The 144,179-nt window shown below is 33.9% G+C and overlaps 16 protein-coding genes and 3 pseudogenes across 22 annotated transcripts; 8 read left to right on the forward strand and 11 right to left on the reverse strand.

Annotated features, from left to right (window-relative positions):
• Nucleotides 1-1,834: 1,834 nt before the first annotated feature.
• On the forward strand, nt 1,835-3,874 carry LOC18052336 (phospholipase A1-Igamma3, chloroplastic). Its single transcript, XM_006446084.2, has one exon. It carries the CDS (start codon nt 2,160-2,162, stop codon nt 3,765-3,767), a length of 1,608 nt encoding a protein of 535 aa, XP_006446147.1. The 5' UTR covers nt 1,835-2,159; the 3' UTR covers nt 3,768-3,874.
• Nucleotides 3,875-14,923: 11,049 nt separating this feature from the next.
• Nucleotides 14,924-19,414, forward strand: LOC18053051 (protein RETICULATA-RELATED 4, chloroplastic). The gene is made up of 8 exons (XM_024191152.1): nt 14,924-15,712; nt 16,243-16,311; nt 16,723-16,854; nt 16,938-16,991; nt 17,089-17,133; nt 17,820-17,959; nt 18,813-18,938; nt 19,034-19,414. Exons 1-8 carry the CDS (start codon nt 15,134-15,136, stop codon nt 19,101-19,103), a joined length of 1,215 nt encoding a protein of 404 aa, XP_024046920.1. The 5' UTR covers nt 14,924-15,133; the 3' UTR covers nt 19,104-19,414.
• Nucleotides 19,415-19,484: 70 nt separating this feature from the next.
• LOC18053052 lies at nt 19,485-21,395 on the reverse strand. The gene is made up of 2 exons (XM_024190694.1): nt 20,577-21,395; nt 19,485-20,481 (listed from the first exon to the last, which is right to left on the reverse strand). The coding sequence occupies exons 1-2, from the start codon at nt 21,393-21,395 to the stop codon at nt 19,894-19,896; spliced, it is 1,407 nt and encodes a 468-aa protein (XP_024046462.1). The 3' UTR covers nt 19,485-19,893.
• A 1,586-nt stretch (nt 21,396-22,981) lies between these two features.
• Nucleotides 22,982-25,076, reverse strand: LOC18053053 (annotated as a pseudogene).
• Nucleotides 25,077-26,201: 1,125 nt separating this feature from the next.
• On the forward strand, nt 26,202-31,747 carry LOC18053054 (annotated as a pseudogene).
• A 508-nt stretch (nt 31,748-32,255) lies between these two features.
• LOC18053055 lies at nt 32,256-35,138 on the reverse strand. The gene is made up of 3 exons (XM_024190695.1): nt 34,326-35,138; nt 33,076-33,627; nt 32,256-32,354 (listed from the first exon to the last, which is right to left on the reverse strand). The coding sequence occupies exons 1-3, from the start codon at nt 35,136-35,138 to the stop codon at nt 32,256-32,258; spliced, it is 1,464 nt and encodes a 487-aa protein (XP_024046463.1).
• Nucleotides 35,139-36,362: 1,224 nt separating this feature from the next.
• Nucleotides 36,363-46,827, reverse strand: LOC18053056 (NAD(H) kinase 1). 3 transcript variants are annotated; one of them, XR_002907084.1, is made up of 13 exons: nt 46,531-46,827; nt 45,653-45,821; nt 45,425-45,544; nt 43,511-43,648; nt 41,217-41,413; nt 40,608-40,721; nt 40,328-40,422; nt 39,289-39,395; nt 39,138-39,211; nt 38,198-38,276; nt 37,771-38,078; nt 36,972-37,500; nt 36,363-36,837 (listed from the first exon to the last, which is right to left on the reverse strand). XR_002907084.1 is itself a non-coding variant. In XM_006446091.2 (12 exons), exons 1-12 carry the CDS (start codon nt 46,555-46,557, stop codon nt 37,189-37,191), a joined length of 1,740 nt encoding a protein of 579 aa, XP_006446154.2. In that variant the 5' UTR covers nt 46,558-46,827; the 3' UTR covers nt 36,875-37,188. The 3 variants fall into 3 exon arrangements, 2 of the variants coding, with proteins under 2 accessions (XP_006446154.2, XP_006446153.2); XM_006446091.2 differs by lacking the exon at nt 36,363-36,837 and having other exon boundaries at nt 36,875-37,500; XM_006446090.2 differs by lacking the exons at nt 36,363-36,837; nt 43,511-43,648 and having other exon boundaries at nt 36,875-37,500.
• Nucleotides 46,828-49,647: 2,820 nt separating this feature from the next.
• On the reverse strand, nt 49,648-51,261 carry LOC18053057 (BAHD acyltransferase BIA1). The gene has a single exon (XM_006446092.2). It carries the CDS (start codon nt 51,221-51,223, stop codon nt 49,823-49,825), a length of 1,401 nt encoding a protein of 466 aa, XP_006446155.1. The 5' UTR covers nt 51,224-51,261; the 3' UTR covers nt 49,648-49,822.
• Nucleotides 51,262-55,566: 4,305 nt separating this feature from the next.
• Nucleotides 55,567-58,445, forward strand: LOC18053058 (disease resistance protein RPP13). The gene has a single exon (XM_024190696.1). It carries the CDS (start codon nt 55,567-55,569, stop codon nt 58,348-58,350), a length of 2,784 nt encoding a protein of 927 aa, XP_024046464.1. The 3' UTR covers nt 58,351-58,445.
• Nucleotides 58,446-61,018: 2,573 nt separating this feature from the next.
• LOC18053059 (leucine-rich repeat-containing protein 10B) lies at nt 61,019-61,612 on the reverse strand. The gene is made up of 2 exons (XM_024190697.1): nt 61,379-61,612; nt 61,019-61,195 (listed from the first exon to the last, which is right to left on the reverse strand). The coding sequence occupies exons 1-2, from the start codon at nt 61,610-61,612 to the stop codon at nt 61,019-61,021; spliced, it is 411 nt and encodes a 136-aa protein (XP_024046465.1).
• An 8,316-nt stretch (nt 61,613-69,928) lies between these two features.
• LOC18053060 (disease resistance protein RPP13) lies at nt 69,929-72,920 on the reverse strand. Its single transcript, XM_006446095.2, has one exon. It carries the CDS (start codon nt 72,731-72,733, stop codon nt 70,040-70,042), a length of 2,694 nt encoding a protein of 897 aa, XP_006446158.1. The 5' UTR covers nt 72,734-72,920; the 3' UTR covers nt 69,929-70,039.
• An 8,217-nt stretch (nt 72,921-81,137) lies between these two features.
• On the forward strand, nt 81,138-87,452 carry LOC18053061 (probable disease resistance protein At4g27220). Of its 4 annotated transcripts, none has more exons than XM_024191279.1 (6): nt 81,138-82,894; nt 83,048-84,144; nt 84,588-84,704; nt 85,328-85,768; nt 85,930-86,726; nt 86,879-87,452. In XM_024191279.1, exons 1-5 carry the CDS (start codon nt 81,766-81,768, stop codon nt 86,719-86,721), a joined length of 3,576 nt encoding a protein of 1,191 aa, XP_024047047.1. In that variant the 5' UTR covers nt 81,138-81,765; the 3' UTR covers nt 86,722-86,726; nt 86,879-87,452. The 4 variants fall into 4 exon arrangements, with proteins under 4 accessions (XP_024047047.1, XP_024047048.1, XP_006446159.2 ...); XM_024191280.1 differs by having other exon boundaries at nt 83,810-84,144; XM_006446096.2 differs by having other exon boundaries at nt 81,138-84,144.
• A 1,401-nt stretch (nt 87,453-88,853) lies between these two features.
• On the reverse strand, nt 88,854-89,774 carry LOC112100848 (disease resistance protein RPP13-like). The gene is given in 4 exon segments (XM_024190698.1): nt 88,854-89,249; nt 89,251-89,460; nt 89,552-89,626; nt 89,724-89,774. Coding segments are annotated over 4 exon segments (732 nt in total).
• Nucleotides 89,775-90,723: 949 nt separating this feature from the next.
• On the reverse strand, nt 90,724-95,407 carry LOC18053062 (disease resistance protein RPP13). 2 transcript variants are annotated; one of them, XR_002907256.1, is made up of 3 exons: nt 92,580-95,407; nt 91,769-91,944; nt 90,724-91,547 (listed from the first exon to the last, which is right to left on the reverse strand). XR_002907256.1 is itself a non-coding variant. In XM_006446097.2 (2 exons), exon 1 carries the CDS (start codon nt 95,247-95,249, stop codon nt 92,607-92,609), a length of 2,643 nt encoding a protein of 880 aa, XP_006446160.1. In that variant the 5' UTR covers nt 95,250-95,407; the 3' UTR covers nt 90,724-91,547; nt 92,580-92,606. The 2 variants fall into 2 exon arrangements, 1 of the variants encoding a protein (XP_006446160.1); XM_006446097.2 differs by lacking the exon at nt 91,769-91,944.
• Nucleotides 95,408-97,504: 2,097 nt separating this feature from the next.
• Nucleotides 97,505-101,471, reverse strand: LOC18053063 (disease resistance protein RPP13). Its single transcript, XM_024191047.1, is given in 2 exon segments — nt 97,505-97,829; nt 98,436-101,471. Coding segments are annotated over 2 exon segments (2,730 nt in total). The 5' UTR covers nt 101,110-101,471; the 3' UTR covers nt 97,505-97,773.
• A 16,985-nt stretch (nt 101,472-118,456) lies between these two features.
• On the forward strand, nt 118,457-120,016 carry LOC18053064 (tyrosine decarboxylase 1). Its single transcript, XM_006446099.1, has one exon. The coding sequence runs from the start codon at nt 118,457-118,459 to the stop codon at nt 120,014-120,016; it is 1,560 nt and encodes a 519-aa protein (XP_006446162.1).
• A 5,817-nt stretch (nt 120,017-125,833) lies between these two features.
• Nucleotides 125,834-126,631, forward strand: LOC18053065 (glutathione S-transferase T3). The gene is made up of 2 exons (XM_006446100.1): nt 125,834-126,217; nt 126,311-126,631. The coding sequence occupies exons 1-2, from the start codon at nt 125,834-125,836 to the stop codon at nt 126,629-126,631; spliced, it is 705 nt and encodes a 234-aa protein (XP_006446163.1).
• A 373-nt stretch (nt 126,632-127,004) lies between these two features.
• On the reverse strand, nt 127,005-128,316 carry LOC112100849 (annotated as a pseudogene).
• An 11,879-nt stretch (nt 128,317-140,195) lies between these two features.
• Nucleotides 140,196-142,136, forward strand: LOC18053066 (wall-associated receptor kinase-like 20). Its single transcript, XM_006446101.1, has one exon. The coding sequence runs from the start codon at nt 140,196-140,198 to the stop codon at nt 142,134-142,136; it is 1,941 nt and encodes a 646-aa protein (XP_006446164.1).
• Nucleotides 142,137-144,179: the final 2,043 nt, after the last annotated feature.

Below are 144,179 nucleotides of genomic sequence, written 5' to 3' on the forward strand. Positions count from 1 at the left end.
CTGAAAAGATTAGGATTGACCATCAAAACGACCTTTTTATTTATAATTTTCTGTAAATTTATGCGCCAATTTTTTATTTTTTAAAACAAATATCTAGCATATCCATCTACCATAATTTCCACGAATTTTTGTGGGGTACTGGATATTAGTGCTGTAAATTCCCATAATAAGCCAATCCATTATGAACAAAAGTTTTAGTGGTGGCCCCCAAAGTTCTGAAAAAGAGAGGCACTTGCTGAGAGTGTGTGAGAGAACTAAGATGGTACCACATCAACAACTCTTCCCTCTTAATAAATAAAAATCCATTAATTCTCATCCATTTGTTTATTTTATTGTTAAAATTCTTTTTTCAGTGTATTAAATTATTTGATATCTAAAAATTAAATTGGACTCGATTAATCTAGATTCAAGTCAGATAGGACCACTTGGGCGCAAAGTTCTCCCAACAAATATTTAACGCAGTTGTATTCTCAAGTCTCGAACCGAATACTTTAGTTAAGATAGAACAATCGCATATCAACTGATTTGGGCGTTTTTTCATATTAAAATATACCAGCTGCATTATTTAATTAATCACATATATTAAAATATAGGCGTAATGCAATAGTCTTTAAGTATTAGCACTACTCAAAATCCATATTTTACTTCTTAATTTATTTTAAGGTGTCTAATTGAGTAATTTTTAAATAGTTTTATTTGATTTATCGTTCGTGTTTGAATTTTAGTGAAATAACTTAGGTAAGAATTATAAATTGATTTGAACCTTACTCTTATGTCTAACTTTTATAGGATAAATAAAAAAAATCTACTTCTATTTTTTAAAATAATTAAAATATATTATCAAATGTTCTGAACTCTCACTTTTGATAACCTTGTGCTTCATATTATTGATAGCGTGTAGTTTAAAAAAAATAGAGATTATAAATTTCACTTACTAAATGTTAGTAAATTGGTGGGTGAAGCAGACACGCAGCTAAAATGAAATTGTAAGAAAATAAAAAACAAGCACAATAGAGGACACCATAAATTATGTGGTTCGGCTTTTAGCCTACGTCCACATGCGAAAATAAAAGGAAATATTTTACTAGTGAAAATGAGTTACAAGTACTGTAGTATTATAGCTCATTTCCCAAAATTTCAATACACTCAAACTCTCAGAACACTAATCACTCAAGAGTTTATTAAACTCTTAATACTCTCAACTCTAAAAGAAGACAATGCTTCTCTCTTAATGGAATTGGATTTACTCATTCTCTTCGTTTCTATTTATAGAGAAAGATTTGACACTATTCATCAATTATATATTATTATTTTTCTTCTTTTTCTTCTTTCTCTGTCAAAACCGTGTGCTTCTTTTTCTTTCAAACTTGCTGCAAAATTCTTCTTCTTCTTTGAACAAAATTGTTACCATCTAGATGGCCACTTTATTTGACACTAAACACCAAAAATTGCTCCCTCATATTACTCTAATAATTGTGGGCACAAACAACATTCATGGCAAGCCAAATTACTTCTAGGGACCGATGAGAACGTATGCTTGAGATTTAATAATTTTTATAATCATATCTACGGACCACCAATCATCCATTTAAATTTTATCCAAAAGAAGATTTCGATGGCCCTGATCTTTTTCAAAACCCCTTAGTCTCATTGCTATGTAGCCTAAGGTATGAAATACGTGTCACATTAGCTATACCTCAATATCTACGTCAACTGAGCCCAGATGCAAACTGATAAGACAACTCATTGATTGTAGCTCGGTCCTGGTCCTGCGTTATATGTATATAATGTAGTATCTCGTACATCCATTTCACATGCAGTATTTTCTGATCCTTTTCTTTCACTGATACACAAAACAACACAGCTCAACGCCTCAAACACTATTAACCAGGCATTGGTATGACTCAGTGGATGTAGCCAAAAGCTTCTTTAAGCCTCATTCGGGAAACGAGAACTTGTACATACATATCACATGCATTGACTTGGATCTTCCTTGATCTCTCTCTCTCTCTCTCTCCCTCCCGCGCAATCCTCACCCCCACAATTTACTTAATTTTGTATTATCTCCTTCTTGTGAAAATTCATAACTCACCCCTCTCTCAAAAACCAGCAAGAAATCAAAAGAAAATTAAAACTCACCCGTTAGAAAGAACCCATCAATGGCTCCTAATCTTTTATCTTTCAGTAGTCCTAAGGGTGTCTTTCCATTTCTCCCTCAACAATACAGATACTACAACAAGAAAGCCAAGACAAGTCTTCTTTACCTAAACAACCTCACTAATGTTTCATCTCTAAACTCTAAAAACCTCCTCAAATGCTCATCCGTTTCAAATCTAAGCACTCCCCCGTTAGATGAAACCTTAGCTTTTGATCATCAACAAGAAGAAGAAGAACAAGAACAAGAACAAGAAGAAAAGGAGTTACATGAGATGTGGAAGGCAATTCAGGGTTGCAATGACTGGCAAGGATTATTAGACCCCATGAATTGCCATCTCCGAAAAGAAATCATTCGTTATGGCGAATTCTCACAAGCATGCTACGATTCTTTTGACTTTGATCCTCACTCCAAGTATTGTGGCACTTGCAAATATTCAGCAGCTAGTTTCTTCAAAAAGCTTGATATGGCTGATTCTGGCTACCAAATTAGCAGGTATCTTTATGCGACCTCAAACATCAATCTTCCAAAATTTTTCCAAAAATCTAGGCTAAGTAGTGTGTGGAGCACTTATGCTAATTGGATGGGCTACATCGCCGTTACCACCGATGAAGAGGAGATAAAACGGCTGGGAAGAAGAGATATAGTGGTTGCATGGAGGGGCACGGTCACATATATTGAATGGATTTATGATCTTAAAGATATTCTCCATACGGCAAATTTTGGTAGTGACCCTTCTATCAAAATTGAGTTAGGGTTTCATGACTTGTACACCAAGAAAGAACAGTCTTGTAACTATTGCACATTTTCAGCTCGTGAACAAGTGTTAGCTGAAATCAAGAGGCTTATTGAGTACTATGAAGGAGAAGAAATTAGCATTACATTCACAGGCCATAGCCTTGGAGCGGCTTTGGCTATAGTAAGTGCATATGATGTGGCAGAGTTGGGATTAAACATCGTAAACGATGGAGAATCATCATCAAGTACCAAGAAGATTCCGATCACCGTTTACTCTTTTGCCGGGCCTCGAGTGGGGAATCTCAAGTTCAAAGAACGGTGTGATGAGCTTGGAGTTAAAGTGCTACGAGTTGTTAATGTTCATGACAAAGTACCAACGGTTCCCGGAATTCTTGCAAATGAAAAGTTCCAATTTCAGAAGCACTTTGAAGAAGCTACAAAGTTCCCATGGAGCTATGCTCATGTTGGTGTTGAGTTAGCATTGGATCACACTAACAGTCCATTTTTGAAGAACACTAAAGATTTTGGGTGCGCCCACAATCTTGAAGCACTTTTACATTTGCTAGATGGGTATTGTGGAAAAGAAAATCAGTTTTGTTTGGAGACCACAAAGAGAGATATTGCGTTGGTTAATAAAAGTTGTGATTTCTTGAAGAGCGAATACGAGGTGCCTCCACACTGGCGTCAAGATGAAAACAAAGGGATGGTGAGAAATACTGATGGCAGATGGGTTTTGCCAGAGAGGCCAAGGCTTGAGGCTCTTCCAGAAGATACAGCGCACCATCTTCAAAAAGTTCTCAAGAATATTGCTAATAGTAATAATAATAATAATTCCAATTCTGCTAATAATTCCTCTCAGTTAGAAGCAATTTGATTTGTTAATAGTTGCTGCGTATGGTACAATTAAGTAGCTTGTACGGTAGTTAATGAACTACCAGAAAACTTTGGTGTACTTTGTTGCCTTCTGCATACTTAATGAAAATTAATTACTGTCAGTTTTGAGAGCCCCTTTATTTACTTTCTTTTTATGGTTATTTTCTTTTTTGGTTACATAATATCCATCGCAACCCATGTCCCGAATTAGTAACATAACTTCCAAATTTGAATTTTTGCTTCGTTAGTTAGAAAAGATAAAATAGGTTCATATTTAAATTTTATATTACAGAAAAGGGCTCTTAGTAGCTAATATTTGGCATATCCAAATATGCTATTCCTCAATATAAGGCAATATAGACAAGTTACTGGTGAGGCAAACAGTAAGATCTGGATTTTATGTGATTTGCTTGTAAAAATTTTAAGAGTGTAAAAAGCTCTATTTGATTTCAGCTTCTCCCAGCTGAAATCTGGCATGTCCAATAATCATATATGATGGTCCAAGATGGTGATTTATTATTAGTTATGTGCATGACGATACATGTATCGAACATGTCTTCTCATGTAATTGGTTAAAGCAGAGGTCAATGTTTAGTTGAGCGGCCTTCTTAGATTTGATTTGATCCTTGTTAGTGTGCATGCGTTAATAAAATAAAATAAAATAAATTAATTAGTTAAAGTATGATGACGCTCTCTCCTACCAAACTTTAATTTGGTGTGATTATGAGATATGAATTCAGTGCTGAGTTACGTGCTTAACGCTTCCTAACAAATTTTAATTTAGTGTGATTATAGAATATGAAGCCAATGCTAAATTGATCTATGATCAACTTTTCATAATCTTCTACTACACATGCATGTATAACAATATATGGTTAAGATTTATTTAGTTTTATATTCTTATCCAATAATTACTAATTGTATCTTTCAAAAAATTTAACAAAAAAGCCAACTCAACACTGAATTTAATTTTGTGATTATGATATTTATTATCTTGTATCTCTTTTTTTTTTTACCTCCCATTTTCCCTCTATTTTTGAAACATTATATCTTTTTACCCTTTTTGGGTGGGAAAGGATAAATTTTTGCTTTCATTTCTTTGATATTTTTTAGGAGTCTCGATCACGATGATGTCGCTAGATGCCTAGCATATGTGATCAACATGTTGAGCAAAGAACATAAATATCGATCATAATATGTGGCCAAGCTTTTTATGTGTTTCTTTTTCTCTTCTTTTTATTATTAAAAACAACAAATTAAACAATCACAACCTTTATTTTTTTTGGCTGAAGTGAAAAAAGACTATGAGAACTGAAATTTTTATCGAGGAGTAATATCAGGTGTCCTAACATATAAATCTCAATTCGAATCTCAACTAATATGATCTTTTATTATTAGATAATGATTAAGTAATTTTACTATTTATGAGATCTATTGTCTAATAAATAAGTGACGTATAACATTAAGAGTCAAGTTATGACTCAAACAGTGAGATCCTTAAAGTAATTGTTTTTACCGAGTGCTTGACTAGGCAAACTCTAAATGATGTCATTTTCAAGTTTGCTCATCAAGTACTTATTTGATCAAAAAATTTTGAGTAAAACAGAATTTCCCTTAATCATACTGTCACAATGATTACATTATATGTCATTCAATTATTGATTTTAATACAGTTAATTAACGATTAGATGAGAAAGTCAATCATTTAATTTTTAGCACATTACGTACAATTAATGCATGGACATATCACTTCATAATAATCTTTTCATCTCATTTTTGAAAGATCAACATCATTGATATCCAAATAATTAAGACTAGCATTAAGTTTTGGGATTTGAAAGATGAATACGCAATGTTTTAAAGATTATTATATAATTTAAAAGTGGGTATGGATGTTTGTTCCGTTCCTTAATACATTATCTCCAAACTAAACTAATAGATTTGGGGATGTAAGTGGGGCTGGTCTGAAAGGATAGTAGTATGATAATTTATGTCATTATTTGTTAAGTCCTTTTGATACATATAGCTGTTAAATTTTTGGCAATACTATATGGTTATTGAATATTCGTATGGGTAACAGGTTGTGGAATAGATTTTCACATTGTTTATAATATTAATAATATAGTATAACACAAAATCTATAACCAACTCAATGAACGGTCAGTTATTTTAGAAATAATAGTTCAAATTTACTAAATATTATTTTTGTCATAAATTATGAAATAAATAAATTGTTAAATTTCAACCTCAATCTCAAATGGGACCTAAGTGAGGCACGACCTCAATTAATTTTTTAAAAAAATTTAAAGAATGATTTAAAAAATACCTTATTTTATTTAAATTTTATAAAAATGTCCTATCTAAATGTCCCCCTCCCATATAAATATTGAAACTATGAAAATGTGCCAGTTAATCATAGATAATTTCAACACGTCCCACGTCTAGAAGTCTAATTTTTTAGAGTTTAATTAATTATTTGATATAAATTTTTTAGACTACAATATATTTTTGTAAGTGTTCCAACCTAACAAAATTTCTGAATAGAGTTAACTTCTTTTTAACAGTCCGTATCGTCATTAATGAACCGACCTTGTGAGTAAAATCATGAGGTCGGCTGTTTAATCTGGCTAAGTCTTGCTGGAAGTTAGTATTAAATAGACACCAATCTCTTTGTCCTCTCTTTTGATTTTTTTGCCATTTATTTACCTTTCCGTGGCTGACAGAGTAACTTCTGACAAACATTGTCAAATTTGAAAATTTTCAATCCGCAACCTTCTTTCATTAAAGCCGGTGGACCTGATTTCAACTCTTTTCATTAAAAAAGACAAAAAAATTCCCTCTCTTACACGAAACTAATGGTGATGGAAAATGTGCACAATTCGAAAAGCACAAGTGCGTCTGTACATGCAGATATGACACCACGCTATGGTGTCGTTGATATGGTTTAGCTTATTGTGATACTGTCCAAATGTTTTGATAAAGAATGATGATAAGTTACATGCATATAAGTCAGTCCACTTACAATTATTTCACCAGAGCGGATACCTGACAGAAAGTAGCGAAGAGAAAATGATACTGAATAAATACTGGACTAAGTAATAACATAAATTTGAGGTACCTCTTAAGTTAACTATTGAGTTAATAGTTATTGAATATAAATTGAGCGCATTGGCAATGCAAAATTCACATCACGAGTGGAAAAGGACATTTAGAGTTGTTGCCATTACTGTAGCGTAGCACATTTTACAATACAGCATGTGTCACAATAGAAAACGATAAAAACAAAATTACCTGGATAGCGTGACATATCAAGACACTCAAAATCTATGACATGATCAAAATCCCAAGAGCAATGTGATGCTGTTGTTAGGTTACAATAAACATAACGTACCTCCACACACAATAATAATGATAGATATATAGGCTAATACTATGTTACAATTAATATAACAGTACCTCCACATACATTAATAATGATAAATTTCATTAATAGATACTGTTGATATATATGGGTGTACGTCAGATATATATTTTCTTTTTCCTCGTTTATTTGGGAGCTCCTATGTTACATTAAATATATCATACGCAATTCAAAAGAACCACATAAATTATGAGACCCACATAACTATGTGGTTCTTATTAACTGTGTATGGTACATTGTAACGTAACAAAATCCCATTTATTCACCTTTATGTGGCAGACAGAGTAACTTCGGACTCTTCCCTGAGTTTCATCGGTGAGTTGTCAATTTTCAGTGCTCAACTTAATTTCATTAAAGCCTGTGGACCTGACTTCCACTCTTCTTAATAAAAAAGACAAAAAATTCCCATCTGTCACACGAAACGAATGGTTATGAAAATGTGCACAATTTGAAAACCATAAGTGTACCTGAATATGAAGAAATGACACCTTGTTATGATGTCATTGATACGACTCATCTTCTACAACCACCGATAACAGCCTTTACTTGAGTTCTTTTACTTAATACCGAAAGAAAATTTATTCAACCCTCTACCTCTGGTTAACAGATAGTCGAGTTCTAATCATTTTTAGATGCGCTTAATTAATATTATTGGATGAATGAGTTATCAATGAGTTACGAGTCCATTGACTATGATTCATCTTATATTTTTGTCTAGATGTTTTGACTATTAGAATTAATTTAGATAAATTTTATTGTAGCAAAATACAAATTTTTGTCCTTATTAATTTAAGGGATATATTTGTAATCTAACAAAAAATTTGAGTCATTTGCTAACAGTATTTTATTTCATTTTGTACTATTATTGTTGATTTTTTTTGAAAGAGTGGTTCAAAAAATTTGTTGAGGAGCATATTTTACATCAACTGAGAATAATTACTAGGTTGATAATATAAGTTTTAGACAACTCTCACTCTCGAGTTAGTTTTCAAATATATGTAAGGATTATAAACTTTTATATATTATCAAAACTCAACCCACGCATAAATAGGTACACATTATCTTTTTAAGTGATAAAAACTAAACAAAAAGATCAATCCGCACATAGTAAGAAAACTCACAACATATTTTAAAGTGATTGGATTTTTTTTTTAAATAGGCATATCTCACTTCACATCAATTAAAAATAGATAGTGAAGTCATTAATAAATATAAATTTGAGGTAGGTAGAGAAGTAAATAATAAGTTATATGTATTGTAATTTACACCACTTACGTAAACAATGTATTATAATTTACACCACTCACATAAACAATTAACGGACTGTCCCGGGCTTCTTATTAACCAATATAAATTTGAGGGTTTTTTTTTTTAAGAGCTAATGATTATTGAGTATAAATGAAGCGGATTGGCAATGCAAAATTCAATTCACATCACAAGTGGAAAGGGTATTAAAAGGTTGTTGGCAACTTCTGTAGTGTAGCACATTTACAATGCACGCTTATCTCTCAAACTCCCTGGACGCACCATGACTTAACAGCACGTGTCACAATAGAAAGCAATGAAACAAAAATTACGTGGAGTACGTGACATAACGAGACACTCAATTTTGTCCCTTCTACTAGAGAAGCGCTCCACCACCGACAGAGACCCAACAAGAATCGGAAAAATGGACACTGACAGGACGGCTACATCATTTCAATGGCACGCCTCTCTTTTAGTCTTTAACTTGCACAAATCCATCATTTGTCCTTAGACTAAAAACCAGAGTGCCTTTCTTTTATTTAATTATTTTCTGAATAGTTAAGTTGACAATTCTCTCCACAGAGAAGGTGTTCGGTGTTTTCTGAAAGGTTGTTGTTTATTTATTTTTATAAATAAATAAGACCCGAATGAAATAATGCAGTGCTCAAAATTTTTTCTTAAAATGTGTACGCTTATTGATGATGATTGTGATACGGGGCTCGGGTAAAAACTTTCCATACAAACAGAAACAGATGTTCCAAGAAAGGGCGCCGTGCCTCTGGACTCTGGAGCCCTCGGTGATCCGAGTCCCTTTATAAAAATTTGTAACAAAATCCTCTCCTATAATTACTGCGCATAGAATATAGATATATATAGTTTGTAAGCTGAAACTGGCCTCGAAGAAACTGACACAGCATGTCTAGGTAGGCACAAAGTGAGCCTTGCCCTCTAAAAGCGAAAATTGCACCAAGAATTTAAAAATTAAAAATGGTATGAAAAGACATACAAATCATGATTAAACCAACTAAAATGGTACTTGGAAAATCCTTAAGCATCAAGAGAAATGAACTTTCGAACATCAGAGGGGCTGCTCCTGCTACCACGCCTTTTAAATATTAGTCAGAGAGCACGTATATTTCTTTTTAAGTACAGGATAGAGATCTCACTTCCTTTTTAACGCAGATTTTTAACGAGCCAAAACATTGATTTCAAGCTACATTAGTTACTGGGGTGCTCACTGTTCCGGTGTTGTATTCTCTACAGTTCTACTTTGCTAGCTAGTTTGCCTAAAACAATTATTGCCTAAAACAATTATAAGGGAGAAATTCTAAAATACATCAGAAGTATCATATCAGTCATATAACAAGTAATTAATACTATAACATATGTGCATTTATTTTGAAAAATCATCATGCAAGTGGTGGTTATAATAAATTCAACCACATGTGTCATACATGCATCAATTGATTGTAATATATCATATGTATTATAAAATTTCTCGTTACAAGGATAGGCTCTTTCTATAAAAATAACACGGAGCTTAGTTGAAAATTTGGGATCAGTGATTTGCTATCCACCATCAATTACTTTATCTTTTGTGTTGGCCTGTAACTATGAACCCAACATCAGTAACACCTATTAGCTCCATTCTATATGCGGTTTTTCAAGCTTTTAGTGGCGGTTGGAAATGCATTTAGTTGGACAGTTGACTCTACAACTGCTGTTTCTTGTTTGCTCAACTCTTCTTTTAAGCTTCATTGGTGCGTGGACAAATGGCTAAATTGTTGAGCTACAATCTCCAAAATATCTTTTCAGTGTTCTCATATCTATCTTGAAGGCAATTAAATAGTAGATTTATTGGTCAATTTGGGTTTGCATTTTCTTTATTTTACTTGGTTTGAGAAACCTCCTGATCAATTACCGAATTTTTAATTCAAGTACAAGTGGAGTTTTCCTAAATATCCTATTCATTTTTCAGCACTTGTATGTATTGTACTCATTATCCTTATATTAATAAATCTCGATTAACCGAGGCCTTTTAATCAAAAAAGAAATTTAGCTATATTGTTTGTCCAAATGCTTGCCTCAAAGCTTCCTCTATCAAGATTAAATTTTTTTTTTTTAATGACACTCTCTCAGATTGCCTTTGGATTAAAAATAATATGGATGGATTGGCTACGGATGATTCGGGGATCTTGTAGTGGGGCTGATTTTCAGGACTTCAAAGGAATCTACACTTAGCGATGGATTAGGGCCAAAGAGTAACCCAATTGAATATTGTAACTTTGTCTTTGCAATGTTTGCTTTCATTGGGCTTGTCTGAGAGCAGATACATTCAAGCTATGTAGATCTTGGATGCACTTTAAATATTTTTCAATATACAAATTATTTCCCACACCAAATTGCCAACTTTCCTGGAATGGTTTAATAATATTTAACATTGTGGGTGTTAATTAGATTAAGCTCTTGTGGTGGTAAAAAGGGTCTAGAATTAAAACGCCACTTACGTGAGTCATTGATTAGGAATGATGGGTCAATTTAGTTACCGCCCTGCCATAATTTTTTTTAAAAAAGTAGTAAAAAAAACAAAAAATCTTCAACATAGAACAACACTACATAATAATATGAGCTAAATAGTGAATATTATTAATATAGCATTCTATGAACAATTATAACTTGGTGTCGTGTGTTATTGAAAAATATACAAGGTTAATTTTATCTCTAAAGCTGTTAACCGCTTTTGGAACAAGTAGATATTTTTAATTAGATTTCAATAATGACGCATTCAGCGTGTCTCAATAAATTTTTATGTTGTACCAATAGAATGTATATATGGAGAGAGAGACGGAGGGAGTATTTAGGAGGTTGGCAAACCTCATCTAATTCAATGCCAATTAAATCTAATTTTAAAGGGTTCGAGTGGGTTGTTATGAGTTAAATAGGTTGATTTTTCTAGCTCAATTAATAATTAGGTTGGATTAGATTAATTATGATGAACTTGTCTAATTCATCCCAATCCACATAGATGATGATGATCATCATGATCATGATAAAATGAAATTTTCATTTTATTATCAGGTTGGGTTAGATTAATTATGTTGAAATATTGTTCTTAATCTTAAGATAGTTGGTTTATTTTATTTTATTTTGTTGAACACTAGATATTGAATGAAATTTTCATGTTATATTATATTTATGTTTGACTTTAATAAGTTTCATATCTTTTTCTTTATATAATTTTAATTTTTTAATTTGACATTTAACTTGATCAACCTAACTTGATGGTATAAGGATTAAATTGGTTTGGGTTGAACATGCTTATTTAGCTAGCTTGGATTAATTTTATCTCAACCTATTCAATAGTGGATTGGATAGGATTTCAACAAATCATATCCAACTCAACTATGCTACATATGGTAGTATTATTGCTTTAATTGGCACAAACTATAATGTATGAAGATGGATGTAGCATTTGTTTTTTTGTGTGAAATTTGAATATATCTAAATTTAATTAATGTTCAAATGGCTTTTTTTTTTCTAATATATGAGTATAAGCAGCATCTTGTTTGTTTTTATAAATAAAAATATCAAAAATATGGTTATTTGACATTTATGTATTTACAAGACAAAACGGGTAATTATTTAGGTTTTATAGTTTAAGAAATAAGTACACTTAATAAAAATATTATTATAATATACTATATATTTCTTATTTAGATATAAAAATCATAAAAAATTACTTTTTTTTGTTCAATTGTAATTGTCTTAACATTAGATCCAAGTTAACAAAAAAATGAATTTAAAAAATCTAAAATTAATAAAATTTAAATTTTATATTTTAAATGTTTAACAAATAAGTCCGGATGGCTCATGGCCGGAATGTTAATTTTGATCTTCAATTTTCAAGGGCGGCAACCAAATTTTGTTTTTCTCAAAACAGTCTATTCCCCCCCCCCCCCCCAAAAAAAAAATTATGATACAAAACAAAAAATGGTAGGTTTGACCGGGACATCCAAAGTTTTTGGAAATTGTATAAGTCTTTGGGACATGCCTGAGTTGTTGTCTGCAGGTCTCCATCTCATCAAATTAATAAATTCCTAATAAAATTACTCACTTTGTTTATTTGTACCAACATAGTGCTAAATAAATCTAATGTCATCTTTGAGATGGGATTAATTTTGTAATATATAGGGGCTCTTGTAACTTACTCCAAATTGTTCATCTTAATCGAAATAGACACAAATACGAAATGTCTAAATCCATACATAAATTTAATATTTAAATTTTTAATATTGCATAATAAAAATAATAAAAAATAAGAAGATTTCAATTACATGTGCTAGAAAAGCCAAGGAAAATTTATTGCAAGCAGTGCAGTACTTTGGGTTGTTGCATCTTAATTAGTGATGGGATGCCACGTGGTAAAAATCTTGTGTAATTTTTAATAGTGACTTAGAATTTAATTACACATATATAGTCTATAATTAATGATAAATCTATCTAGTACTACTAACAACATTAAAGAGAAATATACTTATAATTAAATTTCTGCAGAAATAGACTCTCATATGTCGATTTATTATTATTATTATTATTTTAGAATAAAAATAAAATACATATAATATTATGTATTGTGATTTGTGTGACTTGTTTTGTTCCATAATTTGTAGCTATTTTAAGAAGTGCAATTGTGGCCGTAAGTTAAGCAACTTGTCCCTTTCATTAACCTGCCTATAGGGCCCGTTCGCCCTTCTGTCATCTCGATGGCGGATCCGACCCGATCTTTTTATTTATTCTTTTTACTTTTTTTTTTCTCTCATAATGAAAAAGTGTCTTCTACAATTTTTTTTTTTTAAATAGAATCATTAAAATATTGGTTTCTTTTTCTAAACATACTATTAAATATAAAGTTGTCAAATTGGTTGGCCATCTCGAATCTGTGATTGGCTTGTTTATAAACTTAAAATTTATTCTTAATTTATTAAATGTGGTTTAATTTAGCTTGCCCACCAATTTAGGTGGGTATCTTATCTTCAATTTGTTAAGTTCTTCGCATTTTTATATTGTGAAATCTCATTAAGATGGTATGGAAATCTAACTATTATTTTTGATGTATTAAAGACTTTCAATGAATTTTAAAATAATATAAATAACTTAGGAAAACTATTATAAGGAGATAACGAATATGTATAATCATTTATTACAAAAATTAACTACATATAATAAAAAAATAAATATCATTTTCAGTCAAAGAGCACAAGATAAATAAAAAGATGAAGCATAACATCAAATAGATAATTAATTTTAAAAAATAAAAGATATATAATTACAATTAATTGTGCAACATGGGAATTGGATTCCTCATCTAAATCATGGATTTTTTAAATTTATTTATTAAAAAAAAGTATCAAGACAATAGCATAAAAAAGGCCAAATTTGTGGGGTTGTCAAAATCAATAGCATACAGAAGGTCAAATTTGTGGGGTTGTCAAAATCTGTATTCCACAAGATACAATTACACAATTGAAAATATTAAATATTAGTAGGTGTAACTATTAAGTAGTAACAAATTTTTTGAATGATTAAATATTAATCGGGTAAAATTATGATACTGTAATGGTAACATATTATTAGTGGATCCAGTCATTAGATCCGGTACATAGTAATCACCATAATTGAATTCAATAATTAAATTTAGTTGTGGTATGGTACCATAACGGGACTCATACTAATATTTTTAAGGTTCCCTATTATTTGAAAATTATTTCGATTTTATAAAAAAAAATAACAACAAAAACTAACTCCCAGCCGCTAACCATTGCGCGTGTCACGCACTGCAAAACTAGGTACCTGTTGACTGCCACCAACCCCAACAGAGCCCGGACCCCACACAGATTTACTCAAGTTTGTCACGCCTGTCTAAGAGCGTGTGCCACACTTTTTCACAATTTCAAATTATTGAAATTAAAATACAAGAAAAAAAGGGACAAAAACGCTCACGTGTATAATAACGCGACTCCAATATTAAAAAAAAAAAAAAAAATACTTACACGGATTCTTTTATGTCACTCAAAAGTCAAAAACATTCTTTTGTGTCTAGAAATTATTCTTAGAGACTCAAAATTTATTCAGAAAGAAAGTCTATTTATATATTTTAAGAAAGAATTTTTGTGACTTGTTTAAAAAACAAAAGATTCTCATTAATATTAATGAAATTAAAGGTTTAGTACTGTGGAACTTATAGTCTCTTAAACGTAGTTTGTCACGTGCGATGTTATATAACATAAAGTTTGTCAACCATCTACTTAATATAAAGTTTGTACTTTGTACATAAAAATAATGTATCAAATTGTAATGTGTTAAAATAATTACTTATTTAACAAATGCTAAGTAACAACTAATTGTGTCACCATTATTTTATCTATTTTATGATTATAAACCAAAAGTGTTAACAAGAAAATGAAAAAAGAAAAAGAGTAGAGACTAGGAGAGAGTGGTGGAGTCAATAGAGGGAGATTTGGAGCACGCCAAAATACCGAAAAAGCCCGATTGCTTTCTTCTCTCGTTCTAAAGAGTAAAATACCAAGTGGTAGTCAAAGAAAAATTCGTCAGAAACCAAAGAAGGAGGAGAAGAAGAAGAAGAAACTACAACTGCGAACACGAACACAACTCTGACCACAAGTGCTGCAGCAACAACGAAAATGTCCATCGCCAGTTGCTTCTTTGCCTCCGCGTCTCTCTCCACAATCTCTAACAACAACACCCCAGAACTCAATCTCAACCGTCCATCTCCTCTTCCCCTCCGCCTCTCCGTCACGTCACCACCCTCCTCCTCCTCCTTCACCACCCCTCTGTCCCTCCACCTCCACCACCACCGCCGACCACCCACCTCCCTTTTTCTCGCCTTCTCCACCCCCACCTCCTCTGGCGGCGGCGGCGGCGACGACAACTACAACAACAATGGTGGTAGTGGTGGTGGTGGTGGAAATAACAATGGTGGCGATGGCGATGGTGAGAATGCGGGTGAGAAGAACAGGGAGGAGGCGTTGATCGTGTTGGCGGAGGCGAAGAGGTCGATGGAGAGTCTGCCGAAGGACTTGGCGGCCGCGATCAAGGACGGGAGGATTCCTGGGGCGGTGTTGTCGAGGTACTTTGAGCTTGAGAAGTCCGGTTTGTTCAAATGGCTGATGCAATTTGGTGGGTTCAAGGAAAGGTTATTGGCTGATGATCTTTTCTTGGCAAAGGTCCTCTTTGAATGCGGCGTTGGTATCTTCACCAAGGTTTGTTTTATTCTTCTTCTTCATTTGGATCACTTTGATGGAGGAAAAGTGTTTGTTTAATTTATTGGTAAAATGAGTACACTTGGAAAAATTTTGTTTGATTCGGTGAAGCGGATATGTTCATGATGATTGCTGTCTATAGGGAGCATATGGATCAAATCAAATTTCAACCCTCAATTGAGCCTTAACTATGTAGTGAGTAGTATTGATAAGAATTGTGTGACGGTTGCTGCAGCTTACTGCATTCTGGGCGTAATTATGCATTGTTTGAGCAGGTTATTTTGAACTGCAGATCTATGAAAACGCCCCTGTAAAGAACTGTCGTCCTCGCTCATTATGATATGCAGTTATGCCAAAGTAGAAATTCATTGTTTTGCTTGATAGTAATAATGCTTTATAATACACCACTTCGATATGTTTTGCTGTTTCTCACTTTGTGTGTTGCTCTGAATTTCTCTAGTTTAGTTAGGCCTACAACCTTAAATTTCATCAAGGGTAACACTTTTTTCTTTTATCTTTCAATTGCCCAGACAGCTGCAGAGTATGATCGGCGCAGGGAAAACTTTTTTAAGGAGCTTGAAATTGTTTTTGCGGATGTGGTATGGTTCTTTTAATTTGCTATAAATTGTTATTGATTTTTCAGATTCATGATTTCTTTTGCTGTGAGGTTATATTAAATCAGCACTAAATATGAGTGGATTTAGATTTTTTTTTTCTTTAAAAATATTGCACGTTCTTGTGCAAATGGGTTGCCTTATTGTGAAAATAGCTCAGTGATTGCAACTACAATTAACTTGAGCCAAACATAAGGCTTATGGTTATATTCTAAAATACTTATACAATCTTTGTGAAATCTTTAAATGTTGAGTATGTGCATATTTTTATACCTAAATTTATGAACCAAGTAGTTGTTTTATTCATAAACTGAAAAAAATGTTTGATGGTTCGTGTATTATGCATTAAGTATATGTAATCTCTATAATTTGAGTTGTCATTTCCTTTTCTCTTAGGTAATGGCCATAATTGCAGATTTCATGCTTGTTTATCTTCCTGCTCCTACTGTCGCTCTCCGATCGTCTTTTGCAGTCCATGCTGGTCCTATATCCAAGTTCTTCTACAACTGCCCAGATAATGCTTTCCAGGTTCAGTTTTGTCCAAATTTTGCAAAATTATTTCTGGGATTATAAAGCAAGAGACTTAGCTGTTTTTTAACCTCTTTATGCAGGTGGCACTCTCTGGAACTTCTTATTCATTGCTGCAGAGGTTAGGTGCCATAGCGGTAAGAAATTTCTTATGTTGAATATATTTTGTTAGGAATTCTCAAATTTATTCTGAAAAGTATACTTTATATTTTATATTATCTGTGTGTTACGCAGCGGAACGGGGCAAAGCTTTTTGCAGTTGGCACCACTTCGTCGCTGGTAAGTTAGTTTTTTCTTAAGAGGTTCTTTGCTTTAAGCACGAGTCTCTCTGTCTTTAGATTGTTTTTATCTGCCTATGGCAGGATTGTTTTATCACTCTGTTGTTTGGCATGAGGTCTTAATGTACTTAAAGTTGTTGAGATCTTATCATGCATTCCTCCTTGTGTATCTAAATGTACACACACACACTCAAACTCTTTTTGTTTATAAGGATGAAATCATTATATATTCACCAAAGACATGATAGAATTGGACTGGGTATTACATCTTTCTTTGGGTGGTCCCATCACAAAACATCAAAATGGTTTGGTTGGCCTTATGGATTTCAAAGTCCCGGGTTAGTGTTTATTGCTTTTGCCTAAGCACTTAGATACCTTCGCTTCTTCTGGTGCTTTGCCAATAGCAAATGTCGATCAAATGCTGTGGTTTTGCTATAAGTTGAAATCTTTTGATGCGTTATAGAAGTCATCTTGGGGATCTATCTTGTCCATCTTGGCTATAATGATTTAATTCATAAAATTCATGTATTTATTTCTTCTATTATTTGAGAATTTGAACTTGTGGAGCTCTTAAAGTTCTTGATGGCCATTAGCTTGTTATGCCAGAGATTTTCTCTTTACTAAATGTGGTCAATTGAATCTGAAATATGGATATGCTTGCATCTAATGCAATTTAATTTTTCAAAGGTTGGGACAGCTGTGACAAATGCCTTAATCAATGCACGAAAGGCTGTGGACAAGTCTTCCGAAGGTGAAGTTGAAAATGTGCCCATACTTTCAACCAGTGTTGCTTATGGTGTCTATATGGCAGTTTCTAGCAACCTCAGGTATGAGTTTCTGACGACCATCACTTTGTTCAAACCCTGGTTTGCTATCATTGGCCTAAGTCTGAAGCCCACTTTGATGTCCATAACACACTATGTCTATTTATCTAATCTTGTTAAAACAATATGAAGTCTAGAGCCCTTTTTCTGCTTATTTATTTATTTTTTTTATAAGTAGTTGGTATGCTGCCGAGTTATCTATTGGTATATTGTGGAGTATTTAGATATATATATTTTTGTTCAATGACTGTTCATGTTCTTCTGCTTTGGGCTAAGCTGTATTTTTTGTTAATAATTTGCTTGCAACAAATTCAAACTCTACATATTGATGCTTTATGTGGACATTTAATTATAGATTCTAGCAAATAGACTAGGTTGTCATTTATTTATTATTATTATTATTATTTTTTCATGAATGGAAATCAAACTTCCTCCTCACTCCACGAGGTTTTACCATTGAACCTACGAGCACTCACAAAAATGTGAAGTTGCCACAGAACTGAGATGCTAATGATATGAATGAGTACAACTTCCTAGTGTAAATATAGACATAATATTGGTTTAAGAGACCTGGATGGTTACATTCTTACTTGAAACTACCTACATCTGCTAGGGGCTTGGAGGTGGACCTTCATGGTCTAAATGTCTAAGTGGAAGATATTTGAAATGGTATATGTCTATGAGAAACAAATTTGACATATTACAGAAGTGCATGTTGAACATGGGACGCCTACTCATTCCTATAATTTATGGAAAATTTCCCCAATAGACGTTCCTTTGTCTTTTGATATATTCTTGTTGAAGGTAACAACTCTGCATGGGAGTATTTTAGTTACGACACATTTGTGTTTCACAGGTACCAAGTACTGGCTGGTGTTATAGAACAGCGAATTTTGGAGCCTTTACTGCACCAGCACAAGCTTATTCTCAGTGCAATTTGCTTCGCCGTTCGAACAGGCAACACATACTTGGGTTCATTGTTGTAAGATTCTGATTTTTTTCCTCCCAAATTTCAATGCTAAGGGTAACCTTATCACTCCAAATAAACTCATTATGAGTTTTAATTTGCTTTGGCAGGTGGGTGGACTATGCTCGTTTGATAGGAATTCAGAAGGCTCACGAGGATGAGAAGGTTTTGTCTGGGTAATATGCATTTTGAAGTCTGAAGCTATTTTCAGTTATATAAGTAGGTATAAGATATCGATTCATGATAAGTTTTATACATGTGGGGAATTTGAAAGTAGTCATGATAAAACTGCCTTTGTAATTCTTTTTGCCTATCAGCCGACATTTTCTTGAAGTCGATCTATCTTTCATGTAATTCCATGATTTTCTACTTTCCCCCAATTAATTTCTACAGATTTCCTGAATTAGGCATTTTCCCGAAACTTTTCTGCACCTGAAAAACATCTGATGCATCTGTTAGGTGGCAATAATAATGATGAAAGGTTTCTGATAGAATGTGTTTGGCGCCTACTTTTTTTAAGCTGTTTATACTTGGTGCTTCATGATTTATGATTTATGTCGCTGGTGCAAGGGCAAGTTAACTCTTGTGGTTGCTGAGCACAGCACAGAGCCAAAAATAATGTGGTTGAGTCGTGCTTTATTGCTGTAGATGTAGAAAGTAGTCAGAGTTGTATGAGAGTTTGAACAAATCAAATTCATTCTTTTAGATGCATAAAAAATCACCAAGATCTTTTGGAGACAAAAATAGAAAAAATAGTTGAAGGTCGCATGTAGATATTTCTATTCATGCAGCAATGAACATCAAAATTTTGAATCAAATTTAGGAACTGATTTCATCTTTTGTACACTTCCTTAGCTTGATATCAGTAACATTCACGTCACGCATCTTCTCAACATCGCAGCATTCAGTTTTCCCCATCTGGAAGATGCATGAAGTACTGACATCATTTCATATTCTATAGTTTTGTCAATTATATGAATGCTGATGATAATGAGATGGTATGGAGTAGGGAACTCACCCTCTTGTGTTCAGTTGCTGGAGAAAATACATGAATTGTGTTGATGGAATCTGCAGAAATATTGCCACTGTTTGAACAAGGTGGCAGATTTCGCGGTAATGCGCGGAGATAAGTTGTAGCAATTTTATTTTCTGTTGAATTCTCTGCAGAATGAAAGAAGAAAACATGGGGTGCTTCACATGAGTTTCTGGTGATGCCCCGAGTATTGAACATGTAAAGTGGTTGCCTGTCGCTCCTCCGCCATGGCCTGAATGTCTCGAGGGGTTTCACTACAAAATTTCTAGGGAGAATACTTTCATATATATGTGTTGTGTAGCCCCAGGAGATGGAGAAAGACCAATTTCTTTGCATGTCATAGCAGATAGTTTGTTGTAGGAGACGTGAATGGTCAAGTTTTGCCGCCTTCATCAGATGGTTTATGGACTTGGAGCGACTCATTGAGGGAAAGATTGGATTTATGACGTCAAGGTGGTGGAGCGAGAGGACCGGTATCTGAGGAAGAGCTGATAGGAGACCGGATATGTCACTGTGTAGATCAATCTGCATTCTCCATTACAATGAGGATACAAAGAAGCACTTTTAGAATTTAAAAACTTACTAAAATTAAGAATCTTCGAAGCATGATCATAAGTTACCTGGTGAAAGCCCTTCTCAAGCGTTAGGGTGACTCCCAAATCTGCCAAGCAAGAATATAACATGAGGTCACTGGCATACAAATTCTGATATTTCTCAACACACTTATCAAACTTTGCAGCCAATGCTTCTACAAGAGGATAGCTCAAAGCATAGCCAGCTCCACCAAATGCCATATTAAAAGAAGCATAAAAATTTGAAGAAACACACTCAGAATTTGTCCCAATGTAAAGATATTGAGTGTGGTCATATTTTGCAAGAACCTCAACCAAGTTATCTACAAAGAGAATAGTGTCATCATCAGCCATTACATACCATCTCACATCTTCATCTCCCTCTCTAAACGTCTCCAAAATTGTTCGAAACACTCGAACTTGAAATGAGTTCTTAATCTTTTCGTATGATTTTAAACGGGTGATGTTTTCGTTTACTCGAAATGGAGGAGAGGATGGAGGCCATGGTAAGAACTCTCTACTGGGAAATCTTTCTAGAAAGAGATAACCCCTTGTTACGTTTGGTCGCCACCATGCTTCAACGTATGCTCTTCTGTATTTCCAGCCATTTACGGTACCCGCAATGCCGAACACAATGTGGTTGATATTTGTAGGGGAAGTAATATTACTTGATGAAGCTGGCCATATTACTTTGAAGTGTGGAGAGAAATTGGTAATAGAGTGATTGTAAAGTTGGTTAAACAAGAGTGTGTAGAACAAAAAGAGAACTAACCCTGAAATTGCTAGAGATTTACACAAAGTTTCTAAAGATAAATTTTGAAAACTTTGCTTCATTTTCCTAACTTTGATTGCTTTCTTTGAAGACATTTCACAAATGAAACAAAAACTTGAAAGAAATTGAAAAGGGGGATGATCCCATGTGACAATTACGTTTAATTTTTTTTTTTAATTATTGGGGCATGGTTCTTGTTTCCTTAAGTTTGCTAATGCATGTGATCTTATTGGCCTTTCTAATTCTCTAAAACAAGTTTATGAAATGGGGCTTAAGCATTAAGTTCGTGAGTTGGAGTGATTATCTAACTGCTACGTAAAATTTTAAGTGAGATTTTTGGGAAAAAGTTCTCAAAACATTTTACATGCCAGCTAGCTACTAGTACTTCATGTTCTCGGGAACTAAACAAACTTTTTACAACGGTCATAGTGTTTATAAACTTTTATATGATTTTATAATTTTTCCCCTTTTTTGGGCATCTATGATATATCATAGAATGAACATAGGATCGATCGTAGCTAGTACTTTAGATAATTCTACTAGATAATAATTTAATTTATTTGTCTTTTTTAAAAATTCCATTATACTCAAAATTATATGAAAAATTTATAACCTTCATTCCCCCACCCCCCTCCTTTTTTTTTTTATTGGTGACTCGAAGTTGGGCTAAAATTATGAGTTGATTTGTAGTAACATAGCATTAACTTTTTTTTTACTAATATGGTAATAAAAAAGTTCAAAAAAGGCTTAATGAAGAAACAAACTTTCATAATATTAAAAGAAAAGAAGTAAATTTTCGTTACTATACATGCTTTTCTCTTGTCATTCATTCAAACTCATTTAATCTAATGACAACTCAAGTCTCTCCCCACTTATATGAAGGGGAGCTGAATAAGATTTTACCAACTAAATTACTAATACCAACGGCTCATTTTTGGGTTAAATATATTCAATTTTGAAAAAAATCTTGAGAGTGATTATTTTCACAAGTTTGGTATTAGGAATCTTTCATTTTTCTAGTCTTTTTGTTATTTACTTATCACAATTTTTTTTTTTGGGGCTTAGGTAGGAGCTGAAATTAGGAAAGAATTAATCGATAGCTTAGGTAGGAGTTGAAATTAAGAAAGAATTAATCGATATGTATTGTTTTAGAGGATAAAACGATCTCTCTCATTTTATAGATTATTTTTCAACATTATGTAAGTGTTAATTTTAGTCCGCCTCGATTATTTATAGAGAAACTTTAAGGGGTATCGAAATTTATTGTAATTAAGTTGAACCACACATTAATTACAAAAAGACAAAAAATACCGAGTTAAAATTTTATTTTTGCTTCATTGGGCCGGATGTAATGCGGATATGAAAAGATAAAAAATAAACATACTTAGATGAAATTGATCAAAAAAGTATAATGCTTTTTCCCAAAAATATTCAATTTATAAGTTTGCATTTTATAAAATTGCGAATATCTGCACACATAAGAATTGAACATGAGTTAATTCTTTGTACAAATGAAGTAGACAATCAATCATACAAATAGGTTAAGATTAAAGACCTTAATCTTCAATGGAGCAGATAGTGTTAATTAATCCCCTTGTATTATTGTTACTTATTCGCGGTAACAACTCCTACGTATCCAATAATTCTCCTTCATGCCGTTCATCTTAGCTTCACATTACATTTAAGCCAACATTTCACCTTTCATGCAGGCGCTTAGCTTAACGTCCACAGTGTCCTCACCAGCTACATATTTAACATCACAGCATTCAATTCTTCCTGCCTGAAAAAAAGAAAAAGAAAAAGAAAAAGAAAAAAAACCAAAAGATCAATAATGTTAGGGATCCAAGCATTTAATTCTCAGTTGTTATGACAATTTATTTATAAGCATCACATTAAGTTCGTTATTAGTATTCAATATGATGGAAAAATTATTCATAAGCTATCATATCAGTTTTCATTCAAATATTAAAATCCATAGTGTTATCGAATTTTACATTGTTTGAATTGGCTTAGTAGAAAAACACCTCTTTGCGTCCTGTTGATGGCGAAAAAACTTGAATCTTGTGGATTGGATTAGCCGAATGATTGCCATTTGATAAACAAATCGGCAAGTTACTGGGCGAACTTCGAGTGTAGTCGGTAACAACAACGTGGTATCGTCCAATATTATTACTCTCAATAACAGATTCTAAGAAAAATACATGAGGAGCTTCACAAGGATTATTAGACAGCCACCGAGTGTTGAACATGAAGAACGGGGGCCTGCTCTTTTGCCACGGCCGGAACGTCTGGAGGGGTCTCCTCAGAAAGCTTCGAGGGAAAATGCTTTGATAGATATGTGCTGAGTAGCCTCATGAGATTGAGAGTGTCCAGTTGCTTTGCCGGTGCTAGCATTTTGTTTGTTGCAATAGACGTGATTGGTCAAATTTTGCTGGTTTCATCAGATGGTTTATGGATTCGGATCTGTTCTTCGAGGGAAAGATCGGATCTATGGCGTCGAAATGGTGAAGACTGATTAATGGAGAGCTTGGGTGAGATGATAAGAGGCCTGAAATGTCAACTCGTAGATCAATCTGCATGTTCCAATGGCACTTTTCAAGTATTTCAACATTTTTCAATCAGCAGAATTATACTTTAAGTCCTTAATTTATTTTTAAATTGTTTGTTACATCACTAACGTCATAATTTTAATGTTCAAACTTTTTTGTTGGAAAACATTTGTGACTTTATACCGTTCAAAACCTTTCTTATCTTCTCACAAATATATCAGATTAGATTGATAACAAAAAAGGTACTATAAAATCTTAGGATTTTACTCAAAAGTTAAGGATTACTCAACCTTATAAATTTAATTCAATATTCTCAGCGGATGTGAGATATTTTCTCTAGTAAAAGAACCTAAAATGTATGTGTATGTATGAAAAAAAAGAAGAAGAAACAATAAGGACCTAACTATTATTCCATTTTCATCTCAAGTGAGATGGCAGTCTTCCTATAATTCAGTTTTTATTTAATATATTTCCCACCAAAAGTGAGAACATATATATAGCAATACAGTTGACACTTAGAAACTATTATTAATTACATTATTCATTGAATTAAGTATAATCAATTACCTGGTGAATTCCCTTTTCGATTTTTAGATCAACTCCTAAATCAGCCGAGCATGATTGTGATATATAATCACTGAAAAACAAGTGTTTATATCTCTGAATACACCCATCGATCTCTGATGCCAACGCTTCAACTAAAGCATAGCTCAAAGCATAGCCAGCTCCACCATATCCCATATCAAAAGAGATATAAGCGTTTGAATGAATGGACTCAGAATTCGTACCAATGTAATAATACTTGGTGTGATCATACTTCCCCAGCAATTCAACCAAATTATCTACAAAAACTAAAGTGTCATCATCTGCCATCACATACCATTTCACATCTTTATTATTTTCAACCCGAAACGCCTCAAAAATCGAATGATACATTCGAATTTGTACCACGCTTTTAGGGTTAACGGCCAATCTGGTGATGTCTTCATTGACACGAAAAGCAGGAGATGACGAAGGCCACGGTACAAGTTCTCCTGTGGGAGCTGCATCTAACCAAAGATGTCCCCTTGTTATATTTTTTCTCCACCATGCTTCAATGTAGGGTTTTCGATATTTCCATGTGTTTACTGAACCAAGTAACACAAACACAATGTGGCTAAGATTTATAGGAGAATTGGGAGTATGATTATCTGATGAAGCTGGCTCTTTGCGTTCAATAAAGGGCATAAATAGATTAGTGGATCTCGTATAGGGATGGCTATACAGGAAAGAGTAGAATAAAAAGAGAATTAGACCAGAAATAGCTATGGATTTGCATAAAGTTGAAAGAGATAATTGTTTAAAATTCTGTTGCCTTGAGCTCAAGTTGATGGCATTGCCAGTAGACATTTTGGAGAATAGAAATATTTTGAATCAATTTTGAGCAATTTATTGAATGCCTTGAAAGGGTTATGAAATTGGAGCCATGTTTCTTTTTTAAAGAGTGCTAAAGCATGTGAACAGTGATTTTGGATTTAATAATTTTTACATTTTCCTAAACGGAGTTTTCACAAATAATGCAAGGGGGCCTAACCATTAACTTCGTGATCATCTCAAATGTTTTTCATGCTATATAGTATATGGCTTGTATAAATAATGCTAACATTAATAAATGCATGCGCTTTCTCACGTTAAACTGTAGCTTTAGTTTTAAGCTTTGTGAATATTCGTAGAAAAATAAGAATTTGGTAGATCATATTTAATGATATAAATTTTTAGCTAAGAAATTGATTTAGTTGGGCCCAATATATTATAGAGAAATTCATCCACATTACAAGGAATTAAACCCTTTCTCTTTCAAGTGGGTAGCGACTAGTGAGAATCATCCAACAAAATGCAATTACGTTTTGGAGGGATATATGGCTGTCAACTTCCTTATTCAGTTATTCTCGTAGCCATTGGCCATTACAATTTGGCATAACCTAATCACTTTATCCATTAAACTAGTCACTTTATCATCAACGTAAAAAATGTAGGAGAAGCCACATGTTTCAATTTGTCAATAGGTTTCGCTATAGATATGTTCAAAGAGCAATTTAAAGTTATTTGATTATATTATCTAAAAGTATGGAAAAAACTTATATGGGACTCTAGTTTAGTGCTGCTCTGTCGTACATACTAAATTTATTGTTAAAAAAAATCAGGATATCCCGCAATTTTGCCATTTGACATAAATATTAAGATGGTAGGACGATTCTATATAAATTTTTCTTCTAAAAATAATCATTATCTTAATTTTGAAGGTGATGAGGGACTTGACTGTATCTTTACTTAATTGTTATCTAGTTCAAGTAATCATATGTTGAGTCGTCAGTCAAGTCCAAAATGTCTGAGTGTGTGACCCCTTATTCAAATGCTGGTCTATTTAGTATTCGCAGTTTCTCTTAGATGGGTTCTCTTATTGCTCTTGGCAATAAGAGGACCTTAGACCTTGAGGATGTTCCTCGATTAGATTGCAGTGATAGCATTTATGGAGTCTCTCCAGTTTTACAGAATAAGCTTGAGGCAGTTGTTGGTGTTGCGAATAGACTGACCGCACTGAGATTGGCGAAGGTGTTATTCTTTTCGGCTTGGCAAGAAATTCTCTTTATAGCTATCTTAGCTCTATTATACACATTGGCCACTTATGTTGGTCCATATCTAATTGACAATTTTGTTCAATACCTTAATGGAAGGCAAGCATTTGAATATGAAGGTTATGTTCTGGTTTCTGGGTTTTTTGTTGCGCAGCTTTTTTAGTGCCTCTCAGAGAGGCACTGGTTCTTTCAAGTGCAGCAGGTTGGAATAAGGTTCAGGGCGACACTTGTTGCAATGATCTACAATAAGGACTTGACACTGTCTTGTCAAGCAAAGCAGGGAAACACTAGTGGGGAAATCATTAACCTAATAGCTGTTGATGCGGAGAGGGTTGGTGATTTCAGTTTTGGACGTGCACGATCCGTGGATGGTCCTTGTTCATGTTGCTGTGGCCTTGTTGATCTTGTATAAAAAACTTGGGCTAGCATCAATTGCAACTCTACTTGCAACAGCAATTGTTATGTTGGCGAATTTTCCTTTGGGAAGATTGCGAGAGAAGTTTCAAGACAAGTTCATGGAAACAAAAGATAGAAGAATAAAGGCAACTTCTGAGATTTTAAGAAACATGAGAATTCTCAAGCTACAGGGATGGGAATTGAAGTTTTGTCTAAGATTACTGAGCTTAGAAAGTGTAGAATTTTGAGTGTTTAACTTTCAATACTACTCCAAATGCCCCCAAGATTACAAATCAAACAATCAAGACGCTAAAAGAATCTACCAGATCAAATCACAGCAAGAATGATTTTCTGAAAGAGTTATGACACAATCTTAATACCCAATCAGATGAATCGAAAAAGAAAAGAGGAAGTAATAGCAGCAAGAATAGAAGAGTTAACGTGGTTCAGCTAGTTCTCACTTGCTTACATCCACGGGGAAACCAGGATCAGTTTTATTGATTTGTAGAAGATGATTACAGAGCGTTTACAGAGATTATTACAATCAAGAAGCTTTCTCTCGAATCTTCTCTCCTCTAAATAGCTCACTGTCTCCTCTCTCCCTGTTGCATCAGAATCAGCTGTTTATAACAGCTTCTTTAACGAACCAAGATGAATACAGAAACACGTGATGAGCATGTGCTATAACCAATTCTTAACGAACTTGAGCAGCTGTCTAACGCACGTGTTTCCCTCGTGCTTCACTTACACTAAAACGACGCTTAATGAAGTCGTTCCAGTGACAAAAGGAATTGCTCACCAAAACGCAACATCAATTGTCGTATTGAAATAACATTAGCTGCATAACGCATGATCACTCTGCCGTTTCATCTCTCTTGATTTGCTTCACAACACAACAGAAAGAATGAGACTGCATGGTTGAAGAAATCTGTTTACACAGAAGCCATGATTAGTTTCTTCTGCTGGGGTGCCCCTACTTTTGTGTCTGTGGTCACTTTTGGTTCTTGCATTCTTCTAGGAATCCCGCTCGAGTCAGGTATGATCTTATCTGCACTTACAACATTCAGGATTCTTCAAGAGCCAATCTATTATCTTCCAGAGTCAATATCAATGATGATTCAGGCCAAGGTCCCCCTTGATAGAATAGCATCTTTCCTATGTCTTGAAGGTCTACAGACTGATGTTTTAGAGAAGATGCCAAGAGGTAATTCTGATACAGCAATTGAGATAATTGATGGGAGTTTCTCCTGGGATTTTTCTTCACCTAATCCAACACTGAGGAATATAAATTTGAAAGTGTTCCATGGCATGAGGGTTGCAGTTTGTGGGACAGTTGGCTCTGGTAAATCCAGCTGTCTTTCTTGTATTTTAGGAGGAGTGCCCAAGGAATCTGGTATCATTAGGTTATGTGGCACCAAGGCCTATGTGGCTCAGTCACCCTGGATACAAAGTGGCAAGATTGAAGAGAATATCTTGTTTGGCAAGGAGATGGACAGAGAAAGGTATGAGAGAGTGCTTGAACCATGTTCCTTGAAGAAGGACTTAGAGGTCCTCCCATTTGGTGATCAGACGATTATAGGTGAGAGGGGAATCAATTTGAGTGGAGGACAGAAGCAAAGAATACAGATTGCACGTCCTCTCTACCAAGATGCTGATATCTTTCTGCTTGATGATCCATTTAGTCCTGTGGATGATCATACAGGAGCGCACCTTTTTAAGGTAAAATCTGTTCATTAGGATGAGTCTTTTGCATGGATCTTATAGGTTGCTATCTTTCTCATTTTATTTAATCTTTGTGTGATAGGAAGTTCTGTTGGGTCTCGAGTTCAAAAACAGTGATATATGCTACTCATCAAGTGGAATTTTTACCTGCCGCTGACCTAATATTGGTGAGCAATTTATCTTACTGTTTATTTCATATTCTGTAAACTCAACTTTTATCTTATTGTTAGGCCATCAAAGATGGGAAGATTACGCAAGCTGGAAAGTACAATGACATTCTAAATTCAGGAACTGACTTTATGGAACTTGTGGGTGCACATAAGCAGGCTTTATCGGGTCTTGATTCCATAGACAGAGGACTGGTTTCAGAAAGAAAAAGTATCAATAAAGAAAATGATGGTACAAGTACAACTAACGAGATTGTGAACAAAGAGGAAAATAAACATTTTCAAAGTGATGATGAAGCAGCCTTGCCGAAAGGACAGCTTGTTCAAGAAGAAGAGAGGGAGAAAGGAAAAGTTGGTTTTTCAGTGTACTGGAAATATATGACAACAGCATATGGAGGAGCTCTTGTTCCCTTTATATTGCTGGCACAAATTCTTTTTCAGATCTTTCAAATTGGCAGCAATTATTGGATGGCTTGGGCAACTCCGGTTGCAATGGATGTAAAACCTGCAGTTGGGGCCTCCACTCTGATAATTGTCTATGTAGGTTTAGCAATTGGAAGTTCTTTGTCGATTCTTGTCAGAGCCACACTGCTTGCAGGGGCAGGGTACCAAACGGCTACTCAGCTCTTTAACAAAATGCATGTGTGCATTTTCCGAGCTCCCATGTACTTCTTTGATTCAACCCCGAGTGGGAGAATTCTAAACAGAGTAAGTGAAAATGTGTTCCTACTAGATGCATGCTAACAATTTCGTTTGTTCATTTGTTTATCTCTGTGACAACCCAAATTCTACCGAGTAAATGAGCTGATATGCCTGTGCTTTTGGTCTTGTAGGCTTCCAGTGATCAAAGTGCTGCCGATATGGACATTCCATATGATATTGGGGCGTTTGACTTTTCAATGATTCAGCTTCTTGGAATTATTGTTGTGATGTCTCTGGTTGCATGGCAGGTCCTCATTGTTTTTGTTCCTGTAATTGCTACCGGCATCTGGTATCAGGTAATGATGCTGGATTTCTTATACTATACATCAAATGCTAAATGTTCATGGAAGAAAAGTAGCTGCAAAATCATTTGGCACAGGAAGCGAGCTTACTCCCTTCTTTTTCAGAAGTAGGTTGATCATTGTAGTGGGCACATATAATAATTCATTTAAAGGCAACGGATAGAAATAGAATGAATATCTCTAACAGATCATCCAGTCCAAATGACAAGAGACTTCTGTAAAACATGCTTACAGATTTACTGTTACTGAATAGAAGATATCTCACAATTTTAAGTTTGTGCAGCAATATTACATAACTTCAACTCGGGAGCTTTCGCGGTTGATTGGAGTATGCAAAGCTCCAGTGATACAGCATTTTTCCGAAACAATTTCAGGGTCAACAACTATCAGGAGCTTTGATCAAGAATTGAGTTTTCGAGACACAAATATGAAACTGATTGATGAATATTCTCGGCCAAAATTCCATATTGCTGGTGCCATGGAATGGCTGCGCTTCTGCATTGATATGCTGTCTTCTATTACGTTTGCCTTCTCTTTAGCTTTCTTAATTTCTGTCCCAAATGGAATTATTCATCCATGTAAGTGGTTGCAATCCTTTCTTATTTTTGACAGTGAATAATAACTGACTATTGATCAATTTCTTTCTTCTCTTTTTTTTTTTTTCCCTTCTTCAGCGATTGCAGGCCTAGCTGTGACATATGGACTTAATCTAAATATGTTGCAAGCTTTGCTAATAAGGAATCTATAAGGAATCTGGAAAGGAAGATTATATCAGTCGAGAGAATACTTTAGTACGCTTGTATTCCTAGTGAGCCAGCTCTTTTGATTGAAGCAACTAAGCCTAACAACTCTTGGCCATCACATGAAGAAGTTAACATTCGTCATTTGCAGGTAAAGTTATTTGTTTTATACCTCAAATCTTATTCTTTTGTCATGTTTACATATTCATTGATTATGTTATGGTGTAGGTTCGATATGCTCCAAACTTGCCACTTGTGTTACGAGGTCTGACATGCACTTTGCCAGGAGGGGTAAAAAACTGGCATTGTAGGCAGAACAGGCAGTGGTAAATCAACTCTCATTCAGACACTTTTTCGTATTGTGGAATCTACAGCTGGTCATATTTTGATAGATGGCAAGGATATCTCATTAATTGGACTGCATGATTTGAGGACAAGACTAAGCATCATTCCTCAAGATCCAACCGTGTTTGAAGGGACTATTCGAAGCAATCTAGACCCTCTTGAAGAGCATGCGGATGAGCAGATTTGGGAGGTAACTGATTTTAACAAAATTCTGCTAAGTTTCTTTCCTGTCATTTTCTTCAAAAATTGAAGTCCATTTGATGTTCTTACAATTGATAATTGAAATGGCGTTCTGACATATGTTTCCATTGGTGTTAGGCTTTGGATAAATGTCAACTTGGAGATGAAGTTAGGAAGAAGAAAGGAAAGCTTGACTCACAAGGTATTTCATTTGTTCTATTCTTTTGCTCCACCTAAATATCAACCAGACTTAATTATACACAGAATTTCAGTTGCATCTGTTCATGTGTGTGTTGCAGTTACAGAGAATGGAGAGAATTGGAGTATAGGCCAGTGGCAACTGGTATGCCTAGGTCGCGTGCTGCTCAAGAAAAGTAAGGTCTTGGTTCTTGATGAAGCTACTGCATCTGTTGACACTGCTACTGATAATCAGATCCAGCAAACTCTTCGGCAACACTTTTCAGACTGCACAGTTGTAACCATTGCTCATAGGATTACTTCTGTTATTGATAGCGCTATGGTTCTGCTTCTTAATCATGGTTAGTATGGTCATATACAGCTTGAAAGGGAAAGTTTTCCAATACATTGAAACCCTTTCATATTTTCTTGATTTTTCTATATCTCGTTGTAGGGCTTATTAAGGAATATGATTCTCCAACAAAGTTGTTAGAGAATAAGTCATCATCTTTTGCACAGCTTGTGGCAGAGTACACTTCAAGCTCCAGTTGAGTAGTTGGCTGGAAATGAAGGCCGTACCTTACTTGAATTCAACTAAGTTTCCTGATGATTACGAAAATTAAGTTGTGTTCATTTTGATCATGTTGTATTATAGAATATTGTCTTTAGATCTGGGTGATCTAGTTTGTGATCTGCAATAGACTTCTGATTTTAATATTGCAGAGTAGTTGCGGATCACATTATTGCTTATAAGAAATGAAAGTTCCAAGTATTTTTGGCGTGAATTTTGTTATTCAAGTATCTGTGTTCAAGCATTCTTGCCCTTCCAGATGATTACATACCCTGTTTCTTTCTTCTGATGTAAATCATGAAACCTCAGCACTTAAAAAACTTCTACTACAGTTTACTAGCTAGAACCAAAAAAAAAAAAAAGAAACAGACTGTGAGTGACGATTGGGACAGTTAACACAACTATTAAGTGATTATATTTTTAATCTACAACAAGCTTAAAGCATCTAATTGTTCTTCTGATCAGCAATCTCAAAATAGAATGTTGTGTTTAAGCCAATACTTCACTTTTCATGCAAGCCCTTAACTTGACATTTGCAATATCCTTACCAGCTACATAATCAACATCGCAGCATTCTATTCTTCCTGCCTGTAAAATAAGAAAAACAACAATTATAAACGCTATAGGTCGTCTACTTTATTGCACTGACAAGCGCCTCTGAAGCCAAAAATTTGATAAAGATTCACTTGAATGTGCAAAACACCAGTGGCATCAAATTGTATGTTGAAAGTTGAATGGTTTGACAAAATATTTTTATATGAATGATTAAATGGGCTGAGGAATTACTAAATTACTCTTATATTAAACTAAATTAATCTTTATTAGAGAATGGGTAAAGCCCAAATTAATCTTTCAATCCTTCGCTCGATCTCGCAGAATTTGAACTCAGGTGGCAAAATCAAATAAAATTACAAGAAAACGACTTGATCAAACACTAAATTACTTTAGCTTTTCTGAACCCTGTCAAGAGATATTTTTATAAATATGATCTGTTCGAGTATATAAATTTCCGGCATTTTCAAGTTATTGAAAAATATAATTAATTTCAAAGAACTTACAGTTAAAAATCAACCAAAACTAGTTCCAATTAAAATAAATAGGATGTTGGAAGATTTCTCACAAGTCACAACCCATTAACACACGACAAGAAAAAATAATACGACCAAAAATTATCGTCAAGTCTAATCTTAATTATCTAATTGATTTGTTAATACTAGATAATTTGTTAATACTATTGTATCGAATCCCAATTTTACTCCGGACATTGAAAAAAAGAAGAAGCAAGGGTTAGGAGATAAATTTTTATTACCTCTTTGCGTCCAGTTGATGATGAAAAAACTTGAATTTTCACAATGGGATCAGCAGAATGATTGCCATTTGATGAACAAGCTGGTAAATTACGCTGCAAGCTCCTACTATAAGTAGTAATAATATGTTCATGAGACGACGACCCTTCATCTCTATCGAGTACACCTTCCAATGAAAACACATGGGGAGCTTTACAGGGATCATTGGACGGCTGCCGAGTGTTGAACATGAACAACGGAGGCCTGTCCTCCTTCCAAGGCCGAAATGTCTCGAGGGGTCTTCTCAGAATGCTTCGAGGGAAAATGGATTCGTAAATGTGAGCAGAGTAGCCCCATGAGATTGAGAATGTCCAGTTGCTTTGCCTGAGGTAGCATATGGTCTGTTGTAGGAGACGTGATTGATCAAGCTTTGCTGGTTTCATGAGATGATTTACGGCTTCGGTTCGGTTCATTGAGGGGAAGATTGGAGCTATGGCGTCGAAATGGTGGAGGGTGATTAGAGGAGACTTTGGATGGGATGAGAGGAGGCCTGATATGTCCCCACGAAGATCAATCTGCATGTATATTGATCACCATTTATCATCAGTGTGTAGCCTGAAGAGGGTTCGGGTAGGGTTTAGTGCTGGAACTTATGCGATATTACTCGTTATAGTGTGAGAGAAGATTGTAAGTGAAACTTTTGAGCGAGGTGATATCATTTGAAATGAAAATAATGTTATCAAAATAGTGTTTTTAAGAATGAAATATGCCTTTGGTAGCATTTCTTCAGTAGTCTTCTAATAATGAGAAAAAGAAGAATACTTTTTGTATTATTTTCAATCTAGAAAATATTGAACAAGATCATAAGTTCTAAATTATCAATCCTTTTCATGGTTGGTATATTTTAAAATGGACATCAAAATATTTATTGGATAAGCTCTAAATGACTTGTTACACCCGTCTCATATTCAACATTTTCCTTGAAAATAAATAACATAAAATTTATTTTGAAAATGTATTAATAATAAAAAAATAAATTGTTGTTTTTAATTATAAGTTTTTTATTTAAATAAGTTCCCCCCCTTCAAAGAATGCATTTTAAAATCATTTTTTTTAAAAAAAAAATTTAAATACAGAAAAAAAGAAATGAAAAATTATGAATCACTACTTTTCTCTCATTAGATTTGAGAGATGATGTTTTTCCCTCCGAAAGTGGAAATAGTAAATACCATATATTACAAACTTAACAATAAGCATGTGAAAGAATGACTACCTGGTGAATTCCCTTTTCAATGATGAGATCAACACCTAAATCAGCTGAACATGATGAAGATAAATAATCGCTCACATACAAGTGAGGGTATCTCTCAATACACTCATCAATCGTTGATGCCAATGCTTCAACTAGTGCATAACTCAAAGCATAGCCGGCTCCACCATACCCCATATCAAAAGAAAAATCATAATTGGACTTAATACACTCAGAATTTGTACCAATGTAATAATACTTAGTATGATCATATTTTCCCAACACTTCAACTAAATTATCTAAGAAAAATAGAGTGTCATCATCTGCCATCACAAACCACCTTACATCTTTGTTATCTTCTAGCCTAAATGTCTCCAAAACGGAACGATAGATTCGAACTTCAACCGGGTTTACGAGTTTAGGGTAAATTTTCAGTTTCTTGATGTCTTCGTTGACACGAAAAGGAGGAGAAGATGAAGGCCATGGAAGAAGCTCTTGTGTTGGAGCTACATCTAACCAAATATTTCCCCTTGATTTGTTTTCTCTCCACCATGCTTCAATGTATGGCCTTCTATATTTCCATGTTCTTATGCAACCCACTAAGACAAACATAATGTGGCTTAGATTGGTGGGAGAGCTGGTTACATTATTAGGGGATGAAGCTGGCCATTTTTGGGCAATGAAGGGCACAAAAAGATCATTATCGTTATTTGGGTGATGGTATAAAAGGGTATAAAACAAGAAGAGGACTAAGCCACAAATTACTATACCTTTCCATAAAATTGGAAGAGATGATAGTTGAGGTTTTTGCTGAATTGAGGGACTAGAAGATGGCATGGCGAAGGATTGAAGTATAATGCAAAAGATTATGGAGAATGAAAATGGCAACGGATGGTTTAGAATATAATGAACCCATAATACTATTCTTCGAATTGAAGTTTTGGAGCATTTTTAGATCCATAATTATTGGTTTTGTTTGCTATCATTTGGTGTTGAGATTGAACTAAGTTATGTTAGTCAAATTCTCTTTAATTTTTGAAACATTTTTTTATTTCCTTTTTTCTTTTGCAACTAGCTAATAAGGTCAGGTCATCAAATGCTGCGAGTTCGAATTAATTACTTCACCACTCATGCAACTTCGAAGAATTAAAGGGAGACGCTCTTGTCCGTATCCTTGAAGTCAACGAAAAGAATGTCTTGAATCAAGGGAGATACCTGTTAATATAAGTTAGTTAATTAAGTTCGATTAAGACCGAGTGAGATGTGGCTGTTTGAATACAGGACTTTTGCTTTTATTATATCCTACAAAGTTTAGTTAATTACTTGATCCGAAAGCTTAAAACTACAATGTCAAATCTACCATTAAGTATGAGAATCAGTTCTAACACTAACATTAAATTTTTAATTATACCCCCCCACATGGCCTTTCTACCCCAAAAAGTAATATTCGAATTTGACAAATGAATAACATCAAATTGTAAATATGTCCGCGGCCACTCGAGTTGGAATAATAATAGAGGCAATTGTTTGCATTTAGGAGATGATATTTTATTAACTGCCTCTAAAGAGTCTAAACCTTAAAAAGAAAAATGAAAAAAATGTTGGAATATTACATAAATCAAAATCAAAATCTCTTTCAGAGTGATTGTTTAAATATGTGTATCAAAAATATATACTTTTACGACTGTTTAGCTAAATAAACAAAATGTAAGAATTAGAAACCCCATGAAATTATGTCTATTGACCTAGAGGAGAGATTGAATAATTTTTGTATTGTCTCAAGGTTGTAGGTCATCCAAAATTGGGAAGTCTATCCACATGGCCGCTGCTAGCTAACATAAAAATAATAAAGATATACATACCAAAACTTGAATTTCACAATTCTAGTGCTTTTAGCAATCATAAAAACAATAACGATGTACATAGCAAAATGTTAAAATAAATTATTTTGCTCAGATCCCAGTTCAATATACTATATTAATTAGCAGAAGCATGCAAGATACAAGTTTATACTTGACAATCAGACATAAGAGAAGCAAAGACGAGTAAAAGGTGGCATAAAATAGCGTGGCTTGAGACCGTATGTGTTAAATAAGATTAAAAGTTATTTTGATTCGTAAATCGCAAGGAACCTTTGCCTTGAAACCCACAAACTTGAATGTGTAAATGATGCAGAAGGAAACAGCATTTGACTTGGGCAATACAAGAAGTCTATATCCCAAATTTTGTGTTTAGAATATATGTGTGTTCAAACATAATGTAGGTGAATGAAATATTATCATTCACTGGGTTCCATCTTCCATACGGTATACAGTATGACACGACCAATGAAATGTTCACGAGAAAGTCCAGAATAAGTGAATGATTGCTGTTACCTTTTAGTGATGCTGCTAATGGAGTGTTGCTGCTAAGGAACCAGCTTCATTTTTTTTGCCATCTTGCTTCAGATCATCGATCATTTGGTGATCGCTCTCACACATTTCCTCCACTTGCCTATCAGCCAAAACACAGAACCACTGCTAACAGATATACTAACCTAGGAGAAAGAAAGAGAGTGAAGGTGAGACAAAGTATCTTAAACATTCAATGATAGGGTATTCTTATATGTACTCATTCTGATGGTTCTACAATTTTCCAAGAAAAAATGGAGTAGCATTGATCTCGACTTACAATCTTAATCACCTACAATTTGTCATGATCATCTGCTGAGTAATTAACTACAGAAGGGCCACTTTTCCCCTGGTGGACAATGGTAATAAAAACAAAATACATGATTTTCATACTTCCCCAACAGCTACAATAATACTAACAAATATCAGAGCCATCCAAGTCAGTTCCGGTAGAATTGTTTTCTCTAATTCGAGAGAACTCAAAAGATGAAAAGTAATTATACATCTAGAGGTACATCAAATGATGATTGAGTCTTTCTCAGGTTCCAGTGGAGGCCATCATGAATGCTGCGGAAGAAGTCATCAGTTGAGTCAACTTGGCATGCCGTAGGAACAGGCCAAGGTGCCATGCTGCACACAAGCGCATCACCAGGTGCCAACTGCTTCCTATCCTTGCCGTCAAATGATGCCCAAGCAGGGCTTCGGCTATTGAAAGGAATCTGAACGCGTAGAGTCACATGCTCAGGTAGTATCAGAGGCCGAAAGGATAAAGAATGTGGACAAATTGGTGTGAAAAGTATGCCAGGAACCTGCAGTTACAAAAATGCATCTAAAGATTTATTTTATGCTCTTGAAAACTGGATGTCGTTTAGCAAATTAAAACAGAGAATAATTTATGACAAAAATCAAATACAAAACAGAGACTAATTTGTGAACAAATATAAAACGGTTAGAATTAGAAGTCCCTTCTGCGTAGATGGATTGTTTATATTCCAATAAATGCTAAAATGAATCCATGGGACCTCAATTAATGTTATCCAAAAATTCCAATATAAGCACTACCACACAGATGAACATACCTGTGGATGTACCATTGATCCTCCAGCTGCTAATGAATATGCAGTGCTACCAGATGTTGTTGATAATATTAATCCATCCCCTTGCACGCATGTGACGAAAGAGTTGTCACAATAGCACTCCAAATTAGTGAGGTATGAGGATATTCCACGGTCAATTGTAACCTCATTCAAAACAAGAATAGGATCTTCAATTTCAATCTCATTTTTAGCAGCGTCTCTGATAACATGGCACTGCAACCGATTTCTTAATGTTATGCTGATGGGACCCCTTAAAACGGAATCAAGGTAATCTTTGTAGTGTTCACTGTCTAAGAAAATGTTAAAGAAAGCTTTGCAGAAATGCATGGAACAGTTAGTCAAAACCAAATTCAATAAATCAAAATTGCTTTTTAAAGTAAAGAAATTACATCCAAGATAAAGAGGATACGAAATGGGGTCATAAAGCCCAATGATCCTAAAGAAAATGGGACAATAGGAGGAACTGGTCCTTTGAAAATTGATGCTGCCTGCCAAATAAGAGTAGGAAAAAAAAAAAAACAGTAAGAACTTGTTAAAGTAAATGCAAACGAAAACACAGTCGGATAAAATGACCAACATATATTAACTCTCGGGAAAATCCAAATCACATGATTTCAATTCTGATACATATTTCACTCCCAAGGTCACCACAATATAAATTACAATAAACTTTCTACCAAAACACAAGAAGTATCTGGTTAAAACACTTCGACATACAAGATCAACATGAATGTTATGTTAAAACACTAGTAAGGTAATAAAAACAGTGGATACTTTAGATGAATGGAGCAGAAATAAGTGCGGTAATTACATTAATGATGTCAAAAGCCGGAAGAACAAACATGCAATAATGTACTGGAACTTACTAACTCATTAACAGTTTCTTGCACAGTGAATGCATAAGTGAATAAATTAAGCTGAAAAAGGTCAGGCAGTCAACAGAAACATGCACTCTGAAGGTTTGGCACCTATACGGTTAAGTACTTGCATGTTCACTATTCTGACACAATAGTTTTTTTGAAATGGAAGTGCAGGATCTTAACTGTGCATTCTTTCTTGAGTAACATGATATTTGGTAAGATCTAAATTGCGCCACCAGCTTGTTGGAGTCAGCAGGAATTATCTAGGCATGAGATGCAGATATCAGAACTAATTTACTAACATGAACGAATATCACTACAGTTCATGTTGCAGAACAGACTAATCTAAACACAAGTTACACAACTTGTTAGCAGCACAATTGATGACACCACAATCTATCACCTAAAATTGATTCTATAGTGTTCCAAATCAATCTCACTATCTAATGTCATCTCAAACACAGGTTCTGTAAGCTTAAATGCACATACCCAAAGCACAGTTCCATCACCGCCAAGAGTCACCACAAGATCAACTTTGGTGTGCAGGAGCAAAATTTCTTTTTCTGAAAAGGAATTTAAGAAATATTGAATAAATAACATCTTGTTAAATGTCAGATAACTATAAGTGTCCACTGCTTACCATCTTTCCAAGTTTGAACAAAGCTGAAATAAGATGATTCTGTTAGAAGCTCAGCTCTGACTCTTGGCTCTACATAGATGTTCAACTTTTTCTGCTCACGTAACCATCTGTGAACAGGAAATCAAGGATAACAAAACAAAACCATAGTAGCTATTCTAGCATCTTTCTTTTTAAGTTACAAACTTAACTGACAATGTTAATGGTATCAAATACACCATCCTAGCAACTGTAAATATCCGATTAAAAAAAAAAAGAAGCAAAATTTAACAAAGTCGAAAGACCAGAATTTTAGATGTATAAATAATAAAATTCTGCAAACGGGGTAGTTTATGTTCAACTGACCCATGTTACAAGGTTCTGTGCATTGAGAAAAAATATAACACCAGCAACTACAATTAGAGATACTTCCAAATTTCCTTGGAATCAATAGTCACTATTATTACGACCTAAAATAGAAAAATCAGATAAACAGAAGAAATTTCTTTACGAGGATCTAATCCAAAAACAAAATTGATTCAGACTAATAAAATTTTTGAAAATCATATGCTGCCCTAGGTACTTTAGCCAATTAATTTGCAAACACAAACATAAGTTTCGGAATAAGAGTTTGCTGAAAGCACAAGGATAAATTTAAGGTTACTAGAGTATCTGACACAGGATGACAGAAACAGATGAGAGCACCTCAGATGGCTGTATCATTCATGTTAATATCTATTTTCAAAATACCAAGCAACATGTCGCTCGTTCAAAATAACACAGTAGGCCAATGTGAGAGATGACTCCTCCAAAGCAAATTTCCAGCAAACTGAACCAAGTTTTTCTAATAATTTTTGAGAATTTAAGTCAATCCAGACAAAGTTCTTGAAGCAAAAACCGCAATAGCACAAACTAGAACGATAAATTAAAGCACTATACAGCATGAGTTATTGCTTGGTCATGGCTCAAGTAATATAAGTAGTCAAATACACAGTTTGAAGAGGCACAATGGAAGTATTGCTTGCAAAGCAGATTGAGAACACTAATATTTTTTTATCCACACCTGACCATTTGTGCACATAAAATTTGAACAGAATTTGAATTTGGTTTTGTCAAAATAACCACAGTCTGAGGGGGTGATTCCCACTTCAGAGAAATCTGAAAGGAAAATAGTGTTGAATTAGAAAATAGATGGAAGCTACCAGCAAACTAATTGAAGACATTCAGAGAACATATAAATTATGAGGAAAAAATTACAAAAATAGCAGCAAACTTAAACAGAATGACTCAAATATCAGGCAAAGAGGAAAAAAAGAATCGCATGAAAACAGCATAGTGAATACCTGTTTACTGCTGCGTTCTGCAGTTGTTATATTTCCTCTTTCAAAGTAGACAATGTCATGCTTGTGCTGATCGCTATTTTCCCCTTTGCACCTCCATGAAAGTTTAAACGATGCCTATATCAGAAAACAAAAGGTTGAATGTAATATTTGAAATTGAGCACTAATTCTCTCACAAAAAGAATATAATCCTGTTTCATTGTTACAACTTGCAAACTGTAATCATGAAGCTCAAACTTCAATACATTGATTAAAAGAACTTATATAATAGTTAAAAATATTACCAAGGCTATTCAACCACCCTCCTAGAGTGTAATGATTTGAGAATAGTTTAAAAAGGTGCAACAATGACAGCTACTAAACTACGGTTATGTTTGTATAGTTGTACATCTACTTAATTTTGAAAGCCTAAAGTGTTTTATAACCCACTTGGTAGCTAATGTTAACCAATCACCCAAACACTTGGGTGCTACTGATTCCACTGCACAACAATGGATTAAAAGCCAAGATATCTCAATCCCAGACATACCCAAAGCCAATACCTCAGACACACATAAGCATGCATCTAACAAGAATGATAGTTATAAAAACAACATTGATAACATAAGATACCTTTTTCATGATTTTATTATTAACCATATTGGAATCAACATCTTTCGCATCTTGAAGAACCTCATGGGAGCAAATCCCATGCTCCAAACAAGCTCTGTTAGAATGTTCACGTTCTTGATTGAGAAGCACTGGTTGGCTAGTTGAGTTCTCTAACCTTCCTCCCTCAGAAACACTATTATTCTCTTTAAAAGACTGTTCTGCAATAGAATGAATGATTTTCTTCACAACAAGTAAAAAGATGAAGTTGCTTAAAATATGACGGAGACGAAATATGTATAAGAACACGAAATGAGAAAGAAGACACTGTTATCTAGTAAGTATATTGTTCTGTCATTCCACCATGCACCATCTCAAGAGTTTCCCAAATATCAGTTTGTGTTTCTACAGCAAATTATACTTTATAATCTCAAATCAGCTACTTGGATATCCACAAGACCATAAATGCTATAAAATACAAAGAAAACTACTATTCTGATCAAGTCCATAAAACCCGTCTGTTAATTTCCAGTTTACATTTTAGTGTCCTCAACTTGGGGCAAAAGAATCTTCTTGCACATCAACTTGAAAATTAGCCCACCAAGACCAAAACCAGATGGAATTATGGATGAATGGAGACTTGTACAATTGTGATCAAACCGTGTAGGTGCTTCACAAATTTATTCATAAGATTCAAGTGTAGTTTAGTGCCCAAACTGCAACAAGAAGGAAAATCGAAAAAGGAAGTGGGGGAAGGCCTTGTATTTGCTGGAAGAAATAAATAAATGCAATTTACATCCAATAACAGTGAGCCCTTCATCAGGCTGAAGAGTTAATCTCTGGTAATTTAGTCCAAACCAGCTCATACCAGGCAGCTCAACTTGAAGTACCCCTTTAGGCACAAAATTTTCAATAGTAAAGTGAAAACAAGCTCCACATTCTTGTTGATAAAAGCAGAACACCTATTTGAGCAGGCAAGTTCATACTACATAACCAAGGAGCCATTGACTCACTATCCCGTATTCTTAATGTTACAAATCACCCATTGCTGGAACTGAGATGGTCAAAGGGATCAGTCCAGTGCAGACATCAGAGGCTCTCTATACTACCAATTATTGATAAAAAATTAGTTGATATTAAATATGACATTATAACGTATCACAAATATATAGAGTTAGCAGATTTTATTGGCCCATCTGCACCATTAAGGCCATCTCCATCCAAAAGCTATCTGATTTTCCCCTCATATGTGCCACAAATATCAAACTTCCTTCTGTGCTTGTAGAACTTCACTAAAACCACACACCCTCTCTTATGAAACCCTTAACATCATCAAACCAAATCAAGGAACCTTTATCAACTTTCTGTGATCCAGATCTCAGTAATTGATACTACTAGCTCCCTGCAAATCAACTTATTGCTTAGCCTTTTTTGCTTTTCTAATCCTTCATCTTATCATCCCTGTTTTACATATAATCCTATGAGCTTGTCTCTAGGTGTCTATTCCTCACACAGCTGGATTTTCAACATACATTTATCAACCATCTTTCCCTCACCGTCTTTCCATCTTAACAACCATATCTTCAGCATCCTTTTGTGGAGATGCTGATTCTTAAACAGGCCTGACCAGTCTAACACATTTGACTATTAACATTTTCACTCATATAATCAACTCATGAATGTGCCTACATACATACATTTTAAGCGTCATTATGAGTAATTTTCAGTTTACATCAAAGCTCAGAATGAAAACGCAATACTACATAGGACAAGAAGGCCGATTGAATTGAAATACACATCCAATAATAACAGATAGTATAATGAAGTTCGAAAGACACTATAAAAAAGCCTAAGACCAAGCTTTTCTCTTAAGTTCCAACTTCTCAACTTGCATGAGAGTCATATTGGTGGAAGAGACCTCCCTCCCCCATTCCCCCTAAAAACCAAAACCCAAAAAAAAAAAAAAAACTGTCTTTTCATCTTTTCAGAGCAACATTTCATTTTCAGAAGAATTAATGTTCAAAAATTAATAAAATCTAATTGCACGTAAAAGTTGTATAAAATCTGAAATCCAAACCTTTAATTGGTTTTTGAACACTCGTGAAACTTAGATGCTTCTATCCTCCACATCATTTGCAAAGAGAATTTAATATACAGTTGGACAGTTTTGGAATGCCATTATGTTTTACACAGTAACCAATTACAATTATTGAAAAAAGAACATTCTTTCCCCCCCCCCCCCCCAAAAAAAACAAAGACTAATTTCTTTGACCAAAATCAATGTGACTTATAATTCTGCACAAGTTAAAAGCCACTACCTTCATATAGTCGTCTATCCTGTTCTTTCCAAATTTCCCAGCATAAAAGACATGGAAGTACTAATCTTATCAGTCCCATTCCATTATTTACAGAGGTCTGCATCCACCAACTTCTGAGCTTTTCACATATACCATTGCCTGATAGTGGAATCTGATGATAATGAGTCTAAACTTGATTAGCAAGCTCACCAAAACCAGACAAATGACACATCTCTTCAGTTCTCGGATTGGTGAAACAGTAATAATAGAAGTCTTAAAGATATGAATATAAACAAGAAAAGCAATGCAAAATATTTCTTCTTTGAAATGATAGGGAACACTTTAATTGTTGCACAGAAGAGAAAATGCTTGAGTAAAGAGGGCAATTGAGTGTCTGTGAGGAGAAAAATAAAAAACAAAAAGGGGACGAGAAAAACTAAAGAAACTAATATTCGATATAATTATAAATAAACGAAATAGAATGTCACCAAGAGGAAGGGAAGAATGAAGTATGAATTGCATAAGAAAATATATGTAAAATCATTTGTTTCATACTTATGTAATACTGCTTGATCAAATAGATAAGAAATATAATGCTTGATCATTTAGGAATGTTGAAGTATGAGGTACATAATAGTTTCTTCTTTTTAATAGATCCTTCTTTTTAATAGATCTAAATGGAACCAGAAAGAGCTGGTGTTAGTTCCTTCTCTTGTAATATATCACACTTGAGCTTATGCTTCTCTTCTAATATATCACACTTGAGATTATGCAAAGATATTGTACTTACGATTTCTCACAAGGGTTTAGGTTAATATATCTAAATGGAATGTATATATCGCATAGTCAACATTTACGCATAGCATTGATTTGGAACGAGTTTGTTTCACTAACAAAGTCTTTATAGTGTTCAATAGGTTATTCACAAAACGGGATTTTTACAGTGTTTATGTTGACCATCAAATCCAAATGATTGAAGGTGTCCATTTGAATTGACATCTAATTGCAGTGCCATAAATGCAATCTATCAGTCTTCAATTAATCCCATAATGAAGTGTTTGAAACAAATACAGCTCAAATACAGGCATCGCACTTAACCCAATGCTATACAGGAATTTGAAATTTTAAAAAGTCACTCTATACAGATTCTTTTATTTGAGCACAGCCAGGGAATGGCACTCAAGAAAAGCAAAGAGATACATGTTTCTCAGCAGGTCTGTCTAATCTGGTCTAAGTAAAATTCCACCACTAAAAGCGGACAAGGTTGATCGACCAATTTCCAGAGAAATAACCTCACTACCAAACCTACGAGATACATAGTCTATATCTTTAGATTGAATGTCTACTGCTTATACATGCTGTAGACATCAATGAATCTAAAAGGAAAACTTCTGATAATGATGTGAGACCATTATTTTTAGAATTCAACTGAGTACACTCCAAAAAGTAATCCCTCTTCTTATCCACCCAAATACTAGATAAACAAGATTATGTTGAAACAAATTTAAAATCACTTCACACACAAGCTATAAGGCCTTCGGTGTTTTATCCATTATCATTCAGAATAATGATTGTTAAGAACAAACTGTCAATTAAATAAAAGTGGTAAAACAGAATACAGAAGAATCTTAAAACCAATCAATTCAGCCACTGAACATCAGCTATATACAGCTAGACAATGTGCCACACCAAAAAGTACCATTGCATTACCTATAGAACTCCAACACTAAAGGTGAAGCAGAGTATGAGCAAAACAAGGAAACTACAATAGCAGTAGATAAATTGCCTCAAATAACACTCAGTGAAGAAGATCCGGTTTAGCTGAACTCACTAAGTATAGAGAATCCTTTGTTAAATTGAGAATTAATTTTTTTTATAAAATATTAAACTTTAAAGAATGTCACAATTTATTTTCGTTGTTCAATGATTAAAAACCTTTATTCTCCAACCGCAGATTCCGTGCCCTCTCCAGTTCGAATCTACGTTTCCATTCTGCAGCCTCCGCTTGTGCAGCAGCCTTTCCTTCGGCAGCTCGCCTCAATGCCTTTGCAACAGCTAAAATTATGTTTAAAGTGATATAAGCATCAAATTTAATGAGATACATAGGGAAAACACAGTTCCATAAAAGACAAAATCATATTCAAGGATAAGTGATTAGAGTACTTCTTAAGGCCTCGGAAAACTCTATTAGATGGTCATCTGATCCATGAACAGGAGTTTGTTGAAGAATTTCCTGCACTGCTTTCTCAGACTGGAGCAGAGAAAGTGAATCGCCAAAACCATTCTCAGAATGGGGCCGTGAAACACCTGCATCACCATGTCCAAAGGAATCCTAGCAATGAAAAAATTAATTTCGTAAGTCATTTGACTTCTTCAATGAGAAGTGTAGTTTATTGTACTTCACAATTTAAACCATTTAAATATGCCACGACAGTTAATAGTAAGATCCATAAACAGTAAGGAATCCGCCAACAAATCTTCCAACCAAACAACTGGCACGTGAATGAACGCCACCAATCAAGATCATAATATGTGTTCCACATTCAGCTAAAATTAAAAAAAAAAAAGAACAATCTATAAATGCATAATTTACCTCCCTACGTAATTCTAACCGTATTTCATCCATGATGAATTCAGTAATCTATTTAACTCATTCTAATGACATCCCATCAAATTCCTTAAAAAATTACAGATGATCAACGCACACTAGCATGATTCAATGAAATGTGTGCAGACTTAATCAAAATTATAGATTGAGCCTTGATGCCAAAACTGAAATTTCTCTAAATAACATCAAATGACAACCTATAGTTTGCCAATTTCAAGTAATTTTCTTGACAATTAACTCATTGCCAGATTAGCTTAGTGCATGTAGACAATAATTACGAATAAAGGAAATTGAAATCAAAATTTCACTTAAATTTGGAAAAATTCCCAAACAAGACAAACAAATCAAGAGTCAACCGAATCATGTCAACAGAATCAACAAAGTCAATAAAAATGGGAAATTAACCAACAGAGCGCGAGAGATAGAAAATTACGGTAGAATTGAACTTGCTTGGAGCCATGACTGGTGAAGAAATTTAACAGAGAGAGACAAAAGAAAGACCCCTTCCTCTTTTATGTTCTCTGAATCGGAAAATTATCGAAATCTCATTTTATTTTAAAATTATATGATTGTTTAATGACAATTTTTATTAATTACTTATTAATATTATTAGAGGAGGAAGAGAAAGGGGCCTCTTAACTCTCTCAAGCCTTGACGGATTTGATTGACGCCATCTCTCTCCGCAGAGCAGTGATAGAGTCATAGAGAGAGAGAGGTTAGGTGGAGTCGTGGAGAGAGGCGGAGAGGGATTGAGGCGTCGGTCCCACATAACAACACGTGGCGACTCGTGGAGTTTCAAGAGGTACAGAACATAATACGTTGGAACTGCACACAGTCCTTACACGTGTCCATCGAGTCTTTTTAGTTTTTTTTTAACAATTTCTTTTTGTAGTTTTTCCTTTTAATAAATTCATAGTTAATTGTTAGATATAGGTTAAGACCATATAATTTAGAATACGGTAAAAATAACCTAATTTCGATCGGGTTGCGATATATATATTTGGAAATCAATTGAAAATAGGTTTTGAAATTAAATTTTATTTTAATTAAATAATTGGATTCGCGTCAAGATCGTGTTTTACTGAAGTATTAGCTTTTAATTTAATAAACTTAAAGTAAAAATAATATAATCTGAAAAAAAAAAAAAGTAAAGCCCAGCTCTACAAAAATAGCGTCAAGTCAACGGAAGTCTTAAAAATGGGTTAATTTCAACCTAACTCTCGTGAAGTGACAATTTTTAAATCACCACCTTTATTATTGAAAATATTCAGTTACCCTAAAAATTCGTTATCTCTCTATTATTTTTTAAACAACTAAAAGGGTAAAATAATATCTGCACGTTTTCCTAACAGTCAATTAACAGAAAAAATATCAAACCTAAGTAGACTAATTTTCATAGGGTTTAAATCTTTCTAAGTTTTTCAAAACACACATAAATATTTTAAATATTTATACTATGCTCCCTAATACTTTAAAATATTTTTTATTTTGTGCCTATATGACTATTTTTTTTAATGATTAAATTTTACCTTTTCGTATTTAAAAAATAAATATAGAAATTAATTAAAAGCTACAAATGGAAAAAAGAATAATATTTTACCTTCTTTCATTTTTTATTATCATTATTATTCTTTTTTTCATTTGGTAAAGGATAGATATAAAAAAAGGAAAATCAAATAACAAAAGAAAAATGTTATTGGAATTTCACAAAACAAATGAAAGGTGTAAGGATGAAAAAAATGAAAGGAAAGATAAAAATATTACTGGAGTCATGTACATGAAATAAATGGAAAAAATGAAAAAAAAGACGAAGAAGGAGTAAGTATGAGGAACAAAACAAATGAAAGGAAAAGACAAAGGAGTAAGGATGATGAAAAAAATGAAAGAAAAGATGAAGAGAAATGAAAGAAAATAAAAAAAAATAAAAGAAAAGGACAAAGATGACATTATGGTAATTTAAATGTGATGGTATGTCTTATAATTTGTTTAACTAACATGCTTAATTTAGAAAAACTATCAATTTATTTAAGCCCATTAAGTCATTTCAACATTTTATTTTTTAATTTATTTTTCAATGACTTGTCATACATCAATTATTTTTTCATTTTTCAATTATTAGTCGTACATCAATTTTGTTTTTTTACCCCCACAATGTCATTACAAGAATATTCTGTTAAAGTAGGGATGTTTTTTGTATTTTTATGAGTCAACGATGGTCAACGGTTAAAAATAACGAGTTTTAGAGAGTAATTTAATATTTTTAATAGTAAGGAGATGATGAAAAATGAAACTAAATATATAAAAAAAGGTTGATTTTCAATAAAATATGTGTAAAAAAACTTTTTTAAGATATTAATTAGTATCTTTATCAAAATAACTCAAAAGAATAATTGTGTTACATATATCCTAATGTGAAGAATTATCATATACTAATTATTAATAGAATAATAACACGGACATATTTATTTATTTATACGGCAATTGGAGTAGTTCCATGCGCATGCTCCCGTGCGTTCGTTCCAGACTTCCATCCTTGTTGTCACGTGGTGATTAGGTGGTGGATTTCGCTTCGGCACGGCAAGTGAGATTAGCCTATCTTGGGTTAGATTTGGGGCTGGGTTGAACGATTTTCTCTGACACAAAAAGTAGTTGACCTTTTTTGTCTGCGTGGCCTATATCCTTGCATCATCAATGACGTTGGCTGATTATTTACTATTGTATTAGGAACTTGCCACGTCTCATGTTGAATAAACAATTCTGAGGCTTGCATGTAAAAATTTTGAATTTTGTTAAATTTCTAAAAAATTATTGAATCCTATGATTTAATAATATAATAATATTAAATTATTAAATAAAAAAATTAACAAACTTTATTAAAGTCTAAGACGCTAGACTAAATAAATTTATAAAATAAATATGAAATTTATATTTCGAATTAGTAATGCGGCATAGTTCATTTGAGAAAATGCAAACGTTACACTTTATTCATATCGTCACACCACCTATCAGAATTTAAGGAGTCAAAAACTTTGAAGTTTTGACTTAGTATGAGAAGCTACAAAGAGAAGAGAAATTCAGCTACATTCGATCAAGTTTTTGCTCATCAAAATTGAGATTTCACATCTTTAAATCTTACTCAAGTACAAGTTTGTGGCTTGAAGCAGCCACAGGAGCCAAAATCAAATCGGAATAGTAAAAATTTCAGCCCAATTGCTAGCTATTCTTATTTTGAGTAACGTTACATATTTCAATTAATATGTATCTCAATCGGTATCAAATCAATTGAAGGGACATTTACTTATTAGATTCAAGGACGATTTAAATACATAAGAAATAATTTTATTGAATTGATGGATATTGTATATTATATTAGACCTTGATATATTAGTTTGATTATATATTTAATTAGGTTTCAATTATATTCAACTTTAATTGAATCTTTATATAATATTTAAAAAAATAAAAGTTCACTAATAAATAACATTGATAATTAATTGATATTGCTTGGAAAGAAAGAACCATTTATATAAATGGTCAACGGTTGTATTTTTTTATTAATAAATAAATAGTAAATTTAAGTGATGACCAAACGGCCAAATCACAGACACACGCATGCGACGACTAATTGACCAACCAAATCGCAAAGCACTGCAACAATCAACTGGCCGCCGACGCCTAGTCGTGCTACACTCAGGGAGCGGCAGCGCCAACATGTTATATGCGAATCAAAGGGAAGACTTCGAAGCAACGGACCCTTTTTCCTTTTCATTCACTTGGACAGGTGGATTAAGAGTAGCAAATGAAAGCAGCTCTTGGCTGCGTTCAAAAATGGGCATGTCCTCTGGGCTCAAATACACGAATGCTTCTATTCCTGCACCATCTTCTGTGCTCACAAGTATAACTACGTTCGGTGTCGTATAATTTGGGAAAGTCACATGTATTGGCTTTCCCCATCCGAAATCTGCTCCTTCGTGAACGGGAAAGCTAATCATGCTGGTGAAAGAGAAGAAATCGATCTCATCTCTTTCAAACTTGTCTCTAGTTGACTCTGAAACATTGAGTATGCTCTTGGTTTCTAGCAAAGTTTGTATACCGTTATTGCTGAATTCATCCTTTGCTTTCCTGAGTTTACAAACCAATTCTTGTAATTCCATCTCCTTCTCACTCGTTTGGGCAGGCATAAACCCTATGCTATTACCGACAGAGTTCTCGGACAAGGGTGGCACCACCACCGAACGCAAGTTTACTGCTTGTACTAACAAAGATGGCCTTGCAAAGCCGCGGTTCGATCTTGACGCAGTCCTTGCACACTTCCAAATAAGTGCAGTCAGAGCTTCGACGCGGGATGGTCTTGGAACGCTTGCACTGGCGACTTCAGCCTGAAGTTGAGCAAGCTTTGAGGCATCAAACACAAACCTGTTGGATTCAGCTGGTGAAAAATGTGTAGGGAAGGGCACGAAGGATTCACTTGGTGGAAAAATAGATGCTGCAACAAATTCGGGAACCACTGCCTTGCGAAACTCACCACGAGCTACGGCGGCCCAGCAACTAATGAATATGGAGCTTGACAATGCATCAATAAGCTTGTGCGATGAGAGCGTTGTGATTGCCACTCCTCCGCATTTGAAAAAAGTAACCTGAAGAATTAGTAATGGACCCTTGCCTGCTATTGGGTCTCCTTTGCCGCCAAATGGTTGGAATTCGGTTAATAACTTCTGATCAGGATTTTGTAGATATTCAGACAAAAAACCATCTGCACGACCGTCAATGAATTCAACTCCCTCGTCATTACATTCAATTGAGAAATCGTCTTTAACTCTGCCAGCAAACGGGTAGAATTTTGTGAGAGTTTCTGATAGGGACGATTTCAGACGTTGCGAAACTTGGTCAGCTTTAACATTGTTGTTTACTTTGTAGAGAAAACAAGTGCATACATATAGCGAATAATTGGTCTGGTCTAAAAGAGAGAGTTCCAAATTTCTTAGGTGATGAGGAGTTGGGTGAGATGGTTTGATGATTTCTCTGCCTTGTATCTCCACTTTTAGTGCCCTCTTCATATTTGCTACTTTTTTGCACCAGCGTTTATGTAGACTTGTAGTCAATATAGTACCCGTCCAATGAAACATTAAAAGTTATATACTGTAAGAACTTCTATTAATTTATCGAGCATTAATATAAAAAAATTCTGTTATGTTTAAAGAATGTTAATTCTATTGACAACCCATAGAAGAAGCGAATACAAATGTTGATTGGTGGGATTAGTATAGCAAACGGAACACATGATAATCGCTATAATATTGCATTTTAATATATCTCCAAAGCCCTTAATTTTTTTTTTCACTTTATTTGCAATTAAATTTTTGACAGAGATATAGATCAAGCAGCACACCTACCATGCATATCAAACCAAAATTGTAGATAACATGTTTAGCAAGAGACAATCTACTTCTTTGACAATTTAACAAGAGATATGCTTGAATTAAATGATTTGCACACCCATATTACCGAAAGTCCAAAATTTCGCAACTTAATTTATAAATAAAGTAAAATGGCGGTTCTTATACTTTAATAAGATACGGGAACACTCATTAAATAATGAGTCTATACATACATCACATGTTTAGCGAGAGATAACTCTCCTTCTTGGACCTTCTACTAAGAAATATGCTTGTATAAAATGATTTGCACACCTATATTAGCAAAGTCCAAAATATTCGAAACTTAATTTATAAATAAAGGAAAATATTAACTAGCCCCATTTGAGCTAGTCAAAATTTGTGTTTCTTTAACATGTTTCCATGTGTGTGTATGTATGTATGTATGTATGTATGTATATGTACATATATTTCAACAGAACGTCGATAAATTAATAGCCTTGGACTATGGAAAATTTACTAATTCAACGAATATTAGTCAATTGATAAATTGATAATAAAGATATTCCTTAGTTTTAGGCAATACAGTGGTGCTTGTAGTATTGATTTGTTAAGAGTGAATCAGAATTCAATATACAAGTAAAAACGACAGTGTCGGTCACAAGTGCTTGTTTAAGACGACATGTCGGATGGAAGCTCATATTGGATGTATGACAGTAATCCCATGTCAGATAAAGTTTGTTAAGTAAAGAACGTGTTTTGCACGTGACCACTTAACAGCTTATTGCTTCAAAACGGCAAACTTCCCATGTCGTTTAAACTACTTAATGTTAGCACATGTTCAGCACGTGGAGAATCTATTACAACCAGTTAAAAGAAGCGGGAATTTTCTGGGTTTGTCGCAACAAAACCCAGAACGCAAGGCTGGCTTCAGCCTTCAGGGCTGAGTTTCTAGGTGCTTCCATACTTGTATAAAAGGCTCTAATGGCCATAATGCAGTGATTTTTCAATTCTTTGTAATCTCCTTGGAAAGCTTGTACCTTGTTCTTGCATTAATGGAAAGAATCACAGCCCTGTTTCTCAAGAGGATGTAGGGCTTAATGGCTAAACCTCCATAAATCTTCTCTCTGTTGTTTCATTGTTTAACCTCTATTTTTAGATTGTTTTGTTCTCAAATTAGCTAGTTAGTCATTCTTGATCAAGATATCAGTTTGTAGCATTGTTCTTGGGGTCAAGATTGGATTGAGTTCTAATCTAAATTGCAACATGATTTACATAGATTTGCATGTATTATTTGAATAATAATTAGTTTTCTCACATAGGTAGTAATAAGATTATTGTCAAAGAGATACTGACATTAGACGTTTTTTTTTTTGGGTTATAAAAAGAAAATACTAACTACAATTTCATATTATAAAAAAGAAGAAGTTAGAAATGTGATTCAAGTCATAATTAATTATAGGAACAACAATAAGAATACATTTTTCAAAAACCACAACGACATATCATATGAATTTAGTTTGGAATTAGGTAACTATTAATTTGTGTAGTAAGTGAGTCTTGTAGAAAAATAAGAAATTTGAAAGAGTTTATTATCTTATAAATTTATTGAATTATTATTTTACCACATTGATACTAAGTCGGGACCAATAAAAAATATTATTTATTTGAAGTTATCAATTTATTGAAATTAATTTACTAAGGTTCTACAGTTGTGATACCCGAGAATCAACTGAGTAATTATAAGCATTCTTTTTATCGTACGGTTATGATTATTAGTTATTTTATTAATTGATATTTTATTTATTTGTTTATTATGTTATTATTATTGTTTTTGTTATTTGTTACAACAATGGCATCGATGTGGGCATTAGTATTATATTAATGATTGGACTTACTTAATTTGGGCTAAGGATTGTTATTGGGCCAAGTTCTAATCGCTTTAAGTCAAGCCACTAATAAAAGATCATATATATAAATAGAAAATTGAATTGAAAAATGAGCTTAGCTCCTTTATTCCTTTGGAGTGGTGGGCATTTCGATTTTCGATTCGGTTTTTGTGGATTTCGATTTAGGTTGTAACCGATTTTAGTTTAAGAATTTAATCTAATTGGGTTGAATAATTATTTTAATTCAATTTCAAAATCGAATTAGTTCGGTTTAATTTAGATTTATATTAGGGTTTAGTTTCGGATTGTAATTTCAGTTCAATTACAATTTAGGTTATAAATTGTTTTAGGCTGCAATTTCAGTTTGCAGCAACTATTTTCAAAATACAAAATAAGGAAGAGCTTAAATCGAGTCAAAATCCCTTATAAAAAAAAATCAAAATCTAAGTAGAACTTATTAGTATTTCGCCTAAACAGTAACATTTGTGGGCCGTCAAAAAAGTTTGAAAATGGAATTGAGTCCACTTCAGGGATAAGCCTTAGGTCTAAAATGTTTTTGGGTTCAAGTCTGTGGATTTAATGAGTCCCTCGAACCTGACCCAAAATAAATTTTAAAAACTAAAAAATTATTAATTTCTCTCATTATTTCAACAGTAAAATTGTTAATCATAGACTCAAGTTAATTTAATTTTATAAAATTACTAAAATTTAAATAATAAAACATTAATAAATCGTTAATCATGTTTCCATGGTTTTTAATTAATTTCTTTTGGTCATGACTTCCAAGCTAAGATTCCATTTTTATTGATGGTTGAAGGATCAATCAATAGACTTAAGTCTTTCTACAAACTATTTTATACAAATTCTATTAAAGAAAAATAAAATTAAAAAAAAGTAGGCCAAACCAAGATTCCACTTTAGCCTTTTTATTTGGAATAAAATTTTATATTTACACTTAATCTCAACAATTAAACCATTGAATATATATTTTTTAATGATCCTACATATATTGATATCTCTCGTCTTTTTCAATTTTGTCCATTAAATCGTGATCTTACTTTAGAAATTTAATTAAGATATTTTAAAAGAAAATATAAGTTCTAAATGTTTTAGCAAGTTGTAGAAATGGGTCTCTATCATACATATGTAAACTTGAAAGTTTGTTTACAATTTGTACTCAAAGGAATAGCTAGCATGAATGTATTAAAAAAAAATAACATGAATGCATATTAATAAAAGAAAATACCCCAAAAGAATTAAAAAAACAAATTAATAACCAATTAGAAAAATTAATTAAACCGGTCTGATGGATGCATCTATGTAATTATGATCAAACAAACAAAAAATTACCCAGATTAATTCTCAATAACCCATCGCTTAAAACTACAAACTAAAACTAAACTAAAAGCAAAACAGAAATCACAATCAAAATCAAAATTGTTCAAAAGCTAATCAATCAATCTAATAGAAAGATCACACTGTAGCAAATCGATCGGTGGCATTGACTCCTCAATCGCAATTGCGTCAACTGGGAGCAAAATTAATAAAATCGTAATGGTCTGAGTATTTCCATGTGGGCAGTAACTTGGGTTATGTAAATTTTCTTTTAATTTGGATTATATTTGTTCGTTTGGATTTTATCAAGACATTTCTCAATAGATTTTTTTTATTATGCCATCAATGTAGTTGTATTAAAATATTTTTTTGAAAATTAATAAAATTTTAAAATAAGTGACCCATTTTACATGTGATATGATAATTGAAAAGTCTATAATGTTATGGATCTCAACTCTAATTAATGCAAACATTTGATTCATGATTGATATCATAACTTATAACTCAAAAACTAAGTAATAGGAAATAGTTGAGATTCTTATTATAGGTGTGTTTGAGATTGAAAATGTATAGTATTAAAATATTTAGTAAATATTAACTGCTGTAATTTAAAAGATATGTTGATATAATTTTTTATTTATATAATAAAAAATTTATTATATCTTTAATAATTTTTATTTAAAATTTTTTATTTATTATATATTATTAATTTTTATTTTAGACTTATAATTTATTATTATTATTTTTTTTACAATAACTATCTTAAAAGTTTCCCAAATCCAAACAGAACTTATATTATTGATTTTCGTAGAATTAATGTGAACGCAATAAAGAAATGGTGCTGGCACATGCCAGCCTCCTGCCCCACATATGCCGCGTCGCGAAGACTTGGATTTAGACCATCAATCTTCCTTCATTTCTCTCTCATCTTGCTTGCAGCGGTCAATTGAGTTCATCTTTGACAGCAAGGCCTCTTCGATCAGCTGCTTGCCAACTATGGTTGATGCTATAGTCTCATTTGTTGTGCAAAAGCTTGGTGACTATCTCATACAAGAAGCAATCTTCTTAAAAGAAGTGAGAAATGAAGTGGAGTCACTGAAGAACACATTGGGTTGGATGCAATGTTTCGTAAAGGATGCTGAAGAGAAACAAGATGACAACCCTTTGATTCGTAAGTGGGTATCTGAGATCAGAGAGATTGCTTATGATGCTGAAGACGTATTAGACAAATTTTTGTTACAAGTCCACAAAGGAGGATCATCGGGAATTTCCGGAAAGGGCTCAAAATCAAAATTCTTTGCTTCCATTAAAGCAGGCTGCGGGCTCTTCCACAAAGGCAAGGAAAAGGTGAAACTATACAGCATAGGCGAGGAGATTGCAGCACTCAGGAAGAGACTCGATGATAGCGCTCGGAATCGAGAGTTATTTTGCCTCCAAGATATTAATTATAACAAGAGGGAAGCAGCAGCAGAGAACAGCAAGGCACATCAGAAATTGAAACAACTAAGAAGGTCCGCATCCTTCTATGCGGTTGAAGAAAATGTTGTTGGCTTCGAGGATGATGCTAACAAGTTGTTGGCTCACCTTCTTAAAGAAGATCCGCGGCGTTCTGTAATTTCTATCTTTGGCATGGGTGGTTTGGGTAAAACAACTCTTGCTCGAAAACTTTACCACCACAATGATGTTAAGCATAAATTCGCTTGTTGTGCTTGGGTGTCTGTGTCTCAAGAGTATAGAACTGAAGACCTTCTTATGAGAATTATAAACTCTTTCAATATCGATTCTCCAAGCAACTTAGAGAAGATGAGAGAGGAAGATTTGGAACGATGTCTATACCAGTCTTTGCAAGGGTACTCATACTTGGTGGTGATTGATGATGTATGGCAGAAAGAAACATGGGAGAGCCTGAAAAGAGCATTTCCGGATAGCAAGAATGGGAGCAGGGTAATTCTCACCACTCGCATCAGAGAAGTCGCTGAACGCTCAGATGAAAGAACCCATGCCTATGAACTTCCATTTCTAAGGCCAGATGAGAGTTGGAAGCTATTTTGTGAGAAAGCCTTTCAGAGCTTCAATGCAGATGAAGGATTGGAGAAGCTGGGAAGAGAAATGCTAGAAAAATGTGGTGGCCTACCGCTTGCCATAGTTGTATTAGGCGGGCTTTTGTCTAAAAAGAAACCACAAGAGTGGCGGATTGTGCGTGATCACATTTGGAGACACTTAAGGGCAGACTCAATTCAAATCTCTCATTTGTTAGATCTAAGCTTCAATGATTTGTCTTATCAATTGAAGTTGTGTTTCCTTTATCTCGGCATTTTTCCTGAAGACGCTGATATCAATATCGAGAGATTAATTCGATTGATAGTGGCCGAAGGTTTTATTGATCAAAATGAAGATGATCAAGTAATGGAAGATGTGGCTAAAGATATCTTGAATGAGCTTATTAACAGAAGCTTGATTCAAATTGGAAAAATAAGTTGGGGGAGGATAGCGACATGTCGAGTACACGATCTTCTGAGGGATCTTGCAATTCAAAAGGCAAAAGAGCTCAACTTTTTTCACATATGTGCCCAAGCCAATCGTCAAACCCGCCCTTTACTCGTATCATCATGTCGAAGGCAAGCTGCCTATTCAGGTTATTTTTGGTCACAGGATGATAATAATCTACTCTCACGCTCCCTTCTGCACTTCAACTATGAGAGGGAGTATATCTTCCAAGTCGAGAGAGATTTAAGATGGTTGTTCACAAGTTTTTCATTATTAAGGGTGTATGATGCTGAGGTTGTTAACCGTTTTCGCACCGGAATTTTTTCTGAATTCCCCTTACCGGTAGAGATAGGGCAGTTGATTCATTTGAAGTACTTGAGATTAAGGAATTCACCTATAGATAATCTCCCACCCTCCATTGAAAAGTTGCAGAGACTACAAACTTTGGACTTGTCCGACACACTGTGTGGTATACCGACTGAAATTAGTAAGTTGACAGAATTGAGACATTTGATTGGAAATTTCAGCGGGTATTTGCCGATAGAAAATTTGACTAACCTTCGAACTCTTAAGTATGTGAGCGTTGAAAGCTGGAATCGGCTTAGTCCTGATAAACTGATCAACCTTCGAGAGCTGCACATAGAAGACAAAGAATGGACGAGAGAAAAGGTACTGTTCACTTTCAACTCTATTGCCAAACTAAAAAGCCTTCAAATATTGTCAATTAAACTGTCAGGTGAGCGTTCATTTGATTTACTGCAACCACTCTGTGATTGTCCATGCCTTTCGGATTTGAGACTGCGAGGGAAGATTGAGAAATTACCAGAAGACATACATGTCATCTTGCCAAATCTCGAATGTTTGTCATTGGAAGACTCAAATCTTGATGATGATCCAATGCCTGAGTTGGAGAAGATGTCGAACCTGGTGATTCTTGACTTGAGCTATGATTCTTACTCCGGAAAGAAACTGTTCTGCACAGCAAAAGGTTTTCCTCGGCTTGAAATTCTACAACTTCTTGTGGATGAATTAGAGGAGTGGCAAGTAGAGGAAGGAGCTATGCCTAGGCTCCGGGGATTGAGGATTCGAGAACACTTGAAGTCGAGAATTCCAGAAAGACTCAGATCAATTCCTCCACCAGCTGAGGGGGAATGTGAAGAAACCTGATATGACAACCTTACCCTTAATTCTGATCTAATGAGTTTTGAAATCTTTCTGCTTGTGTACCTTTTTACTTTCAATTTCATTTTCACCTTACCTTCTGTTACAGTTAGCTAGGCCGTTAATTTTGGTAGTATATAGTGGGTTCCAATTTGTTATAATTACAATTTCTTCATTTTATAATTTTCCCTTTTGAGTTTTGGCAAAACCCACATTTTGTTTTTCCCTTGAAAGATCAAACCATCCTTAATATCATATAACTACTAGCTGCTGATTCCACAGCAAAATTTATCACCCAAAATAATCAAATATGCAGCTAACACCACAGTGATTTTTGAACACAGCAAGCCATTATGTCACTCACTTGGTCAATTTCCCGTTCCTCATAAGTCACAAGTTAGAGGAAGTAGCCAATACGACTTGGCATGGAATGTGGTTGCAGTCAAGAATGCCCCAACACACTCCAACTGCCTAACCGTACCAACCGTTATTTTTATTTTTCAAAAAATAAGTAAACACATTTTCATTCTATCGGTTGGTTATAATAGTAGCAGAGATCAAGGAAGCCATCCTTAAATTGGAAAAGACCTTGCTATAAAGGAAATGAAAGATTTGAATTACTTGGGATAGAAGTAACAAGAAGCAGCAGTCAACTCACTCTGTCTCGAGTAAAGCACCTTTGCTGACCTGCTTGAGAATGTAGAAATGGGAACCCACAAGGGAATGGGAACCCACAAGGGAATGTCAACCCTTCTGAGAAATACACAGAAGCTGTCAAAGTATATATATATGAAGGGAATCCTTTCTGGAATGCTACATTCTGCAGAAGTGTAGGGGGAGCATTTACTTGGGTGAAAAACTTGATTTCTTTGAAGCTCAAAGAAGCAACAATTGATGTTAAATCCAGTGCTGAGTCAGAGTGCAAGGAAATGGCCCATGACTGTGCTAAGATCATTACCCAAAAGAAATCAAATTTCATTCACGAACGAAACACATTGAAACAGATCTTCACTCCGTGTTTCTCGCGAAAGTCGCAAACAATGAGTTGGACCTGCAGTTCTTCCCTTGCAAACTTCTAACTGATAGCTCTGTACTAGACCCACTTAAATTACGCTAACCCCAGTGTGCTAATATTTTCAAGCTACATTAATATGGGCAAGAACCTGTTATTTGGGACTTTTCAAGTACCTGCTATTTACACTTTTAAAACTTCCAAAGAGTTTCACTCTTAGCTTTTGATAGTGAATCAGTCGTAACACGCTAATACAATACAATCGTCAAACTTTGAAGACAAAATGTACGTATGATTTTTGTAACTTGCTTTGTGAATTGTCCATTACTCATTAGTGAGTTTGTTTGGTTACATAGTTGCTCCCTACTTGCCACAGGTTTGATGAAGTAGCCACCTTGACTAGGCATGTAAGTGTAGTTGTAATCAGAAGTGGCTCAAAAAAACTCAAAATTGGTTAAATAAGTACAATAACAGTACAATATAAGCCTCAAACACACATCTATATATATTTCTTTATTTAAAAAAAAAAAATTGCAATACACACTCAGATAATAACCCTAAAGCCATACTAATGAACTTGGTGGAAATCAATGCCAAGAGATACCTCTAAACAGTGTACCTCCACTGCTAGTAATGTACATAACATAGTCCTTCTAGGATATTCATTGGCTCTTTCAACGCACCCTCCACCACTGGTTAGGCTTTATTGGCTAATTAATATAGTGACAGATCCTCTGTAAAGATCGATCCTTAACCTATAGCTTTCCAGATCTAAATCTTAGAGACTTTGCGCCTGAAAAGAACCCACACCACAACACAAAAAATCAACGGACATATCCAACAACACCATAGTCAAATAGCAGAGAAAGCTTTCGAAAAGATGGGATTAGATACATAAGGTTGCCCGCTCCTAATTGTGAATTTTTAATTACATAACAAGGCTTTCGTGAGATATGTCAAGTGAGGGACGAATAATAGCACTTATATGAAAAGCAAAAGAGAACATGAGAGTTGATTACAATTGGAATGGAAAATACTAAATTCTGCAAAAAACAGTGGATCGAAATAGTGTTTGATGGACATACAAAATTGTTTGATGAAATAATTCGAAGACAATACTCGGCAGAAAGAAAAAATTCACAAACACTGGTGATGAGCAGTGATTCCTTCAGAATTCTGTTCGAAACATTTCATTGAACAGTTTTTATGTCCTTTTCTTTAATTGCAGAGAAGAAAAACATATAAAGAGGGAAAAACTAAAAAGAAAATATAAGATTCTTTCTATGAAGTATAAATTAAAAGTGATATGATCAATGAGACGACCAGAATTTGCATTTGAATGATCTCGTACTAACAAGAAAATAAAATGACATCAAAATTAAGATGATTGCCAAGCACACACCTCTAAGGCTCTAAGCATATTTTTGCTACCAATTCTCATCGCATTCCCATTCGGCTGGGAGAGCAATGGACTTCAGTCTTTCTGGAATTTTCAGTTTGGAGGCATTGGTGGTCCTCAAACCTCTTAGCATAGGCATGGTCCCATCTTCTACTTGCCATTGCTCTAAATCATCTAAATCAATAAGTTGTGGAATTTCAAGCAGATGAAAACCCTTTGTCGTACATATCATTTGCTTTCCACAATAGCTCTTGAAGCCTAAGTCAAGGATCGTGAGGTTCGGCAACTTCTCTAACACTAGGCATCGGGTCTTCCTTGAGACCAGATTTCTTCAATGAAAGGCATTCGAGATTAGGCAAGACTTCATGCAGGTCTTCTGGCAACTTCTCAAGCTTGCCGCTTAATCTCAATTCTACGAGACATGAACAATCAGAAAGTGGCTGCAGTGAACCAAAACAATTATCATGGAACAGTTTAATCGATAATAATTGACGGTTTTTCAGATAGGCAATCGACTTGAATGAGAAAGCCTCCTCTTCTTCCCGAAAGTTCGATATAATGTGCAGCTCTCAACGATTCACCAACTTTTCAGGATTAGTTTCAGCTCAGCTTCCATGCTGTACATACTTCAGAGTCCGAAGGTTGGACAAAGTTTCTATATTCAGATTCCCATCAAAATCTCCAATTAGATGTCTCAACTCTTTCAACTCGCAAATTTCTCCCGGTAGCTCAATAAACCCCATACTACCAAATACATCCAGAGTTTGAAGCCTCTGCAGCTTGGCAATGAATGAAGGAATCCCATCTATATGAGCATTGGTTAATCTCAAATACTTCAAGTTAATCAACTTTACCATCTCCTTAGGTAGGTTGCAGCACCGACCTGCGGAGTTGAGGACATTACTTACAACACCCTCAAAATGCAGCACTCTCAATAACTTGAATCTTCTACACAAGGGTCCGAAGAGATAAGTTAGTGTTAGTGATTGATCCCACCGTTGGTTGGAGAGAAAAAATGAACTCGAGTATGGATTACAATGTTCTAGCCTCCTGTCCCCTGAAATCCGAAAATGAACAGCTTGTCACCGACAAGATGGCATTCTTGAATTTGCTGTATCCTCGCAGATGTGAATGAAGTTCAGCTTTTTCGTCTGTTCAATTGCAAGATCCCTCCAAAGATCATGGACTCGACATGTTGTAACCCCTCCAATTGTTATTTTGTTATTGTTTTTTAATCCTTTTTTAAAACAAGTAAACGGTATTTTCATTCTATCAATGGTGCAATAACACTAGCAGAGATCAAGGAAGCTATCCTTAAATTGGAAGAGACCTTGCTTTAAAGGAAATGAGAGATTTGAATTGCTTGGGATAGAAGTTACAAGAAGCAGCAATCAACTAGTTGCGTCTCAAGTAAAGCACATTTGCTGACCTGCTTCAGAGGGTGGAAATGGGAACCAGCAAAGGAATGTCAACTAGTCAGAATATTAGACACAAGCTGTCAAATTATATATATGAACGGAGTCCTTTCTATAATGCTACATTTTACAGAAGTGTAGTGGGAGCATTTACTTGGGTGAAAATTGATTTCATGGAGCACAAAGAAGCAACAAGTGGTGGTTAGATCCAGTGCCGAGTCAGAGTACAGGGCAATGGCCATGCCTCTGCTGAGATCACTTGGATCACATCGTGATTACCGAAAGAAATAAATTTTCATCCATCAAGAACGCCGAAATGATATGGAGTGACAGCATGTGCTGCTGCCAAAGTAGCCAATCTTGTGTATCATTCACGAGCAAAACACGTAGAAATACATCTTCTCTTTGTTGGGGACAAAGTGGAAAGCCGTGAGATAGAAGTGCAGTTCATTCCCAGCAAAGATCAAGTGCCAGACATTCTTACAAGCTACAAACACACTGACATGCAACAAATTTATCTATACTTCAGGAACAAGCTCAATGTGTTCCTACCGCTTTTCGAGTTTGAAGTTGAAGGGGTGAGTACAAAATAAGGGTATGGGCCAGATCGATCAAGAACTCAAGAGTAGGCCAGCAGCTACTGCTGCAGAAGGCCCAAATCTGTGCGGTGATAGAAGTAGAAGTTGTTGAAGAAACCTCTGGAGCAAGCACGAGCTACCTTGTGAGTGAAGAAAACATTAACCACTAATATTTGAAGAAAACATTAACTACTTATATTTCAGCGGTCATTTACAATAGAAATTTGACTAAACTTTGGACTCAAGTATGTGGAGGTTGAAAGCTAGAAAAAACTTTTATCTGACAAATTGATCAATCTTGGAGAGCTGCACATAGGACAGAAAGAACGGATCACAAGAAAAGAAAAAAAAAGGCGATGTTCACTTTCAACCCTATTGCCAAACTAAAAAGCCTTCAAATATTATCTTTTAAACTGTCAGGTGAGTATTCACTTGCTTAACTGCAACCGCTCTCTGATTGTCCATGCCTTGTGGATTTGAGATTATGAGGGAAGATTGAGAAATTACTAGAAGACATACCTTGTCATCTTGCCAAATCTCGAATGTTTATCATTGGAGAACTCAAACCTTGGACATGATCCAATGCCTACATGGACAAGATGCCGAACCTTGTGATTCTTAACTTGCACTCTGATAGATTTTCCTCAGTTTGAAATTCCACCACTTCTTTGATACGTGTGCTTTGTAAGACTTGGTCATCAATTCTGTTAATAAACTAGTGGAGCTAGTCTTTAGCATTAATAAACTAGTGGAGCTAGTCTTTAGCATTCTGTTTTGAGTTTTCTATTATAATACCAGGTGATCTGGTCTTGTTGTTTAGTTTCCAGCTGTAAGACTATTATAAATAGTCAGTTCTGAGTTGAATAAAGGCAGAATTACAGAAACACTTTTCCTCTCTTTTATCTCTCTGCTTCCTTCTTCTTCTTAACTCTTATTCTAAATTATACCATATCATTTTGGTATCAGAGCAGGTTTGTCAATGGACACTCGCGGTAAATCTAATGCCGAATTCCGCAATGATGTCAACGAAGCCTTAGCTCGACATGAATCCAATTTTGATCAGATCAATGATTCCTTGCATAAGGTGTTAACTGAGTTACAAGCTTTGCGAGTCTCTCGACCTCAACCAACCATCCAGCCTGAAATCAACCCTTTTTACCCTGGAGAAACCTCACATACCACAAACACTAACACACCCCACACCCCACACACCAAATGACCAACATCACCACCTCAAACTTCACTTCCCACGATTTAACGGAGAAGACCCCAGCGGTTGGATTTACAAGGCGGAACAATACTTTGAATTTAAAAACATTGCACCAGGCCTACAAGTTCAACTTGCCTCTTTCCATCTTGAAGGTATTGCCCTACAGTGGCATCGGTGGATAACAAAATTTAGGGGACCATTATCTTGGCAAGAATTCACAAAAGCAATGCTTTAAAGGTTTGGCCCAACAGACTATGAAGATCCCTCTGAAGCTCTCACACGATTAAAACAGACCTCAACTTTAGAGGCTTACCAGGAGGCTTTCGAAAAATTATCCCACTGTATTGACGGATTACCTGAAATTTTTTTGGTGGGTTGTTTTATTGCAGGTCTCAAAGATGAAATTCGCTTGGATGTCAAGATCAAACAGCCGCGAACGTTAACTGATGCTATTGGTGTTGCTCGGCTAGTTGAGGAACGAAATATCCTGCAAAAGAAAATGAGCACTTTCTTTCGTCCATCCGCAATTACAGGAGCACAAAGAATTATACCACACCATTCCAGTGGCATATTAGGCCCCCCGCCAACTTCCAAAGTAAACCAAAATGCCAGCATTTCAACAATTCCATTTCGACGCATCACAACTCAAGAGGCACGAGAACGATGGACAAATGGACTTTGTTATTATTGTGACGAAAAATTTGTTCCCGGTCACCGCTGCCAAAGGCCGCAATTATTCATGATAGAGGATTCGAATCAAATAAACCTTGCTACGGAACCTACCGAACCCGAATCTGAGGACCATGAAGTCATGCCTGAAGTTTCTGCCTACGCCATTTCAAGAGCCAGTCATCCGCAAACGTTCCGTGTGATAGGTAAACTGAAAAACAAACCGGTAACGGTGCTCATAGATGGCGGCAGCACGCACAATTTCATTGATCAAGCTATAGTCACTAAATATGGGCTACTTGTTCTTCAGAATAAAAGGTTCCAAGTGACGGTCGCCAACCAAGAACAAATCGAATGCAAAGGCCTGTGCCAAGCACTCACGATCTCCATTTAAGGTAAATCAATTACTGCTGATTTTTTTGTGCTTCCTGTGGCAGCCTGTCACTTGATTTTGGGCGTACAATGGCTAGAGACTATTGGACCAATAGAGATGGATTACAAGAAGTTGACGATGACCTACAAAGTTGGAGAAGAGACCTACACATTCCAAGGTCTTAAACACACCCCTTTAGCGGCCTTATCTGATAAAGAATTCAACTCTATTCAAGGTAGTGGATTCCTATTCCAAATCTCTCTCTCTCCCAATAATTGCCGGCCGAATCTTTACCCAGGTGACATAGTTCAAATTTTAACCGAATTCTCCAATGTTTTTACGCCACCTATTAGCCTACCACCAAAGAGACCACATGATCACTACATCCCACTACAACCAAATACACACCCTGTCAACGTAAGACCCTACCGTTACCCTTATTACCAGAAAACACAAATAGAGAAGATGGTGAGAGAACTTTTGCAATCAGGGTTGGTAAGACCGAGTAAAAGCCCATTTTCATCACCAGTCCTCTTAATAAAAAAAACATATAGTGATTGGCGATTCTGTGTGGATTACCGTGCATTGAACAGCATCACGATCAAAGATAAATACCCGATTCCTGTAATTGATGAACTTCTGGATGAGCTCCATGGAGCTACATTCTTCTCCAAGTTAGATTTAAGGGCTGGGTATCACCAAATCCGAGTACACGATGCGGATATACCAAAAATAGCCTTTAGAACACACGAAGGGCACTACGAATTTCTCGTAATGCCGTTTGGCTTGACCAACGCCCCATCCACCTTTCAATGCCTCATGAATGATCTTTTCCGCCCTTATCTAAGGAAGTTTATCTTGGTCTTCTTTGATGACATCCTCGTGTACTCAAAGACATGGAATGATCACCTTGCACATCTCCGGATTGTCCTCTATATTTTACAAACTAACCAACTATTTGTTAAGGAAATAAAATGTAGGTTTGGTGTTTCTCAGGTGGATTATTTGGGTCACGTCATTTCAGAACACGGAGTAGCAGTAAGTCCCTCCAAAATACAAGTTGTTCTTGAATGGCCAACGCCAACCACTGTCAGAGAAGTACGGGGGTTCCTCGGCCTAGCAGGTTATTACCGAAAATTTATCCGCCACTTCGGATGTATAGCAACCCCTTTATATCAGTTGTTATCAAAGGAATTATTCAAGTGGAACGAGGCAGCCGAGTTAGCTTTTACCAAGTTAAAAGAGGCACTAACGTCTCCACCAGTCCTAGGCCTTCCAGATTTTTCTCAACAATTCGTAATCGAATGTGATGCTAGCAGGATTGGAATTGGAGCAGTACTCACTCAGACTAACCAGCCAATAGCATACTACAGTGAAGCTTTGAAGGGGACGACATTATTACTATCTACCTATGAGAAAGAAATGTTGGCTGTTGTCAAATCAATTCGGAAATGGCGCCCATATCTCCTCGGGAAACCATTTACTGTCCGCACCGATCAAAAAAGCCTCAAGTATTTACTTGAGCAACGAATTACCACTCCTGCACAGGCTCGATGGCTTCCGAAGATCCTTGGTTATGACTACAAAATTGAGTATAAACACGGACCTGAAAATCAAGCTGCTGACTCACTCTCTCGTGTTGTTGAATTTCAGTTCATGTCTATTTCGGGACCACATGCAGATTGGTGGCAAAAATTGCAAGGAGAGGTACAACAGGACTCTTTTTATAAGAAACTAAGTCATCCTCATTCATCCCAACAGTTGACACAACGAGATGGAGTATGGTTTAAAAGGGGCAGAATTTATTTGAATCCCACTTCTACTTTAATTCCACAAGTCATGGCTGATTGTCATTCGTCTCTAGTTGGTGGGCATTTTGGGTTCCATAAGACACTATCTCGAATTAAACTCAGCTTCTGGTGGCCAAACTTGCGTAAAACCGTGAAGGAATTTATACAGCACTGTACCATCTGCCAGAGGTACAAATCTGATTCTATGCGTCCGGCCGGTTTGCTGCAACCACTACCCATTCCTCTTCATATATGGACTGAATTATCAATGGATTTTATCGAGGGACTTCCGTCGTCAAATGGTTATACCGTCATCATGGTAATTGTTGATCGCTTGTCCAAGTATGCTCATTTTGTGGCTCTCAAACATCCATACACGGCAATCACGATTGCTAAAGCGTTTGTAGCTAATGTGGTTCACCTCCATGGCATTCCAACAGCCATTGTAAGTGATCGGGATAAAGTATTTGTAAGTTCATTTTGGCAAGCATTATTTCAATTACAAGGAACTAAACTTAGAATGAGTTCTAGTTACCATCCTTAGACGGACGACCAAACTGAGGTAGTGAACCGTATTTTAGAGCAATACTTGCGATGTTTTGCCGGAGATCAGCCACGAAAATGGGTTGAATGGATTCCATGGGCTGAATTCAGCTATAATACGTCCATCCATTCCGCCACCAAAATGACCCCATTTGAAGCTGTCTATGGTATTCCTCCACCTCACTTGCTTACTTATGTTCCTGGCACTTCCCGTGTCCAAGCTATGGATGAGTACCTTCGGGATCGCGACACCATTTTACGAGAGCTCCACCACAACCTCTCTTTGGCAAGACAGCGAATGAAAAGCCAGGCAGATTTAAAACGACGGGAGGTATCCTTTGAGGTTGGTGACTATGTGTATCTCAAGCTCCAACCATATCGACAAACGTCGGTGGCCTTTCGTGCTTCTATGAAGCTTGCTCCTCGATTTTTTGGGCCATATCCGATTATTGGGAAGGTGGGGACAGTAGCATATCGGTTGGCTCTACCCCCAAGCTCACAAATTCATAACGTGTTTCATGTTAGCATGCTTCGGAAGCATTTGGGACCTATTCACACCTCGGCTTCAAATCAACTTCCTCCTGTATCAGACGACTCTATTATTCTTCCTCAGCCTGAAGCAATACTTGACCGCCGAGTCATTCAAAAGGGCAAGTATCGGCCAAAATCTGAAATTTTGGTTAAATGGAGCGGAGCTCCCAATGAGGACGCAACCTGGGAGAATGAGTGGCGCTTTACCAAGTCTTACCCAGATTTTATCCTTGCGGACACGGATCCTTTAAGGGGGGAGGAATGATACGTGTGCTTTGTAAGACTTGGTCATCAATTCTGTTAATAAACTAGTGGAGCTAGTCTTTAGCATTAATAAACTAGTGGAGCTAGTCTTTAGCATTCTGTTTTGAGTTTTCTGTTATAATACCAGGTGATCTGGTCTTGTTGTTTAGTTTCGAGTTGTAAGACTATTATAAATAGTCAGTTCTGAGTTGAATAAAGGCAGAATTACAGAAACACTTTTCCTCTCTTTTATCTCTCTGCTTCCTTCTTCTTTTTAACTCTTATTCTCAATTATACCATATCATTCTTATAGATGAAATAGAAGGCTGACAAGTAGAGGAAGGAGCTATACTTAGGCTCAGAGGTTTGAGGATTTCAAAGAACTTGAGGTCGAGAATTCCAGATAACAATTCTTCCCCCAGCTAAAGGGGAACATAAAGCAATCCGAGAAGACAAGGCAAGCATCTCAAAATTCTGATATGATGATCTTTGAAATCTATGTGCTTGTGTGCCTTTTTCCTTCTGCTAGACTGTTAATTTTTGGGATGTATAGATCTTTCCACCTTATTATTATTTCTTCATTTTTCAATTTTGCTTTTGAGTTTTGACAAGACCCACATTCTATCAAAGGAAATACATTAAATTTGTTTTTAAAATTTTGATGTGAAGCTAAATCAGTTTTAATTAAGGCATTGTTGAGTTGATGTGAGGGGTAAAAGTTTATTTAGTCCCTATATTTTAAGGTTAGTGTCCGTTTAATCCCTGTATTTTTTAAAATGCCTCGAAACATCTATGTTGTTAAAGTATTGATACCACTACCATTATTTTTTATTTTTTTGGCTTACTTTTACAATATTACCCTTTTATAATAAATTTTTTGATTGTACATTAATAAAAGAAAATAATTAAATTACCAATTTCACCCTAGAAAAAAAATTATATTAATTTTTTTGCAAGCACCATTTGCGCACTTGGTAGTTTGCATATAATTTTTGATAATTAAAAATTAATATAATTTTTTAAGGTTAAATTGGTAATTTAATTATTATTTTTTATTAATGTCCAAATAGAAAATTATTATAAAAGGGTAATATTGTAAAAGTAAGCAAAAAAATAAAAAATAATAGTATGGATATCAATACTTTAACGACATGGATGTTTCGAAACATTTTTAAAAAAAAAAAGGAACTAAATGAATACTAATCTTAAAATAAAGGGACTAAATGAACTTTTACCCTTTATGTGATGTGAGTGGGAACTAAATTTGAAAGAATGTTCAACTAATGGGGACTAAGACTAAGGCTAATGTGTTGCAAGAACAGAGAAGTTGAGATCATTTTCCAATCAACCAATGTACGTGACGAATGCATCAGAGATCATGCGATGAGAAAGCAATTATGAATTAGTCAATGCCAGTAGTTCCAGCAAGTCCGTGAAATCTTCAATAAAGACCCAAAATCTATTACATGGGATATTAGATTGAAATTGAAGATGAAATAGAAAAGTTATTCAAGTAAGTACTTTATTGCTTTGTTTTCTATTACTGCAGCTGCGCAGCATATCCCATCTCGATTTTCAGACTTCTATTTGGAGACGTATAAATTAGATTGGTGATATCTAATCAGAAGAGAATATGGTCTAATAACATTGAATCCTCAAACTGAGTAGGCCTCTCATAATAGTTACTAGTTTTTTTTTTTTTTTAAAGAATTTCGAACACCTCGACGGTACAAGAGAAGTTTTTATTAATTAAAAGAAGGGATGACACCTAATCGGAGGTAAGATAACACGCGTAAGAAGCAAGCCAAAAAAAAAAAAAAAAAACTAAAGAGAATCTATGCATGAATGCAATCAACCGAGCAAAATGCAAACAAAGGAAACACACAGATCACAATGACGAGAGACCAATGCATCATGAGCCGTACATAAATACTACAAATCTTCACATTCATATTCGGCTGGGGGAGGAATTGATCTCAATCTTTCTGGAATTTTCAACTTAGGAATTTCCGGCAGAATCTTTAAGCCTCTGAGCATAGGCATTGCTCCTTCCTCTACTTGCAACTCCACTATTCCATTTGCATCAAGCTGTAGAATTCCAAGCAGAGGAAAACCCTCAGCACTACAGCAAAATTTCTTCAGACGAGGACATTTAATGTGCAATTCAAGAATCGTGAGGAGCGGCACTCTCTCTAATGCCGGCATTGGATCTTTTTCAAGGTTTGAAACTGTTAGTGATAGGCATCCAAGCCTTGGCAAGAACACATCCATGTCTTCTGGTAATTTCACCATCCTTCCACTTAATCTCAAATCAACTAGGCGTTCACATTGAGAGAGTGATTGCAGTGAAGCGAAAGAATTATCATCCAAGAGTTTAACTGATAAGAATTGAAGCCTTTTGAGGTTGGCAATAGATTCAAAACTGAACACCTTATTTTCTTGCGTCCGTTCGTCCGCTTCAATATGCAGCTCTTGAAGATTAACCAACTTAGCAGTGTTAACTTTTTCCCAGCTTTCAAACTCTGCTGACTTCAGAGTCCGAAGGTTTTCCAAATTTTCAATCGGTAGATTCCCAATAAATTTTCCTATTAAGTGTCTTAACTCTTTGATCGTACCGATTTCAATTGGTAGCTTCACCTCCATCCCAATCGTACCACCAGATAAGTCGATAGTTTGTAGTCTCTGTAAGTTGCCAATGGAACGGGGAATCCCCGTTATGTTAGAATCCCGTAAACTCAAATACCTCAGGTGAATCAACTTTCCTATCTGCTCAGATAATTCTCCGTCCCATACAATCCCGGTGGTAAGAGCGTCCATAGGCCCAGCATCTAATACCCTTAATACAGAAAATCTTGTGAATGCGGGCCGTAACTTTTGCTGTACATCTCCCTCAGCTACCCACTTTCGGTTGAAGAGCAAAAGGGAACGTGAGACTTCGTTACTATGATGCAGCCAGGAGTCACTTGAAGTATCAGAATAAATAGCTTGACGTCGACATGAAGGCATGACTGAAGAGGAATTCGAACTTTTGGATTCATCCCAAATGTGGATGAAGTTTAGGTCCTTGGCCTTTTCAATTGCAAGATCCCGCAGCAGATCATGAACTCGACATTTTGACAGCCTCCCCCAACGTCTTTCTTCTGTTTGAATTAAGCTTCTGTTAATCAATTCATCCAAATGATCTCGAGCAACATCTTCCATGGTTCGATCATCAGTTTGCCGTGCAAATCCCTCAGCCACCAAAAGCCGGATAAATTTCTTGACATCGATTATGCAGTCCGGAAAATGGCTCAAATACAAAAAGCACAACTTCAATTCATAAGACAAATCATTAAAGCTTAAATCTAATAAGCGGGCGACATCTGTTGAATCAGACCTCACACATCGCCAAAGATCATCACGAACCGAGCACCACCCTTCTGGATCCCTATGAAGCAGAAGTCCTCCCAATACAGCTATGGCAAGTGGCAGGCCACGACATTTTTCAACCATTTCCCTTCCCAGCTTCTCCAATCCTTTATTGGCAATAGAGTCATGGAATGCTTTCTTGCAGAAAAGCTGCCAACTCTCTTCTGGCGTCAGAAACCGAAGTTCATGGACATAAGTTTGGCCATCCAACCTCTCAGCAACACCTTTGTTCCGAGTAGTGATAATTACTCTACTTCCGTTCATATTTTCTGGGAAAGCACTTTTCAAACTCAACCAAGCTTCTTTATCCCATATATCATCGAGCACCATCAAGTATTTGTGTTCCTGTAAAGATCTATGAAGATATCTTCCCAAATCGTCTTCAGTCTCTAACCCCTCCAATGCAGTCTTGAAATTGAAAGACTTAATTATTCTTAAGAGAAGGTCTTTCAATTTGTAATCCTGAGACACAGAAACCCAAGCGCAAAAACGATGGAATCTACGGTTGACATCATTGTCGCTGTAAAGCTTTTTAGCAAGAGTTGTTTTCCCCAAACCACCCATGCCGTAGATAGAAATCACTAATCGCTTTGGCTGCTTGTCAAAAAGTTTCACCAACAAGGAGTCGGTAACGTCCTTCAAGTCAACCAGATGGTCTTCATCTCCAAACGAGGTGACTCTTATGGGTTTCTTCGATTGCTCCACATCCATCTTGTCGCTGATAATGTTTTTGATGCCATACCGTTCACAACTGCTATCGATATCAGCGAGTCTTTTTCTGAGAGCTTGAATCGTCTTGCCTATGTTATACACAGAGATTTCTTTTTTGGCTGACCTGTAGGGATTCGACTCCCTATTACTGGATAAACGACGCCTAATATTGATTACCAACGATCCTAGCCCTTTTCTGGAAGTTCCTTCTCCGTCAACCATGGGACTACCCAGCGAAGCTCCACCTTTATCATCGTGAACGCTAAGCATATATTTATCTAAGACATCCTCAGCATCATAAGCAATGTCTCTTAAGTCAGATACCCAATGGCGTATCAAATCATTTCCAGCTTGTTTTGCCTCTGCATCCTTAACGAAGCATTGCATCAATCGGAGTTCTTTTGCTAGCGATTCCACTTCATCTCTTACTCCTCCTAAGAACTTTGCTTCTTGAATGAGATAATCCCCAAGCCTTTCCACCACAAAGGACACTACTGCATCAACCATACTTCACAGTTTACAAACTGCTTCTAAGTTGAATCGAATCCAGCTAAACAGGCTTATGTCATGGCCACTGGAAAATGGAGGAGGTCGGCTGGTTGGGGATAAGATTGTGGCGCAAGGACTCTTGGCCGCGACACTAAGTGGCGGAGCCGAGTTGAGCTTGACTCTTCAATTCGCGTAGGGTTTTGGTTGGTGGCTTTTTTTTTTTTTTTAAATGAATTCTTTTGGCCGCCAGGTTGATACTTGAGAGTTAATTTGACAGCAGGGAGCTGGCTTATTTCTGACACTGTCAAATTATGTGAACCGTGGACCCACTATTAAAAAAATCACTATAATTCTTGAATTAACACTCCACCCTTGTCCAGTTGTCCTTATAAAAAAAAACTCCAATCCTTGCGGTGTATGCCATGAACGCGGCTAAGGTGGCGTTTGTTTTTTAACTTAATGACTTAAAGTGACTTAACTTAATTAATTAAATTAATTAGAAGTGTTTGTTTTTATAACTTAATGAGACTTTTTAGATAATTTTGACTTAATAAAATAAGCTAATTTTTTTGACTTTTTATTTAATGGAGAAATCTGAATTAAGTGAATTACTTCCTAATGTCAAAAATATCCTTGTTTAATAATTTATTTTTCATGTCTATCCCAAAACTCACCTATAGATATTTACCCCACATAAAAATACCCCTATTTTTTTCTTATATTATATATGATAAATTTTGAAATTTACGGTATTTTATATATTAAAATTCTAAAATAATTATGTATTCACTTGAATATAGTTTTACTTATAAATGTTAAAATATTGTGGTATTTAATACATTATTTATTTGACATTCAAATTTAATAAGGATACAAATATAAAAATACATACTTTCAGCTTTTTAAGTTGAAAAAAACAAACAACTTAATACTTATTTTTTGAGATTCAGACGAAAAAACAAACATATTATTCAGATTCAGACATTCAGACCTATTCAGAATTCAGACTAATTCAGGTCTATTCAAATTTCAGACAAAAAAACAAACGCCACCTAACTTTTGCTCGGTGATAAAATGGTTGACACGTGGGGCTTAAAATAAGAACGTAGAGTTTTGGGCCCTCTCAAAGGTTAGGAGCAGAGACCGTAAATTTTGGTAGAATCAATAATTTTTTAATTTTTTTTAAATCAATAAATTCTCTAAATAAAATATAATAATATCATAAATTTTAAGTGTAAAAATCTTGATTTTAAGCCTTTGTAGGATTGTATATTCTCTCACAATTTTTAAATTTTAGAGAAAAATATCATTTAAGTTATATGATCTCATAACATAAATATTAATTCTATTAATAACTTGTATCTTTATAATTATTAATTCATTTTTAACAAATTCTTTTCTCTCTTTTTTTTCTTTATTAGAAACAAGTGAGCCTATATTTTTATTGATGTTTAATATACTTTGTTTAATTCAAATTTTTGTTATCTTTTTCAATAAGAGAATAATTTTTACACTGTGAAAATAAAACTTCCAGGCTGTATTCATACACTTTAAGGTGTGTTGGGCACATTATACTATATAATAGTGTACTGCATTATTAATGAGGGTGCATTATAATAGGGTATACTATATTAATGCAGTATTACATTAATATTGTACAATATTACAATATTTCACTAGAAAATAATATTTGTTTTGGAGGAAATCTAGGTGCTAATGTAGGTCAATAACTCAGTGACACGTGGCAAAAAAAAGTCAGTCAAGTGAAGTGAGCTCATTTGACTGAATAGCGATATAGCTCATGAGGGCCTAAGAGATAAACTCCCTGAAAAAAAATGACAATTTTAGTAAAATACTCAACATATAAAGGTAATATCGGAAGCTAAATTTTGATGATTAGAGTGAGCACATGAACAATGCATGCTATCATGAGAGAATGTGAAAATATCTTCTTTTTAACTAAGGATAAGGAGCCAATAAGAAGGGAAATTATCTATCTATGTAATGAGAAAATGTCATGTTAGCTGTTTTCAATAGCACCCTAAAAAGCAGCAAGACCACAAGCCTGAGAGGCTGCCACGTGTCCCGTACTGGAAAAAAAAAGGCTAAAGGTTTCCTTGTCTGCCACACTCATAAATGTCACCATCTTGAGACCACAAGACCAATTACATAAATATTCTCACCTGAGTGAGGACAGTCATTAATTAAGCACCACACATCGAATATTACTAAAACGATCCTCAGGCACACTCTACAAAATTTCGAAGGTTTCTCAAAAAATAGTAACCAAATCATTATTTGAAAAACTCTTCTTTCTCATTTAAAAAAAAAGGAGGGGGGGGGGGGAATCATCATCTTATTCTTAAGAGCAAAAACTCCATTGTTAAAGCGTCAAGATTCCTTGAACCTTAAGGCCACTGTTTTATTGTCCAAAATCTTACTGGAGAGGAAGATAGCTATGTCTCTCTCTCTTTTTGCTCTATCTAACCCTAGGTGAGGGTAGGCAAATTATCCGTCTAATCTGACTTGACCTAATCCGATCTGAAAAAATTTGGGTTAGAATCGAATCAAATTGTTTTCCTAATTTGATCGAATGGTATATAACCAATTCGTTTAGATCGTGATCGGATTGGATTAAATTGATCTGATCCAAAAATTTGGTTGAGTGGGTGACTGAAAAAAAAAAGAAGAGAAAATGAATTTACAAACACCACAACTTATAGCTCTGCTTAAAAAAAAAGTTACAAAAACTTCACAGTTCTCTCTCTTTCTCTTTTTTCTCACAGTCATAGAAGTAACAGCAGAAGGTCAACGCAGCAATGGGCCAACAATAGCACACCACTTCCACTGGAGTGTAAAAGTGACTAATTGATACAAATTTAAAAAGAAAGATAGTATAGAGAATATGTTACAATTTTATAGTGGTTTTTTTAATATAAAATAAAATAAAGATGATGTAGTGATAATTTTCTTGAAAAAAATAATAACACATTTCGCGGCGACCGTGGGGTTACGAGCTTTCACTTCCCCATGCCTCTCTTACCCTTGATTTATTTCAGCTTACAAATGACACACCCACCGGCCATCGATTCTAACGTCCGACTGATCTCCGTGTTTCCTGGGTTAAGCTTGGTTTCATCTGCATCATAATCCATAAATTCACCCATGCTTGTGTTATTTCACCGTTGACATGCATCATTACATTGCATGATTTTTTTCTTTTGTGTAATTTAACGAAATTTCAATGAAATTTATTGATCATTGTAACAATAGTTCTTATCATCAAAATTAAAAATTAAATGGAACATATAGCTAACAGAGGTGGAGAAGGAGAAGAATTGGGAGTGTGTAGAAAGCTAGATAGATGGCTATATAGAAAGCTATATATGGTAGATATTTTGGTGGGGCAAGATTTATTTCCGGTCATTGTATATCGCATTGAGGTGGAGAAGTTCGGGAAGATTAGAAGTAGCTGGCTTTGGTATGTATATTGGTGGGGCAACGGTCATTTTTTAATTGATGAGCTTTAAGGGCAAGTTGGTCAAGATCGAATTTGAAGTGGCCGACAGGTTTGATTTATTTGTTAGTGACTTAGTAGGGGCTAAATACGCGAAGAATCAAGATACACATCCCAAATTTTTTTAATTCCAAATTTGATCCTAAATTATGTCTTATTAATTAAGTTGTTAGTAACTTTTAATAAAATTTAAATAAATAAATTATATTATCTTATTAATTAATTGATTAATATTGTATTATTTGTAATAATTTTTTGAGATAAAAAATTTAAAATATGTATCACTGCTCATACATAAAAATCTTAAAGTTGCTAAAAGTTGAAGAAGAAATTGATATATTGAACACAAACCATTCTTTTTCACGCTGACCATGAGTTGATGTTCATGAGCAGGGCCGGAGCCCGACACCTGCAGACAATACGATAATTGAGTGTAAAATTTTCATTTTAATCCCACACGACTGAATATTCTCTGATAATTTTTAAACTTTAGAGAAAAATATTATTTAAATTATATAATCCCGTAAATATTAATTTTTATAATAATTATACCTTTCAATTATTAATTTACTTTTAACAAATTCTTTTCACTTTTCTTTGATAAAAATAAATGAGCCTACTGTTATCTTCTTTTAATAAGAAAAGAATTTTTACATTATGAAAATAAGATTTTTACATATTATAATCTATACAATTAAAGAAATTATTTAATTAATTTTAATTGACCCTGGAGGAGTTGAACTCCAAGCTCCACCCCCAGGAGCTTTTATAAATGACCCAGTAATTATCCTTGTGTGATGTTTTGCACAAACTTAATGATATTTTGACTAAAAATTATATAAAATAGCAATGAAAGAACCATAATTTTTAACGGGTTTAATCACTTTATTGTACCGCCTTCTTATTGTCCATACGTTTATTTATAATTTTTCTTTACTCGGCCACTTTAACTAATATTTTTTTCATTGATGGTATTTAAAGGGTTACGTATATTAAAAATAATTAAAAATAAACCCAGATTAATAAACATTAAAAAAAAATAGGTTCAGCGGCTACGGCCTAAATAAAAATATAAATCATACGGGTCCTTCACACTTAATAATTTTGTCTTTATAGTTTTTTTTTGATGACATGAGACTATTGCTCAAATTATAACTCATATTACATGAGAGTATAACTGATATGTATAATCATATGTATATACTGAGACCTGTTGACATCAATGCTGATATGGCACCGCTCAGATTTATAACCCTCTCAAATATTTGAGGGACGTCAACTCCCAACCTAGGAGAAAGACTGTCTTCACTCAAGCTCTAGGGCTCCAAGAAAGGACGTTTAAATTAAACCCCTACAATGCGTTTGCGGAGGCTCAAACCACTTCCCTCACATTTGTGAGGGAGTGACTCTAGCCACTTGGGCTTAGCCCAAGTGGTTATTTTATCTTTATAGTTGTTAAGCCCAAGTGGTTATTTTATCTTTATAGTTGACTGACCGACAAAGACTTAAAAGAGTGGTCCTACTCCCTCGCATCAAAATAATTTTCTGAGTAAAAATATTTTGATATGAGTAAAAATATTAATAATAATTTTTTTTTCTTGTACTTATTTATTTTGTGAAAATTTTCTAATAATAAATATATAAGAAAATTATTATAAAATAATAAAAAATATTATAAGAAAACTTAAATGACAAATAAAATTTTATTATAAGATAAATAATAAAATATTTTGCCTATACTTTTTACACTTAATTTTAAAATATTACACTATGTTTATTATAAGAAAATGTTCACAAAATAAATAATTACAAGAAAAAAATTTTATTATTAATTTTTTTACTCATATCAAAACATATATTTCTTATTTTTAATACTTAATTTTTTATTTAGTTTCTATTCATGTGATTTATTTAATTTATAATAAATACAAATAAAAGAGTAGTTAAAAATAAGAGTAATATTGTAAACTTTGGTGGAGTTTTTGTTCATTATAAAAATAGTAGGGGGATAAATAGTATATGTTGATTACTGTAGAGGGAAACCCCCTATATTATATTAAAATATTATTTTTCGACTCATTTATATTTGGCTACAATTTTTAATTTTGTTACACTACATTAAAAAATAACTGATACAATAAAAATGTATAAAAATAAGATTGAGTGTATTGCATTAAAATATTGTTTACATTTTAAATGCAATTATTTAATTTAATGGCTAATTGGGCTTGTTTTTATCTGGTTGTCAACATTTTTTGCCTTGGGGTTTGCCTGCTGGTTTGTTTGATATCATTCATCTAAATGCGCATGGGGTCTCTCATGTTAGGAGTTAGTTTTTCTTCTCATTTACTATTTACTAGTTTGCTTTTGATTTTTGTTCTGTGATTTTTTATGCACTTTATATTTCTGTTATGGTGCGTTTACGGATCGGTAATTAGAAATGGATGAAATCAGAATAGACTAAAATCAAAATGAACTAGAACTGAAATGTGAAATGAGAATCACAATAAATTGTTTACTATTAGAATTAAAATGACTTGTATTTCTATTAATGTGTTTATTTTATTTTGAAATCGGAATAAATTATTTTAAATTACTCAAATGCCCTTAGTTTATTATTACCATTATTTTTATTATTTATTATAATGATCATGATTATTATTATTCAAGAAAATTATTGTTAATAATAATAGATTAATAATTACAATAATAATAATAGATTAATAATTACAATAATAATAATAATAATTATGTTCTCTCTTTTGTCTTTTTTATAATAATAATTATTTTATCTCTCTTTTGATTTCTTTTTCTTTCTTCTCCTCCTCTTCTTTTTTCAATTTCTTCGTTACTTCTTCTTCTTCTTTGTTTCTTCTTTTCTTTTTTCGTTTGTTTTTATTTTTTATTTTTCTCTTCTTTATTGTTTCTTCTTCTTCTCCGTTCATTCTTCATCTTCAAACTCTTTTTTCTTTTTCTCTTATTTTTCATTATTTCTTCTTCTTATTTGTTTTGTTTTGTTTTGTTTTGTTTTTGTTTTTGTTTTTTTTTTTTTTCCTGTTTTGCTTTTTTCCTCTTCCTTATCGTTTCTTCTTCATCTCCGTCTATTCTTCATCTTCAAATCAACAAGTGAAAGACACCACGGTGCTGTGTGATGATCAACAACATGATTTTAGTATTGCGCAGCGAGATTTGGATTTTGGTTGGTGTGATTTTCAATTATTTTTTGTATTTTGTAATTTATGATTATTTAAAAAGAGGATAAAACTATAATAATGCAATTTAAGTGGATATTTCAGAAATGAGACTCTCATTCCTAAATCTCAATTTGGTGTGGGATCCATCAAAATGAATCTCATTCCTCTCTTTATTTCAACAAGTAAATATGAGTTTAATTCTAATTTTGTATTTTGATTCTCTAATTTAGGAAATAAACACACCAGATTTGGATGTTTAGGTTTATACCCCCTCCATTAATATTTGTCATTTGATGATCTATATCATAATTAGAGGTGCCACCTAACAGCCTTTCCCCCACTATCATGGTGGATTTTGCGCGTGCTCGCGTACACACACACTCATATATATAATTGTATAATACTTAATTTCAAAAATTATTAATAAAACCATAAAATATTAATAAATTTAAATGATATTAATTTGATTTTAAGATTAATATAAAATAATATTATTTTTTATAATCTAGTCCATACTATAACAAATATAACATTGCATAATGTGTTTACTTACCAGCAGTGGCAATGAGAATGCTATAATCAGAATCAATGACACGTTTACTTGCAAAATTAAAGCTTAGAATCGGAATCAAAATAGTGTTGGGCCCATAAATTTAAGAATCATTATGAGAGTTCTGACTCCCGAGGGGCTTTGGGAATTGGAACTCCAGTCTCAGAAATAACTTTTTTATCCCAAACTAAATTTCTTAATACCATTTTATCCTTGATTTAAAAAATAATTAAAAATTAAAAATTAAAAATAATGAAATTAATAATAATAATAAAAATAAATTAATAAATTGTAACTATAAAAATATTTTAATAAATAATAAGAACTTATTATTATTATAATAATTATTATTAATTTTAACTATATAATATTTTCATAAATAATAATAAAATAATATCTTCATAAATAATAATAAAATTATTTCATAATAATAATAACTACTTATAATAATAATAATAATAATAATGACATTATTATTTTTATTATTAATGTCATTATTATTATTATTATTATTATTATTATTATTACTACCACCAATTGACAATAATTAATAAAGGGTATTTTAATAAATATGATAGTTCATTCCGATCCTAAGACAAAGTAAACATATAAATTAAAATGAATCTCATTCCAATTTTGATTCCCACAGCTCAAATAAATAATTTATTTTTATTTTCATTCTTGATTCGAATCCAATCCATTCCAGTTACTGATTTGTAAACGTACAATTAATGTAATACATCCTTATGCAATACACCATAAAATAATATAATTAATATAATAAAATACAATATAATATGTCAAATACATCCTAAAACAATACTGATATTTGAATATCATCAAGACAAAATTAAAATACTATTCTACAATAATATTGTAGCACACAAAACCATAATACTTTTCATTCTACAGTGCTATCATTTCTGTTCTAAACTTCTAATGATATTTATCGGTTGGTTAGGATTTTTAATTATCTAAGTCCTTTTTAATTTTTAACAACTTTATGTCATGTGTCATAAAATAATATTGTATAGATAGAGTTTAAATTTTTTATATTTTAAATTTATTAAACAGCGATCCTCAATTTTCGATTGGAGAGGTTCAAATAAGCTTAATTTTTGTCGGTAGTGGCCAAATACCATTTTCAATTTTCTGTCTGTAGATTCGCTTGAAAATTTTTAGCACCTTCTCATTTTTATCCTCTATTCTTCAGCCCCTCCTCCCCTGTTGAAATCATTTTTAACTTTTGCCATCCGGTCTTTGCGTTCACTCTCAATCAACATACGCTCCCTTTATTTTCGTCGGCCTTTGATCTCAATTCTCAAATACAATTCACTGTTGTTTTCTTATTCAGGTTTGCTCCCTTTTGCCATCTACTCTTTTGAATTTTCACCGGATCAAGAGACACTTTTCTTTTTTCAATCTTCTGATCTCAGCAACACTAGGCTTCTGCTTTGTTGTAATCTACTGTCTTTGTGATTTATTTTTGTTCCGCTCCCTATCTGGTTTTCGTGTTGTTGTCTCTGTTTTGTTTCGTATCTGTACTTGTCTTTTTACTCAGTCAAGAAATCCTTCCTCTTCTTCCTTCTTTTCATCACTTCATCGTAAGAATCCTTTGGGCTGCCGCCGTCGTCACTTGTGTTAGATCAATTATTTTGCTGCCTAACTAATCAATTGCTCCGTGGCTGTCTCTGTTCTGTTTTCATTTGGTTCGCTTCACATTTAGATACTTTTCAGAGAAATAAGAAAAAATATAAAGGGAGAGGCAGAGAAAAAAAAAGGATTGAAGATGGTGGATTCTGTAGTTGCTTTTGTTTTACAAGTTGCAAAGTGCTTGGCTCCTTTGACAGAACGCCAATTTTGTTGTGGGAGTAACCGTAACTACACTAGCACCTTTGAGAATCTCATGGAGGAGGTTCAGAGGCTGAGGGATGTCAGACTCGTTGTGCGACACAGGATCGAGGAGGCTGAAAGAAACGATGCGCAGATCGTACGCATCGTTGAGGAGTGGCTTGCGACAGTGGACGAGTTCATTGCTGAGGCTGAAATGTTTGTAAAGGATGAAAATGAGGCAAATAAGGGATGTTTTAAGGGGATGAGTCCAAATTTGAAGACTCGCCGTCGGCTCAGCAAGGAAGCAAAGAGGAAGCTGAATATTCTTTTGCAACTCCGGGAAGCTGCAGCGAGTTTTGACAGAATTTGTTACCGCACCATTCCAGAGGACACGTGGCTTATTTCTCGTACAGGCTACGAGGCCTTTGGATCTAGAGCGTCCACTTTGGATGGTATAGTTACTGCTTTAAAAAGTCCTGATGTCAACATGCTCGGAATTTATGGAATGGCTGGTATCGGGAAGACGACGCTAGCCAAAGAAGTTGCTAGGGTAGCCATGAATGACAGACTCTTTGATCAGGTGGTTTTTGCCGAGCTGTCTCCGTTTCCGGACATAAGGATGATTCAAGAACGAACTGCGGATGGGCTTGGTGTGATTTTTCACGAGGAGTCCCTATCAGGAAGGGCAGATAGGCTACATCATCGACTGATGCAAGAGAAGACGATTCTTATAATTTTGGACAACATTTGGGACAGGCTTGATTTGGCGGCAGTTGGAATTCCACTTGGAGATTATCACAGAGGATGTAAGGTATTATTGACTACAAGAAGTCTGGACGTATTGTCAGGGATGGGTTCTCAACCAAATTTCTTTGTTGAGGCTTTAAACGAAGAAGAAGCTTGGAGCCTATTTGCGAAGATTGCAGGTGATGATATTCATGTTAGTGAATTCAATATTGTAGCAAGGGATGTGGCAAAAACTTGTGCAGGTTTACCTCTTCTCATTGTAATGGTAGCAAGTGCATTAAGAAACAAGAGATTATTTGAATGGATGGATGCTCTGCAACAGGCAAGAAACTTTGAAGGTACATTTCCAACTGTATTTTCAGCCATAGAATTGAGTTACAATCACTTACAAGAGGAGGAGCTCAAGAAAATCTTTTTGTTAATAGCATATACCTACATAGCATCCGTTGATGAATTGTTAATGTATGGTATGGGATTGGGTTTATTTGAAGGCATCAATAATATGGAAGAAGCAAAATGTCGAGTACATATGTGGGTCGATAAACTCAAAGCTTCTTGTCTGTTGCTGGACCATGTATGCAAAGATGAAAATCATTTTTCTATGCATGATGTTGTTCGTGATGTCGCCATAGCAATTGCATCTAGAGATCTAAATGTGCTTAGGTTGACGGATGAGCTGGTTAATCGATGGGAATGGTTAGATGATAGTGAAATAAAACTTAGCTCTTCAATCATCTTACATGGGGTCAAGACTAATAAGCTTCCTGAAGTATTGGATTGTCCTCTACTGGAACTTTTCTCAATAAGTGCTGATAAATATTCAAAGTTAATGATTCCAGACAATCTTTTCACGAGGATGATAAAAGTTAGAGTTTTAGTCTTGACTAATTGCATGCATCTATTTTCACTTCCTTCATCACTTGGTCTCCTAAAGAACCTTAGAATATTGTGTCTATGTTACTGCAATTTGGAAGATATAAGTGTTATAGGAGATTTGAAGACAGTAGAAATCCTTTCCCTAAAAGGTTCTAATATTGAGCAGTTGCCTGTAGAAATAGGTGAATTGACTCAACTAAGGTTGCTTGATTTGAGAACTTATTCTGAACTAAAAGTTATTCCACCAAATGTCTTATCAAAATTATCCCATTTAGAAGAACTATACATAGGTGATAGTTTTAATAAATGGGAGGTGGAAGGGCTCAACAATGCAAGCCTAGATGAGTTGAAGCATTTGCCTAACTTGACCTCTTTAGAATTACAAATCAAAGACGTCAACACTCTACCAAGAGGCTTGTTCTTTGAGAAGCTGGAAAGGTACAAAATATGTGTTGGAGATGAGTGGCACTGGCGTGACTGGCTGGAAGTAGATGTATTGCCTGAAAGTTGCAGAGAATTCAGACTCCAGCTGAATACCAAGATTTGCTTCAAGGATGGGCTTATCGTGCAACTGCAGGGAATTGAAGTTCTTTGTTTATCTGGATTGCAAGATTTCAAGAATTTTTTTGATGAATTACTCAAAGTGGGTTCTTCACAACTGAAGCATCTCTCTGTCCAAAATTGTTACGCCCCCAATCTGAGAGAGTCAGAGGTATGATCTTTCTAACACAAGCTGAATCATATTTCATTAGTATTTCAATAACACAAATTGGATGTGAAAAATATTCTTGAATTTGTCAAATATAGAAGCCATAAAAAATTCATAATCAATTGTCCAAACTTTTTTAGCATTGTAAAAGGCTTCACAGTGTTTTAACAGAATCTTTTCCACACCTGAAAAAGACTTTGTAAATACATGTACAACTCCATAATAATTGGACATATAGTAACTCCTAATGATTTCGAAGGCCATGGACAAGAAATATTGATAATTTAGATTGGAGTATAGTTACAAACTTATGCTATTGCATGTAAGAGAAGACTGATCCCAGAATTATAATGAAGTGACATTGATAGTATGGAAACAGCTGAGTCTTTTCTAGTTTAATCCATTTAATTCATTCTTTTTGAAACTAACTAACTTATGCTCTAAAGAAGATGGCGCCTTCTACATCACAACAGAGAGAGGAAAACTCAACAGCTAGTATGCGGTCGAATGAAACTATTTTGGAGGATGGTATTAATGTCTCAAATAGACTTTTCACTGAGCAGGTCTGTTATTGATAACCCAATGATCCTAGTTATCCTATATGATTTAATTTGTCCTTCACTGTTATATTCTTGTTTATTAGCAAATATAGGCTAGAGTAATAAATAATCATATTCCTTAATTATTCCAAATTTTTCATCTCAATTATTGTAGGTGGCACAAGTGCATTCGCATAGAAAAGAAAATGTTCTGCAGACGCACTACTTGAATTTTATTGCTGTTGTTGTTGTTTTGTTATATAAAATCTGTTAGTAAATACTAAATATGATGTAATTATTTTAAAAAAATGACTAATAAATTGATTTGAAATCACAATGACAAATTGCCATTTTCTTTAATATGCGCCTTAAGAACGTGATAACTCCATATTTTAATTTTTTCAATGAAAGTTACATATTAGAGATTCAGTTTGAATTAAATTTGACTAATGAATTGATTCAAGGTAGTAATTTAATTATTAATTTATTTCCTCTAATTAGGATAGAATAATGTGGAAAACCCAATGCTCGATTAGCTGAGAGAGATAGATTCTTAGCTTCTAAGATTTTTCAGTCAGCAAATGGAGAAATGATTACATGTTAAATTTATATAAAAGAAAACTCTAACAAGAAGTTAATTTGTGCAGATTGTGGTACCAAACTTGGAGACCATGGAGCTGTATAATATAAATGTTGAGAGGATTTGGCAAAACAAAGTTGCAGCCGCATCTTGTGGTATTCAGAATTTAACGCACTTGACTGTATACAACTGTAGGAATTTAAGATGTCTACTTCAATCTTCTACAGTTAGCAGCTTTGTTCGACTCCAACAACTTTTCATATGTGGATGTCCTGTCTTGGATGAGATCATAGTTGTGGACCAAGATTTGAGAGAAAAAGAAAGGAAGGATAATAGGGTCATGTTCCCTCAGTTAAAAATTCTAAACATGGAGGATCTTGGAAAGCTCACAAGGTTCTGCGCAGGAGATGAGCATATTGAATTTCCATCGTTGGAACAGTTAGAGATAAAGGGATGTCCTGAATTCATGATGGATTATAAAAGCACTACTCATGACTTGACAGAAAAGGTACTTACAAATTAAAACTTCTAATATTAATTGTTCAATTCTACAACTATTTGAAAGTATCTCTCTAGGGTCATAGAACTTAGAGCATGAAGAATTGAGAATTTCATCGGTTAATACATTGACTCCATTGTCCCTTTCTTTTTCCTTGATTTGTCACCCAGGTATTCCCCAATTTGGAAGTTTTGAGAGTTGAAGCAAAGAACATTCCAACAATATGGGAGTTTCCAGAAGACTTCTTTTGCAAACTTAAATGTCTTGAAGTTGTTTTAGATGAGTCGACTATTATTTTCTCACTTGATTTCCTTCAGAGATTTCACACCATGAAAATACTCAAAGTAAGAGGAGCGGAATATGATGTGGTATCAAATGAAAAGGTCGAAAATGGGTCGACAGCAATCATAAGAGAAGTAAACAAGCGTTGTGATCTGAAGCACATTTTGGAACAAGTGTCCTCCAATATGGACAATTTGGTTATCCTAGAGGTATGTCGTTGTGAAAATTTGATTAATCTAGTGCCATCCTCAACATCATTTCAGAATCTAACAAACTTGGTGGTATGGAATTGTGATAAATTGATCAACGTAGTTACAATTTCAACTGCTAAGAGTCTGGTGAAACTAAAAGAAATGAGAATAAGTCAATGCAATAAGATAACTGAAATAGTTGTAGACGGGGGAGATGCAGCAAAAGATGAAATTATTTTTAGCAATTTGAAGGTCTTGTGGCATGAACGTTTAACAAGTCTCACAAGCTTCTACTCTGGCAATCGCACGTTCAAATTCCCATCTTTGCAAGTATTCATTGTGGATAAATGCCCCAATATGAAGATTTTCTCTCAAGGAGAAATAAGCACACCCAAGTTAAGCAAAGTGCAGCTGCGCTGGGATGATAAAAATTATGGGATGTGGAAGAGTGACCTTAATACAACCATCCAACAGCTCCATCTGAAATGACATTGGTACGTATTCAGCGAATTATTGATTGTAGCTTATAGAGAATCGAAGGAGTTATATTTTTATTTAAGCATTAACTGCTTACGATAGAAGCAATTTATATGAAAACTTGTCTTCCTGCTCTCACTTTCATTTTATTTTGCCCTTTGTTTCACAGAAAGTCCAAACTTGTAATGAAGATTCAGGCCAACCTTTTGTGCAGCATCTGGAATCAGACCATTTTTATTTTTGTGCAATTTGTATGACATTAGTATTGTGATTAAGATTGTGATGTCTGCTTGAACTGTAAATTGTATAGGCTTCTGGCTTGTGATGTCTTATTGTAGAAATCGTTTTTACAAAGTGACGAAGATTGTAATAGCTTGATGTCTTCCAGATGTAAAAGTACGTTCTTTGGAGTCTTGCTGGTATTCTCTCTTCAAGTGTTCTATCAGAAATCTTCAAGTTGAGCAGCCTTTGAAGAATGGTGCATTGGCCTTCTAATTGTTTAGTTGCTCCAATACACACTGTTTTATTTTGGGTTTACATCATATTTTATAATTGATATAGCCGATGCACTCTTATGTTCTTCTGTTCTGTTTAAATTAGTTTTGTTTTTTTTTCTTTTTGGCTTGTATCTTTAAAACCTATGGGAGCTGGCTCAATAAACACATATAGCCAAGGTGGTTGGATGTTTACCCAACAATTATAATTATATGCGGCCCGTGTCTTTTCCATCAAAAGTGAGAAGGTGTTGGTGGGAGGGTCTTTTGCTTCGATGTTGATAAATTGTTCTGTTTTTGGCTTTTCTTATTTCTGCAATCCTGTTTAAGAGTTTTCAACACTTTTTACGAAATATATTTTAACCAATCTCATCATCCCTAAATTCAATCACTAAACCATCAACTTCAGATTTATCATATTGTTCAGGATTCAGGGACTCATTATTGTCGTTGTTGTAAAAGCAGATTACAATTGTGTGTTTTTTTTTTTTTTTTCTTTACAAAATATTTATGGACATAGCAATTGTGGTAAGTTGGAAGAAATAAATGATACAACAATAATCTAACAGAAGAAATGTTTGTGTAGATACACGTGGGAATTGGTTGGTTTTTTATTCAAATTTTGTTTTTCAATCGAGGGCACGATCGATATTAAGGTGTCAGCTATAACAGCGGTCGAAAGAAAAAAAAATACAATTATTGTAGTACTCGGCAAATCAGTAGTTATAAGATCAAAGTTAACAACATTTTAAAACATAATTATTAAAATTTATCTAATAATTTAATATTTTAAAAATTTTATTCAAATTATTTAAATATAATACACAAGCGTTCAAAGCCAAGCTAGCCCATTTGGCTTATAGCGTTTTAAACCTTTTTTTTTTTTAAAAAAAAATCTATTTCCAGAGTTTGAAGTCTCTGCAGCTTGGCAATGAATGAAGGAATCCCATCGATATGAGCATTGGTTAATCTAAAATACTTCCAAGTTAATCAACTTTACCATCTCTTTGGTGGTGTTTGGTTTTAAGGGCCAGTTTGGTAATGCTGCAGCTTTTAAAATAATTGTTGTTAGCTGTATTGTAGAAATAATCAGCTGTGAAGAGAATCAGTTAAGTGTTTGATAAATTTTATTTTTAAAAGTACTGTGAATTTTAAAAGCAGTTATGAGTGTTTGGTAAATCTTATTGTTAAACTGCTGTAAGAAAATAAATGACTAAAATATACATAATGTAGGATGAAATTTACTTATACATATAAAAATGTGCATGTACAGTATTATAATAAAAATTACATTGGCATAGAATTGTTTATATATAAACAAACCCAAATAAGACAAACAACAAATATTATAATAAAAATTACATTGAATATGCATGAAAATGGTGATGAATCACTTACTGTTATTGAATATGGTGATGGAATACATATTGGATCTTACTTTGTTGCACTAGAGAAGTTTTGATAAAACACAAAATATGAAGAAATAGGGTAAACGAAAAATGTGTGTTAATTATAATAAAAAAATTATTAAAATATTGATTTTATTTCCAATTTAAATAAAGATAATTTCGGGTTTAAGTAATAATTATAAAGATATTTATGAAATTATATTAAAAAATAAAATTAATTCTCAAAATCAGAATCTAAAAGTTAGTGATGTGGCTTCTTCATGGACAAGAGACCTCCCAGAACGACTATAGCTAGTGGTAGGCCGCGGCATTTTTCCACCATCTCTCTTCCCAATTTCTCCAATCCTTCGCTGCCATTTGAGTTCCGAAAGGCCTTCTTGCAGAACAGCTCCCAGCTCTCATCCGGCCTTAGAAATCGAAGCTTATGGGCATATGCATTCTCGTCTGAACGCTCAGCAACCTCCTTAATTCGAGTAGTGATAATTACTCGACTGCCATTTTTGTTGTCCGGAAAGACTCTTTTAAGGCTCTCCCAAGTTTCGTTCTGCCATATATTATCAACAACTACCAAAAATGACTTTCCTTGCAAATAATTGTAAAGATACCGCTCCAAATCTTCTTCTCTCATCTTCTTACTCACTTTTCAGAACATTGATCTTCAAAGATCTTATAATTCTTAAGAGAAGATCTTTAGTGTCATAATCTTGAGACACGGAAACCCAAGCGCGACGATCAAATTTATTCTTAACATCATTATTTTGGTAAAGCTTTCGAGCAAGACTTGTTTTGCCCAAACCACCCATTCCATAGACTGAGATTACAAGACGGCGTGGTTCTTTGCTTAAAAGCTTGTCCAACAATTTGGAAACATCATCATCAAAGCCAACAACATTTGATTGGAGATTTCAGAGGGTATTTGCCGTAGAAAATTTGACTAACCTTCGAACTCTTAAGTACGCGGAGGTTGAAAGCTGGAATCAGCTTAGATCTGATAAACCGATCAATCTTCGAGAGCTGCACATAGAGCAAAAAGCGTGGACAAGAGAAAAGGTAATGTTCACTTTCAACTCTATTGCCAAATTAAAAAGCCTTCAAATATTATCAATTAAACAGTCAGGTGAGTGTTCATTTGCTTTATTGCAACCACTCTCTGATTGTCCATGCCCTGCGGATTTGAGACTGCGCGGGAAGATTGAGAAATTACCAGAAGACATGCATATCATCTTGCCGAATCTCGAATATTTGTCATTGGAAAACTCAAATTTTGATGATGATCCAATGCCTGCGTTGGAGAAGATGTCGAACCTGGTGATTCTTGACTTGCACTATGATTCTTACTCCGGAAACAGACTCATCTGCACAGCAAAAGGTTTTCCTCGGCTTGAAATTCTACAACTTCTTGTGGATGAATTAGAGGAGAAGCAAGTAGAGGAAGGAGCTATGCCTAGTCTCCGGGGATTGAGGATTCCGGAAGACTTGGAGTCGAGAATTCCAGAAAGACTCATATCAATTCCTCCACCAGCTGAGGGAGAATGTCAAGAAACCTGATATGACAAGCTTACCCTTAATTCTGATCTAATGAGTTTTGAAATCTTTCTGCTTGTGTGCTTTTTTACTTTCAATTTCATTTTAACTTTACCCTCTGTTATTGTTAGCTAGGCCGTTAATTTTGGTAGTACATAGTGGGTTCCAATTTGTTATAATTACAATTTCTTCACTTTATAATTTTCCCTTTGAGTTTTGGCAAAACCCACATTTTGTTTTTCCCTTGAAAGATCAAACCATCCTTAATATCATATAACTACTAGCTGCTGATTGCACAGCAAAATTTATCACTCAAAATAATCAAATATGTAGCTAACACCACTGTGATTTTTGAACAAACATGCCAGTATGTAACTCGCTTCGTCAATTTTCCATTACTCATAAATCACAAGTTCGTTGAAATAGCCAATACGACTTGGCATGCAGTGTGGTTGCAATCAAGAATGACCCAAAACACTCTAAATACCTAACTGTACTAACTGTTATTTTTATTTTTCAAAAAATAGGTAAACACAATTTTCATACTATCTATTGGCTATAACATAGCAGAGATCAAGGAAGCCATCTTTATATTGGAAAAGACATTGCTATAAAGGAAATGAAAGGTTTGAATTACTTGGGATAGAAGTAACAAGAAGCAGCAATCAACTCCTCTTTCTCAAGTAAAGCACCTTTGCTGACCTGCTTGAGAAAGTAGAAATGGGAACCTACAATGGAATGCCAACCCTTCTAAGTAATACACAGAAGCTGTCAAAGTATATACATGAAGGAAATCCTTTCTGGAATGCCACATTTTGCAGAATTGTAGTGGGAGCATTTACTTGGGCGAAAGACTTGATTTCTTGAAGCTCAAAGAAGCAACAAGTGATGTTAAAACCAGTGCTGAGTCAGAGTGCGAGGCAATGGCCCATGACTGTGCTGAGATCATTACCAAAAGAAATCAAATTTCATTCGCGAATGAAACACATTGAAACAGATTTTCACTCTGTTTTCCTCATGAAAGTCGCAAACAATGAGTTAGATGTGCAGTTCTTCCCTTGCAAACTTCTAACTGATAGCTCTGTACTAGATCCACTTAAATTACGCTAACCCCAGTGTGCTAATATTTTTAAGCTAATCCTGCATAACTTTCTTAAAAGATACACCAATATGGGCAAGACCCAGTTATTTGGGACTTTTTAAGTACCTGGTATTTACACTTTTACGACTGATTCCCAGGAGTCAATCAGTCGTAACACGGTAATACAATACAATCGTCAAACTTTGAAGACAAAATGTACTTATGATTTTTGTAACTTGCTTTGTGAATTGTCCATTACTCATTAGTGAGTTTGTTTTGTTCATAGTTGCTCCCTACTTGCCTCAGGTTTGATGAAGTAGCCACCATGACCTGGCATGTAAGTGTAGTTGTAATCAGGAGTGGCTCAAAAATACTGAAAATTGGTTAAATAAGTACAATAACAGTATAATATAAGTTTCAAATAGACATCTATTTATATTTCTTTATTAAAAAAAAAATTATTGCAATGCACACTCAGATAATAAACCCTTTAAGTCATAGTAATGAACGTGGAGGAAATCTGTGCCAAGACATTCCCCTAAAGAGTGTACCTCCACTGCTAATAGTGTACAGAACATAGTTCCCTCTGGGATATACATCGGCTCTGTCAACGCACCCTTCGCCACTGGTTAGGCTTTATTGGCTAATTAATGTAGTGACAAATCCCTTGAAGAGATCGATCCATAGTCTATAACTTTCCAGATCTAAATTCTTAGAGACTTTGTGTCTGAAAAGAATCCACATCACAACACAAAAAAATCAACGAACATATCTAACAACAGCATAGTCAGATAGCAGAGAAAGCTTTCGAAAACATGGGGTTAGGTACTTGAGGTTGCCCACTCCTAATTGTAAATTTGTAATTACATGACAAGGCTTTCGTGAGATATCTCAAGTGAGGGATAAATAACAGCACTTATTTGAAAAGCAAGAGAGAACGTGAGAGTTGACTACAATATTGTAATGGAAAATACTCGATTTTGCAGTAAGCAGAAGATCAAATTAGTGTTTGATGGACGCACAATTGTTTGACGAAATGATTCAAAGACACACCTCGGCTGAAAGTTAGAATTCCCAAACACGGGTGACAGAGCAGTGATTCCTTCAGAATTCTGTTTGAGACATGTCATTAAACAGTTTTGTATTTCCATCAAACACCTATGTTCTTTAATTGCGGAGAAGACAACATATTAGGAGGAAAAGACTAACAAGGAAAGATAAGATTCTTTCTATGAAGAATGAATTAAAAGTGATATGATCAATGACAAGACCAGAACTTGCATTTGAATGATCTCAAACTAACAACAGATGAGTAAAGGAAATAAAATGACATCAAAATTAAGATGATTGTCAAGCACACACCTCTAAGCCTCTTTAAGTATTTTTTTGCTACCAATTCTCATCGCATTCCCATTCGGTTGGGAGAGGAATGGATTTCAATCTTTCTGGAATTTTCAGTCTGTAGGCATTGGTGACCCTCAAACCTCTTAACATAGGCATGGCTCCATCTCCTACTTGCCATTGCGCTAGATCATTCAAATCAATAAGTTGTAGAATTTCAAGCAGGTGAAAACCCTTCGTAGTACATATCATTTTCTTTCCACAGTAGCTCTTGAGGCCTAAGTCAAGGATCGTGAGGTTCGGCAACTTCTCTAACTTAGGCATTGGGTCTTCCTTGAGATGAGATTTCTTCAATGAAAGGCATTCGAGATTAGGCCAGACTTCATGTAGGTCTTCTGGCAATTTCTCAATCTTACCACTTAATCTCAAATCTATGAGATATGAACAATCAGAAAGTGGCTGCAATGAATCAAAACAAGTATCATCGGAAAGTCTAATAGATAATAATTGAAGGTTTTTCAGATAAGCAATCGACTTGAATGAGAACTCCTCTTCTTGATACTTCGATATAATGCGCAAATCTCGAAGATTTACCAACTTTTCAGGATTAATTTCAGCCCAGCTTCCACGTTCTACATACTTCAGAGTCTGAAGATTAGACAAATTTTCTATATTCAAAGTACCCGTAAAATTTCCAATTAGATGTCTCAACTCTTTTAACTCACAAATTTCTCTCGGTAACTCCATAAAAGCCATATTACCAGATATATCAAGAGTTTGAAGCCTCTGCAGCTTGGCAATGCATGAAGGAATGACATCTATATGAGCGTTTGTTAATCTCAAATACTTCAAGTTAACCAACTTCACTATCTCTTCAGGTAAGTTGTAGCACCCGCCTACAGAGCAGAGGACATTACTTACAACGCCCTCGAAATTCAGCACTCTCAATAAGGTGAATCTTGAAGACAAGGGTCCTAAGGTATAAGTTAGAGGGAGTGATGGATCCCACCGTTGGTTGAAGAGCAAAAGGGAGCTTGAGCGTGGATTACAATGTCCTAGGCCCCAGTCCCCTATAATTCGAAAATGAACAGCTTGACGACGGCATGACGATGATATCAAATTTGGGGCATCCTTGCAGATGTGAATAAACTTTATCTTTTTTGCCTGTTCAATTGCAAGATCCCGCAAAAGATCATGGACTCGACATGTTGCAATCCTTCCCCAACATCTTTTATCGATTTGAATCAAGCTTCTGTTGATCAACTCATCCAAGTTTTCCTCAGCCACTTCTTCCATGGATCGATCTGTATCCTGCTGTATAAAACCCTCGGCCACCAAAAGTCGGATTAGAGTTTGCACATTAATTTCAAAATCCTCTGGAAAAAGACCAAGATACAGAAAGCATAGCTTCAATTCATGAGACAGGTTTCTAAAACTTAAATTTAACAAAGAGGATATATGGATGCAGTCATTCTTTAAATGTTGCCAAAGATGATCACGAACTCTACGCCACTCCTGTGGCTTCTTCATGGACAAGAGACCTCCCAGAACGACTATAGCAAGTGGTAGGCCGCGGCATTTTTCCACCATCTCTCTTCCCAATTTCTCCAATCCTTCGCTGCCATTTGACTTCCGAAAGGCCTTCTCGCAGAACAGCTCCCAGCTCTCATCCGGCCTTAGAAATCGAAGCTTATGGGCGTATGCATTCTCGTCTGAACGCTCAGCAACCTCCTTAATTCGAGTAGTGATAATTACTCGACTGCCATTTTTGTTGTCTGGAAAGGCTCTTTTGAGGCTCTCCCAAGTTTCTTTCTGCCATACATCATCAACAACTACCAAATATGACTTTCCTTGCAAATAATTATGAAGATACCGCTCCAAATCTTCTTCTCTCATCTCCTCCAACTCCCTTGTCAGAACATTGATCTTGAAAGATCTTATAATTCTCAGGAGAAGATCTTTAGTATCATAATCTTGAGACACGGAAACCCAAGCGCAACGATCAAATTTATTCTTAACATCATTATTGTGGTAAATCTTTCGTGCAAGAGTTGTTTTGCCCAAACCACCCATTCCATAGACTGAGATTACAAAACGGCGTGGTTCTTTGCTTAAAAGCTTGGCCAACAATTTGGAAACATCATCATCAAAGCCAACAACGTTTCCCTCAATTGAAAACGAGGTTGCTCTTCTTAGTTCTGTCACTCTTCGAGAAACATCACGACCCTTTGCTTCAAGATAGTAATTAGTAGCACTTTCGAGACGATATGATTCACGTCTACGAGAAATGTCACTGACTCGCTTCCTGAGCTCTTCAATCTCCTTGCCAATGTTATACAAATCGATCTTTTCTTTTCCTTGATTGAGTACACACGAACAGATCTTCATTTTACCAAGGAAACTTGGCTTTCTTTTCCGATCATCGATCGCAGCTGAATCGCCTACCCTAAGCGTGAAGTTATCTAAGACGTCTTCAATATCATGAGCAACGTCTCTGATATCAGACACCCACTGACGGATCATGGGATCATCAACTTGTTTGTCTTCGGCATCCTTTATGAAACAGAGCATCCATTCCAGTTCTTTCTTAAGCGACCGAACTTCAGTTCTTACTTCTCCTAAGAAGGCGGCTTCTTGAATGAGATAATCACCAAGCCTTTGCACCACAAATGAGACTACTGCATCAACCATTGGTGGCCTTGGTGTGTGAGATAGAAAGCCAGATGATGAAGCAAGGATTCTTTGTTTTCAGGATTAAGCGTTCAAGAAGAAAGCTCTTGTTACAAGTTTGACTTCTAGTTGCTAAAGATAATTCCCCTTTTTTTCTTGTTCAATTTAGTTGAATCACACTTTTGTTATATAATAGGTTAATATTTTTATTATTATGAACATATTAAAAGAGTTAATACTAAAGTTTTATTGTATTTATTTTTAATGTTCTTGAATAAGTGAAACAGTGCCTATCACAATCTTACAAAAAAACAAATCAGCATAAGTTACATCAATAATGGATCTACGTACCTTTTAAATCCATACCCATTAAAATAATTTTAACCCGTTTATATTATTAATATATATTCGAGGTAGATACTCTCACACAAAATTAACATTCCAAATTTCAACAGAGTATTATTGAAAATTAAGAGGGTTACTATCTAATTTTGGATGATAACTGGATCGAAAATATAAATATAAAAAATTTTCAGTAAAGGACTTAAAGTTTTAAAAAGATCGTTCCTTATCACTAGAGTTACACCTTTCTTGACTTAAAAAAAAAATTCAATAAATTGCTATGAACTGTTTCTGCAACTTGCAAGAAACCAGCTGGAAAATTCGTCATCAAATAATCTTGACAAACAGACAAGTGAAGAACTTTCCTTCAATTCAATCCGAAAGAAGCATGTGGGAAAATGACAAACTTGGCAACGAGGAAGGATCCATAAAGAAAACCTACTTGCCGAATATTTATTTTATAATAAAAAATAATGGGTCTTATCAAAATTCAAACCTACCCAAATGACAAACTTCTACTAAACTTATATAAATAAAAGTATTGCGGAGTAACATTATTAATAATTTATAACAAATTTAAATTTACCAACTCATAGTTTCCCAAGTGTTCCACAACTACCTATTCTTAAATTAGTGACTGATTTTGGGTTGCTATATGTTAATGATAATGTAACTTATCAGCTGCCTATAATTATATTTCTCCGTGAGGAGTTGCCAAGTTTTGGGAAGATAATAAATTGTGTTAATTTTAGAAGTATAAAAAGTAATAGTTTCATCTGCTCAACAGTTAAAAGGATTTCATTAATCAACGTAGAGTTTCCCATCTCCCTGCTCATTTATTTATTCAATCACATTGAATTTGTACTTCTTTTTTTTTTAAATAAATTAAATAATTAGGAATCATGCTATGTATTATTTAGATATCTAAAAGATTAACCGAAATTGACAAGATATATGTAGTTGTGAGGATTCATTGTGTTATTTAGCAGCTCTTTTAGGAAGAATATTTTAAACTAAAAGTTTAGGACAGGTTACATTATCTGTTATTAACATTTTTTACTGTAATTAATTTAACAAGATGAGCATAGACAGTAAAGAAAATGATTGCAATTGTTAGTTAATTTAATTGATAAAATCTCTTCGGATGATATTGGAGTTCAAACTCACCTAATAAAAGCGTGAAGGAAGTTTTTCTAACTATAATTATTAAAAAAAAAAAGATAAAAATAAGGAATCTTGTTTTTGGCATAGGCTGTGGATAATTAATGATGAACTTTTCATTAATTTATTATGAATGTTAATGTGAGTTGAGTAAAATGGTGTTTGACGAAATTAGAAAAGTGTTCGATGAAATGCGTCAAACAAAATTTTAGATGAATCACTGCTCTCCCACCAGTATTGTCAATACTGACTTTTTGATCGAGAATTATTTTTAAAGCATTTCATTGAGCCTTTCGTATTTCTATCAAAAATGTTTTACTCCTCTGCCTATTCCAGAACAGAGCATGTTCCATTACAATATTGTAATCCACTCTCATGTTCCAATATGGTTTTTGCGGACTCCTCTTGATGGATGGGTTAAGGCTAACTCCGAAGGATTGTCTAAAGGAAACCTGGGTGATCCTGCCTGTGGAGCGATTTTCAGAGATCATTTAGGTGAACATCTAGGCGGTTTTCGTCTCTTTCTTGGTCATGGAACAACTTTTTAGTATACGCAGGACTTACGGCGGGAATTTCAGAACTTGTAACTATCCGTGAGAAACAGATAACTCCATTTCGATGGCTTCCAAATGAGACAGTCCATAACATTACACTTAGGAAGAATGATATCCAGTACGGTAGCCGCAATTTGGGCAAAATGAGTTGGAAAAGGTAGGAAATTGACGCTAAAGGTGAAACAATAAAACTTTAAATAGAAAATTTGTTAAGCCTCAGTTTTAATGAGGTTCATATCATATTCGCTTCACTTATATACAAGTAAAAGAATGCAGATAATTACAAGAATAATCACACTTTTGAGGCTAACTATAATCAGATGGAAGAATGTTATCAGATTTAAGTAAGTAAGCTAAAAAAAAAAAAGATATTACACGGTACAATATTCCTCGCATTCCTTTCATCTAAGAGCCTCAACTTGATATATTATGATCCATAACAGATACATGTCGCTCAGGCTGCAAACCTGTAAAAATGAGGTCCTAAATCACATATAATCTCTGCTATTGTAGACCCCAAAGAATCTGCCACCGAAGAGGAAACCTGAAAGGTATCAATAATAAGTTTAGATAAGTAACTAGTATGCTGAAATGAAACCGATTTACCATCCCCAATTGTCCATTTAAACAATTGTTTGTTCTTTTGCTTATTCAAAATGAGTATTTTCTATTATAACATGGTAATCTAACGTCACATTCTGTTTTTCTCTTCAACCAAAGGAGACATTGTGATACGTATATAGTTAGAATCGAACAAATTAAACATTTATATTTCCATCTAACAAAAACCACTCAGGGAAGTTTGCTCATAATCAAATGAACCGCTATCTATAGTCTACTGACATTATCCCTCAAAATACATCATCGTCTCTTAATAATAGGATAATAGTAAGGGAAAAAACACTAGTATTATGAATTAATGCCATTGCCTACCATTCAAAATAAAGAAAATCATGCTAACTGATTATCTAATAAAATCCAACTACAGCTGAAAATGAAGTAAAAGTTACATGCACCTATAAATTCACTGTCCAACTGGCAACAATAAAAAGAAAGTTTTAAAAAATAACCATAGTTGAAACAAGCAGGTATTTCGAAGATCAGATCAGAGGGTGGTGCAGCAACAGCCACAAATCATAAGCATACTTACTTTCATCGAATTCCCATACAGCTGGGAGAGGTATTGATCTCAATCTTTCTGGAATATTTAAATTTGGGATGTCTGATGGGATCTTCAAGCCTCTAAGCATAGGCATAGCTCGTTCCTCTACTTGCCACTCCACTATTCCAACTTCTACTGCATCAAGTAGCAGAATTTCAAGCAGAGGAAAACCCTCTGCCCTGCAGCTCAGTTTCTTTTCATGGTAAGGATCCCCGGAATCCCTGTAGAAATTCAAGTCAAGAATCGTGAGGTTCGACAGCATCTCTAATGCAGGCATTGGATTTTCTTCGGGAAGTACAACTTTTAGCGACAGACATTCAAGATTTGGCAAAAGGACATGCATATCTTTTGGTAACGTCTTCATCCTCCCGGTTAATCTCAAATCTACAAGGCGTTGACAGTGAGAGAGTGGCTGCAGTGACGCGAAAGCATTAGAAGACTGCGGCAGTACTACAGTACCATCCGAGAGGTTAACCGATAAGAACTGAAGGTTTTTGAGTTTTGCGATAGATTCAAAACTGAACTCCATTTCTCCCATCGATTGCCCATCGCCGCCTACAATATGCAGCTCTCGAAGGTTCACCAACTTAGCAGTGTTAACTCTGATCCAGCTTTTACACCGTACATACTTCAGAGTCTGAAGATTAGTCAAATTTTCTATCGGTAGAGTCCCTATGAATTTTCCAATTAAGTGTCTCAACTCTCGCATCATATTAGTTTCAGGTGGTAGCTGTACAATACAACGGGACAAGTCGAGAGTCTGTAGTCCCTGCAAATTGAAAATCGAAGATGGAAAATCCCTTATGAAAGTTGTACCCCTTATTCCCAAATACTTCAGGTGAATCAACTTTCCTAACTTTTTGTTAGGTAAGTGATTGTCGAACAACATTCTGCTAAAATATCCTGATTCCCCAATTTCAAGTACTCTCAGCAACAAAAATCTTTTGAACAGTGGTGCTAAGTCTCGCTCTTCAAACAATGTCACGTTTTCGTTGAAGAACAAAAGGGAACGTGAGAGTGAATTGCTGTGATGCAGCCAGAAAAAACTTGGAGTCTCTGAATAAATAGCTTGACGGCGACATGATGATTGGACTGAGGAAGGAGTTGGATTTTTAGCTTCATCACAAATGTGAATAAAGTTCAGCTCTTTCGCTTTTTGAATGGCAAGATCACGCAGAAGATCATGGATTCGACACGTTGAAACCCTCCCCCAACATCTTTCTTCTGCTTGAATTAAGCTTCTGTTAATCAGCTCATCAAAATTATCTTTAGCCACTTCTTCCATTGTTCGATCTTCACTTTGCGGTACAAAACCTTCAGCAACAAATAACCGGATTAGTTTCTCCACATTGATTTCAAAATCCTCTGGAAAAAGACTCAAGTAAAGAAAGCACAACTTCAATTGATGAGACAAATCATTAAAACTTAAATCTAACAAATAAGAGATATGTACAGAATCGTTCCTTAAATGTCGCCAAATGTGATCACGCACTACCCGCCACTCCTGCGGCGTCTTTGTAGACAAAAGTCCACCCAATACGACTATGGCAAGTGGTAGGCCGTCACATTTTTCCACCATCTCTCTTCCCAACTTCTCCAGACTTTTTCTCTATTTTGTGCCACGAAAGGCTTTCTCACAGAACAAAAGCCAACTCTCATCTCCCCTTAGAAATCGAAGTTTATGGACATAAATCTTCTCATCTGACCGCTCAGCTACTTCTCTATTACGGGTTGTGATAATTACTCTGCTTCCATTCTTGTTATCGGGGAAAGCTCTTCTTAGGTTCTCCCAATCCACTTTACGCCATACATCGTCAAGAACCATCAAGTATGTCTTTCCCTGCAAAGATTTGTAGAGACATCTCTCTAAATCTTCTTCACTCTTATTCTCTAAGCCCCCCTCCTCCGCCGAGCTGATGATATTGAAGGACTTTATAATCCTGAGGAGAAGATATTGAAATTGGTAATCTTGGGACACAGACACCCAAGCACAGCATTCGAATTTATTCTTGACATCACTGCTATGGTAAATTTTTTTGGCAAGAGTTGTTTTGCCCAAACCTCCCATACCATAGATAGAAATCACTAATCGCCTTGCCTCATCACCCGCCAAAAGTTTAGACAACAGTACGTCAGTATCATCCTCGAAGCCAACCGGATTTTCTTCAACATCAAACGAGCTGACTCGTCTGAGTTGCTTCAATATGTGCAGCTCGTGTTTCTCTGCTTCGCTCTTGTCGATTATATTTTGGAGGGCGTATGATTCACACCTACGGGAGACCTCGCCGAGTCTCTTGTTGAGCGTTTCAATCTCCTTGCCTATGCTGTACAGGCTGACTTTTTCTTTGCCTTTGCTGAATAGATTTAACTCCTTGATGGAATAAGCGAAGAGTCGTTGCCTTTTCTTGGGAGTAACACTAAGCATATATTTATCTAAGACATCCTCGGCATCGTAAGCAATGTCTCTGATGTCAGATACCCATTGGCGTATCAAATCATTTCCAGCTTGTTTGGCTTCTGCATCCTTTACAAAGCATTGCATCCATTCGAGTTCTTTTTTTAGCGACTCCACTTCATCCCTCACTCCTCCTAAGGTCTTGGCTTCTTGGATGAGATAATCCCCAAGCCTTTGCACCACAAATGAGACTACAGCATCAACCATACTTCCTTCACAATACTGCTTTGAATTTGGACCCAGATGGGTAAAGAAAGCTCATGCCGTGGCTACTAGAACATGGAGGTGGCCGGGTATAAGATGCTGGCGCGTTGACTGTTGGTCTTTGGTCATGCGCACTCAGCGGCCGAGCGGAGATGCCCCTTGACGGCTTGACCTGTGGTGTATGATTTGAGAGAAGAAACAAGGAAGCTGACGCTTCGTCGCGGAAAAAGTTTGTAAATTACCAACACTGCCCTCTCATTTCATTATTCATCAAAGTCATCCTGCCGACAAAATACATATGCCCCACCCAAGAATTATATAATACTTTTAGACCAGAAAAGAGCTTGAGCAAATTGCCTGAATTTTTTTAAAGATAAAAATATTTCGTATTTTATGAAAGGTTTTGTTTAATATATATATATATATTGGTGTTTCATTTGCTACTTAAAAGAACAAAAAGTGGCTTACATTTTTCTATAATGCTTAGCAAGTCCGTGTGCCAAGTTATGGCATTTTAGTCATTACAACATTTTAGACAATTCGTCCGACTATAGGTTAGCATTTTTCAATACATATATATTTGGTGGTTTACAATTTAAAAACTCAAAATAGTTAAATCATAACTATACATTAGCTTGTAATTTCATTGAATATTTTTAAAGAGTAATACTATTTATATACATACAAAATTACAAATGACAAATATAGTAACCTCATTATTAACTTAGTACAGAAGTCAATGTTTAGTTCTAATAGTAGCGAGCGGTCTTCCTAAACCTTGAGTTGAGTAACTTGAGTTTAAGCTTCAATGAGCATGCGAGTTAATAATAAAACAAAATTTATTATGCTTTTATGCTTGGAAAAAACAGAAAAAAGAAAAAAAGAAAAGAGCCCGTGAGGTATCGCATAAAATAATTGGATAAGATATTCTAATTGCGAAGGAGACAAGACCTTTCAAAATAGTAATAGTAATAATAATAGTTGTCTCCCTGCATAGTGTAAGTTAGTTGGCTCCCCATATTGGGATATGATCAATTTTTCTCTAATATTAATAATGAGAATAAATTTTTATCTAATTTAGTGAGGATTGATATTTAAATTGTGTTATAATAAAATTACTCAAGATAAGTTTCGATAAATTTCTTATCATAAATATATATCAGTATATAAAAAAATAATAAAATGGGTTTTTGAGTGATAAGCAACTTGCCATGTGGCAATCTCTTATAAGGCGGGTTTTTGAATTCCCATTAAACAATTACTCAATCAAAAGCTGGCAACTGACGTGTCGCCCTCCAACAGCTATCAGTTGATCGCTTCTAATAATAATAATAATAAATAAGGACGAGGCTAGCTTGCAGAAGCTGCAAGTAACAGCCTCGGCAGTTTGACCTTGCATGAACGCCTTAGCCTGGTTGCATCAGCACCAACGCGCGAGGATTCCCATTGGCTATGTTACTTGCAGAAGCTGTAACATAGTAGTAAAGAGACATGACAAGGATATGTCATAGGTGAAATTTGTTCAATGTCGGTGAACATCGGCGATCATTTTCACCGCGCAAAGACTGATACGTGTTCAATTTCTTTTTCGACTCTTTTTTGTTTTTTTTTAATGTTAAAGCATCTTTTGCTTTTTGACAATAATGCATTACCTGGCAGTTGACCCCATACAAGATTAATTTGGATGATAAGAACCATTGCAATGATTAATATATCTTTCAGCTAAATACAAAATACACCATGCAATGTAGTTATATGTGCGCAGAAAATTTGCTTTAGCTGAACAAGTTTTGGGTCAAGATCGAATCGGATCTATTTGATCGGATCAGATCCATCCGCCCAAATTTTCTATGCATAGCTTTCAGCTAAATACAAAACACACCATGCAATTTAGTGATATGTGCGCAGAAAATTTGCTTTAGCTGAACAAGTTTTGGGTCAAGATCGGATCGGATCGGATCTATTTGATCGGATCAGATCCATCCGCCCAAATTTTCTATGCATAGATTAAGCTAGTTTGCTGTATGGCTCGGCATGGATCGGCTTCAGAAATATTCGATCTGATTTGATCGAACCTGAACAAGTTCAAATCGAATTTAGCTATTAACCAAAATCCTATTGGATATAGTTTGTGTTATCTAATAGAATTTGCTTCCATTGATCGGGGTTAATTCGAATAGTCTAATAGGATTGTGCTACTTATTAAAAAAATGAAAAATTAATTATAAATTTCATGAATTTTATGTGAAAATTACTAAAAAAATGCCATAAATTCAAACTCAATCCGAATCTGAATCTATCCAAAATATTCATATAATCCAAACTCGATTCTATTAGATCTTATTAGATCCAATCGAATTGAGTTTAATCCAATCGATTCGATTTACACAAATTTGATTAAATCTAATTTGTTCCGAATGTTTTAAAAATGAAGTAGCAGCATAACATGCCCTAACGCAAGGACTATGGACCATCCTTCCTTGGCCACTTTCTCCCCGTCCAACCATGGAGTCCTCACTTTCATAACATAGTTGACAAGATTGACTCTATTGTGGCTTGGATTCGGTTGCCGGGAATGCCATTGCACTATCATCATAAAAGGGTACTTCGTATGTTAGGTCAAGTCATTAGAAAGGTGATTAACATTGACTACAACGTGGAGTCGGCCACCAGGGGTAAATTCGCTAGGATTGCAGTTGAAATCTCCTTAAGTAAACCCTTATGCTCTCAATTTCTCTATGATCGAAAAATCCAAAAAATCGAATATGAAAGCCTCCCGACTATTTACTTTCAATGTGGGCCATAAATGCGAAGTCTATTCGGAGAAAAATACTAATGAAAATCGGGGAGGAAGCAGATTGGATGGAGTCGTTAGTAATTCCCCTAGTGAGTCGTCTGAAAAACATTCGGTGTCTGGAAATCAGAACCAAGAACATGGGCCTTGGATGGTGGTAAACCGAAGAGGGAAAGGGAGATTCCACAAGGAAAGTGAGATTTTACGTGGATCAAATCTTGCTCCTAATAGCAACATTCAAGGGGGTCAAGATTTGATGTTCTTAATAATGAAATTATGGGAGAGGATATTGTGATTAGGGGTGTTCGCGGATAAGATTTTGTGAATTAAACATCAATCTATATCCGATCCATTATTTTGCGAATTGTAAATTTTCAATCCAATACAATCCACAGATTGACGAATTTAATCTAAATCCAATTCATATGTCAACGGATCGGATGCGAATTTGACCTAATCCATATTCAATCTACTATTTTGCGAATTAAAAATTTTTAATTAAAAATTGTTCGTTCTACAAATTAATTAAATAAGAAAACTTATATAAAAATAATTTTATTACCGATCAAATGCAAAATTGAATAAAATTTAAATAAATTAAGTGTTTAAATAGAGATAGAATAATACATTTAAGGTCTCAAAATATAACATTATGAAAAGAAAAAATCTCATTTGTTTAAATCAATACATGAAAATTAACTAAAATTATAAAAATTAACTGTTTAGAAAGTTATATTTTTTTATTTAATTATTCAATTATTTAATCATGTTTACTATATATTATTGTTGGATAAGGTATGTATAGTGTTAGTATACTACATTTTTACTTATTTATTTATTAGTATGTAGTAATGCAACATTTATAAATTTTATTTTTTAATTAAATATATATATTGCAAATTCGTGGATTTTTACGGATTTACAAAAATAAATCCATATCTAATCCACCGACTGTGGATTTTTAACTTTTCAATCCAATCCAATTCACAGAATGAATTTTTACAGATTGAATTTTTGCAGAGAAGATGGATTGAACAAGTCAGATTGCATTATGAACACCCCTAATTATATTTTCCACGGATGGTCATAACTACTCTATTAAAACAAACTAAACAGCTAACACTCTTAAGCATCAATCCAAACCTACCATGAATACCAAAGAGTCCATTCCCAGCATTACCTATGCAAACAAACAACGTATAGCCAAGCCAAGCTGAGCCTTCCCACTCGAAAGCCATGCATGCAAAGGCCAAGTCACATAAAAATACCAACCCCACCAAATGTCCTTACCGACGTAACAACCAGTCTTAATTAATCCAGATAAATACACTGCAGTAACCTTCAGCACCGATACCAACTAATTTGTATACCGTAATAATGCAGTTGTCATTCCTTCCCTACACGATAAGCATGATGATGATGCTATGGACAATATTGAAAAATCCTCTGACAAGGCCAAAAACTATGGAGTGGATGAGGAAGATGAGTCAGAAGATGGGGATTATATGGGTGAGAGTAGTGAGGAGAGTACTAATTCTTCAGATAGTATGGTCTCTCCAATTGATGAGGATGACATGGATCTTGAAACTGACGTGCAAGAGCCAGCACAGTAAGGAAACTTTCTCTCCATACTTATATATTTAATTATGGATCTATTAATTTTGTTTTGGAACTATCAAGGAGTCTGTTCACTGGAATTTCAAAGAGCCTTCAATTCACTTATATCTAGTTATAAGGCTGATATTGTTGCTGTCCTGGAACCTAAAGTCAGCGGTTTAAAGGCTGTCAAATTTATCAAGACAAGCGGCTTTCATAGGTCGCATAGAGTAGAAGCTGATAATTTCTCTGGTGGTATTTGGATTTTGTGGAGTAATGGTTTTAATGTGGATATTGTAATAAATCATAAACAATTTGTCCATTTTAAGGTAACAAATATGATTGGTGTATGGTCTTGGGTCACGGCTGTTTATGCCAGCCCTATTAATGTAGTTAGAATGCAACTTTGGAGTAAGTTAGAGAAGATGAGTAATTATATTAAAGGGCCATGGCTTCTTGGTGGGGATTTCAATACTATTCTTCATGATGAGGAGAAAAAAGGGGGGTCCCCTAAAAACAGAGGTGCGTGTAGATATTTTAGCAGGTGGTTTCATAATGCAGAGATGATTGACCTAAAGTTTGAAGGACCTAGGTTCACTTGGTCTAGAGGATTACACTCCAAAAGACTTGACAGAGAAATTTGCAACGATGAATAGATGAAGAAGTTCGAGGAAGCTTCAGTTATTCACCTACCAAAACTTCATGCTGATCATCGTCCCGTGCTGGTGAGATTTGGGAGGACTAAGAAGTTGTTTGTTAAATGTCTATAATCTGAAATTTTATTAATTTCAGACATTTTTTAAAATTTACTTGTTTATTTTTTAGAACTTATGTCTGATTTTCAGACATTTACATCTGAATAAAAAAATTAAACTTTTGGCTGTCAAAATGTCTTAATGACAAGTAAATATTATATTCCAACAATATCTCTGTAAAATAATTTATTTCCTAAATTATAAAATGTAATTCTCTTTTTTTGTTTTAATTTATAAGGACATAAATGTCAAACAATTAAGTTTAAGATATTTTTTTTATTGTAAAAATAAATAAGATGCCACTTATATTCAGATATTAAAAAAAGAAAAACAAACATGTTATTTAGATTTTCGTATTCAAACCTTTAGACTTTAGAAAAATTCAAACTCATTTAGTTTTCAGACAAAAAAACAAACGCTACCTAAGAATAAGAAGGGAGAAATAAAACCTTTTTGTTTCCTTGTAGCTTGGTTAATGAATGAGACTATCACAAATTTTGTTGCAAGCCATTGTCTTAGTGATAGTAATCATTTTCAAGCGGTAAAAAGTTTTATTAGGGATTTGAAGGATTAGAACAGGGAAATTTTTGGGAATATTTTTTGGCGGAAAAGGAGGCTTCTTGCTCGTCTTGGTGATATTCGAAAATCTCGAGCGGCACAGTTCAAACAACCTTATAATTCTAGAGTCCTCGCTTAAAAAGGAACTAGAGGGTGTCCTTGCTCAGGAAGAGTTGTTATGGTTTCAAAAGTTAAGGAGGCATTGGCTATCTAGTAGGGATAGAAATACAACTTTCTTTCATAGGAAGATTATTAGCAGAAGGAGACATAACAAGGTAGAAGCAATCAAGGATAATGAGGGTCAGTGGTTGTATGATACAGAGCATATAAAAAATATGCAGTGCACGACTTCAGCGAACTTTTCATGGTAGACGGTGGGGATTTTATCAAATATCCAATCGCGGGTATGTTTCCAACAGTTGACAGGTATATGGTCAATGAAATATAATTGATTGAATTTCATAAATATGCATAATAATAAGGGAAATTACCTTTGTAAATCATCATTTAACAAAAATAAATCACAACATCATAAAGTCATTTAAATCCTTTAAACATAACAATAGTGTTTGAAACACATAAAACATAAATAGCTCATACTGTATAATATCACCTATAGACCTGGTGACTCGGCCATATAACATCATTTAGGGTACAATACCCCGTGGGAATCATTAACATTAACATTATATATGCATAAGATCCAGCTAGCTTTCCATAACATAACATCACTATGGACAATGAGCCAAATCATTTAAAACCATCCTTGAAAATTTAATCATTTGTGTGTGTGTATTTCCGCAAATTACTTTTAAATAATTGATAATTATTTCAAAGTACTTGGCTCAAAACAATTTAATTAAAGTTTTCATTTTTAAAACAATTTATAAATAAGTTTTTAATAAATAAAGTTTTATTATAAATAATCTTAAAGAATGATTTTACTAAACAAAAATTATAATAGACTAAAACAAATTAGTTTCATATACTTTTCATTCAACATAATACATAACTCGAATTAGAAGTAATTTAATAGTGAAATACATGTACCATGCATGAATCTACTTACCTCAATACTCGGCAATAAAAAGAACAATAACCTTATCCACGAGCTCATTTTCGTCTTAAAACATCAATATGCATCCTTATCAATATTACTACTCATTTTGACCTTAATATAAATTCAACATAACCAAGCCTAATCATAAGCACTAAACCATCAAAGCTAGTCTAAACATGACCGTCTTATACAAGCTGATTTCTACCAAACTAATCATATGTTAGAAAATTATAAAAATTAAGGAAAAGAAACCATAAACATGTGCAGCATTTCATTTAAAAATTTTAAAAAATGAATAAAAGTTAGAAACATATTGCAAAAGGAATTTTACATGCAAAAAATAATGGTAGCTGAATTAGAAAATTCATAAAATATTTAATAAAACTCATAAAAATTAGATCACTTGATTTTACAATAGTAGAAACATCAAGAAATAATATATCAAATTTTTAGAATTTTTGAAGATGTAAAACTATTTTAAACGAATTTATATTAAGAGACCAACAAACTTGTCCAGAAACTTTCAGGTGGTGTTTCGCATTTCAAAAATTCATAACTTAATGAAAATTAGTTAAATAAGCTTTAAATCATAGAGGACTCATAATATTATACGAATATAATTTTCATAGATCATTTAAAAACCTTTAAACAGCCTAAAATAATTTTACTATCAACCATCGCAATTCTGGAAAGCAGTCTCCATTGCAGCTGCCTAACATAACGATTTTTAATAATTTTTGTACTCAACCAAAAATTATGAAAATTAAGCATACATATGTAGACATAATGAGGATTACTTGATAGTTAGAAAAATCGGTAAAGTCAAACATGCTGTTGAAAATTGGAATTTTCCAGCACCACTGTTCTAACTTCAAAAACTTACAACAACATGGTTACTTGGAATCTCTTTGCACAAAATACATCATTGAAAACCTTAGGATGTCTACTTTAATTCTATGGAAATTGCATGTGGAAATTAAATAAAAAATAAAGGAGAAATAGTAATCAAATCACGACACTCATGCCTCATAATGCCTAGCCAGTCATTCATGATAAAGATAACAATTGATGCATTCATTATCAAACACATAAGATTGTATTATAGAGCATGTATTAAATAAGGATAAATACCTCAAAACTTCTTTCAAACGTGCATAAAAGAAAACCATAGAATTCTTTGCTTTTATACATTTATTTGATTAAAGAGTTTTAAATCATAGGGAGATAGGAAGAGTTTAAGTTTCATAAAAATGCTTACTTTTATAAAAATACATTATACTATAAAGATGATAATCCTTTATAATTTATATTAAAAAAATAAATAAAAAGAATTATGCCTTATCTCAAATAATGCTAATTAAAATAAATTAACACAAACAAAAGATAAACAATTTAATAGATAAATAAAATAAAATTAAAACAAATAAGGAATGGGTGTTATAACAGCACCTCACTCCCAAATGCACTTTACAAACTCTTGACTTGTCCAACACACTGTGTGATCTACCGACTGAAATTAGTAAGTTTGACAGAATTGAGACACTTGATTGGAAATTTCAGCGGGTATTTGCTGCTAGAAAATTTGACTAACCTTCGAAATCTTAAGTATGCGGAGATTGAAAGTTGGAATCAGCTTGGATGTGATAAATTGATCAATCTTCGAGAGCTGCACATAGAACACAAAGAATGGACAAGAAAAAAGGTAATGTTCACTTTCAACTCTATTGCCAAACTAAAAAGCCTTCAAATATTATCAATTAAACTGTCAGGTGAGTGTTTATTTGCTTTACTGCAACCACTCTCTGATTGTCCATGCCTTGCAGATTTGAGACTACGGGGAAAGATCGAGAAATTACCAGAGGAAATACATGTCATCTTGGCGAGTCTCGAATGTTTGTCATTGGAAAACTCAAATCTTGATGATTCTTCCAATGCCTGCGTTGGAGAAGATGTCGAACCTTGTGATTTCTTGACTTGCTCTATGGTTCTTACTCCGGAAAGAAACTGATCTGCAAAGCGAAGGTTGTTCGTCGGCTTGAAATTCTACATCTTCTTGCGAATGAAATATAGTGGCAACTAGAGGAAGGAGCTATGCCTAGGCTTAGAGGTTTGAGGATTCCGGAGGACTTGAAGTCGAGAATTCGAGAAAGAATCAGATCAATTCCTTCCCCAGCTGAGGGGGAATGTGAAGAAACCTGATAAGACAACTATTTTTAAAATCTTTTAGCTCGTTTGCTTTTTCCCTTCTTTTTTTTTTTTTCTTAACCACGAGATATTCTGAGGAGAGCCCCAACTGTGGAAGGCACCTTTAAGCCCGTACCACAACCCAGATTAGAAGTCCCTGCTCGAACCGAGAGGCACAAGTTCTCCCAACAAAAGCGACTTCCTTGCGACTCGAATTGGGGAGCAAATCTAGTTAAGCCACTTAAGGGGACCCCATTACCAGTGGAGCCAACACTTTATTGATTTTTTTCCCTATTAATTTCATTCACTTTCCCCTATGTTATTGTTAGCTAGGCCGTTAATTTTTTGAGTATGTAGTGCTTTCCGTCTTGAGATAATTATTACTTCTTCACTTTACAATTTTACTTTTGAGTTTTGACAAAATCCACATTTTGTTTTTATCTTAAAAGACCAAACCATCCAGAAAAATATATAAATTACTAGCTCTGTACTAGATAGATCCACTTTAATTAAAAACCGATTCCACAGCAAGTTCTAGCACTCAAAATAATCAAATATATAGACAACACCACAATGATTTTTGAACACATGTAAGTGTGTAACTCACTTTGTCAATTTCCTATTACTCACAAGTCTCAAGTTTGAAGAAGTAGGCACCACTACTTGGTAGACTGTGGTTGTAACCAGGAGTGGCCCAAAAACACTCTAAATGCCTAACTGTACCAAATGTTATTTCTATTTTTTTAAAATTAAGTAAACATAATTTTCATTCTATCAAATCAATGGTACAATAACGCTAGCAGAGATCAAGGAAGCAATTCCTAAATTGGAAAAAAAACCTTCCCTTAAAGCAAATGAGAGATTTGAATTGCTTGGGATAGAAGTAACAAGAAGCACAATCAACTAGCTCTGTCTCAAGTAAAGTGCCTTTGTTGACCTGCTTCAGAGAGTAGAAATGGGAACCTGCAAGGGAATGTCAACGGTTCTGAGTATTACTAAGAAGCTGTCAAAGTATACATATGAAGGGAATCCTTTTTGTATTGCTACATTTACAGAAGTGTAGTGGGAGCATTTACTTGGGTGAAAACTCGATTTCTTGGAGCTCCAAGAAGCAACAAGCGGTGGTTAAATCCATTGCCGAGTCAGAGTACAGGGCAATGGTCCATGCCTCTGCTGAGATCACTTGGATCACATCATGGTTACCCAAAGAAATCAATTTTCATCCATCAAGAACACCGATGTGATATGGAGTGACAGCATGTGCTGCTGCCATAGTCAGTAGCCAATCCTGTGTATCATTCGCGAAGAAAACACAAAAATATATCTTCTCTTGGTCGGGACAAAGTGGAAAACCATTATATAGAAGCGCAGTTCATCCCTGGCAGAGATCAAGTGTCAGACGTTCTTACAAATCCATTGACATGCAACAAATTTAACTATACTTTAGAAGCAAGCTCAATGTGTTGCTACCGACCTTTGCGCTTGAAGGGGCGCGTGCAAAATAATGGTATGGCCCAGATTAATCAATAACCAGGAGGCCCAAATCTGTGCTGCTATAGCCCTTGCTGAAGAAACCTCTGGGACAAGCATGTTTGCGTAATTTTAGGAGGTTTTGTTTTTTAGCATATGTAATGCATGCATCGCACTTGCAAATACGCATGCGCAGAGACTCTAAGTGAAACATGAAGCAAGCAGCTGACTACTTTCAATTTAATAAGCCACGTGTGGCTTCATTTTGTGGCTTAAGCGACGAACGTGTGTTACAAAAATTCTCTTTGGCTCCTTTTCTATCAAAAAAAAAAAAAAAATTCTTACTATATATGAATGTCATTATAGTCATGGCCATGTATGTCAAGGGGTTTGAATCCTCCCTAATCTATTTTTTCTAAAGGTTTCAAGGAGATTAATACACATGTCATTTAACTCTTTTTACAATTAGGATTTAATTTACTTTTAATTTTTCCTTTTAATACACTATAAATTACATAATGGAAAATAACTTCAAATTTCAGTTTGTTTCTCTCTCCACGTTCCTAATGAGCTCTACTTCCTTTTTCTTTCTTCGATTCTTCAAAACCTCAAGATTTCGTAATCATCAATTTAATCGAAACTATGAACAATAATTTTCATTTCAAGAATTGATAAACTACAATTCTTTTTAGGATAAATGTTTCTTTAGTTCCTATATTTCGAGATACACAACTATTTAGTTCCTATATTTTAAAACATTAAGATATCATTTCTGTTGAATATATCATACTCAGCCCTTATTTTTTCTTTATTTTTACATATAACCCTTACTATAATTTTAAAACAATGTTTAGTACTTTTGTAATAGCCTTGATAATAATTCTTTATTAAAAAATTAATTTATCAAATTAATCCTAAAAGTAAAATAATAACAAAAATATAATTTTTTTCATTTTATTTTTGGAGTTAATTTTTTAATTGATTGTTTTTATGGATAAATTAATTAATATTTTCAAAAATACTGTTGTAAAGGTATTATTATAAAAGCAAAGAGAAATAAGTGCATGAGTATAACATATTCAATAGCAGGGGTGTCTTGATATATCTTTCAAAATAAAAGGACTAATCGAGAACTTACCCAAAAATATAGGGATTAAACTAGCATTTGGCTATTCTTTTCAGTCAAGAATATAAGTAAACAAGATTAAACTCAATACAAATTATTTAGAATTAAAATTAAAAAAAAAGAGAAATCAAAAGAAATCAATTAAACTATAATTTCAACCAACATTAAAAAGTAGAACGATTACGCTTATGTAAAACCATTAACTATGACAATTCAAGGATTTTTATCTTTTTTAAATTGATTTCATTCAATCAATAAAACTATCAAAAATACCAAATTCAAATACTAAAAAAGAAGAAAAGAGAAGTTTATTGTGTGGAGATGAAGAGATGAAAGAGGTAATTATAAGGGTAATATTGTAAAAGTAAGTCAAAAGAAATAAAAAGCAACGGTAGGGGTATCAATACTTTAACAGCAAGGATGTTTTGAGGTATTTTTAAAAATATAGGGACTAAATAGACATTAATATTAAAATATAAGAACTAAATAGACATTTGTCCTTAATTATTTTATCTTTTTCTTCTAATACATACAGTACGGTGTCACAATTCATTTTATAAGAGTCTTTAGTTCAAATATCAACGCTCAAAATGGTATGGTCATTAGCACAAACAAGGGTTGGGCTTAGGAACGTAAACGAAGCCCCAGAAAGTTTTTTAGCTGGCATTTTATCTCTTAACGCTTATCGGTGATAGTCAATAATTTATTTCCCATTCAATTTTCATCTTGCAAGAAATTAGAGTAAGCCCCCGGACATTTTCCATGTCTATCAATGTATATCTATCTTCATATCAAATTTAGCAGCGTAAAAATTTGAAGATTGATGACAATTGACAAATGCATGTAAAAGCAGCTAGCGCCACACGGCCTGTATTATAATAATCGCTGGCGTATATAAAGGTGAAAAAAGATAACACTATGCAGTGGAGTGGACTAGCCATTCCTGTATTACTATAATAGTCATGGGGCAAGCGGTATCATTTTTTTGTTTTTCAATTACAATTATGATCCGAATTCTATGCAGTGATGGAGTTCACTACCCATGCATTGTTGAAAATTTATCATCTAGTGCTGATTGAATATTAATTTCCTTGCCTTGTTTAGCTCTGATAATGTTTGGTTTGAGGTAGCTGCTGCAATAACATAGCAGTTATCATCTTTGTTAGACTATAGCACTAAACTTTGTTAGACTGTAGCACTAAACCCACCACCTGTATTATTAATAAACTGTACATCGGCACTTTTTATATTATTAACAATAATAATAATGAGGTAGCTTTGCAATATTGATAACTACCAAGAATATTGATGAGTTTTGAAATATAAGACGAGAAATTATTAAATTTAGAGATTTATTAATTATTTGTTTCTTATTTTCTTGTAGAAAAGTCTTAAATGTTCGCGAAGGATGGCTGCTTTCCTATTCATTTCTTTGCAATTACAATTGATCGACCTTCTCGTTGCAATTGCAAATCCAAGAGGATCAGCAAGTGATTTTGATATTTTCAAAGAATATGCTGGGAGTGAATCGATTTTTGAAAATGACGTACTGATAATTTTAAATCATTATTTTGATGATCTCGATTTCTTTTCTCTATTTTTAAACTCCAGTTGGCGAATGCTTTGAAAGCAAATGTGTTCAATGACTTCATGTGTTTTATGAACCAATCATGTGCACTAGATAATGACTTCATATATTTTATGCATCTGCCACGTTGTTAATCATATATTTATTAATAATTTTTTGATCGAAAAGAGATTATTTAACGGATTGCACCGCTGCCGAATCACGCTCTTTGAGCTGTACAGATTGTGTTTTATTTGTTTACTGTGTATTAGTGATATGCACGTCAAATAACGAACAAGAGTAAATATATATTTATAAAACTGAGATATAAAAACTTGTATCTTTCACATCATGGCACCAATCAGTGATTGTTATAAAAGTATTAATTAATATTTAATTGTTTACATTATCATTTGAGAGATAATTTTATGACATTCATAAATGAATGTAACTGTCTAATTTCTGTGTTCAATATTGTAATTATATTATATTGAAGTCAAATGCGTAAAATAATTTATTGACTAGCTTGCACTTGTATATTGCTGCTGGTCGTGCAACAGTCTTACTCGGTGGGCTTGCTTTAATTTCTTTATACATTCCAGAGCTGCTTACATGTATCTATTATTACACATGACAGTCTAAATAATCATTTCAAAATAATTAGAAAACCATGTGTTAAGCACTAAAATTTTAATATGCATGCCTTGATAGCCGTGAAAACCCTAAGATCATCTCCTTTGGTCAATGCGCGAAAAATTTAATTTCTTTTGCATGGATCGACAAAATGATCATGGAGATTCACCATGATCAAACACCATCGAACAAAATCGAATATTTTGAAGTTAACCCATCAGCTTCACATTTATGTGATTAATTTAGACAAAGTACACCGAATCCACATATTATTATTATTATTTGAAATCTAAATATCAAATCTGTATTTCTTAATAGTTTTATACTACGACTATGATTAATTATCTACAGACTGGTTGAAGCGAATTATTTATAGACTGGTTGCTCACGGGACAGTCTTACTCGGTGGGCTTACTTTAATTATTTTTAGATAATGCAGAACTGCTTATAATGGATACCGCTAAATTACGGTCTAAACAATGCCACTTCGGATATATTTAAACTCACTGGCTGATTATCGTGAAAATGCTCTTCATAAATTACCTAACTCAATCACATGGAAAAATAAAAAAGAAAAAAAAATTCTTGAATTAGAATTTTTATTTACGTTAAATGGATATTTTAAAATTAATATTTTTATTTTTTAATCATTATATAATGAAATAATATTTTAAAATTAATATATTTTTAATGATTATTAGGATGGAGATAAGGACATTATAGTACATCTTAGATCTAAGTAGGGTAACATGTGGCAATATATGGTGCATTAAATCTTTCAGGATGTATTTGACATGCTGTATTATATGTTGTATTACATTATCTTATATTAAGTTGTACTATGATATTATGTTTGGTGTATTATAAATTGTATTATATAAAATATTAATATTATTTTATTTACGTTAAATGGATAATTTAAAATTTTGTAATTAAATAAATAATTTTCGTGACCTAGTCCACAAGCTACCGCCGGCCACCTTACTTTAATGTCATTTGAACTATGTTTTGGTACCATTAGAATCCTTATTATCGAGGCTATGCAATGGTGCAACTATAATCAGCAAAGGAATTTTCATTTGTTGTCAATCTACATTCAAAGTTTCAGTTTTCAAATTTTTTACTGTAAATTTATGCAAATAGAAGCTTTTTTACTAGTAACTATTATACCGTTATGAAGCCAAGACAATAAGAATTCTAATGGTGGCCATATTTTAGTGCAAAACAAGATTTTATACAATGGCCACCGACAGTTGGCAGCTATCAAACTATCACAGATGGCATCATATTTGAGTTTTAATTTTATTTAATATTATATATTTTTATTTAGTTTTATTATTTTAATTAAAGAAATTAAAAAGATACTAATGTGAACAATGTCATATTACACAGACTCCACTCCCCTTGAGTTTGTTTAATGCAGCATTGTTCACATTATGGTGTATTGTACTACACCATAATGTGAAGAGGAATATTTACCAAGCATGGGATTGCATTGCATCAATTAATACAATCCTATGTAATGTGGTGTGCCAAACACATCCTAAATTTTAATGAACTAAAATAAACATGTACTTTTTAGAAGAGTTTATAGTATTGTAAAATGATAAATCCCCTTCAAATGAGAGATCTTTTGTTTTGATATGGTAGAACTAAGTTAAAAAAAAAGTTACAAGTTTCAATACACCAAATGACAAAACACATTGTATTGAAGTGTGTATCTTCTTTGTCTTTTAGTTTGGCCTTATTGTAAAATTACTCAATAATAATGGGGTTAAAGTTAGGATAACTCATTAACGATAGTCTAAAAAATTAAATTTTATTTAACATATGACAATCATTGATTGGTGACATTATTTTGTAGCCCTTTTGTGAAATCCATCACCTAAAATTTCAGGAATATTCATGTTGTATCACTAAAAAGAAATAATTAAATATGCAGAAACATACTTAAAATCTATAATGACGAATTACTCTATAGAGCAGTACGGTTTGTCTTCTAGATCAACACATTTTCTTAAAGAATTCTTTAACTTAATTTATCTATGTATCTCTCTGATTATGAGATGTCAAAAAAAGAATAAATTGTTATATGTAATCAGGTGATTATAACCACTTATATATATATATATATATATATAACTTTTTTATTATCTTTTGGTATTTCTATTTTAGCCCACTATAAAAATATAAATTACTCTTAAATCTCTACACATTAAAGGCAGACCCTATCAAATACATTAAAGCCAGACCCTATCAAATACATTAAAGCCTAAATTACCGAAAATATTAATAGATCACTTTTAATTAAGCTTAACTTTACATGACAGTTCCCAACAAATAATTATATAAGCCCAACCTTGGATGAAAGATCTAATATATTTACCATAAAAATTTATTTATCCGAACTTTGTAAGTATTCAAGAGTAGAGTTGGCAAAATTTGACACGATCCGATTACTCTACACGAACACGACACGAATAAATGGGTATGAGTCGTCAAATTTGATACGATTATTAAATAGGTTGGGTATGAGCTGACATGATTTTTTTCCGTATCGGGTTATGGTTATAAGTTCTTGACCTATTTATATCACAATGACACTGTTATATTTTTTAAAATTAATTTCTAGGTTCTTGTTATTAAAACTCAAATATTGATCATGATTTTGCTTTTTATTTTTTTAGGAAGGATAGACATATACATGGTGTTTTATTTGTGAAATTTTGTATAGATTTAGAACTTTAATAGTGTAAGTACGTAAAATATCAGTACACACATATATTTTATGATATTGATATGTACTGTTATTTACATATATATATATATATATATATATATAATTAAAACTTTAGTAGTGTAAATGTGTAATATTTTGGTGGGTGGGTGTGTGTGTAAAAATATATAATATTTGTTAAACATATAGATATTAAACAAGTTATTGGATAACTCGTTTATTTTATGTATCGGGTTTGAGTCTCAATATTTTGACATGGTTATTAAATGCGTCGTGTTTGGGTCGACTTAAATTTGACACAACACGATAAGAACACGGCGACCCGTTTTGGTAGCTCTATTCAAGAGTGATTGACAGGGTAGCAGATGCATGCATAAACATAGTCTAATCTACATTTTCTGAATCTTTGCACTGGAGAATTAAAATCAACGTGTCGAGAACAAAATGCTTTCAAGCATCCACCAACCGACTACTGGGACTTAAAAATGTAGGGAAAAGAGCACGAGGATTTTTTTAAAAATAATTATATATTACAATTTTTCTTTGAATTGTGCACATGATTATTAAATAGAAAAGAATAAAGGATAGCCAGCCAACGACGAAAGCGAAAGTTGCCTAGGTTTGGTCAGAGAATTCGATCTCAACGAACTATATATATAGGAGCAATGGACCAAGCTTATGCTCGTCTCAACATTTAAGCCAAGCAGAGAAAAAGCTATCTTGGCAAATCCTCAATCGGATCCGTCAATCCTCAAGCATTCGCTAAATTTCTGTTATCCCAATTTCTTTCAATCTTCAGAAAATAAGATAAAAATCTTGATCTGCTCCAAGCTATCATTTTCTTTCAATTCAGTTTTATTCCTAGTCTAAATGGGGAGCCTCACATCCGATCTGGAACTCGAATACAACTCAAATTCAAGTATTAACCTTCTGGACTCAGAGGAATTCAGGAGGCAAGGCCACATGTTCGTGGACTTCATGGCCGAATACTACAAAAATATAGACAAATATCCGGTTCGAAGCCAAGTTGAACCTGGTTATCTCAAAAAACGCTTACCAGAATCCGCGCCGTACAGTCCCGAATCCGTGGAAACAATCCTGCAAGATGTACAAGAACATATTGTGCCTGGCATAACGCACTGGCAAAGTCCAAATTACTTCGCTTACTTTCCTGCAACTAGTAGCGTTGCCGGAATTGTCGGGGAAATGCTGAGCTCTGGCTTTAATGTTGTGGGATTGGATTGGATCTCATCACCGGCTGCTGTTGAGCTCGAGAACATAGTTATGGATTGGCTTGGTCAAATGCTGGATCTTCCCAAGTCTTTCCTTTTCTCTGGCAACGGCGGAGGAGTTATACAAGGAACTACATGTGAGGCCCTTTTGTGCACACTTACTGCTGCAAGAGATCGAGTTTTGAAGAAGATTGGAAGAGAAAACATTTCCAAGCTTGTTGTGTATAGTTCTGATCAAACTCACTGTGCATTCCAGAAAGCTGCTCAGATTGTTGGAATCGATCGCAAGAATATCCGAGCTATTAAGACAACAAAATCGTCATCCTATGGGCTGTCAGCAGAATCAGTGCTGTCACAAATCAACTTGGATGTAGAAGCCGAACTGATCCCATTATTTCTATGCGCCACGGTTGGGACGACAGCAATTACAGCTGTTGATCCATTAAAGCCGCTTTGCGACGTAGCAAAACAATTTGGCATATGGGTCCATGTCGATGCTGCATATGCTGGAAGTGCCTGCATTTGCCCAGAGTTTCGACATTTTATCGATGGAGTTGAATGTGTGGACTCGTTTAGTTTCAATCCACATAAATGGTTGTTTACAACTTTAGATTGTTGTTGCCTCTGGGTGAAGGATCCAAGTTGTCTTCTAAGCACTCTCTCAACAAATCCTCAGTACTTGAAGAACGAGGCCACTGATCAGGAGCCGAAGGAGCAAGAGGTTGGGTATAAAGATTGGCAAATAACTCTCTGTCGAAGATTTCGTTCCTTGAAATTATGGGTTGTGATCAGAAACTTTGGCGTGGCAAATCTAAGGAACTTCATTCGGAGTCATGTGGGCATGGCTAAACTTTTTGAAAGGCTTGTAACCAGTGATAAGAGGTTTGAAGTTGCGTTTCCCAGAAACTTTTCCCTGGTCTGTTTTAGGGTTACTCCATCAGCAGTCATGGATAAACTTAGAACCAAATACAAAAATGGTACTTATGATCAATATCGACAGTTCTCAGAGGAGGAGCGAACAAATGAATTCAATCGAGAATTATTGGAGTCGATTAATGTATCTGGAAAAGTGTTCATGACTCATGCTATTGTTGGAGGAATATACGTCTTACGATTTGCCGCGGGAAATTCGATGACAATGGAATCACACGTCAGGGCGGCTTGGACGGTGGTGCAAGAGCACTTGGAAGCATTCTGAGCACAAGCAAACCCTAAAGCACTTGGAAGCATGTAATAATTTATGACGTCCTTTTTGGCTTTCATAATTATTGTTTTCCTAATTACATCATAAAAATAGCATCACAACTTTTGTGTTAACGGAGCAGATGAATGTGTGATCATCTTTCCGTCCAGTCGAGATATTGCCTTATTTGAATAAAGATGTTTACGGTATCCCTAGCTTTAGGATTTACAAGTAATTTTGTAATTGTATTCGTGTTAGACGCTATGTAGTTACAGTTTTTTATTTAATTTGTTATTTACTGAATTAAAAAAAAAAAGTTATTTACTTCTGAATTAAAAAAAAATTGTTAGCAAAAATAAGTGAGATAATTACCATCATGATGGATGTGGGTTCAAAGAAATGTCATTTGAAAGTTTATAGAGCAGCAATTAACCCATAAATTACTATCAATCCATGATAATTTGAAAATAGAATTTTTAAGACAATAAGGGCCTGTATCAGATTGCTCTCCGGAGCTTCACAGTGATTTTGATTAGCAAAAAATTAATTTTAATACTGGTAATTTGTTTTAAGTCACTTTTGCCAAATCAGCCTATCATACCGTAAATCTTTTTAAAATCTGATATTCAGATGGGTGGAGCTATTTTAACTCATTAATTTCCTCTCTAAAACATCTATTTAATTAAGTTTTTATTATTAAAATAATTTTCGACAAAATTAATTTCTTAAACCTTTTTCTCTTTCTCCCAGTTGCTCAATGTTTTGTTATTTTTCCTTAATTTGTAAATAAACATTGGTGCTTCGTTCCTAACTTCTCAAAATTGATTTTCCAATTCAAAAATAAATATCAATCAATTTTTACCAACCATGAAAACTATAAAAGTTTAAGTAAAATTAGATTCTTTTTAAGCAAGTTAAATATAAAAGTGATATGTAGCTTTTTTTAAAAAAATAATAAAATAAAAATTGATTGATTGGATTGGTATTATATTAGATTTCAACATATAGGTCCATAAACCAATCCAATAATGTTGGATTTTTTTTAAAAAAATCTAATACAATGCAATCCAATCAAAAAATCAAACCGGCAAAAAATAGATTAATTTGGATTGGATCGGATCTTGAACTTTCCTATTTGGTACTTTTAAGTAACTTTACTCTTTTCATACATTGTTTTATCCTTAATATGATTCCAAGTATATCCTTATATGTATATGTTAAATAAAACCAAAATTATCCTTATTCATTAGGAAATAAAATCACTAAATTATACACATCATTATTAATATGATTTTTCTTCATGTGCGCTTCTTTTTCCATAATTGTTATTATCAATTAGATTGAGATAAAATATAAAGTGTAACTATTTTTTCTTGTTACAAATTATTATATTTAAACAATAAAATTAATTTTATATACATGTTTATACATGCACAAATAAATTTTATTCAAAATGATGTCTATTTTAGTCATTTATATTTTTCCACTAATTTAACAGTAAGATTTACTAAAAACATACAAATAATTTTCCAACTCACAACCCTTTATAAAAAAAATAATTAACTAATTCTTTTCAAGTATGATTAATTCTATAACACCATTAATAAGAATCACAATAATATTATGCTTATTTAATTAGTTGGGATACTTAATTTATATCTCAATTGACGTGGCAAATGGTGTGTCATTATTTCATTTGCTCAAGTGATAATTAATTATTTAGCCTTATTATTTCTAATTCAAATAGTGAAATTCTAGTAGTGATACATCACTTAAAATACAAACTAAGTTAGCATAGCATCGCTTAAAAAATTATTTTAAGAATTATAGCATTACCAAATCGTTCTAAAGTCCCCACAATCGAGTCACTTTCTAACCAAATGTTTAAATGCCAACACATAAAATGATCTTGTCATTAGCATGATTTTGATTTTGGTAGTAGGTCCAGAAATTTGAGATTTATTATTTAGGAATTTGAAATTTTGATTTGGGCATAAATTTTGAATTTTTTTTTATTAATTGTTCATTTGTTGTTGGCATTTGGTGCTTCTGTTTCGACCTGAACCTGATTTTTCGTTTATGAAAGGGTATTGTGGTACATTAGTAGTCAACTCGTGGTCAAGTCAAAATTTAACAAACGGGCGAGGAAGGTCATTGTTATAAAATGCATCTTTTTACCACAAAAATGTCGCAGCCCAATACTTGAGGGAAGGAAAAAGAAAATTACCATTGGGGCCATGAACATAAACGTAACCAGAAATAGTTTTTGAGCCGGGATGGAATTTTCAACTCAGTAACGCTTATTGTACTGATAGGGTTAATAATTTATTTCATTTTCAAGTTCCATCTCGCAAGAAATTAGGTGTATCTCAATGTAATTAGAGATGGCCAATGGGCTGGGCGGCACCAAAGCAAGGCCTATGCGTGCTCGTGCCATGCCTAATTTTTTTTCTTAGGTCTGGCTCGGCACATGTGCCGTGTCCATTCGTGCTGTGCCTACACGTGTCGTGCTATGCTTAAGAAAAAAAACCTATTAAGCTTTTTTTAAAAAAAAATTTTAAGAGCGTATACTAAACTGTTGATGGACTTTTTTCAACTCTATGTATTTCTTTAAGATTTATGCCTTTATTCAAATTTAATAGAATCAAAAATTCAAAACTCAAGTCCACATTCAATAATAATAAATTAATAATAGTAAGAAAATATAATATTAATTATTAAGTTTGACCTCATAGTATTAGAATTTTTTTAATACTTAACAACAACAACAACAACAACAATAATAATAATAATTTTCTTAAGGGTTAACTTAATTGTTAACTTGAAGTTACATAAAGTCATAGATAGGGATGGCAAATATCCAGTTGGATATAGATATTGTCCACCCATGTATAAATCCATAATTATCCATAATGGATTTGTCTATATCCATATCTAATATCTAAAACTGGATATGGATATGGATTTTATCCACAAAAATATGGATATCGATGTAAATTTGTATTTCTAAATTTTAAAAAATAATATGACATAATAATAAAGTAAAAGTTAATTAATCATCTATTATATTAAAAAATTCTTTTTCTATTTTCTATTTCCTGAAATCATTAATTTTAAAAGCTAATTATAATTATTTTAGAAAATTTGAAAAAAAGTTACAGCACAATCCGTCGCTGACGCCGCCGCCATAAAATCACTCGTAGTCAACACATCCTATACCAACAGATCGGAAATTCAAAGATCTATCTAAAGGTGGTGTTCGATTTAGAAAATAACAAATGATGGAGGCGCACGCGCATCACAAAGAGCCGCGGCCACCACATGGCCGTCGCACGTTTGCGAGAAACAAACAAACAACTGACAATAATGGAGTCGATGCCTGTGAACTGGGAAGCTCTGGACGCACTCATCCTTGAGTTCGCAAAATCTGAGAACTTAATCAAAGACTCAACTGTATCATCTCCACCATCTTCTCTATCTTCTTCTTCCACGTCTTCGGTCTCTCTCTCCTCTTTGTCTTATCACTCGAGATTGATCATTCGACAGATCAGACGGTCGTTAGAATATGGTGACATTGACGCTGCGATTGATCTCCTCCGCGCTCACGCGCCTTTCATTCTCGATGATCACAGGCTTCTTTTCCGGTTACAGAAACAGGTAAGAGATAAAAATTATGAATGCAATTTAATGTAATCAATTGAGAAATAAGGATTTAGGATTTAGTAGTTAGTTTTACTATTTTTACAATTGTTTGTTTATTACAATTTTCATTTTTAATTTTATAAAATTAAAACTTTTTAAACTTGTGTTGGGTTAAATAGATATCGATTGGGCAAAAATAATTATTCATATCCATTCATATCCATCTAGATATAATTTTAAAATATCCGTTTCAAGTTCCAATATCCGATTCAATTGGATGGATATTATGGATATCCATTATGGAGCGATCCAGTTGTCATCCCTAGTCATAGATCATAGTTCACAATAATATTAATGCATATTTATAAAATTATGATATTTATAATTTTATTCATTAAAATCATGATATCAATTATTTATTTAATAAATTATAAATATAAATCAATTATAGTATTTTTTAAAATAAGAATTAAATGAATTTAAAAAATTCAACTTCAAGTTATTTTGTAAAATCATAAAGTTTTAAGTTTATTTTCATTAAAAAATAAAACGTGCTTATTGTGGGTTTTTTCATCGTGCCATGCTTAGTTCATCTTTAATCGTGTCATGCTTTTAAGGCATGCGTGCCTAAAATTCTAAGCTGGCCCGGCTCACGTGCGTGTCGTGTCGTGCCGTGTGCCCTACCGAAATATGCTTGTGTCGTGCCGTGCTGTCAGACACGTGATGTACCACGTGTCGTCCGACCCATTGGCCATCTCCAAATGCAATGTATATCTATATGTCTTTATATCGTGCGTAATTTAGCAGCATAAAATTTAAAGATAGATGACAAATGCACGTTACAAGCTGCACCATCTTTGTATTATATATAATATACGGCGTAGAAAACCGAGAAAAAAAAATTAACATAACGCTATGGTCATGGGACAAGTAGTATCATGTTTACACAGTAGTGCGGATAAAAAAAAAGTTTACATAGTAGTGATTCTATCTGCAGTGATGGAGTGGACTAGCCATGCATTGTTGAAAATTTGTCGTCTAATGCTGATTGAATAAGAATTTCCTTGTCTTGTTCAGATCTGATGCCTTTCAAACGTTGTACATGTGACCATTTTCCGTATTTTTTAATTTTTTTAATTAACCATCTATTATAATATATTGACTGGTTTCAACTTGCATGTCGGTGGGCTTCTTTAATTTCTTTATACATTGCAGAATTGCTTAAATACATAATGACACATTGCACCCTAAATAATGATTTAAATATAATTAGAAAACTATGAACTAAGAAGTAAAATTTTAGTATGAGTTAATAGCCGTGAAACCCTTGGATTTTATCTCTTTTGGTCAATGGGTAAATAATTCATTTACTTGGCTGCACGTATATATTGTGGCAGAGTAAGGACACCGACATTCTCATTAGTTGGCAAAATCATTATGAAGATTCCATTATTTTAGAAATGACATACAGATTAAATTTATCAAGTAACATTCTCATTAGTTGGCAAAATCATTATGAAGATTCCATTATTTTAGAAATGACATACAGATTAAATTTATCAAGTAATAGTCACACAAATCTCAAGGCTTGTCTAAACGGGAATTCTATCTCCAAAAAAGCATCTGTACAATCATTTCTGAAAACAAAGGGTTTACCTAACTATTCACAAAGGAAGTATCATTGACCTACAACGCATGCAACAATCTTATTTGATGTGCTTGCTTTTAATATTTTTGCAATCATGTTGCGTATTGTGAAAATAGTAAATTATATACTTACAAAGTTAGAATATAAAATTTTTTTCTCATATATTGATATTATACAATTAACTCACTGATGGCAGTCATTGATCAATAACATGTTAATTATATAAACTTTTTGTCCAAGCTTTATAAGAGCATCTCCAAAAGAGTTTTTAAATAAAATTCTACTTCTTATTTGAAGAGCCATATCAATATTAAACACTCCAAAAGACACATTAATTTAGATTCTTCAAATAAAATTTGTTTCTCACTCTTCAATATTACCGAGTGAGTTTCTCCTTCTTCTATTAATATTTTATTATTCTTATTGGAAAGATACAACTGCCATAATTATTATTTAACAACAATTGAACGGCTTTTTTTTTCAGCCTATTAAATATTATTGAACTCATACCATTATTCAGTTTTTCACTTGACTTCATCAAAATGGATCAATTTGATCATCCATCATTTTCTACACAAATACCTAATTCATCTCAATTCATTGAATCATCTCTATCAGCAACTCTTCTCGGCTCCATTTCACAAAAGAAATGCGGTGAGCCTTTTTCAGTGGATGAGGATATGCATCTTGTTTCATCATGGTTGAATATTAGTTTGGATGCTGTCCAAGGAACTAATCAAACACAGCAAAGCTTTTGGGCTCGAGTGGGGGGTTATTTTCACAAATACAAGAATTTTGAATCGGAACGGGATGAAAAATCATTGATGCAGCATTGGTCAAAGATACAGCAAGCCACCAACAAATTTCACGACTGTTTTTCCCAAATTGAAAATAGACAACAAAGTGGCGTGAATGAACAAGACAAGGTATGAATTTTAATTAATTAAACAAATCAATTAGTTTTGTCATTTTATTTGTTTATAAGTTAAAATGAATTATTTCATATTATGAATGCAAAGGCTCTGTACAAGGAAATGTTCAAAACAAAATTTACTTTTGAACACTGTTGGAATATATTGAGGCATCATCCAAAATGGTTGATTGATAACCAAGCAAAAAGAGAGAAGAAAAAGGGTTTAATTTCAGCTTCATCGCCTAGTATATCCTCATCATCAACTGCAAAGACTCCTATCAATCTTGATGAAAATGATAATGGTGACACCAATTTTGTTGATTTAGAAAGACCACTTGGAAAGAAAAGTGAGAAACGTAAGATTAGAGAAAAAAATTTTGATCCTCTTGTGACAATTTTAGAAGAAATGCGTGCAGACAAAAAATAAGAACGAGCAAGAAAAGTAGATATGAATGAGAAGAAGTATCTTTTAGAAAAAGAAATGGTGGAAATAGAAAAACAAAAAGCCGACTTAGAGGAATTGCGAGAAGAAGAGAAAATAATGTGAATGGAAACAAGTGGAATGCCTTCTCATCTTCAAGAATATTATTATCATCGTCAAATGGAGATCCTTGAAAAAAAAAAAAAAGATTGAATGTTTTGCTATTCTATTGTTTTATTTTCCTTTAAATTGTTGTATGTTTTCATGTAATTTTATAAATAATATTATATATTTAATTTATTAAGTTTTTGTAGAGCCATGTTTTAAGCATAGCTACTGCATGATTTGGAAGTGCTCTTTGCGACCGCCAGTGAGGAGGCTAAAGAAATCCTAATTTTTGCACTGGCTTTTGGCTACTGCAACCTTGTTCCATGGTGTCATAGTTAGCATTGTTATCACTAACAGTCTTGCCTGAGACATGAATTTGGTCCAATATGGCATTCTTCAAGCAACAAAAGTGTTTAGATATGGCATTGAATGCAAAATATATGTAAGGGGCAGTGTGTCCAAGGCCGGCAACATTTTCAAATGATGCAACTACTGATTGCATTTGTTGGCAATATAGTTTGTATTCATATCAGGAAAAACAGAGCACATGAATAGAATTATGAAAAGCCAAAATATATTTAAGACATAATAATAATAATGTCATTTAAAATCATCACAAATTACTTAGAGATAAAGACAAATATGATAATAATGCAACATGTTATCAAATTACATGGCCTTACGAGATCCTTGATGTTTCCACAAATGTTCAATGAGGTCTTTTTGAAGTTGAGAGTGATTTTCTCTGTTTTTAATTCAATGATGATTTTGAATAAATTTCATAATTCCTATTGTTCGTTCAAATGATGGTTTAACATAATCTTCATTACTTACATCATCATTTAAGTCCTCTATATCTTTAGTAATATGTTCATCTTCTACAATCATATTGTGCATTATAACACACGCCTTCATGATATCGTCAAGTGTATCACAGTCCCAAAAGCGAACAGGTCCATGCACAATCGCAAAACGAGCTTGGAGCACTCTGAATGCTCTCTCAACATCCTTTCTGGCTGATTCTTGAGCTTTAGCAAAATTCTTATGCTTATTTTCTTGTGGATATGGTATTGTTTTCACTAGAGTTGACCATGGTGGATATATACCATCTGCAAGATAATACCCCATTGTATAATTATGACCATTGATTGAGTAATTTACTGATGGAGCACGTCCTTCAGCTAAGTCTTTGAATAATGGAGATCGATCAAGCACGTTGATGTCATTGTGGGATCCTGGTAACCCAAAAAACATATGCCATATCCAGAGATCATATAAGGCCATTGCTTCTAAGATTATTGTTGGTTCTTGGGCATGACCAACATACATCCCTTTCCATGCCACTGGACAATTTTTCCACTTCCAGTGCATACAATCAAGACTTCCCAACATTCTTGGAAACCTACGTTGTTTACCTTCTGCTAAAAGTCTAGCAATGTCATTTGTGTTAGGAGATCGTAAATATTCATTGCTAAAAATTTCAATCACTGCAAAACAAACTTTTTCAAACTTTCGATTGCAGTGCTTTCGCCAATTCTCACATACTCATCAATAGAACCACCAGATACTCTATAAGCTAGCATTCGCGTTGCTGCACTGATCTTTTGTAGTGATGACAAGCCGAGGACTCCAGCACAATTTCTTTTCTGGACAAAATAGAAATGTCCTTACTTGAATGCAACCAAGAGCTGCTTTCATTTGCTACTCTCAATCCACATGTCCAAGTGAATGAAAAGGAAAAATGTCCTTTGATTTGAAGTGTTCACTTTGATCTGCATATTTTATATTGTTGTAGTTGCCCTTTGAGTGTAGCTCAACTAGCTGTTAATGCAATTTGCATTTATGGTTATTTGATTTCAAATAATAATAAAAGACAATGATTGATGTTTATGTTGGAGTATTTGAATGATCAAACACTCAAAACACTCTTATTTTCTTATTAACTTAACAACTCCTCAAATACAACTCTTTTAGAACTAAGAAGCTTGACTACTTATCGTTGCTTAAACCAACTAAGAGATGAGCTATATATACTTGTTATAACTTAATTATAGTCATACATTAACTTAAATAAACTATACATTAACCTAACTACCACAAAAACCATATCCACACATCGAACCTAACAACCATACTTGATAACTCTATGAAATGAGAGTTATCATGACATTTTTAGACTTAAATAAAAAATACTTAGAGAGTAAATGATGTGTTTTCATTACATTTTTGTTATATTTTGCATAATCATTCATCTTATTCTATTCTTAATAAATTTTGTTTGATTTAGAATAATTTGCATGCTTAAATCATATGCATAATTGTAGGTGTCCGAAAGCTTAAATTTCAAGGAAGGAATATTGATGCAATAGGCTTGCAAAAGATGGAAAAGAACAAGATAATAGAAAAATGAAATCAAGTCTGGAACAATACAGTTACTGTAGTTGTTGCTGTAGCAACCATTGCCATTGTTGTAGCAATCCTGGAAAAACGACAGAGAAAATTTTACAAAATATTACGATATGTAGTTTCTTAATCTGGAAGACACGCGACTTAGGCTTCCGTTTACCCTAATTTTCAACTATAAAATGAGCACACATCATAAGGAAAAGAGAGATTGGTCACCCAAGGAGAAAAACCACAAAGAAACAAAAGAAAAACATAATTTAAGAGAGAGATTAAGGGCTGCACAAGAGGAGAATTTGCATAAATCAATTAGGAGCTCAGCCCTTCTTATTCTTCTCTTGTTTTCTTGTTTTCTATTTATTCATGGGGATGTGTTTGATTGCTAAAACTATGTTCTTTATTTTTCTTTTGCAAATCATGAACTAAATTTATTTGTTGTTGAGTGATAAACAATCTTGACGGTTTATTAACTAAAAATATGAGTTACTACATATTTGCTGTAGCATTTTATTTTGATAGTATTTATTTTTATTCATTATTTCGGCTGATCACCCATTTAATGATACTAGCTAAGAAAAAGCCACAAAAGAACATATCTTAGTGGAACATATTAGAGCAATACTTAGTCTTAGATTGGGTTTCCTGGATTGAGTTTTAGTTGAGTCTAAAAGGGTCATGCTTGATCTAAGATTAGTGATGAACTAGATATATGGATTCATCTTGTAGGGTAATTAGAACCTAAGCGTGTAATGCTATATCTAATGTTAGCATAACAACTGATCATTGTTAGGTTGCATATAGATATAAGATATCCAATATGCGACAGCTGAGGATACATAAAGATTCTACCCAGTGTTGTAGCAGATGTTGTAGCAACTAAGCCAAACATTAGAAAAATAGTCAAAACCATGAAGATAGTTTATTCACTCAACTACCTTATATTCTCATTGGTTTTATCCTTGAGTTTGACGTGATAATGTACTTTGTTACATTTTATTTATTGTGTTTTTATTTTAATTAGTATATTAGTTTCATTAATTATTTTATTTTAATTTAGAAAAAAATCTGCACTATTAAGATTGATGTAGCAAGTCTGATAACATCAATCCCTGTGGAGACAATCTTGAATACTCATCATTATATTACTTGTTATGTACACTTGCACATTGACACCAATAGCATTTGAATTCATACCAACAATACTCAACACCACAAATTCTGCTTACTATATTACTACATTTAACACCACAAATCTTAACTACCTAACGAAGCTTCCATGGGATAGATCAAAGATCATTTGGGCTTCAAAGTTGTATAGATCAAGTTTATGATCCAACACCTCCTTAAACTTGATCATATGACACCAAGCTAATTTCTTAATATGATAAAATCTTTTTATTTCAATAGCTTAATAAAGATGTTAGCTGCTTGATCTTGTGATTTGACATACTTTGCTTGTACATTCTTTCTCTCAATGCACTCTCATATAAAATGATAGCAAATGTCAATATGCTTATTTCGATCATGGAAGACAAGATTCTTAGCTAAGGCAATTGCTGACTTGTTGTCAATGAAAATCTCTGTAGGTTCTTCTTATGACAAACATAAGTCCTTCAATAAATTCCTTAACCAGAATGCATGACAAATACTTGCTGTAGCAGCAATGTATTCAGTTTCACAGGTAGAAAGTATAATAACCAGTTGCTTCTTCGACATTTATGAGAAAGCAATATCTCCTATGAAGAACACAAAACTAATAATACTTTTTCAATCATTTGTATCTCCACTCCTGTCGCTATCACTGTATCCAAGGAACTTATAGTCATTATCAATTGAGTATAATAAACTAAAATTAATTGTACTTTTGATATAATGAATGATTCTTTTTACAACTTTAAAATGGGTGGTCTTTTGATTTTTCATGTATTGACTCACAAGTCCAACAATATAAAGGATGTCTGGTCTCGTGCATATTATAGGGTAAGCTTCCAACCAAACTCTTAAAGAATGTTATATCTACACATTCACCTTTATCATATTTAGATAGCTTGGCTCGACATTCCACTGTCGTACTTATGGCTTGCAATCATGCATCTTAAACTTCTTAAGTATTTCATTTGCGTGGCTTTCTTAGGAATTAAAGATGCCTTATTCTTTTTGCTTAACATCAACATTGAAATAATACGTCATAAGTCTGATATCAGACATCTCAAACTCTTAGGTCATTACTCTTTTAAACTCTTCAAATAAGCTTGGATTACTTCTAGTAAAGGTGAAATCATCCACGTATAGGCAAACAATCAAAATGTCTATCTTTGCCTTTAACGAAGAGAGTAAGTTCATATGGGCATTTGATGAATCTTTTCTCTTTGAAATACCTGTCAATTTTACTATTCCATACCCTTGGTGCTTGCTTTAACTCATATAGCCTAATAATTGTTTGATGTAAACTCTTTTTTTGAGAAATCCATTAAAAAAAGCAGTCTCCACATCTAATTAGAAAAACTTCCACTTCTTTTAGGCTGTTAATGAAATGACTAGTCTTATAGTTTCAAATGGGGCAATACGAGCAAATATCTCATTATAGTTGATGACAATTTTTTGGGTATAACCTTTTGCAACTAGCTTTGTCTTCTCTTTATTTTATCTCACTTTGGCATTTTTCTTTATCTTATACACTCATTTGACACCAATGGCTTTGTGACCTTTGAGAAGTGTGACAAGTTCCTACGTGTCATTCTTCACAATGGCTTTGATTTCTTCGTCCATTGCTTTTCTCCACTTCTTATATTGTACAACTTCTTGAAAATTCAATGGTTCACAAATAACAAAGAGGCAAAGGGGAATAAGGTTGTCAAGTGTCTCTGTTACTGCAGAAAGATCTTGTAAACTTCATGTGCGTGTCACACATCTTTCCTCTAAATATAATGATAGTGAGTCTATACAGGCCCTTATTGTCCTTCTCCTGCTTGCTCCGTCAATGTATGTTCATTTTCTTTGAAAAGGTAAAACTTGAAATCTTTTACATTAGAGTAAAAATCTTATTCTCATTCTTCATAAAAGACAACATCTCGGCTGATCATGATCTTCCCATTGTTAGTATCATTTAAAATTGTTGTCATAAGCTATGAAGATGAATTTTTTCACTTTTGTCATCCAGCTTGGTTCTTCTCTCGTCCAATACATGTACATGAGCTATGCTTCCAAAAACTCTTAAGTGGGAAATGTTTGGCTTTCTACCACTCCATATTTCTTATGGTGTCTTACCCCGTATACTTCTAACTAGAGATTGGTTGGACAAGTATATTGCACATACAATAGCTTCAGCCTAAAATTCTTTGGGTAGTTTCTTACACTTGAGCATGCTTTTTACCATGTTGAAAATGATTCTATTTTTCCTTTCTGCTATGCTATTTTGTTAGCAAGGATTATGGAACAGTCAAAAGACATCAATTTTCATTTACTTTACAAAATTCTTTAAATTCTTTGGGAGTGAATTCTCCTCTTCAATCAAATCTCATAACTTTAATCTGTTGTCTACTTTCGTTCTCCATTGTAGCTTTAAACTTCTTGAGAGCTTTAAAAGCTTCTAACTTTTATTTCAAAAAGTAAACCCAAATTTTTCTTTAAAAAAAAGTTTATAAAGAGAATGAAGTAGTTACTTTTACCAAGGGAGCTTGGCTTAATAGGACCACAAACGTCTGTGTAAATAGCTCGAGCGGTTTTTTTGTTCTTAAGTTTGACTTTTTAAAGGCTTTTTCTGAATTACTTCTCTAATAAGCATCATTTGCAAAGTTGATCAGGCTTCTTGATGCATGGTAAGAATTTCACCATATTCTTATGGGATAATAACCCTGGTCTTACAAAGTTAAGATGCTTAAATTGAAGATGCCAAAGTCATGATACATCCTTGTAAGAATTTTTATACACTTTGTAATTTCATTTTGAATATTCCAAGAGAATATTAAATTTTTCGACATTTTCACTTTTGTAATTATGTTTTCTTTATCATCTCCTCGAAAAAAACTATAATCTTTCAAATGAATATCATAACCTTATTCCAAGAGTTGATCTAAACTAAGGATATTACTTTTTATATTAGGTGCTTTTTATATTGGGCATATAGTAAACATTTGAAATCAATTGGTGGCTACCATCTTTTGTATAAAAAATAATGTTACCCTTGCCCTTCACTGGTATTTTTTAATCATCTTTAATTAAAGGTGACATCATCTTTCACTGACTCATTCAATTTCACGAATATGTTTCTTTTCCACTCATGTGATCACTAGCACCTATGCCAAGATACTATGTATTTTCTTGATCTCCACTGGCGTCATTACGTCCTAGTAAAAGTGTACCATCTTGTTCATTCTTTTCTTCAGCATAATTCACTTTCTCATCAACTATGGTATTTAGATCTCTATATTTTGAAGTGTAATGCCTAAAACTTTGACCATTATAGCATTATACTTGGGATTGTACCTCGATTTTAATTTGACCCTTCCTCGTCCTTGTTAACATGATATTTCTTTAATAATGATTTTGATGATAACAAACATGATTAAAATTGATTAAGTCTTCAAAAGTTCAAACAATTTTCATACTTTTTAAATAAATTGTTATTTTGAAATAGTAAAGGTTTATACTCATGAAAGTTGTTTTTCAAATTCATGCTATTATCAAAATAGTTTCTGGACTCTGTCGGTGATCCGATAGTGGCTAACTGATATCAAACAAACTTGGTGATTAGTTTCTAGACACTGTTGACGAACCGAAATCTTGATAACGGCTAACTGACATCGAACAGAATTGAACATTAGCCTTTGGATACTAACGGCAAACTGATTTCTTGAAAACGGTAAACTGACATTTTGTTTGTAGGTCACTGGATGATAATGGTGATCCAAAATTCCATAACAGTGATCCGATAATTTGAAAATCTGTCCAACGGTCACTTGCTCAAGTCAAAACGGCGATCTGACTTCTAGTTAACGGTTATCCGACTTCGAGCAGAAAGTTAATAACGGCTATTTTTCAACTCCAACTATAAATAAACTCAATCAAATTCAAACAATGGCTGATCACAACGTTATCATGAGCTTGTAAATGAGAATATAACATTCATTGAGCTTTAAATTCGTTCTTGTTTCATTTATTCACACATTGAGCTTAGATTTGTAATATTATATTTTGTGTGAAAGAAAAACACTTTTGTAATCTTTGTTTTGAGTGATTATAAGTATTGGAATACACTTGGGTTAAAAGATTGAGGATAATCTCTTAGTGTAAAAGTTGATTGACACCTGTGAAGTCAATTGTAAGAGTTCTTCAAGCTTTGGAGGCTTCACTAGTGGAATCCTCAAGCCTGATGAGCTTGGAGGCGTGGACATAGGCAAGGTAGGCTGAACCATGTAAAAATATTTGTGTTTGAATCTTTCTTTCCTTATTTTTTTACATTTTGGTTGATTCATTTATTATTGTTTTAAATTCGTTTAAGATTTGCATTAAGTTTTGTTCAAGTATTGCATAATTTTTAGAAACCTAATTCACCCCTCTTGGGTTGCTTAGATAGTATTTTAGTCCTCTGGTTTGAGCTTTTTCCTCTTTTATAGTTGGAGCTGTTGTTGTTGGAATTCGAGCTCTTCTATGATTGCATGCTCCATATTTTTCTTGGCTTCTACCTCTATGTCGAGACCATTACTCTGTCTCATTGCCTTGGCCTATTGTCTTTTCCTTGATTTGCATCTTGGAAAGCTATTCATTAATGTCTTGCTTCTTTTTATGCTTCTCTTTGTAGGCTTGCAGCGAACCTTGAAGTTGCTCGATTGTCATGTCCTGCAAGACTTTCATATTTTTAATTGTCACAACTATGTGCTCGAATCTTGAGCTTAATGAGTGAAGTATCTTCTCTATAATTCTTACATTTTATATATTCTCACAAATTCTTTTCAATTGATTTAAAACGGCCAAAATTCTTGAAAAAATAATCAGAAATGGACTCGACTTCTTTCTTGTGCAATGATTTAAACCAATCTCCTAGAGTTTGGAGAGTCACCTTTTTCACTTTCTCTTCTCCTTTATAAGATGTCTGAATCTTCTTTCATACTTCCTTGGTTGAATTTGCACTTCAAATCTTCTCAAATCCATCATCATCCAATAACTTGATAGATGAGGAAGAGAGATTTCTTCTCTCTCTTTCTTGAATCCTTTAAACTATTCTTTTATTAACGAGTCAAAGAAGCCTCATCTTCTAGCTCAGTGTAGCCTTTTTCAATGACTTTCCAAACATCATGAGCTCTAAGGAAGGCCTTCATCTTAATACTCCAATTGTTGAAATTACTTCCCTTTAGTGAGGGAGAATGATGTCATGCCAACTACTTGCCATAACCCTCTATAGAGTCAAAGTTAAAAAATTCTAATTGTACGGACGGATCTAGAACGTCAAAAAACCTAGGGAGGGACTCTATAACACACGTTCATTGTTTGTTTGTTTATGATTACCTATTTAATTGTTTGTTGTTTGTGTTAATTTATTTTAATGAGCATTATTTGTGACAATGTATAACTTTTTTTATTTATTTATCTATATTTTTAAAAAAAAATTATCGTAGAATATCATCTCTATCATATAATCATATAATGTATTTTTATAAAAGTAAGTATTTTTATAAAACCTAAACTCTTCCTATCTCCCAACGATTCAAACCCTTTAACCTAATAACCGTATAAAAGCAAAGAATTCTAGGGTTTTCTTTTATGCACGTTTGAGATAAGTTTTGAGGTAATTATCTTTCTCTAATACATGTTCTCTAATCTTATGTGTTTGATAATAAATGCATGCATTGTTCTCTTTATCATGAATGACTAGCTAGGCATTATGAGTCATGAGTGCTATGATTTTATTACTATTTTTCTTTAATTTTTTATTCAATTTCTGCACGAAAGTTTTAAAAAAAATTAAACTAGACATCCTAAGTTTTCAATGATATATTATGTGCAAAGAAATTCCAAGTAATCAATTTGTTGTGAAATTTTGAAATTGGAACAGTGGTACTGGAAAATTTTGATTTTCAGCAGCATATTTGATTTTACAATTTTTCTGTTTATCGAAATTATCTATAAAAATAATTTTTTAGTTGAGTATAAAAATTATTAAAAATCATTATGTTGGGCTATTGCAGTTTTGGAAACTGCTTTCCAGAATTGTGATTGCTGATTGTGAAATTAGTTTAGGCTATTAAAAGACTTTAAAATGACCTATAAAAATTATATCCGTATACTATTATGAATCACCAATGATTTAAAGTTTATTTGACTAATTTTGATTGAGTTAACATTAAGTTATGAATTTTGGAATTGCAAAACACAAACCTGAAAGTTTTTGGACAAATTTGCTGGTCTCTTAATATAAATTCGTTTAAAATAGTTTTACATCTTCAAAAATTCTAGAAATTTGACATGTTGTTTCTTGATGTTTCTACTTATGTAAAATCAAGTGGTCTAATTTTTATGAGTTTTATTAAATATTTTATGAATTTTCTAATTCAGCTATCTTTGTTTTTTATCACTGCTAGACAGTATGAACATTTACATGTAAAATTCTTTTTGCGATATATTTCTGACCTTCATTCATTTTTTTGAATTTTTATATGAAATGCAACACATGTTTATGGTTTCTTTTTGTAATTTTTACAATTTTCTGACATATGATTAACTTGGTAAAAATCCGCATGTATAGGATGGTCAGGTTTAGACTAGTTTTGATGGTTTAGTACTTATGACTAGGTTTGATTATGTTGGATTTATATCAAGGTCAGAATGAGAAATAATATTGATAAGAATGTGTTTGGATGTTTTATGATGAGAGTGAGCTTGTGGTTGAGGTTAATATTCTTTTTATTGCTGAGGATCGAGGTAAGTAGATTTATGTATAGTACATGTATTTTTCTATTAAATTACTTTTGATTCTAAGGTATGCATTATATTGAAAGAAAAGTATATGAAATTGATTTGTTTAGTCTATTACAATATTTTGTTAAGTAAAATCATTCTTTAAAATTATTTATAACAAAACTTTAGTTATTAAAAACTTCTTTTATAAATTGTTTTAAAAATGAAACTTATATTAAATTGTTTTAAGTCAAATACTTTGAAATAATTATCAATTATTTAAATGTAATTTGTATTAAACGTTCAAGGATGGTTTTAAATTATTTAGATCATTGTCCATAGTGATGTTATGTTATGTTATGGAAGGCTAGCCAGATTTTGTGCACATATGATATTAATGTTAATGATTCTCGCGATATACAGTACCCTGAATGATGTTATATGGCTAGGTCATCAGGTCTATAGGTGATACTATGAGACATGAGCGAATTATGTTTTATGTGTTTGAAATGTTTTTGTTATATTTAAAGGATTTAAATGACTTTATGATCATGTGCTTTATTTTTGCTAAATGATGATTTAGAAAGGTAATTTCTCTTATTATTATGTATATCTAAGAAATTTTATTAAATTATATTTTAATAGTTTTTAGTATTGTGCATGAATTTACGTATCGAGTTGATAGCTCACCTCTCGTTACCACATTTTTGCAGATAGAGTTAGATGATGTGAGCTCATGGTCTTAGGAGGAAGAATAAGAGCTTTGGGGATTAATGTTATGTTAATAATCTAAGAATAATATAGCTACCTTTGAGATGATATTTATTTGAGGATATGTTATTTTAGAATTTATTTTCTTTTGGAGGCTTTGGAACATTTATTGTTGGTTATTACTTGGAAAGTTTTAGATATTAGAATGATGAAATGCAGTCTCACTTCAATTCTACCATAATGCCTTGTTAGTGGAATTGGGGTGTTACAGACTCAGGCAAAAGTTTCAAATTTCAGTCAATGGTCAATAGTCAATGGTTAGTAGATCAGTTCGGCTTGGTTCACTTGACTCATTTTGACATAATTTATCTTAGTTTGGCTCGATTTAGCACAGTTCACCTTGGCTCAATTTCATTGAACTTCATTAGTCAACTTAGAATTGGGGCAGAAAGTTTTGGAAGTAAGTGCAAGCGCACTTGGACTCCAATTAGGCTGACTTCTGTGGCTTTGTATTCTCTCGTCAAGCTCTTCGATTTGATATGCTACATTGCTATGTTGACCACTGATTACTAGTTTTGATATTATTTTGTTGGAGAATTTGAATGATCAAAGACTCGAAAAACTTTTTTTCTTATGAACTCCATACAAATCCTCAATCATAATTCTTTTAAAACTAAAAAGGTTTACTACTTGTTGCTTAAACCAACTAAGAGAGGTTATACTTGTTACAACTTAATCACAAACCATATATTAACCTAACTACCACACAAATCATAACCATGCATCAATGCTCACAACCATGTTCAACACCACAAATTCCACTTATCACATTACCACATTTAACACCACAAATCTTAACTACCTAAAGAAAATTCCATGGACTAGATTAAAGATCATTTGGACTTCAAAGTTGTATGGATCATGTTTCTAATCCAGCAGTTTACTGAGTGAAATTTATCATTAAATCAATTTTTTTTCTTCTAAGAGTTTGTCATTGGCTCTAAATGGCTAAAACTTTTAGGCTTGTCATCTTTATTATCAATAGAACTAATTTTTTTTTTTCTTTTGTCGACTATGATCCATACGGTGCTTTAATTTTTCATTCAACCAACTATATTACATGAGATCAATTATTGTATAAACTACTTTTCTACAAGAAACCCACGAAGGACTTTAGGTTCCTGTAATAGTAATCAATTGAAGATTTCATAATCAATATTAACCTTAAAGATCATGATTACTAGTAGATAAAAATTCTCTTAAACATATATGGTCGAGACTACAATAACATTCGTATTCGGTAAGAAATATAATTGTTATGAAATGGAAAGATGGTAAGAATAATTATTATAGCTAAGTGAATAATATGAAGAATCCTCAAATTATTATTTGAATGTTTTCCATTTAGATAATTCAAATCATTGTATAAATTGGGTATTTGAGCCCATTTGAATGTTAGGGGTGAAAGTTTATTTTGTTTTTAAAATTAATTTGTCACAGCTTTCGTGCCTACGGCTGATATATTTTTATTACATTCTCATAACTGAGGGAATTTCTCTTGCAATTTTTCTAACAGATATTGCTCAATTATGGTAGACTATTATGACATTCATATTTGATAGAATTATAGTCATTGTGAAATGAAAAGATAGTTAGAATAATAACCATTATGAATTGAAAAATATGAAGAATCGAACTTTTCTGTTGAATAATTCGGATTTAAATTACACTATTCAAATCTTTGTATAAATTGGGCACTTGAGTCTATTGAACAATAACAGTGAAAGTTATTTTGTTTTTCCAAAAAAATTAATTCGTCACAGCTTGCATGCCTATGGGTTGATATTTTTAGTACCTTGTCATTTAGGCTAGGGAATTCTTCTTTTAATTTTTCTAACTGATATTGCCCAATTGTGGTAATCTTTTCTGGAATCATACAGCACTAACCTTTCTTAGTAACGGCTTTCCTAACTTATAAAACACAGCTTAAAAAAAAATTCGGTCCCCTAGAACATATATATATCACGCAAAAAGGAGTCCACAAGTCTTTTTTTTTTTTTTTGGTTTTAACCACGAGGTATCCTGGGAAGGGCCCCAACTGTGGAAGACACCTTTAAGTCCCTACCACAATTCAGACTAGAAGTCCCCGCTCGAACCGAGAGGCACAGGTTCTCCCAAAAAAGGCGACTTCCCTGCGATTCGAACTGAGGAGCAAACCCAGTCAAGACACTTAAGGGGACTCAATTGCCAGTGGAGCCATTGGTGAATCCACAAGTCTTTCAAACAATAAAAAGTTTGACAATTTAAAACAAGATTCTAGCAACGACTTTAAAAAATTCTGTGATTTTTTACCCACTTTATTCTCTTTTCTCTAGTCTTTTTATGAACCTCCAAATCCCTCCTCTTTGTGCCATTACCCTTTCAGCTCTTATCATTTGCTCATGCTAGTGGCAAGATGATCACAACAACCAACCCGAATAATAAACCGGAATTGTTCCTCTATATCAATATTTCATTTCTTCTCATACTTCATTATTGTTATTCACAGAAGATCTGCCCCAGCTGTGGCCCTATACAAGTTCCATATCCTCTAAGCACAAACCCTAAGTGTGGTGACCCAAACTATTTACTTCGTTGTGATTTGCACTCTCACAAGCTTTACTTTGATGCTTTAAATGGAAGTTCTTATCTTGTACTAAGAACCATGGCTTCTTCGCAACGCATAGTCATGCAACCAGCATCGTGGATAAATGACTCTTGTGTTACTCATGACATGGTGACAAGTGAAGGCCTATGGTTGAATCAGTCACTCCCTTTTAATGTAACTTCATCAAACACAATCTTCCTCTTCAATTGCTCGCCCCGTCTCTTGATCTCTCCTCTCAATTGCTCTTCGTCTAGCCTATGTCACAATTTCTTGGAGAGTCCCGAGCATGTTGATAAAAAAAGAGCGCTTCAATGTGCAAGTGAACTTGAACCCTGCTGCACCTTTATAGCTGGCGGCATGCCTTCAGCATACAAGATACGGCTGCATAGTTCAGGCTGTAAAGCATTCAGAAGCATCCTTCATTTGGATCCAAATAAGCCAGCGAATCAATGGGAAGAAGGATTGGAAATACAGTGGGCTCCCCCGCCTGAACCGGTTTGCAAAACACAGCTTGATTGCTCCGGGGCTTCCAAATGTTTATCCGCCGGTAGAAATGGTGTCTATCGTTGCCTTTGCATCAAAGGCTACTACTGGGACCATGTACTTGGAACTTGCCAGAGAAAAAGGAGAAACCGTAGAAGCGGTCTAAGCTTAAAGATCTCAATAGGGGTAATTTCTGTTTTATCATTAGCTATTGCTGTGGCTGCAATAAAAATAATATGCTCTCGGAAACTTGCCAAACAAGCGAAGCTTGCAAAGGAAAGAGAAGACATGTTGAAATCAAGTAACATTGCTGGGAAACCTGCTAGGATATTTCACTTGAAAGAGTTGAAGAAAGCAACAAATGGTTTCTCAAAAGAAAGGATTTTGGGAAGCGGTGGCTTTGGGGAAGTTTACAAAGGTGAGCTTCAGGATGGCACTGTGGTTGCTGTAAAGTCTGCCAAAGTGGGAAACATCAAAAGCACCCAACAAGTACTCAATGAAGTTGGGATACTTTCACAAGTCAATCACAAGAACTTGGTTAGGCTCTTGGGTTGTTGTGTAGAAGCCGAGCAGCCATTGTTGATCTATGAATACATCGCAAATGGGACACTTCATGATCATCTACACGGTAAGTACTCCAGTTTTAATTTAACCTGGAGCACAAGGCTGAGAATTGCATTACAAACTGCTGAAGCATTGGCTTATTTGCATTCTGCTGCATATACTCCCATCTATCATAGAGATGTCAAGTCAACAAATATACTGCTGGATGATGATTTCAATTCAAAGGTTGCTGATTTTGGGCTCTCCAGACTGGCTAAACCGGGCCTGAGTCACGTGTCAACTTGTGCTCAAGGAACATTAGGGTACTTGGATCCTGAATATTATCGTAATTACCAGCTCACACACAAGAGTGATGTTTATAGTTATGGGGTTGTGTTGCTTGAGCTTTTGACTTCTCAAAAGGCCATTGATTTCTCAAGGGACCCTGATGATGTTAACCTTGCCATATATGTGAGCCAACGGGCTAGCAATGGTGCAATCATGGAAGTTGTAGACCCACGTCTTCAAGGCCACGAGGCTTCAGTTAATATCTTGATGAGTTTAAAACTTTTCTCAGAGCTTGCAGTTGCTTGTTTGAGGGAGAAGAAAAGTGAGAGACCTAGCATGACAGATGTTGTTCATGAACTCCAGCGCATAATTGAGATAGTAAATCAGGAAAAAGTTTCTAATGATGTCAACGTAGAGACTGCACCTGAAGTTTGATTCAAGAGGATGTATGTATGTTATAAACGTTTATTAGAAAAATAAAACTGCCAGTTGTTAGAGCTATAGCATTAAGATCAATATTGGTGTTTCATATGGCACCAAAGCTATGATAAGTTCTTATTTGGATTGAAAGCGTCATGTTTGCTGCTCCTCTACAAAATTGAGTCTGCAAGTGAATGAACTGACATGGAGATGCGTCTTTCTCCTTTTAGCCTAAATTTTTGTTAGGATTAAACGTTTAATATTGCTTCAACGGTTGTTTATAATAGGTAAAATCTCTTGATTGAAAATACGATGTCTTAGTTATTGTGTTAGTTTATATTTTTCATTTTATACAAGATTATAAAATAATGATAAATAATATGGTATCAAAATCAAAATCAAGCACCGAATCGCTTCTTTAAATACTAATTTCCAAAACTGCAATACGGTAATTCCTTTTTTCTAATTTTGATATTTCATTTATTTTCTTATAAGAATAATAGGTCCATTATAAAGGTTGAATAAAATAATAGAGTAGAATCATTATTTTCTTTTTCTTTTTTCATGAGCAATATATGATCGATATGTAGAATAACTATCTTTGAATATTCATGTTTCAAAGAAAAGATGTGGTGGATGAATACAGCAATGGAACCAATACTGGGCAGGGCCACAGGAAGCTGAATTGATTCATTTGAGTGGTGGAAATTCATATAAAAATATAGGATCAGATGCTTACTTTATGCAGAAAGCATTCAATTCAAATGATCGACCCCTTTAGATACCATTTCTAAATGAGGTGATTGGAATCAATTGTGATATATATATATATATATATATGCTTTATGGAGGCAGAAACAAACTAGTTAGCTTTTTGAAATGTGAAAATTAAACTTTTGCAAATATATATATTGAAGGATATAATAGTAATTTCATATATGTCAAGTAATATAAGCATATCTTTTTATTTTGTTTTGACTTGATCTACATCAAGAAAAATAATTTTGTTTAATTAACTTGCGTAATAAATAAATACGATGATAGAAAATGAGGAAAAAAAAGTTTATATATGCCCTCGAATGAATATAAAATTTATGGTTATACCAATTCAATAAAACTTATTTCAATTATTTTCAATATTTTTTTTAAATTTTCAATTGATGAGTGATTTTTGTAATTAAAATAAATGAATAATTATTTTTTATTTAATTAAAGTTTAATGTTGATTTATAAATTTTATATTTTTTTTACAAGTATTTATTCTGTCCACAATTTTAAAACATTAATTTGACACTCTTATATTTATTTACTTATTTTACCTTCAATTTACTAGTCATATATATAATTTAGAAAATTTATATTTATTACAATATTGATGCCGCGATCATAAAATTTTCCTATTTAACAAATAACAAATATGAATTTATTCAAGTTTAGATGAAGTCATGAAAGAGATATAATTCCAATTTTGTTGCTTGTTTTGCTTCTGGCAGAATTGTGTATGCCATCTAATCCATTCCAATTTCTGATGTTTCCCTTCTTTTTTTCTTTTTTCTTTTTTTGGAGAAAAAAATCTGGTCGCTGTTCTCTTAGTACTACATGTAAGAATTTACATCAAGATTTTAAGACATTAGGTAACGATTTTCTTGTTCCGCTTGGTTTGCTCAATTACACCGTTCTGTTTTCTGATTTCTCTTAATAAAGGTTAAGTATTTTATTAAAAGGCAACCCCTAAGTTATACTTTATTATAACCTACGACTAATAAGAACAAGATTAATATGAATAATAAACGGTTTCATATCCTCCAAAGCAGTCAACATTTTGTTGATTGGAGTTGGCCAATTGTACGTAGCACACTAATTAATTGATTATAACTTCTAACCATTACAACAGCGACACCTTTGCAAGGATAATTTAATTCCCCCAATAGATAAAATGCATTTAAAATATTACATGTATCCCATTTGATGGGGGCCCGAGACGGGTTATTCTCAAGGGTGTAGACTTCTATAGCCATTACCCGACACAAGATTATTGATAATATATACATGTAATTA

Source organism: Citrus clementina, unplaced genomic scaffold (genome assembly GCF_000493195.1).
Source record: "Citrus clementina cultivar Clemenules unplaced genomic scaffold, Citrus_clementina_v1.0 scaffold_2, whole genome shotgun sequence".
Taxonomy (NCBI): domain Eukaryota; kingdom Viridiplantae; phylum Streptophyta; class Magnoliopsida; order Sapindales; family Rutaceae; genus Citrus; species Citrus x clementina.

Coding starts and splice junctions, on each gene's coding strand:
- LOC18053062 (XM_006446097.2), bottom strand. CDS start 95,249: ATGGTTGATGCAGTAGTCTCATTTGTGGTGCAAAGGCTTGGTGATTAT.
- LOC18053055 (XM_024190695.1), bottom strand. CDS start 35,138: ATGCCATCTTCTAGTCCCTCAATTCAGCAAAAACCTCAACTATCATCT. Junction 33,628..34,325: donor TTGAAAAGGGAATTCACCAG/GTAGTCATTCTT, acceptor ATATACATGCAG/ATTGATCTTCGTGGGGACAT. Junction 32,355..33,075: donor CATCAACTGGACGCAAAGAG/GTAATAAAAATT, acceptor CTTATTTTACAG/GCAGGAAGAATAGAATGCTG.
- LOC18053056 (XM_006446091.2), bottom strand. CDS start 46,557: ATGGCTCCAAGCAAGTTCAATTCTACC. Junction 43,649..45,424: donor TCTGCGGTTGGAGAATAAAG/GTTTTTAATCAT, acceptor TTCCACTATCAG/GCAATGGTATATGTGAAAAG. Junction 40,423..40,607: donor CAGAACGCAGCAGTAAACAG/GTATTCACTATG, acceptor TTTTCCTTTCAG/ATTTCTCTGAAGTGGGAATC.
- LOC18053065 (XM_006446100.1), top strand. CDS start 125,834: ATGGATCAATTTGATCATCCATCATTTTCTACACAAATACCTAATTCA. Junction 126,218..126,310: donor GCGTGAATGAACAAGACAAG/GTATGAATTTTA, acceptor ATGAATGCAAAG/GCTCTGTACAAGGAAATGTT.
- LOC18053064 (XM_006446099.1), top strand. CDS start 118,457: ATGGGGAGCCTCACATCCGATCTGGAACTCGAATACAACTCAAATTCA.
- LOC18053061 (XM_006446096.2), top strand. CDS start 81,766: ATGGTGGATTCTGTAGTTGCTTTTGTTTTACAAGTTGCAAAGTGCTTG. Junction 84,145..84,587: donor CCAATCTGAGAGAGTCAGAG/GTATGATCTTTC, acceptor TATGCTCTAAAG/AAGATGGCGCCTTCTACATC. Junction 84,705..85,327: donor ATAGACTTTTCACTGAGCAG/GTCTGTTATTGA, acceptor TAATTTGTGCAG/ATTGTGGTACCAAACTTGGA.
- LOC18053060 (XM_006446095.2), bottom strand. CDS start 72,733: ATGGTTGATGCAGTAGTGTCCTTTGTGGTGGAAAGGCTTGGGGATTAT.
- LOC18053059 (XM_024190697.1), bottom strand. CDS start 61,612: ATGGTAAAGTTGATTAACTTGAAGTATTTGAGATTAACCAATGCTCAT. Junction 61,196..61,378: donor ACCTTCGGACTCTGAAGTAT/GTACAGCATGGA, acceptor GGTTCACTGCAG/CCACTTTCTGATTGTTCATG.
- LOC18053052 (XM_024190694.1), bottom strand. CDS start 21,395: ATGTCTTCAAAGAAAGCAATCAAAGTTAGGAAAATGAAGCAAAGTTTT. Junction 20,482..20,576: donor TTGAGAAGGGCTTTCACCAG/GTAACTTATGAT, acceptor TGGAGAATGCAG/ATTGATCTACACAGTGACAT.
- LOC18053066 (XM_006446101.1), top strand. CDS start 140,196: ATGATCACAACAACCAACCCGAATAATAAACCGGAATTGTTCCTCTAT.
- LOC18053057 (XM_006446092.2), bottom strand. CDS start 51,223: ATGTTTCATTGGACGGGTACTATATTGACTACAAGTCTACATAAACGC.
- LOC18052336 (XM_006446084.2), top strand. CDS start 2,160: ATGGCTCCTAATCTTTTATCTTTCAGTAGTCCTAAGGGTGTCTTTCCA.
- LOC18053058 (XM_024190696.1), top strand. CDS start 55,567: ATGCCGCGTCGCGAAGACTTGGATTTAGACCATCAATCTTCCTTCATT.
- LOC18053051 (XM_024191152.1), top strand. CDS start 15,134: ATGTCCATCGCCAGTTGCTTCTTTGCCTCCGCGTCTCTCTCCACAATC. Junction 15,713..16,242: donor GCGTTGGTATCTTCACCAAG/GTTTGTTTTATT, acceptor TCAATTGCCCAG/ACAGCTGCAGAGTATGATCG. Junction 16,992..17,088: donor AGAGGTTAGGTGCCATAGCG/GTAAGAAATTTC, acceptor TGTGTTACGCAG/CGGAACGGGGCAAAGCTTTT.